This window comes from Cervus canadensis, chromosome 24 (assembly GCF_019320065.1).
Source record: "Cervus canadensis isolate Bull #8, Minnesota chromosome 24, ASM1932006v1, whole genome shotgun sequence".
In the NCBI taxonomy this organism is placed as follows: Eukaryota; Metazoa; Chordata; class Mammalia; order Artiodactyla; family Cervidae; genus Cervus; species Cervus canadensis.
The window spans coordinates 37,634,568-37,778,746 of record NC_057409.1 but is presented as its reverse complement, the minus strand read 5'-3'; the positions used below and the strand labels follow the sequence as shown (position 1 = coordinate 37,778,746).

At 40.1% G+C, this 144,179-nt stretch overlaps 3 protein-coding genes across 5 annotated transcripts; 1 reads left to right on the top strand and 2 right to left on the bottom strand.

The window, feature by feature from the left end:
- Window positions 1-9,592: 9,592 nt before the first annotated feature.
- Window positions 9,593-30,073, bottom strand: IDH1 (isocitrate dehydrogenase (NADP(+)) 1). Of its 2 annotated transcripts, none has more exons than XM_043445352.1 (10): window positions 29,896-30,073; window positions 28,868-28,924; window positions 26,118-26,257; window positions 21,602-21,893; window positions 18,867-18,972; window positions 17,451-17,628; window positions 15,995-16,146; window positions 13,089-13,229; window positions 11,968-12,130; window positions 9,593-10,532 (listed from the first exon to the last, which is right to left on the bottom strand). In XM_043445352.1, the coding sequence occupies exons 3-10, from the start codon at window positions 26,237-26,239 to the stop codon at window positions 10,442-10,444; spliced, it is 1,245 nt and encodes a 414-aa protein (XP_043301287.1). In that variant the 5' UTR covers window positions 26,240-26,257; window positions 28,868-28,924; window positions 29,896-30,073; the 3' UTR covers window positions 9,593-10,441. The 2 variants fall into 2 exon arrangements, with proteins under 2 accessions (XP_043301287.1, XP_043301288.1); XM_043445353.1 differs by lacking the exon at window positions 29,896-30,073 and adding an exon at window positions 29,123-29,265.
- A 15,544-nt stretch (window positions 30,074-45,617) lies between these two features.
- PIKFYVE (phosphoinositide kinase, FYVE-type zinc finger containing) lies at window positions 45,618-122,719 on the top strand. 2 transcript variants are annotated; one of them, XM_043444892.1, is made up of 43 exons: window positions 45,643-45,779; window positions 49,253-49,433; window positions 51,011-51,160; window positions 51,695-51,730; window positions 54,401-54,519; window positions 55,261-55,432; window positions 59,356-59,563; window positions 60,406-60,495; window positions 67,601-67,739; window positions 69,030-69,187; window positions 71,374-71,485; window positions 72,438-72,585; window positions 73,134-73,301; window positions 78,359-78,418; window positions 80,044-80,173; window positions 80,763-80,943; window positions 81,623-81,697; window positions 84,640-84,747; window positions 89,910-90,050; window positions 90,744-90,870; window positions 91,101-92,260; window positions 93,813-93,913; window positions 95,075-95,146; window positions 96,041-96,212; window positions 96,851-97,029; window positions 98,845-98,958; window positions 99,415-99,523; window positions 99,627-99,781; window positions 100,639-100,729; window positions 103,196-103,256; window positions 104,804-104,941; window positions 105,747-105,867; window positions 107,617-107,712; window positions 109,238-109,321; window positions 110,068-110,165; window positions 112,138-112,302; window positions 113,644-113,703; window positions 114,365-114,541; window positions 115,626-115,729; window positions 116,634-116,762; window positions 117,868-118,129; window positions 118,551-118,625; window positions 119,425-122,719. In XM_043444892.1, the coding sequence occupies exons 2-43, from the start codon at window positions 49,262-49,264 to the stop codon at window positions 119,538-119,540; spliced, it is 6,333 nt and encodes a 2,110-aa protein (XP_043300827.1). In that variant the 5' UTR covers window positions 45,643-45,779; window positions 49,253-49,261; the 3' UTR covers window positions 119,541-122,719. The 2 variants fall into 2 exon arrangements, with proteins under 2 accessions (XP_043300828.1, XP_043300827.1); XM_043444893.1 differs by lacking the exon at window positions 51,695-51,730 and having other exon boundaries at window positions 45,618-45,779.
- Window positions 122,720-132,837: 10,118 nt separating this feature from the next.
- On the bottom strand, window positions 132,838-134,558 carry LOC122426185 (male-specific lethal 3 homolog). Its single transcript, XM_043444894.1, has one exon. It carries the CDS (start codon window positions 133,900-133,902, stop codon window positions 132,838-132,840), a length of 1,065 nt encoding a protein of 354 aa, XP_043300829.1. The 5' UTR covers window positions 133,903-134,558.
- Window positions 134,559-144,179: the final 9,621 nt, after the last annotated feature.

Below are 144,179 nucleotides of genomic sequence, written 5' to 3'. Positions count from 1 at the left end.
AAAAAACCCTATTCCTACCTCCTGACCACATAGTTATTCTCTCCATGGGTCGGGGCAGCAGACCACTTTATTTATTTATTTATTTATTTTTTAAATTTTATTTATTTATTTATTTATTTTGTCATACATTGATATGAATCAGCCATAGATTTACACGTATTCCCCATCCCGATCCCCCCTCCCACCTCCCTCTCCACCCGATTCCTCTGGGTCTTCCCAGTGCACCAGGCCCGAGCATTCAGCAGACCACTTTAGAAGGAAAACTGGCATAAGGGGAAGCCGAATTGATTAGGAAGAGTGTGGGGCCCTGAGGCCACCCCCAGGGAGTCTGGATTTCCTTCAAGGATTAGTGTCAGGTTGGAAACCAAGGAGGGGTCGTTTCACCCCGAAGTGCTGACTGCAGCTGCCTGGCAGGGCAGGGTTGTGCTGAGGCAGTAGGGGCCCTCAGGCAGCATCTGGAAAAATACTTAGGACTTCAGACTTTGGAAAATGCCAAATCAGTAACCCTTAGGTTTTAGTCCTTGCCAGTGATCTGTGTGGGGTTTTTTTGCGTGTTGCCCTGGAATCAGGATCCACTATGACTATCTCAGTCCAGTCAACCTTGTCAATAATATTTAAACCCTAGAAATAAAGAAGAAAATGAGAGGAAAACAAAACAAAACTGATGTGTGGGACTGGAAGAGGGAGGGGGTTGCTGGGGAAAACAGAGGGCTACGCACACATACAGAGATGACGGAACAGTTTCTGCATCATCAATTTGTTTATCTGATTTATCACAAAACACATTAGAATGTAGCCTGAGCTACATTTCCCTACTGCAGCTGTTAACAGTGTCATGGTAGCCTATTTCCTGACATATCTGTGATTAATGGCCTAATTAATCTAATATTATAAACCAAAAATATACTTCAACTAAAAAAACAACTTCATTCAGTTGCTTATTTTATGCCCTTTATTTTGTTCCCTTACTGATGATGATTTTACTGCCTTCGTTCAAGGTGATTCTTAATCATTGATAGCAAGGTATTTCAGTTCAGAAGGTAGGAATGTGATGTCTCATACAAATGAGTAAAATATTTATTTAAATGTTTAAGACCTTAGGAGGCCTTTTAGAGTACAATTGTCAGGAGTTGTCAGTGATAGTTTTCATTCACCTAGATCCCCTTCTTTAACATGAAACTGAATGCCTTTCCTTTTCCACGTGAATTAGCTTTTCCTCTGACTTCCTTTGACACTGACCTTCCCTGTCCCTTCTTTTTCATTCTTCCTGCTTCCTAAACGTGGCGATCATTGACCACCTATTGTTCTTATTTTGCTTTTGCTATTTTTTCTTAGAGTGTGTCTATTTTTAAGACTTCAACTACTGTGCATATCTCTAGGACTGTCTTCAATCCTTCATCTTTAGATGCTGCTAGAAATTCTCCAGCCAGGTGTTCTGCCTATCTCAAATTCATTGTGTCTATAACTGAACTCATCTTTAGCTTGGAACCAGCAATCTTCTTGGGACTTCCCTATTTTTGACAGTGGTCTGTTAGTGATTCACTCACCTAGACTCCAAAAGAAGGATCTTTAAAATACATTTTCTTCTGTTTATTTTGAAAGTGAAATCTCTGCTGAGTGGATAATGAAGAAATGAAGATTCTATCATTCCAAAGATACGTGAAACAGCTTTTACCAATATAGATGTTTTACTGAATATTTTATCAGTTAACCCTAAAAACCAAGTTGATAAAGATATTAAATGAAATAGATGGTAGGTACAGAACTCTATACAATGCTTACTTGTATTTTTTCCTAACATGTTTACCATAGACATGAAACAAGTGTGATAGATGTAAATACATGTAGAGTTAATAGCTCAGGCTTCCCTTGTGGCTTAGCTGGTAAAGAATCCGCCTGCAATGCAGGAGACCTGGGTTCACTCCTTGGTTTGGGAAAATTCCCTGGAGAAGGGAAAGGCTACGCACTCCAGTATTCTGGCCTGGAGAATTCCATGAACTATATAGACCATGGGGTCACAAAAAGTCAGACACATCTGAGTGACTTTCACTTGAATCCAGTGAAAGAAAACACATGGGATTAGCTACATAAAAGATAACCTATGGGCTTGATTCCTATTATGCTATTTATAGGCAAAATAGTTAGTAACCTGCTATTTCTCAAGGGTGACTGGCATTTTATGGATTAAAACAACCATCTGCAAACTATTTCAAGTGGAAAAGCGTATGTCTTCTTGACTCCAAGAAGATATCACACGATGCCTTGTTTCTTATGGGAGGCATTGAAAGTGTTCTACACATGGTTGAGAATCTAAAAATGGATTAATGCCCATGTACAATGCAGGTGATAAGGTCTGAATACCCTTCTATATACAAAATCACTAATGAATCCATTGCTGGAGACTTTGAGAAAAGTATGAGCTTAAGACACTTCCTAAAAGAGAACTAGATGAGAAATAATTGTATGAGTAGGAAAATTCCATCCTCTGATGATTCAGATACATCAGCTGGGAGTCTGTGAAGTAGTCACATCAGGCCTGATGCTTTTCCAGGAATGGTCTGAGGAAATAGGACTTGTATCACTTAACCAGGTGAGTTAGTCACAACTGTGCAAAACGGCAAGGATTAAAGCACTTATTACACAGATAAAGATGTTGCTTATCTTACCATAGCGTTAGGACATTTGAAGAATGTACTCCGGGAAATAAACACAAGTTGCCGCTGCTGCTGCTAAGTCGCTTCAGTCGTGTCCGACTCTGTGCGACCCCACAGACGGCAGCCCACCAGGCTCCCCCGTCCCTGGGACTCTCCAGCCAAGAACACTGGAGTGGTTTGCCATTTCCTTCTCCAGTGCATGAAAGTGAAAAATGAAAATGAAGTCGATCAGTCGTGTCCGACTCTTAGCGACCCCATGGACTGCAGCCTACCAGGCTGCTCCGTCCATGGGATTTTCCAGGCAAGAGTACTGGAGTGAGCTGCCATTGCCTTCTCCGAAACACAAATTAACTCCAAATAAATTCTGAAAGTCACTCCCTTTATAGCTGTAAAGAAACTCACTAAAGCACTGTAACAAACCCAATGACTCAAAACCCAATCTGAGACTTCCCTGGTGGTCCAGTGGATAAGAATTCACCTGCCAACACAGGGGATATGGGTTCTATCCCCACTCTGGGAAGATCCCACATGCCGTCAGGCAGCTAAGCCCTATGCTATGCAATTACTGAAGCTTGCTCCCTCTAGAGCTCGCAGGTCACAAGCATGAGAAGCCTGCACACTGCAACTAGAGAAAGCTTGCTTGCAGCAATGAAGACCCAGTGCAACCAAAAAAAAAAAGCAAAACACCCCAAACCAAAAACCCAACCTGCCAGGTACATTCAAGTATCTGGTATAACCTGAACTGTAAGAGAAGTATCCTAATCTAGAGGTTGTGGGTCTTATGAGACACTGATATCAAAGAGAGTGTCAGTATTAGAGGACATACTTCATCTATTTGTTGGATGAATTGTGTTCAAAGATATAAGAAAAAAAAAAAAACCCCGCGTATAAATAAGTTGATACAGATTGGGAAAAAAAAGAATTAAAACTTTGGCTGAGGTCCAAGTTGTAGGTTTTCATGGACTAGTACAAGACTGTGGTAATTAATTTGCAGCAAGCAAGTCACCAACAGGTAGCCTCTCCAAACAATAAAAATAGAAACATGAAAAGTAAACTCATTGAGTAATCCTAGTAAATGGAGCATCTGTAACCAGAAAATCTGGAAACTTTTAAATAGGTGAGAGTAGCTCCAGAATATTAGAATCAAAGTTTTCAGGTTCTATCACGTAAATACTTTGGAATTTACATAGGAAATTCATAACATCTAAATCTTACAAGAGGTGTCTTGCTTCCTAATTCCTATTCCGAGGAAAAGAGAGGACAAGCAATTACCACCTTAACCAAATGAGCAAAGCTAACTTTACCAATTTGGAGATAAACCAATATCATACACCCCTTTCTCCTTTTTCCATTACTATACCCTGAGGAAACTGTATCCCTTCAATGGTATTTCTGCCTAAAATGCAAAACTTGAATCTAATTGCAAGGAGACATCATTGTTGCTGTTTAGTCGCTAAGTCCTGTCTGACTCTTCTGTGACCCCATGGACTGTAGGCCCCCAGGTGCCTGTGTCTATGGGATTTCCCAGGCAAGAACACTAGAGTGGGTTGCCGTTTTCTTCTCCAGGTGATCTTTCCGACCCAAGTATCAAACCTGTATTTCTTAGATTTCCTTCATTGGCAGGTGGGTTCTTTACCACTGAAAAACCTGGGAAGCCCAAGGAAATATTAGACAAACTCAAATGTAGGGACTATCTACAAAATACAATACTCTTAAAAAACTGCCAAGTTATAGGAAAAACAAGAAAGGTTTAGGAACTGTTTCAGACAAAAGGAGACTTAAGAGATGAGACAGCAAATTACAAGGTATGATCCTGGATTGAATCCTGGAGGAAAAACTGTAAAGACATCTGGAGCAGTTGTTGAAATTTAAATAAGGACTATGCTGTATTAATACTAAATTTCCTGATTTTGATCATCACATTGTAATTATGTAAGTGAATGTCCTTCTTTTTCTTAGGAAATACACACTGGGTTACTTAAGGATCAGTTCAGTTCAGTCAGTTCAGTCACTCAGTTGTGTCCGACTCTTTGCAACCCCATGAATCACAGCACGCCAGGCCTCCCTGTCCATCACCAACTCTCGGAGTTGACTCAAACTCATGTCCATCGAGTCGGTGATGCCATCGCACCATCTTATCCTCTGTCGTCCCCTTCTCCTCCTGCCCCCAAATCCCTCCAAGCATCAGGGTCTTTTCCAATGAGTCAACTCTTCACATGAGGTGGCCAAAGTACTGGAGTTTCAGCTCCAGCATCAGTCCTTCCAATGAATATTCAGGACTGATCTCCTTTAGGATGGACTGGTTGGATCTCCTTGCAGTCTAAGCGACTCTCAAGAGTCTTCTCCAATACCACAGTTCAAAAGCATCAATTTTTCGGCACTCAGCTTTCTTCCCAATCCAACTCTCACATCCATACATGACCACTGGAAAAACCATAGCTTTGACTAGACGGACCTTTGTTGGCGAAGTAATGTCTCTGCTTTTTAATATGCTATCTAGGTTGGTCATAATTTTCCTTCCAAGGAGTAAGTGTCTTTTAATTTCATGGCTGCAATCACCATCTGCAGTGATTTTGGAGCACCCCAAAATAAAGTCAGCCACTGTTTCCACTGTTTCCCCATCTATTTCCCATGAAGTGATGGGACCAGATGCCTTGATCTTAATTTTCTGAATGTTGAGCTTTAAGCCAACTTTTTCACTCTCCTCTTTCACTTTCATCAAGAGGCCCTTTAGTTCCTCTTCATTTTCTGCCATAAGGGTGGTGTCATCTGCATATCGGAGGTTATTGATATTTCTTCCAGGAATCTTGATTCCAGCCTGTGCTTCTTCCAGCCCAGAATTTCTCATGATGTACTCTGCATATAAGTTAAACAAGCAGGGTGACAATATACAGCTTTGACGTACTCCTTTTCCTACTTGGAACCAGTCTGTTGTTCCATGTCCAGTTCTAACTGTTGCTTCCTGACCTGCATACAGATTTCTCAAGAGGCAGGTCAGGTGGTCCGGTATTCCCATCTCTTGAAGAATTTTCCACAGTTTATTGTGATCCACACAGTCAAAGGCTTTGGCATAGTCAATAAAGCAGAAATAGATGCTTTTCTGGCACTCTCTTGCTTTTTCGATGATCCAGCAGATGTTGGCAATTTGATCTCTGGTTCCTCTGCCTTTTCTAAAATGAGCTTGAACATCTGGAAGTTCATGGTTCACATATTGCTGAAACCTGGCTTGGAGAATTTTGAGCATTACTTTACTAGCATGTGAGATGAGTGCAATTGTGTGGTAGTTTGAGCATTCTTTGGGATTGTCTTTCTTTGGGATTGGAATGAAAACTGACCTTTTCCAGTCCTGTAGCCACTGCTGAGTTTTCCAAATTTGCTGGCATATTGAGTGCAGTACTTTCACAGCATCATCTTTTAGGATTTGAAATAGTTCAACTGGAATTCCATCACCTCCACTAGCTTTGTTTGTAGTGATGCTTCCTAAGGCCCACTTGACTTCACATTGCAGGATGTCTGGCTCTAGGTGAGTGATCACATCATTGTGATTATCTGGGTTGTGAAGATCTTTTTTGTACAGTTCTTCTGTGTATTCTGCCACCTCTTCTTAATATCTTCTGCTTCTGTTAGGTCCATACCATTTCTGTCCTTTATGGAACCCATCTTTGCATGAAATGTTCCCTTGGTACCTCTAATTTTCTTGAGGAGATCTCTAGTCTTTCCCATCCTGTTGTTTTCCTCTATTTCTTTGCATTGATCGCTGAGGAAGGCTTTCTTATCTCTCCTTGCTATTCTTTGGAACTCTGCATTCAAATGGGAATATCTTTCCTTTTCTCCTTTGCTTTTTGCTTCAGAATGCTGACAGAATGTGATCCACTGGAGAAGGGAATGACAAATCACTTCACTCTTCTTGCCTTGAGAACCCTTGAACAGTATAAAAGGCAAAGTGATAGGATACTGAAAGATGAACTCCCCAGGTTGGTAGGTGCCCAATATGCTACTGGAGATCAGTGGAGAAATAACTCCAGAAAGAATGAAGGGGTGGAGCCAAAGCAAAAACAATACCCAGTTGTGGATGTGACTGGTGATAGAAGCAAGGTCCGATGCTGTAAAGAGCAATATTGCATAGGAATCTGGAATGTTAGGTCCATGAATCAAGGCACATTGGAAGTGGTCAAACAGGAGATGGCAAGAGTGAATGTCGACATTCTAGTTATCAGCGAACTAAAATGGACTGGAATGAGTGAATTTAGCTCAGATGACCATTATATCTACTACTGTGGGCAGGAATCCCTTAGAAGAAATGGAGTAGCTATCATGGTCAACAAAAGGGTCCGAAATGCAGTACTTGGATGCAATCTCAAAAATGACAGAATGATCTCTATTCATTTCCAAGGCAAACCATTCAATATCACAGTAATCCAAGCCTATGCCCCAACCAGTAACGCTGAAGAAGCTGAAGTTGAACAGTTCTATGAAGACCTACAAGACCTTTTAGAACTAACACCCAAAAAAGATGTCTTTTTCATTATAGGGGACTGGAATGCAAAAGTAGAAGTCAAGAAACACCTGGAGTAACAGGCAAGTTTGGCTTTGGAGTACAGAATGAAGCAGGGCTAGTAGAGCTAATAGAGTTTTGCCAAGAGAACGTACTGGTCATAGCAAATACCCTCTTCCAACAACACAAGAGAAGACTCTACACATGGACATCACCAGATGGTCAACACTGAAATCAGATTGATTATATTCTTTGCAGCCCAAGATGGAGAAGCTGTATACAGTCAGCAAAAACAAGACCAGGAGCTGACGGTGGCTCAGATCATGAACTCCTTATTGCTAAATTCAGACTTAAACTGAAGAAAGTAGGGAGAAAGAGAGAAGCGAAAAGCAAAGGAGAAAAGGAAAGATACTTAAGGATCAGTTCAGTTTAGTTCAGTCACTCAGTCACGTCCGACTCTTTGCGACCCCATGAATCGCAGCATGCCAGGCCTCCCTGTCCATCACCAACTCCCGGAGTCCACTCAGACTCATGTCCATCGAGTCGGTGATGCCATGAAGGATAGAGGGGCACAAATCTTCATATTACATTGAAATGGTTCAGAAAGAGGTGTGTGTGTTGTGTATGGAGAAAGAATGAAATAAAAAATAGTACAAAAATAAGAATTTGGTAAAGGATTATGGAATTTCTTCATACCAGTCTTAAAATTTTTCTGCATATTTGCAGTATCAAATTAAGTTATAAATTATGCGACAAAGTCTGCAAAATTTGATTTTTTCAGAACTTAAGAAACCATCCAAATTCAGAGCTGTTCAGATATATAGTTTCAGAGGAATTGGCAATTTGAATTTTATATTCTCCCTAGTATTAAAAACAGGGACTATGAAACCAAAGTATAAAAGTGATAAAAGTATACTTTTATCAGTGTTTATATATTCAAAGCCTCCCTTAATACTTTTTATACTAGTTTCTAATCTTGTCTCCTCACAGGTTGAGAGATAAGACCCCTATTTGGGGGACATTTTTATTGCATATTCAATGGAGGTGGGAAATCACTTGTCAGAAGTGTCTTAGAAAGGCTGTATCAGACAAGAATACAGGGAGCTGTGACTTTTTTTTTTGTCTTTTATTGAATTTGCTACAATATTCTTTCTGTTTTTTTCATGTTTTGGATTTTTAGCCAGTGGTGTGTAGGATCTTAGCTCCCTGACCAGGGATTGACCCCTCCACCCCTGGGCATTGGAAGGTGAAGTCTTAACCACTGGACAACCAGGGAAGTCCCTGGGAGCTGATTCTAACTTAGATCTTAAATATTTTCAGGTAAAAATCATAAGAAACAGTATTTGCGATACAGAGAATTTCGAACTTTCACCTCTCTCATGGATCTTGCTGTTGTTACACTAAGCACCAGTTATTTTCCGGGCCAATTCTAATCCTCTAAATTACAAAATAAACCATTAGCCTTTGGATGTATTGGTCAGCATCTGATCATTTGTTGATTTTAGAACAACGCTAACTGGTTCTTGGCCCAGTGCTGACCCTGACATTGTTGTTCAGAATGGGGTTTGGTACCACCAACACTCATCTGATTGGCTCCCAGGATGTGAGAGTGCTGGAGGGACTACTTATGATGAACCAATCCAATGCCACCCTTTTGTTTCATGGAATGCTTTCTCTTCGCATCCAAACCTGAACATGTGCTGGGACAGGAGAGAGCCCCAGCTCAGCTATAAGGATTCCTTGATTCCAGGTCAAAATGGCTGCTGACATACTGTGTCAGCTTGATCAAAACTCCCCTCAACTTCCTTCTCCAAAATACAGATAATGATGGGATGTGGAGCAGGCTTTGTCCATGTCTGTAGAGCTGAAAGCTTGGGAAATGTCTTTGACTTGTCTCTTTCCCCCAACCCCACATCTCTTGGGAGCCCCCAGTCCCCTCCCATTCTGCTTTCTTTTCTCAGGATCCACCCCACTCTCTCTGCTTTCAGTCTCATTATCCCAGTTGAGACCTTCTTCTGTTCACCTTATAACTGGTCTTCTTTCCTCAGTTGTGCTCACCACACCCTGCCTCATTCCACTACTATGCATTCTTCACAAGAAGTGCCCAAAGTGTTATTTTTTAAAATGAAAATATGATCATGTCCCTCCCTTAAGTTTTCACTGGCTCCCTATTAACTTATGTGCTAATAATACTAAACTCCTCAGCATACACATAGACTCAATTCCCTAATATTCCCTTTTGTTCCCTTTTTGTTCGATCTTTGGTGTTCTTTCCCTTTCTCTGTAGAATCCACATCTTACTCTCTGTTTACCTAACCATATTTCCCCACAGTAAACTCCTTGAGGGCAGAGACTTTTTTTAAAACCAAATTCCTATGGCTAGGATCTAGCAGGGTGCCTGGCACCTGCAACACAGTCGATAAATAAAAACTCAGGAGACTAGTTCATTAACACTAAATTTTAATTAAAATCGATAGTTTAGATGAAGAACAGGACTAGAATAGTGTTTACAATCAACTTCTGAAAAATCACATTTACATAAGGAAATAAAAGAGGCCAGCAGAGGTCCCCAAAAAAAGGTGCAGCTTGTATTATTGCACTTGGATGAAACATGCTGTTCAAGGTCACATAATACTTAGGCCACACAAGGCCAGGAGGAGGAGACAAACACCGAGGACAAACCCCCCCCCAGGTAGTATTTCTTCTGGATTCTCCAGGGAGCTCAAAAATATTTAGTATTTTTAAAAGATTCAACTAGAGCTCTTTACAAAGATGAGTCTTCAACATGTTTTAGTTACGGCCATGCTCTTCATTTCAAATCATGTGCAAGTCTAACATACAACTTCTACTGCAAATAATGAGATATCTGTTACATTAGAATGACCCAGGGCCCCAGGCCATGGAAAGTGAGAAAGGAAATGAATCTCTACTTTATACAATTTCAGGGAATAATACCATGGCTATAGTTTATCCTTTTGAGCACTGTTCATTTTGGTCATTGATCTCAGCACATGAGAAAAAGTGACAGTGAGTACAAGTGGACATTAAAAATAATTCCTAGGCTATTAGTAGAAAATAAAATTTAAAAAAAAGTCCCCGGCCACGTTCACAAAGGTGGCATAACTGTATGGATAAGAAAAAGGCTGTAAACTTATAGAAAAGATAAACTCTGGCTTCTAAACAAATTACAAAATTGATTTTGCCTTTACCCTTGAGTGTTATAGAGAAAAATGTAAACCAGTAGACCCTAGTCACCAGAAAAAAAAAAATCCTCCAAAGACAAGAAATGACCTTAAAGTTTGGCCTGGGCTAGTTTTAACTGCAGGTTCTCTCCAAGTTTATCCATGAACTCAAATGTATTCAAGTAGTCAGAACGTTGCACGCTAATAGAGGAAAGAAAAAAGAAGGAAATTTAGTTTGTCTCTGATCTGGTAGCAAGTAGAGGAAAAGTCTGAGACATGCTACGTAAAGTAGCACTCTATTTATTCCTAGAAGAAAAGTGATTAATGTTAACAAGCTACAAGTTGATGGCTGATGACTGCACTTACGGTCCAAGGGGCTGACCCAGGCTACAGGCAGTCTGAGTGGAGCCAGGCCACACACACACACACACACACACACACACAGGGGTTCCTGGTCTTGTAGCTTCAAGAGTAAAACTGCCCCAGAGCTTCATTCAGACTAATGCCTGGGAGACTGAAATCATCCTACTTCTTATTTCTCATTCTTCATTAAAATAACAGAACATATCCAGGTACAGTCATCTTTTTAATTATATCCCTACAAATTGTCACATGTCCTCAAACAAACAAACAAAAAAACACTCTGATGCTCTTATATCTACCTTTGTCTTTCTTAAAAAACAAAAGACAATGGACTGGCTCTCATAAACCTGATGACAGGTGCCTATCCAAGTAGGCTTAAAAGTAACACACTGATAGGAACATTTCAGACATTGTATTCCTGCTGAAAATTTAAAATAAGAAAGATGTAGTAATGGAGTATACCCCCATGACTGAGGTATACTGACCCTAACAGAGAACTCTGAGGACCCACGAATGAGACATGGGATTGGTGCTAGATTTTAGTATCATTTCTTTTTTTAAAAAATTAATTAATTTTTTACTTGAAGGACAAATTGCTTTACAGAATTTTGTTGTTTTTTAGTATTGTTTCTTGACATGAGCCCCAGTAGCCAGCTTTGATTGAGGGAGGAAATCCCTGATCAGCAGCTAGTTCAGCTGGGATACGGGCTTCCGTGTTCTCAAAAAAGTCCTGGGCAAAACGATTATCTGGCTGCTGGCTACAGATACTTAAGGAAGGGACTATAAGCAACTGGACATCTTGTACCTGTGCTGCTTACTTTTCTTACTAAATTGAAGATAAAGAGGTGGAATAAAATAGCCTTGGAGGTCCCTTTGTTTCAAAATGTCTGTAATTTTGTTATATTAAGCAGAACCTTGCCACCCAGTTGACTGCCAACTAGATCAGGGGTGAGCACACTACAGCTTGGCTCATGAACTCGGTTGAGGCTGCAGCCTGGTTCTGTACCCAGGGTTTGACTGGAACGCTGCCATTCCCATCAGCTCTTGTATCACCACTGACTGCTTTCCCGCCGTGGAGGCAAAGTTCAATACTTGCCACATGTTCTGTAAAGCCTGAAATGTTTATTATCTGACAGTTCACAGATAATGTCTCCTGACTCTTGAACCAGATGACAAATAATATTTCATGTAACTCCAGAAAGCAGTTGATGTTTTGAGCCCAGTGAGGATAAATGGTAATTTGACCACAGAGCTTACAGTATCTTATACTTACTTGGGTAAACCTTTAATACATGCAGCTAAGTCCTTGGTCATGAAGCCAGCCTCAATGGTCTCAATACAGACTTCTTCCAAAGCCTTTGCAAAAAAGCCGAGCTCTTTATTGTTATCAAGCTTAGCTCTGTGGGCTAAGCCTCTGGTCCAGGCAAAAATGGAAGCTGAAAAGACAGGGGGAATAAAAAAAAGCACAATTCAATCATGCTGATTAGGAATATTCCCAAGTCTTTGTTTGACAAAATAGAATATTTCTTTTGTTTAGGTGACTGACTTCATTGGTTGCTATCCACATGAGCTGTAAGTTTCAGGAAATATTTTATCAAATAGAAACTTTAAAAAAAACACAAAACCTGCATTTTTGTAGAGGAAATGTTTTGGATTTTGTTAGAGCTTTAAGAAAGCATATAGTCATGGTAGGAAACTTATTAATTTGGAAAAGGTCGCAACCTCTTTTATCTTGTCTGGACTGCTCTCTTTTCTTTCCAGGCTGTAATCTGTTTTTAAAGTACTGTCCTTGAGGACTTGCCTGGTGGCCCAGTGGTTAAGAATCCACCTGCCAATGCAGGGGATGTGGGTTCAATCCCTGGTCTGGGAGAATTTCACATGACATGGACACCTAAGCCTGTGAGCCACAACTACTGAGCCCACGCTCCAGAGCTTGCGCTCTGAAACAAGAGGAGCCGTGACAAACAGAAGCCCACACACTGCAACTAGAGAGTAGCCCCCACCCTCTGCCACTAAAGGCTGTGCACAGCAACGAAGACCCAGCACAGCCAAAAAAAAAAAAATTAATTAAAAAAAAAGTGTTGTCCTTGAAACTTAGTTAAAAGGGTCTGTCAATGTGGCCTTAGGTTCTCAGCCACATGTGACGTTTCACTGCAGGAAAAGGAAAATGCTTGTTGATAACATTCTTCTCTGGAATATATATTCTCCCACAAAATGGAAAAGCATATACTGTGTATATTTTAAGAAACATATTAAAACAGTTCGTATTGGTAGGACAAATCAGCTGTTAGGTGATTATTTTATACACAAGGCATTGGGCAGCCAAAGGCACACATGTTAGGGTCCCTTGGAAGATTTCTATTCTGGTTGGAAATCAATGTAGCAGCATCTTACCAATGGGATTGGTGGATGTCTCCTGTCCTTTCTGGTACATTCGGTAGTGACGGGTTACGGTCCCGTGGGCAGCCTCTGCTTCTACTGTCTTGCCATCTGGACAAACCAGCACACTGGTCATCATGCCGAGAGAGCCGTAACCTGTGAGCGGCAGAACACGAAGGATGGGATTCAAGTGTAGGAAGAGCACTGGGTCTCCCAGAGAGGAAGGAAAATGACTCCCTCTTGACAGGACTCAGTGAGCAAAATAAACATGAGTGCATGCAGTAATTCTTCCGCCTTTCAGAAAAGGCTATGTTTTTCCTCACTTATTTACTTCAGAGGCACCTGCTCATGGTCTGACTGCCTGTATTCCACCCTAGTTCCATGACTTCCTAGGTACTGTGGCTCAGTTTCCTCACCTGTAAAATGGGTACAGTAGGGCTTCCCTGGTGGTACGGTGGATAAGAATCCACCTGCCAGTGTAGGAGAAGCAGGTTCAATTCCTGGCCCGGGAAGATCCCATGTGCTGAGGGGTAACCAAGTCCAAGTGCAACAACTACTGAAGCCCGCACGCCCCAGGGCCTGTGCTCTGCAACCACGGAAGCCGCCACAATGGTAAGCCTCCACTCTCCACAACTAGAGAAAGCCTGCGTGCAGCAATGAAGACCCAGAGTGGCCGAAAATAAAAATCAATCAATAAATCTTTAAAAAAGAAGGGGGGAGGAGAATAGTAAAAACACCTACTTCATAGGGCTACTGTGAGAATTAGATGTATATGCATATATTCATGACTATATATGAAAAGAAAACACATTCCTATTCCCTAGAATACTACCCTCCAGAGAATAAGAGTGCAGTATATTATTGTTATGCTTATGTGCAGATGCTCTGCTATTCTGGGAAAATAAAGATTCAGGAGTTGTCTCCAGCCACCAAGCTGCTCACAGGCTCACGCGGGACTGGGAAGAGAAAGCTGGTTAAAAACAGAATGGGATGGATCCGAGCACCTCCCCCTCGCCCCTCCTCTCTTTTACAGCCTCACCAGAACGATTCTGATCTGTGGTTCCCTAGTCAGAGAACCAAATTACCACTTTTAAGTCCATGTGATTGACTTTCCTTCTTTTATTCATTTTTTTAAACACTCGAATTCAAAGAACACTTTTCGCCATTTTTGCTACCTCCCAATAGTACCTGTGGAGTTAACAATGCAAATTTATAATAGGCTGCTACCTTTTTTTTTTTGGTTTGAAAGTAAGGAAAAAAACTTTATAAACTCTTTGAGTACAATTAGCAATTTCTGTACCAAATTAGCAGCTCCTTTCCTATCACTGTGCTGGTATGAGGCCTCAGTAGAGGCTCAAATATTCACTGACTGGAGATGTTTAGGGCCATATCCATGGTGATAGTCTGTCTATTTATCCATGAGACACTAGCTGGTACCACTGTCAAAACTGAGGTCAGAAGTAAAACGTTTGGTGTGAGTTCAAAGTAGTTCATGCCTCTAGAAAAGAATGAATGTGAGGACAGCTCTGCTGCCTTTTAATCTGCTATGCTGAGGTCACCTTTATCTGCAGGCACTGCCCAGACACAGAGTCTTGGTTGCAGATATCTTATCAGTGCACGGCTGGACACTGCACTGCAGCATTCTTGCTCTGAAGTCCTTTGAACCTCCACAGCTTGACAATAACATTTGCGATATCCCTCCGGATACCCTCTTATTGCCATGAGGACATTTAGAAACCATGAGATGATCTGGGCCCATTCTAAGAATGCTGCTCTCCTTGCTTTGTGATGGAATTATCACAAAGCAACACTCCTTCCTCTGCAGCATTCAAAGGACTATGAGGACTTCCCAGGTGGCACCAGTGATAAAGAACGCGCCTGCCAACGCAGGAGACATACGAGATGGTTGGATCCCTGGGTCAGGACGATCCCCTGGAGGAGGGCATGGCAACCCACTCCAGGATTCTCGCCTGGAGAATCCTATGGACAGAGAAGCTTGGCAGGTTATGGTCCATAGGGTCTCAGAGTCCGATATAACTGAAGCCATAGCACATAGCACTCAAGAGAAACAGGAGGAGGGAAAAGAAAGACCTGGGTAACTCATTTATCTGACATCAAAGTTATCTTTAACCAGGCAGAGCTACTGATTTTCAAACTGATAGCGATGATTAACTTTTCACAAGAGAAAGAAAAAGTAGTACTTCGTGGGGAAAAGCAAACGTAACTGAAATGAACACAAACATTCAGCAGGGGAACTCAGTGCACACTGCTTCACAAGTAACTGAAACTGAAAGACAGCTTAGCACTGAGGAAGGCAGGGAGGGAGAGCTTTTGCTCCTCTGGTCCTTATCTCTGGCATGCAGCTCCTGGTTTCTGGAATTTCTGCTTCTTTGCTCAATTTAGAGCTAAGCAGTAAACACATGTGTTTTATGTGGCACGGAACAGCTGTCAAGGCTGGCAAAAGGGGCGTGATTTGTACCAGTCACGGGATGAATGTGCTCTTGGGAGGGAGGCCCCTTGGTTATAAGATAACCCTGGCCCCTTCTCTCCCGAGTCCCATAGTTTTTTACATTCTTATTGGAAGGCAGGGGAAAAGAGTGATTTTCAGATTAGGTGACTGGGCTGCCCATTGGAGGCAGTGAAACTTAAGGAGGGAAAAGGGTTGAGACATAAACTGTGTTAACATCTAAGGCTGGAGATTCAACCCCACTGAGTTACCTCCTGGGCACCCCTGAGAGAAGTCGCCCCCCCAGTCTGAGCTTCCCTTCCTCATCAGTCAGCTGAGAAGACGGACCTGATGTCCCACAGTGCAACCATTTCATGAGCTTCACCAAGGGCTACAGAATCCCTCTTCCCACACTGGGGCACCACCTGCTGGCGGCAGGCCAAGCCCCACCTCCACTTGTCCTCCAGCTCCTTACCTTGGGCCACGGAGTCTGACTGCACGTCCCCATCATAGTTCTTACAGGCCCAAATGAAGCCCCCCTCCGATTTCATAGCTTGGGCCACCATGTCATCAATGAGCCTGTGCTCATACCAGATATTCTGAGCTTCAAACTGAGATCTGTACTGCCTGAGAAACAAGAAAGAGAAGAGAACAATAGACAAAGAAAACTGGTTTTATTGGGATACCATCTGCCTCTCTGAAAGGCTGGAGGTGGGGCTGGAAGCAGCATGTTTTAGTAGAAGTAACACAAATCTGGGAATCTGACAGACATGGGCTGAAATCCCTGCCCACTCATTTTCTAGCTATGAAACTACTATTTTCCCATCTGTAAGGGCGATTTCATCCACTTGGCAGAGATGTGAGAATTAAGCAAGACAACAGTATTCCAAGTATTAATACTACTTTTACAGTTTTCAATATACCACTCACCAGTTTCTTGGGATTCAGCTTGCCTTAAGGATATGTATTTTAAAAAAAGAATATACGGGGGTAGAGAAAGACTATTTTATGGCCCAGTATCATTCAGGAAACTAGGACAGCTTCCAGGTTTGACACAGATAGGGAATGGAAGGAGGTATTAAAATGCCTTGGGAAGGATACCTAAAATCCCAGCCCTGGTCTGAACGCTTGTATCTAAAGGGAGGAATGTCATCTTAAAAGTTAACAAGTACTCAAGGACTGTTGAACCTAAAATGATTATAAATGTAGACTTAAGTTCAAACGACTCCATTAAAGCAAAGCTTTATTTATTTTCTTTATTTATATTTAAATTATTGGCTGTGCCCCACAGCTTGCAAGATCTTAGTTTCCTGACCAGGGATTGAACCCACCCCTTTGGCAGTGAAAGTGTGGAGTCCTAACCACTGGACTGCCAGGGAATTCCCAAAAGGAGAGTTTTAAATCATAAGAGTGAGCTTCAGAAGGAATGGAAATGGGGTCTTCCCTGGTGGTGCAGTGGCTAAGACTCCAAGCTCCCAGTGCAGGGGCCCAGGTTTGATCCTTGGTCGGGGAATTAGATCCCACATGCTGCAACTAAAGATCCTGCATGAGCAACTAAGACCTGGTGAATAAATAAATATTACAAAGAAAGAAAATGGAACAGGCCCAATTCAGAAACTTACACATGTGAAAAATCGGAATTTTCTATCACTAACAGGGTACATTTACTCACACATTAAATAATCCTGGCTCTGAAAAAAATGTGGGACCTTTATCTGAGAACATATTTCCCTTCTAAAAGCAACTCACGAGCTTTATTTCAACCCTTGTTAAATCTCAGTTCTGTCCTTATCTTAATGAGATAGTGCTGGTTTTCACTCAATTTGTCCCAGAATCAAATGGATAAGCATACAAATTCTATACTATAAATGCCACCATTTGTGACCCCCCCAAAAAATAAATAAATAAAGGAAAAAAAGAACTGTAGTTACTTGTCATATATCTCCTGAAAGATGTCTTTAAAACGTCCATCGTATTTCTTCAGAATAGTGTTTTTGGTGCTCAGGTACAAAGGCCAATTCTTAGACAAAGCCATCTGGAAAGAACTGTGTGCAAAATCTTCGATTGATTTATCTTGATTATACATCCCCATGGCAACACCACCGCTCTCTGTGAGGGGGAAACGAGAAAAAAAAAAAAAGAAAGGTAAATAGGGTACGGCTGTAGCAAGTCTAAATCCACCCCCACCACCAAAACAGCCCACTTCCAGCTCTCATATCTGAGTTCAGGCTTCCAATTTCATTATCCCATGAGTTTCTGAGACACATAATTGGAGGAAAGTCAACTATAGGTAAGTACATTCTAAGTCATTTTGAAAGGCCAATAGCCACGAGGAAAACATGGTCTTTTGGATCCTGAAATACCAAGAACTGATATGAACCAGAAACACACTGAAGAAGGGGTAAATAATTTTTAAACTCTTTTCACAGTTTAAAAAATTTCAAGCATGTCTTTTAAGCTTTAAGTGTGCACTCAACCTTCAGCCACTAATACATATCAAACATGAAATGAGAATTCTTATAATTTCCTGGAAGATACTGAAAGTTGGTTCTGCTTTGGCAGAAATAATCATGCTCCATATAATCACTGGTGTTTCACAATTCTTACTGTTTGAACTCTGTTATTACTGAAAGCTAGAACTTGAATCCATGCTACTGCCTAGGGCCAGCTTGGGGCTAAGGATGAGAGAGGTGCGGAAACTGGCAAAACTAGATTCCTTTAAAATGATATGACTTAGAGGAGGCAAGGAGAACAACAGCTAGGTAGATTTTAAGATTCTGTTTGTGTGAGTTCTTTTAACAAGCTTAACAATGGGGAAAGTCCTCTGTTCTTTCAACAACTTTTGGGTGGGATTTGCCATACTGAACCTTAGAAACAGCAAAATCAAGGGAAGAGAAGCAAAAAAAAAAACAAAACCCAAAACAAAACCCAAACAGTCTACTTTCACAAAATAAACACTCAGAACCAGGAAAACACTTCAGCAAAGAAATAAAAGAGCCGTTTTCAAATACAAACCCTACCAGAGCCAAAGCGTAGGATTATATAACAGGCAATTTGGGGCTATTAACGTTTAATTTATGTAATTTGAGCGTAACAGATTCCTGTCAATCTCCCCTCCCGGTTTTGAGATGCATAATTATCTACTTGTATTTCCAATTAAGTGAATTAAGTGGCTAATTCCTCTTATGTCACAGGAAGCCAATGACTTTTTTGTTCGGTTTTGAGTCCTGTGGAAATACTATAGATTCAGGTTGCATTTTTAGGCAGCCACACAACTAACTTTAAGAAACTGGTGATAATGTTGTCTAAATGGCCTGTTAAAAAAAAAATGGAAAATACAAACATACCTGTGAAGTTATGTACTAGGTATACCGTCTTGGGGGATCCATCGCTTGGTGTGTAGGATATCTCTACTTTTCCGGGCCCCGGCACAACAAAATCGGTTGCTCTATACTGTATAGGGGGAAAAAAGAAAAGAAATCACAAAACTGTCCTAACAAGAGTTACATAAAGAGGAAAAAAAGCCCATAATACAGAGCTGGAAGACACCTAGACAATAGTACAGTGTAGTCCAACTTTCTAATTGAGGGGTAGAGATAAAGAGGTCCAGAGAATTCCCAAAGCTAGTTAGTAGTACACATTAGAAATCAGTATTTATCAGGTGCCTACAATGTAAGGGGCAGTTTCCTAACTACAGATATGAGTATGAAAGAGAGTAACAGAGTATTCCCTCTTACAAAGCCTATGACCTAACAAAGTCATACAAAAGTGAAGCAACATTAAGAGCTTTCAAGTGTCAACAGCGGGCATAGATAAAAATGCTACTGGAAGACGGAGGAAGAGAAATGACCATAACGTGAAGGTCAAGGAAGTCTTCTCCTGGGGGATGACAATATACTAACTGTAGCACTGAAGATGGGCTTCCCTGGCGGCTCAGACGATAAAGAATCTGCCAGCAATGTGGGAGACCTGGGTTTGATCCCTGGGTTGGGAAGATCCCCTAGAGGATGGCATGGCAACCCACTCCAGTATTCCTGCCTGGAGAATTCCCATGGACAGAGGAGCCTGGTGGCCTACAGTCCATGGGGTCACAAAGAGTCGGACGTGATTAAATGCAGCATGGCACTGAAGATGATGTTGAGAGTGCTAATGCCTGGTGCTCACTATGAGACATATTTTAAGTGATTAACCTGTATCCCACATTACCTCCTTTGATTCTTCCATCAATCTTACAAGGGAGGAACTATGACGTAGTGCAAATGACCCATTTAGGGTCTGGTCCTTGGGCCTTCAGGGCTTGTTCTCTTCATGGACATCGTTCTACTAAGGCCCAGCCCAGGACTTGCCCATAGAAAGCAATCATTCTGGAAGCGGCTGCAGTAGGCTGATGACCCTTAAGAAAGGGCCTTCTAAGGACAGCTACCTCTGTCACAGGTAAGGAAAAATATGCCCAGCCCACACTAGGCACATGTTAATCTTTGCTGCCTTGTACCTTCTTTAATGGCTAGATTAGAATACTTTCAGAGCCAGGTACCAGCAGATGCCAGTCAAACTTATTTATCTTTGTTTACAGTAATACTAAAGACAGCTGAAAGAAGAGCTGTCAGATAACGACAGATTAATATCTATTCTATGCAGAACATTTTGGATATTTATGGGTAGTAATTGATTCTCATTTCTCAAAAGGTGTCAAAGCACTATCATAAATGCTCTCTAGATGCTTGGAATTTTCAATCTAGTAGACTTTAATAAACAAAATGACCATTCTTCCAGTGATTGATGCCACAATAATTTAAAAAAAGGGAAAAGGAAAAAAAGGATACAACTTAAGAGCCATGTTCCCAGGACTAGTGAGTTTGTAGCAATCTCATCTACATTCCACCTTCTGAGCCTCTGAGAATTATCTGTGAAGGGAATTGCCAGGAGGAAGATATAGCCTGAAACGCAAAGTGAACTACCGCTCAAGGACTGACCTGGTAACCCAGCCCCCAGAAACAGAGTGGTCTGCTCTGCCCATACTATTTTTAACGATGGCAACATCAAAGCCTCTGGGTGTCAGGGACAAAGGCTCTTGTTTTTAAGGCTCTTGTAAGACAAGAGCTGCTTTCTGTTAAAGTCTAAAACTTCAGTTTCAACACAGAATTTTTATTTTGTTTAGTTGGTAATGTTTCTGTTTAATTTGGCAACAAACCTACTTGTACAGAAGTATAGAAACTAGACTTTTTTTCTTCCCCCAAGGAATGTTCTGAAGAGACTGCTTTCAACTACTAAGTTAGTTTGTCCTTTTATGCATGAAATGATCATGTTTAATATAATAATCTTGGTAGTTCTCAATTCTGTCTGCACATTAGAATCACCTGGAGAGCTTTAAAACACCATGGAATTGAGATTTAGCTAGTGTAGGGTGGGACACAGGCATTGGAATTAAAACAACAAAAAAAGTTTTTTTAAATGGCAATGCAAAACAAAACAAACCCCAAAAATCCTGTGAAAAGATCCTATTGTACAGCCCAGGTTTGGCTGAACCACTGATTTAGTTAAACCACAAGAAATTATACGAAAATGTCTGTATCATATGGTTTAACCTAATAAAAAGATAAAAGGGAAAAAAAAGCCTATAAAAAAGTCATTTATAGTGAGACACGTACGTTTATCTGAGACTGTAAGTTTATCTGAATTTGCTTTTATCTAAATGTCTATGTGTGTTTGTATATATACACATATATATTCATTTCTCAATTCTATACCTCACTTGTGGGCTTCCCTGGTCGCTCAGTGGTAAAGACTGCCTGCAGTACAAGAAACGCGGGTTTGATCCCTGGGTCGGGAAGATCCACAAAAGAAGAGAAAGGCTACCCACTCCAGTATTCTGGCCTGGAGAATTCCATGGACAGAGAAGCTTGGAGGGCTATAGTCCATGGGATCACAAAGAGTCGGACATGACTGAAGTGGCTGAGCACATACCTCACTTAATGAAAGTAGACACCAAAAGAGAATAAAGCACATATAGATCCGAACTGCTGGGCAATCAAAGGTCATGAGAAAAGAACATGGAAAGTCAAGTCATGCCAACACGACTTACTTGATCCCCATAAGCATGACGACCTATGATGATGGGTTTTACCCATCCACTCACAAGCCGGGGTATATTTTTGCAGATGATAGCTTCCCTGAAGACAGTGCCACCCAGGATATTTCGGATGGTGCCATTTGGAGATTTCCACATTTGTTTCAACTTGAACTCCTCCACTCTCTTCTCATCGGGGGTGATGGTAGCACACTTGACACCAACGTTGTACTTCTTTATAGCTTCCGCAGCGTCCTTGGTGACCTGGTCATTGGTGGCATCGCGGTTCTCTATGCCTAAATCGTAGCTGGGAGCGAAAGGTTGAAAGCGTAACTTTTCCAGACACACCCTCAGGTGACTGAAGATACTCCCCTTCTCTCCCCATGCACCACTCTGCATGCCGATGGTACACAGGGCCTGCCCCGCAGTAAGTGAAGGCTCCACACATACCTAAATCTGCTGAGTTTTAGCATTAGTGCACCCGTGACACAAAGATGGCTGCCAACTAAAAAACCTCTAAGAAGGGCTAGACCGCTGGGCCATGCTGCATTGTAGGAAGCTGTTGAGAAGGAAATGAAATAAAAACCACTGTACTCTTTCCCCTCGGCCTACTCTTTACCACCACTTTCTGCAGACTTTCTTCATCTGATTAGCATAAAAATGCAAACCTAAGTATTATTTTCCCTTTAGAAAATACTGTGCTCTAAAAATAAAAGGGCTGAGGACTTAAAGGATTTCTTGCAGTTTGGCACTGAAGTGGTGGGAGTTACAGCTGAGACAGTCAGTGCCAAAAAAATGCTAACTATTAAGGCCAATTAGCTGTACGTTGAACCTTTCCCTAAATCTCAGGCAAGTCTTTCTCCTGGACACAAGCCTGAAGTTTATAGAATAAATAATGGAATCCAGGAATGACTTTATATAGCCCACTGATTTATAGCTTGAAATACACCAATACCCAGAATACATGGTATTCAGAGTGTGAAAGAAAGTTGGTTATCCAGAGCAGAGAAGACTGTAAAACTTTAAAGTAGGTAATAGTTTACCGAAAGCAGGAAAAACAAAACAGTAATGTAACAGTTTAATTTGTTCTCCAAGGCTTAAAAAGTTTTCCAGTTTTTGCAGCTTTCAAAACTTGCTGAACCATCAAGCCCCTCAATCTCTCGTTTCAGTTCTGGTATTTCCCTTCCTTTAGATATCCCACTCCTTGTGATGGAAATGCAAAAGGGCATCCAATCTGGTGATATATTTCCAAATAAAAATAATTCCAAACTGCTTTGACTGTTCGCACCTCCTCCCTGTCCTTGAGGGTGTGTATTGTCAATCTGCATTAATTGTCAACTTCCAGACCTCCTCAGGATATCCTTCCTTCTTAATCTTGTAAGGGGTCACTTTGTACACACAGCCGTGGACTGTGTGTAAATTTTCCAACATGACCTATAACCCTTTGTTTCAAAAACTTATATAACTGCTCTTTGACCCCCAAGTGGGCAGAATGGCCCTCAGAGCTTTCTGAATGACTGTCTCTTGGGCTATACTACTCAAACTGACATGAATACAATTCTCCATTTCTTTCTTAGATTATTAATTTTTTTTTTTTCATCGGCACTAACAAAGACACTCTTATCTTCTGACTTAGGAAGTGCTGAGTATCTATAAAAAGTCCACTCCTAACTTAAACAGCAGTATAGTCAGCAATATTCACGTTCACAGGAATCATTTTTCATCAGAAGAAGCTTACAGAAAATTAGTGGATTTTTTTGCTTCTAAGCAAAAAGAATGAGTAAATGGTCCCAATCACTGTCTAGACAACAGAAAATTAAAAAAATGAATCATTCCACTCGCCTCAGAAAGAACCAATCATGTAATAATAATAGCAATCTTGGAACTACTTACACTTAAACGTTTAAGTCTCCAAGAATTTTTTAGTTTTTAGCCAGTGACTCTGCCTTAAAGTTATAATGACTGTCCTTTAAAGCTAAAGAGAATCTTTGTAGCTATTATCAAGGCAATTGCTCTGCAAACTCACCTATTGCCATGTACATGAAATGAAAGTCACTCAGTTGTGTCCAACTCCTTGCGTCCAACTATACAGTCCATGGAATTCTCCAGGCCAGGATATTGGAGTGGATAGCCTTTCCCTTCTCCGGGGATCTTCCCAACCCAGGGATCGAACCCAGATCTCCCACATTACGGGCGGATTCTTTACTATCTGAGCCACAAGGGAAGCCCAAGAATACTGGAGTGGGTAGTGTATCCCTTCTCCAGTGGATCTTCCCGACCCAGGAATCGAACCGGGGTCTCCTGCATTGCGGGCAGATTCTTTACCAACTGAGCTATCAGGGGAGCCCTATTGCCATGTTAGGTGTCTGTAAAATGTTTCTTTAATCATTTGGATAATGTTTTAAAAGCTTCATTTCCTATATGTTTGTGGACCTCTGCAGGTATTTGCTCCTTCTCAAGGCTGCAATATAGACACTATCAACAGCTTGTGAGTGAAAGTCGCTCAGTCGTGTCCAGCTCTTTGTGACCCTATGGACTCTAGTCCGCCAGGCTCCTCTGTCCGTAGGATTCTCCAGGCAAGAATACCGGAGTGGTTTATCATGCCCTCCTCCAGGGGATCTTCCCAACCCAGGAATCCAACCCAGGTCTCCCGCATTGCAGGCAGATTCTTTACCATCTAGGTCACCAGGGAAGCCCTTATTCAACAGCTTAGCCACCAGAAGGTTTCCCTGGCCTTCACTATCTCCTGGAGCTTGCTCAAACTCGTGTCCATTGAGTCAATGATGCCATCCAACTATCTCATCCTCTGTTGTCCCCTTCTTCTCTTGTCCTCAATCTTTCCCAGCATCAGGGTCTTGGACACAAATGGTTTAGGGAACTTCTCCTGAAAGGTGGGGGTTGTATTAGATAACTTTGAGAATTCTGTATAATTATACAATTATAATTGTATAAAACGGAGAAAAGACAAGGAATGAACAGGTAAAAAGGCCCACTGACTAGTTAAGCAGAGTGACAGAAAACACTTTATCCTTTCGAAAGGACAAAACTGTGTTAACTACATTCTTTATCGATTTATTAGAGAATTCCCAGGCGGCGCTAGTGGTAAAAATCCCACCTGCCAATGAAGGAGATTTAAAAGATTTCAATCCCTGGGTCAGGAAGATCCTCTAGAGGAGGGCACGGGAACCCACTCCAGTATTATGCCTGGAGAATCCCATGGACAAAGGAGCCTGGTAGGCTATAGTTCATAAGGTTGCAAAGAGTCAGACACGACTGAGCAACTTGGCACGCAGCTCTATTCTTTTCCCCTCTGCAAATAGTACCTAGTGTTACTCTTGGCCACTAATTTATTACAAACAAAACCCTCACAGGAAATAGAGGCTTGGAAAGACCTGAGAAATCACTTTGCTGCCATCATAATTCTTCTCTTCTGAACAATGACAAGTTCAGTATTTCTAGTATTATGTTAAAATTAAAGATTCATTTCATATATATTTGAAACCCAGTCCCCCTAAAATTGAGTTCCCTTCAGAGTTTATAATTAATCTCTCTATCTAAAACTATTTCCTCTGGTCCCCTCTGACCTCCATTCTGTATTAATTTAACACTAGTCAACCAGACTCAGATGACTAAAATTGCTATTGTACATAACACTCTGAATGACTATAATTGTGGTTTAGATATCATCAGTAACAACAGAATCAGGTTGTTTCTCCAGGGAAAAGACGAGCTATCAGCCCCTGAGCCATAAGAATGTAAACTGGATGCAACCTGACTTCCCTGAAACTAACATTTAAGAAAAGCCACAGAAATTTCACGATTTTAAAATACCCTCAGGCCTTCCTGGAGAAGGAAATGGCAACCCACTCCTGGGTTCTTGCCTGGAGAATCCCAGGGATGGGGGAGCCTGGTGGACTGCTGTCTATGGGGTTGCATAGATTCGGACACTACTGAAGCGACTTAGCAGCAGCAGCAGGCCTTCCCTGGTGGTCCAGTAGTTAGGAACCCCCCTGCCAATGCAGGGAACACAGATTTGATCCCTGGTCCAGAAGATTCTATGTGCAGCGGGGCAACTAACCCATGTGCCCCAACTACTGAGCCCCTGTGCCTCACCCTGTGCTCTGCAACAAGAGGAGGCACTGCAATGAGAAGCTGGTTCACCCTAACTAGAGAGTGGCCCCTGCTCACCATGACTAGAGAAAGCCAGTGCGCTACAACAAAGGCCCAGCGTACCACCCCCCCCTCCAAAAAAAAACACAACAACTCAAAGATCCAGCTGGAGTGGCTCTGAGACTTGTCTCCACTCCCTTCTTGGTGCCCTGAAAATAAACCCTTACTTTGCTGCAAACAACTAGTGTTAGAGTTGCTCTTTGCACAGGGGCACACCAGTTATACATTTTGTTTGCATATAAGCTTGCCCAAAGCTTTATTCACAAGATATAGTGGTATCTAGGCAAAAAAGTGACCTATACCCTGAAATCACGTGGATTATGCTTTCTGAGTTGGCTGCTTGGCAGAGTGATTCATTTACCTGTGCAGGTCCAGTTCCACGTAGGGAAAAATGAGTTTCTCTTTAATCAACTCCCAAATGATTCGTGTCATTTCATCTCCTTGCATCTCTACCACAGACCCGCCTTGGATTTTTTGAGACATTTTGACTTCAATAAACCTCTAAGAGGAAAAAAGATAAGACACATATCTCATCATTTGTTTCATTACTGTGTAAAAGCAAAATACAATTTGGTGATAACTAAAAAGAACAATTCATAATAGCATGATTGCACAGAAAGCTAATAACAATTACATTAACCATTAGAATTGAATACATTCTCTGTATAAAGGCATTGTGTTACATGCCTCTTGTGTGATTTCTGAGTCAACACTCACAACAACCCTGTAAGATGGAAATTGTTTTTCCATTCTTCTTTGCTAAAAGAAAGCAAGCTTTCCAAGGCCATCCGGCTAGAACGTGGGGGAGCCTGAGCCTGTCACATGCCCTTAATAATGTAAATCACTATTCTTTATTCTTGACTGTTGGTTTGTCTTATCAAATGGGATTATTTCCACAATATCATGTTTATTTGAACACTTCTATCCAATGCCTCATTGTGCTAGGCCTTCAAGATGCACAGAATGATGGGCACTACTATTTCCCCTCTTTTAAGAGGCTCTTTTGGTTAAAACAACTATCCTTAACAAGATTCAACAAGTTCTAGTGACCCATTTTAGAGAAAATTTAATTAAGTCTTTTTATAAGTGAAAGATGAAGAATTCCTGGTGGAACTCTATTTTCCTAGACACAGTAAAGGATAGTGGTGATGATACACTGAATACAAAGTGATTTCTCAATTAGAGACATCTGTATGTATAGAGAAGAACTACTGCTCAGAACATGTCCCTGGCCTGTCCTTGGTATCCCAGCTCCTGGACTATTCTTCCAGCCATTAGTGGGCAAAGGCAAACTGCCAGTGGGTGGGAGAGGGGACTGGAGTTGTTCCAGGAAGAGGTGTCTTCCTGGGATGTGGGGGTAGCAGATACTAATCAATCTGGTTCCCAGAGACAGCAGGGCTACACCCTATGGACGCACTCAGTCACCTCCCACTCTTTGCGACCCTTTGGACTGTAGTCCCCTGGGCTGCTCTGTCCATGGGATTCTCCAGGCAAGAATACTGGAGTGGGGAGTCATGGCCTCCTCCAGGGGATCTTCCTGACCCAGGGATTGTACCCATGTTTCTTAGGTCTCCCGTATTGGCACCTGGGAAGCCCTTTATGAAAAGTGAAAGTGTTAGTTACTCAGTCATGTCTGATGCTTGGCGAACGCATGGACTATAGTCCGCCAGGCTCCTTTGTCCACCAAATTCTCTAGGCAAGAATTCTGAAGTGGGTTGCCATAGGGCTTAGGCTTAAAGAAAGGCATGTTTCCTGAGAGTAAGAGGAGGCACCGAGCCTGCTAAAGGTATCTGTTCCCTTTCACGGTGCTTTAATGGGAACTATTTTTCCCCCTAGAACATAACAACAGATTGCTTTTATTCTATTAATTTACAGTTGAGGACTGAAAGTCAGGAGAATTGACTTTAAAAAATTATTACGGAAGAGGTCTATAAACATTATCTCAAAAAGTTGAGTTAAAGTTGTCTGGCCTTTATATTTTTAAATGTAATGATTAGTAGACTGTGAGCTTCGGTTCCTCATGATGAGCCAAGATATATTCCTAACCTCTAGGCCCATTTTCACTTCCCAATTTGCAATTCTGGGATTTTGTTTATTATATTAGTATTTAGGAGGTTCTCTAGACCATTACTGGGGGACCATCTGAAACTCAACTAGAATGAAAAAGTGAACACACTGGTGTGAACGAGTCAGCTACTTCCCATTTGTAATTTCAAGTATAATTTAAAGTACAGCTTAAAGTATACATTTAATCATACTGATCCCACAGTCACATCTGTCTTTGTATTTAAAACAAAACAAAAAGAGGCAGCAAACTTATCTCAGTTTTGATACATTTCCAAGGCCATATTCCTACGAAGTATTATGCAAGAGTTATGACTTGGCTATTTTTCTTTAACGGCAAATACAGTTAATAAAAAGTCATACAGCAAACTTGAAATTTCAGTAATAAGTGATAATATTTTTTGGTTAAGCAAACACTTTCTGATTAATCTTTCTACATTTCATAACGTATAACAAAGGTTTTCTTCATGATACTTATCCAATACATTTTTACCATCTTTTAATTTAAAAAGTGAAGCTTTATTGTAGACCTGGTAGTAGGCTACACTGTAGGACACTATTTTATTTCTTCTAGATTTGAATCCTATGAGGATGGGCTTCAGACACCACTGAATTCACTTTTGACTCTAGTCCCTCAGATTTTTTGTCTCCACCCAAACCCTGATTTCAGAAGGAAGGCCTTTTCCAACAAGCCAGTTCATTTATCTAGCAGCTGAATTCCAACCTCCTGACACACATGTGCAATGATAGAAAATAAACCTGAAGGAACACAAAGTCGTTTAAGAAGAGCTGCTTCCGGGGGTGGGGGTGGGGGTGGAGGAGGGTGCTGAGTTCATGAACTACACTAATTTCTGTGCAAAAAAAAAAAAAAAAGTGTCTTGCAGAGAAGACTCTAGACTGAAAGAAACAAGCAAACAGTTGCAATTTATTGGTGGAAAAATTCCTGAGTCATTCTCTTACAGGGCCTCCGACCACCTCCAAGACCTCCACGAGCAGTTAAACGCAGTAATGCCGCATGAAAGAAGGGGAGGAATTACTAATTCTCACCTTAACAATTTCTAATCACCCCCAACTCCTCTCAATCTTGCAGACTCCGCTTATCTCCTAAAACAAAACAAAAAAACAGAAGACAAAAATAAGGTACAAGGCACTCCAGCAGTCTTCTCCGGAGAATTTAGCTGCTTTTTTTTTAAGCCAGGCAGCCCGGTTTATCTGTTTTAAAGTACAGTGCTGAGTGCAAGCTAAGGGGCAAAGGGCAGTTTTAGGTCCGCATGCACCTTCCAAATAAAGTATAATAAATACCCCTGCTTGCACTCCGAGGAGGGCGCGTCCGTGGGCGCGGCCCGGGTTCGTCGTCCGTTAGCTAGTCCTGAGGTTTGCACGCCCTTCGGGGACGCTGGGACCAGCCGGTTCTTGGCCTCCATGCGTCTTTGGGCCCTTGTGCAATCGAAGCCAGCTGGGTTCCTCCTTCCACGCCCGACCCTTCCCTCCCGAGCGCCGGGACCTTTAACCCCTCTCCACCTTAACTCGAGATGCCGACGGCGACATTTCCTCCACCCCTGACAGCCACCAGGTGGCCTAGCGACCGGCCCTCGCCGCTCCCTCCAAGCTCCCCAGGAGGACGCCTCCAGCCCGCCGCACCACCAGTCCCGGCGGCCCCAGTTCCATGCACACGCCCAAGTCCTCCTACAGCCGAGGCCGCACGTCTTCTTCGCCCTAAACCCAAGACTTCGTATTCCACGAGTCCTTGCATCCTCCTACAGCCCGATTTTTTCTTCTGCTGCAGACCCGGCATCCATCCACCGCCTGCAACCTCCCCCTGCCCAATTTCACCCTCCAATGCCTAAGAGCTGGCTGCCTACACAACCAGGCATTTAGCACCGTCTTCCTCCCATTTCCTTCTCCCACGCCCACTACCTGGATTTTTTTTTTCCCGCTGCCTTGCGACCAGGACGCGCCGCTAAACTTCCCCTAGCATACTCAAGATCTGAGCGTCCTTTTTCCCACACTAGCCACTATCAGAGCCTTCTCGCAGGAGCCAGAGACCCGGTCCGCCCCTCGAAGCCTGCGGCTACCTGCGGGGAAGGTACGTTGGCGATGACCCGGGAGCACACAGTCACTCAGTGTCCACTTTGGCAATCCCGGCTGGAGCCCAACTGTTCCGGCTTCTCAGGGGGCCTCGGCAGAAACCCAGAATCTGGCCAGCCAGGCAGGGCTTTTCCTCTTCCCGGCTTTTGTCCAGACCTGAGCCCGGCCCCCTCAGCCCACCTCCCGGAGCTCCGCCCCCGAGCCCCCGCCAATCGCCGCGGGCGACCACCCGAGATGGGCGGGGCCATGGGTCAGAGGCGGGTCCTTCTATTCCGGGCGAATCCGCGGCCCCGCCTTCCTTGCGCTCGGGTGGGGAAAGGCGTGGGCAGCTGCACTGCTGGATTCCGCCGCCGCCGGTCTTCTGCTGAAGTACCAGCTTGCCACCTGCAGGCTGGGGTGTTGGGCGCGCCGGCGCTAATATTCTGAATCCTTCGCCACGAAGGGGCGCCCCGGGCTTTGTAACAACCTAGGGTCAGGCGGAGTGAGTTTCTAGGATTCCAATAAAGACAAACCCGAGACGGCGCGGCTCGGACCTATACTGTTCCTTGCGCGCTCCGGGTGTGCCATAGACTGGAATGCGCTTGGGCAGAAAGAAGAGTGTTCTGGGCAAGCGTGAAGTCACTTTGGGGGCTTCTTCGCTCAGCTGGAATGCAAAGGATCGAACAGTTGCACAAGCAGGCACCCACGGCCGATGACTAGGTCTTCAGAGCTAATGTATCTATCTAGAATTTCAATTTCTATTGCGTGCTATAAATAATGGAGAAGGAAATGGCAGCACACTCTAGTATTCTTGTCTGGAAAACCCCACAGAGAGCGAAGCCTGACCGGCTAGAGTCCATGAGGTCGCAAGACTCGGTGGCAACTTGGCGTCTAAACAAGGAGAACTATAAATAAATGCAGTAGTTATTTGCGTTAGACAATAAGGTTAATGAAATCATCGGAGTTCCAGTGACATTCAAATAAAGATCTAAGGAGGCCTTAGAAAACAGTGGATTAAAATAAATTATGTCCTCTGCAGGAAATTATTTTTAGTGTAGTCCTTACTTTTGAAAACATGGAGGGCGGGGGAGAAGTATTTTAGATTATGATTTGTAGGATAAGCCCATGCTTAGCCCAGGATTCAGTGCCCCCATATTTATTTATTTTTTCTTTTTTAAAAGTTTTATTGAAATACGGACATCCTGGAATGAGAAGTCAAGTGGGCCTTAGAAAGCATCATTAAGAACAAAGCTAGTGGAGGTGATGGAATTCCAGCTGAGCTGTTGTAAATACTTAAAAATGATGCTGTTAGAGTGCTGCACTCAGTATACCAGCAAATTTGGAAAACTCAGAAGTGGCCACAGAACTGAAAAAGGTCAGTTTTCATTACAATCCCAAAGAAAGACAATGCCAAAGAGTGTTCAAACTACTGCATAATTGCACTTATCTCACACACTAGCAAAGTAATGCTCAAAGTCCTTCAAGCTAAGTTTCAACAACACAGGAATTGAGAACTTTAAGATGTGCAGACTGGATTCAGAAAAGGCAGAGGAACCAGAGATCAAATTGCCAACATCCCTTGGGTCATAGAAAAAGCAAGAAAATTAAAAAAAAAAAAAAACATCTGCCTTATTGACTATGCTAAAGCCTTTGAATATGTGGATCACAACCAGCTGGAAAATTCTTCAAGAGATGGGAATACCAGACCACCTGACCTGCCTCCTGAGATATCTGTATGCAGGTCAAGAAGCAATAGTTAGAACTGGACATGAAACAACAGACTGGTTCCAAATTGGGAAAGGAGTACATCAAGGCTGTATATTGTCTCCCTGCTTATTTAACTTATATGCAGAGAACATCATGCAAAATGCTCGGGCTGGATGAAGCACAAGCTGGAATCAAGATTGCCAGGAGAAATATCAATAACCTCAGATATGCAGATAACACCACCCTTATGGCAGAAAGTGAAGAGGAACTAAAGAGCCTCTTGATCAAAGTGAAAGAGGAGAGTGAAAAAGTTGGCTTGAAACTCAACATTCAAAAAACAAAAATCATGGCATCCAGTCCCATCACTTCATGGCAAATAGATGGGGAAACAATGGAAACAGTGAGAGACTTTATTTTCTTGGACTCCAAAGTCACTTCAGTTGGTGACTGCAGCCATGAAATTAAAATATGCTTGCTCCTTGGGAAAAAAAGCTTTGACCAACCTAGACAGCATGTTAAAAAGCAGAGACATTACTTTGCTGACAAATGTCCATCTAATCAAAGCTATGGTTTTTCCAGTAGTCATGCGTGGATGTGAGAGTTGGACTATAAAGAAAACTTAGTGCTGAAGAATTGATGCTTTTGAGCTGTGGTGTTGGAGAAGACTCTTGAGGGTCCCTTTGAACTTCTAGGCAATCAAATCAGTCCATCCTAAAGAAAATCAGCCCTGAATATTCATTGGAAGGACTGATGCTGAAGCTGAAGCTCCAATACTTTGGTCACTTGATGGGAAGAGCTGACTCATTGGAAAAGACCCTGATGCTGGGAAAGGTTGAAGGCAGGAGGAGAAAGGGACGACAAAGGATAAGGTGGATTGGATGGCATCACCAACTTGATGGACATGAATTTGAGCAGGCTTCGGGAGTTGGTGATGGACAGGGAAGCCTGGTGTGCTGCAGTCCATGGGGTCACAAAGAGTCAGACATAACTAAGTGACTGAATTGAACTGGAACAGTCATGGCACCTTCTGAGTATGTCATTTCACTTGCTGATTGAGGATTAAGGTCTAGTCTTGTCTGCCATCTCGGTCCCATTTGTTTCTACTAAGTTTATGTTGTGTCCTTGGGCTATATCACTGTTGCAAAACTTGTGCCCTGCCCCTTCCCCTCCTGTTATAATGGACATGAGTTTGAGGAAACAGGGAGACAGTGAAGGACAGGGAAGCCTGGCATGCTTAGTCCATTGGGTCACAAAGAGTTGGGCACGACTTAGCGACTGAACAACAACAGTTGATTTATAACGCTAAGCCAATTTCTACTGTACAGCAAAATGATTTAGATATACATTACATAAATATATTATTCTTTTTTAATATTCCTTTCCATTATGGTTTATCACAGAACACTGAACATAGTTCCCTGTGCTATACAGTTGTTGTTGTTTAGTTGCAAAGTCACATCCGACTCTTTGTGACCTCATGGACTGTAGCCCACTTGGCTCTTCTGTCCATGGGTTCCCCTGGCAAGAATACGGAGTGGGTTGCCATTTCCTTCTCCACCAAAATTTATTTTTAAAGTTATCTCTAATACTGGATTTTTATTACTCTTGAAGATTATGAAGGGCACTATGCATTTTGGACACTCAAGGGCACCAGTATTTTTCCCAAGAGAAAAAGATGTTTTGGGTTGAAAGAACCTCTTGATGAAAGTGAAAGAGGAGAGTGAAAAAGCCAGCTTAAAACTCAGCATTCAAAAACTAAGATCATGGTATCCTGTCCCATCACTTCATGTCAAATAGAAGGGGAAAAGTGGAAACAATGACAGATTTTCTTTTTTCTTGGGGTCCAAAATCACTGCGGATGGTGACGGCTTGCATGAAATTAAAAGACACTTGCTCCTTGGAAGGAAAGTTATGACTGACCTAGCCAGTGTATTAAAAGGCAGAGACATCACATTGCTGACAAAGGTCTGTAGAGTCAAAGCTATGGTTTTTCCAGTAGTCATGTATGAATGTGAGAGTTGGACCATAAGAAGGGCTGAGCACCAAAGAATTGATGCTTTGGAATTGTGGTGCTGGAGAAGACTCTTGAGAGTCCTTTGGACAGCAAGGAGATCAAACCAGTCAATCCTAAAGAAAATGTTTGTGCAGAATTGATTACATATGGTTTTGTATTTTCATCTTGAATCTGAGACCTGCAAATAACCTGAGATTATAAACTTACTTCATATTATATCAGGTTCTTGTGGTTTATTACCCCTTTCCCACTACTAAAATTATTTATAAATGTATACATTCTTGTTCCAAAGAGGATTTAGGGCAGTCTTCAAGATGTATACAATATAGCATGACAGAAGACATTGAGTATAGGTGAAGAAAATGAGGTAAAGACTGAATAAATACAGGAAAGTACACAGAACCAAGGTGAGCTTAATCACAAAATGTATTCCATCAAATCCTAAACAGTGCCAAATGGGGGCTACATGTTTGGCTCTAAGCCAATGTGGGAGGCAAGGTGACATTTAAGAGGGTCCCAGCATCGGAGAAGGCAATGGCACCCCACTCCAGTACTCTTGCCTGGAAAATCCCATGGACGGAGGAGCCTGGTGGGCTGCAGTCCATGGGGTCGCGAAGAGTCAGACATGACTGAGCGACTTCACTTTCACTTTTCACTTTTATGCATTGGAGAAGGAAATGGCAACCCACTCCAGTGTTCTTGCCTGGAGAATCCCAGGGATGGGGTTGCACAGAGTCGAACATGACTGAAGTGACTTAGCAGTAGCAGCAGCATCTAAAACAGTGTTTCCTAAGCTAGTAATGTAGGAAGTACTTCTCAGTTGATAAGCTTTTTTGTTTGGTAGAATCAGAGAAGTGGCTTATGTTAATATTTATAGATATATGCACCTTATGCTGATACCTCTCATACAACTATAAAGTAACAAATTTATAAGCAAATGATTAGGACCAAAACTATAAAAAACATTACCATTGTGTGTTAGTTCGCTCAGTCCTCTTTGCAACCCCATGGCAACACCAGGGCTCAGTGTCCATGGAATTCTCCAGGCAAGAATACCAGAATAGGTTTCTATCCCCTTCTCCATGGGATCTTCCTGACCCAGGGGTCGAACCTGGGTCTCCTGCATTGCAGGCATATTCTTTACTGTCTGAGTCACCACGGAAGCCCATATTACCATTTACAATGTTAATTAAATGTAATAGATGATAAATGGTGAAATTATATTACTCTTGCAATTTGAATATAAGACTTTCTGCTCACATTCTGATTCTTTTGAATTTAGCTTGGCTTTTCTATTGGATGCTATGTAAGGACTCATTTAGAAAATCTTCCAGACTCACAGACATAGAGAACAGACATGCAGTTGCCAAGGGAGAGAGGGGGTAGGGGGGGAATGCAGAGTCTGGGAGGAATAGATTGGGAATTTCTGGTTAGCACATGCAACTATCATGTATTGTTGTTGGTGTTGTTCAGCCACTAAGTTGTTTCCAACTCTTTTCAACCCTATGGACTGCAGCACGCCAGGCTCCTCTGTTCTCCACTGTCTCCCAGAGTTTGCTCAAATTCATGTCCAATGAGTCAGTGATGCCATCTAACCATCTCATCCTCTGCCACCCACTTCTCCTTTTGCTTTCTATCTTTCCCAACGTCAGAGTCTTTTCCAATGAGTCAGCTCTTTGCATCAGGTGGCCGAAGTAGTGAAGCTTCAGCTTCAGGATCAACCCTTTCAGTGAATATTCAGGACTGATTTTCTTTAGGATTGACTGGTTTGATCTCTTTGCAATCCAGCGGACTCTCAGGAGTCTTCTCTAGCACCACAATTCCAAAGCATCAATGCTTCAGCTGTCAGCTGTCTTTATGGTCCAACTCTCACATCCGTACATGACTGCTGGAAAAACCAGAGCTTTGACTATATGGACCTTTGTCGGCAAAGTGTTGTCTCTGCTTTTTAATATGCTGTCTAGATTGGTCATAGCTTTTCTTCCAAGGAGTAAGCGTCTTTTAATTTCATGGCTGCAGTCACCATCTGCAGTGATTTTGGAGCCCAGAAAATAAAGTCTCTCACTGTTTCCACTTCTTCCCTGTCTATTTGCCATGAAGTGATGGGACCCGATGCCAACATCTTAGTTTTTTGAATGCTGAGGGGTTTTTGTTTGTTTGTTTTATAATTCTATTTATTCACTTATTTTTGCCTGCACTGGGTCTCCATTGCTGTGTGAGGGCTTTCTCTAGTTTTGGAGCATGGGTGCTACTCTTTGCTGCAGTGCATGGGCTTCTCCTTGCAGTGGCTCCTCTTGTTTTGGAGCACAGGCTCTAGGGGCACTTGCTTCAGTAGTTGCAGCTTGCAGGCTCTGGGGCATGGGCTCTGTAATTGTGGTACATGGCCTAGTTGCTGTGGGTCATGTGGAATCTTCCCATACCGTGGATTGAACCCGTGTTCCCTGTATTGGTAGGAGGAGTCTTATCCACTGTGCCACCAGGAAGTCCAAATGCTGAGTTTTAAGCCAACTTTTTCACTCTCCTCCTTCACCTTCATCAAGAGGCTCCTTAGTTCCTCTTCACTTTCTGCCGTTAGGGTGGTGTCATCTGCATATCTGAGATTGTTGATATTTGTCCTGGCAATCTTGATTCTAGCTTGTGAGTCATACAGCTCGGCATTTCACATAATGTATTCAGCATAGAAGTTAAATAAACAGGCTGACAATATATAGCCTTGATGTACTTCTTTCCCAATTTTGAATGCCAACCCACTTCAGTATTCTTGCCTGGAGAATTTCATGGACAGAGGAGCCTGGCGGGCTACAGTCCATGGGATCGAAAAGAGTGGGACACAACGGAGGGACTAACACACTTATTGTTCCATGTCCAGTTCTAATTGTTGCTTCTTGTCCTGCATACATGTTTCTCAAGAAAGGTGGTCTGATATTCCCATCTCTTTAAAAATTTTCCACAGTTTGTTGTGATCCACACAGTCAAAGACTTTAGTGTAGTCAGTGAAGCAGATGTTTTTCTGTAATTCCCTTGTTTTTCCTATGATGCAACAGATGTTGGCAATTTGATCTTTGGTTACCCTGTCTTTTCTAAATCCAGTTTGTACATCTGGAATTTCTCTGTTCCTGTGCTGTTGAAACCTAGCTTAAAGGATTTTACCTTCTAGCATGGTAAAATGGTTACCTTGCTAGCATGTGAAATGAATGCAATTGTGCAGTAGTTCAAACATTCTTTGGCCTTGCCCTTCTTTGGGATTGAAATGAAAACTAACTTTTTCCAGTCCTGTGGCCACTGCTGAGTTTTCCGAATTTGCTGGAATATTGAGTGCAGCAATTTAACAGCATCATCTTTTAGGATTTTAAATAGACCTGGTCCCATTACTTCATGGTAAATAGAAGGGGAAAAATTGGAAGCAGTGACAGATTTTATTTTCCTGGGCTCCAAAATCACTGTGGTCGGTGACTGCAGTCATGAAATTAAAAAACTATCATGTTTTTTATAGAATGGATAGATGGATAAACAACATATAGAATGGATAAACAACAGGTCCTACTGTACAGCACAGGGACCTATATAATCACAGGGACCTATATTCAATATCATGTGATAAGCCATAATGGAAAAGAATATACAAAAGTATGTATATATATGTATAATTGAATCACTTTGCTGAAAGCAGAAACACAAGATTGTAAATCATATATGTGTTGATAAAAATAGACCACAATCAATTTTCTGTTTGATTTATGTTGTATGCCTTGACACCATTTGCCTTTCATTTGGCCAATAAGAAAATCTGAATATTTTAATGTTACCAGGTCCCAAATATTATAAACACAAATATAAACATGTGCCATGAAATTTCAGTTCAATTCAGTGACTCAGTCCTGTCTGACTCTTTGCGACCCCATGGACTGTAGCACACAAGGCTTCCCTGTCCATCACCAACTCCTGGAGGTTGCTCAAACTCATGTCCGTCGAGTTGGTGATGCCATCCCACCATCTATCTCATCCTCTGTTGTCTTCTTCTCCTGAAGGCAGTTCAGGAAGAAAGAAGGAAGAAATTTTGGTTAGTATTTGGTTATGAGAAAGTCATCCAGGGGATTCTTATAAATGTTCTAAAGCATTTATACATTCATTTTGATGATAAAAAAAATGAAGTAGAATGTACTGTTCCTTGTACCTCATGGAAATATAGTTCATTGAAATTCTTTGGCCATGACGATGATAGGAGAAAGAGTAACAAAATGGTTTCTGGGTTTGGGCTTTGGGGGACAGAGTGTCCTTCAACGAGGAAGGGATTTAGATGGAGGCACAGATTTGAAGGCCAAGATAATGAGTTATGTGTAAGGTTTGTTCAGTTTGAGATGCCTGTGGGACAACAAGATAGAGATGTCCAGGAGGCAGTTAACCACACCTACCTAAAGTTTAGGAGGGGTGTCTGGGCTGGAGAGAGAAATCTGGGAATCTTCAGTGTTGTTATGGCTATTGTGTGCCCCCAAAATTCATCAGTTAAAGTTCTAACTCTCAGTACCTCAGAATGTGACTGTATTTGGAGACAGAACATTTAAAGAGGCAGTGGTTTGGTGGTTTAGTCGCTAAGTCGTGTCCAACTATTGCGACCCCATGGACTGCAACCTGCCAGGTTCCTCCGTCCATGGGATTTTCTGGGCAAGAACACTGGAGTGGGTTGCCATTTCCTTCTCCAGGGGATCTTCCTGACCCAGGGATCGAACCCCGGTCTCCTGTGTTGCAGGCAGATTCTTTACCAACTGAGCTACGAGGGAAGCCCCTTTTAAAGAGGTAGTTGATGGTAAATGAGGTCATATAGGTGAGCCTTAATCACATGTGACAAGTATCCTTAAGAGGACATTTGTACTCACTGGTGTGTGTGCACAGAGGGATGAGCCTGTGAAGGAGCAGCAAGAGGGTAGCTGTCTGCAAACCAAGGGGAGCGATCCCAGGAGAAACTAACCCTACTTACTGGCACCTCAATCTTGAACTTTCAGCCTCCAAAACTGTGAGGAAATAAATTTCTGTTATCTAAGCCACCCAGTCTGTGGCCTTTTACAGCAAACTAATTCAAGCCTCCGGGCTTTCCTGGTGGCTCAGGCCGTAAAGGATATTCCTGCAATGCAGGAGACCCAGGTTGGAGCCCTCGGTTGGGAAGACCTCCTGGAGAAGGGAATGGCAGTGCACTCCAGTATTCTGGCCTGGAGAATTCCATGGACAGAGGAGCCTGCTTGGCTATAGTGCATGGGCTCGCAAAGCGTCGGACAGGACTGAGAGACAACAACAATGCAAGCATGTATTGATAGTAGTTGAAGCCATACGGTGTCTGAGATCATCTAGAAATAGAGTGAGAAGAACAGTCTGCCTCCACAAGAACTTGGAGAACACTTACTATCTCTAGGACCCAGGCGAAGAGGTCCCTCAAAGGGAATGAGCAGAGCTCTCGGTGGTGTAGTAGAAGAGTCAGCAGAGCCCAGTGGAGAGCCGAGGGAAGAGAAAGTTTCCATAATGGAGGAGGTACTGCAAAGAGGTCAATGAAGGCAAAGCCTGAAAATAATTTTGGTAAGTAGAAGGACCTCATGCATGCACTTTAAGAAGAGTAATTCCAGCAGAATGATTTTGATAGAAGCTGTACCACTGTTGGGGACAGTGGTCCCCAACATTTTTGGCACCAGGGACTGGTTTCACGGAATACAATTCTTCCATGGATGAGGTGGGAGGGTAGGCGAGGGGGAGTCAAGGGCGTGGTTTTGAGATGATTCAAGCACATTACATTTGTTGTGCACTTCGTTATTATTGCATCAGCTCCACCTCAAGATCATCAGGCATTCGATCTTGCAGGGGTCTGCAACCTCTGTTACAGGAGACTGAAATGTGAAGGGAGGTTGGGGAAGTTGGGGAAGGGAGACACGAAAAGTTTCTCAAGAAGAATGATTTCAGGTGAAGAAGCATGCTTTATGAAGTCTTGCATGCATGTTGTGTCCAACTCTTTGCGACCCCATGGACTGTAGCCCACCAAGCTCCTCTGTCTATGGTATTCTCCGGACAAGAATACTGGAGTGGGTTGCCATGCCCTTCTCCAGGGGATCTTCCCGACACAGGGATCGAACCCATGTCTCCCTGTGGCTCCTGCATTGTAGGCATATTCTTTACCATCGGGGAAGCCCTTATAAAGTCTTAGTAAGAAATAATTTCTGATGACTGCATAATTGCCCACCAGTTGATGGTGTTACTTTTATGTTTGTGTTGATTAGAAATGTTTCCTTATTTATCTGTTTACTTATTACTATTTTAAATAACTGTGACAAGGATATTTTAGTTATTTATCTGGCTCAGTCAGGTCTTAGTTGAAGCATGCAGGAGCTTCACTGTATCACGTGAGAACTTTCATTGCAGTGCCGGACACTTGTAGTAAACAGGCTCAGCAGTTGGGGTACGTGGGCTTAGTTGGCACAGGGTCAGTAGTTGGGGTACATGGTCTTAGTTGCTCCATGGCATGTGAGGTCTTAGTTCCCTCACCAGGGATTGAACTCACATCTCCTGCATTGCAAAGTGGATTCTTAACCACTGGACCACAAGGCAAATCCTGACAAAGATATTTAGATAGCCTTTATTTTACACTCAAATCAATTTCTTGAGTTAGATTGCTAGAATTAAAATAGTTGAATCAAGGAGTACAAACATTTTTAAGGTGTTTACTAGAGCCATCAAATTATTATTTAGGAGGGATATACCAATTTATGTCTTCATGTGCAGTGTGAGAGTGTTCCGATTTCATTACATCCTACCCAGAAATGACTTTTGTGATTTTTAAAAGCATCCTTATATTACCTATGAAAGGGAACTATGCCTCCCTAGACAGCTGACTGGTTCTAGGCCTGGGGAGAGAAAAGTTCAAGAGGAGCCTGGTACATTTGTGTCAGCATGTGAGGAAATGCTCAAAAAGTGATGGAGGCATGTTAAGTGGACTCAGAAGGCAGCTGGAAGGGGCTCTCACTGAGCAAACTGGGAACAACTTGAGCATCAAAAAGGATGGTGTCAGTAATAAGCTATAACATATTAAAAGAAATCCTCACAAATTCATACTGATAGTGTTAAAAGATAAACTGAGGCATGTTACAGTTTTTAAGAGCTTTTTTGAGTGAGACTTGGTGATCACCAAAAGAAAAGTGGTTAAGAGCACTCCATAAAAAGGGGCTAGAGGAAAAGACTTCTATGTAGAAGAGATGGAGGTAAAGCAAGGAACTTTATTTAATGGGCTAGAGCTTGAGCTAATGGCTTATTAGAGAAAGCCTAGGTGGCTGTTTGTGATTTTGTCCCTAGGTTTTGAATTCCTAACCTTGAGGCATTAGAGGCTTAGGTTTTGGTTTGCTTACACAGGCTACTAAGGCACTGGAACTGCCTCAGTCTAATGGCTTCCTTATTTAATTCATTTAATATTACTAATCAATATATAAAAAAAAGAAAGACTATGACTATTTATTTTCAGTACAACTAATACATATAGAGGAATATAAGCATAGTACTGTCATAAGAACAATAGACTCAACAAGAATTATAAATAAGTGCTCTGATTGTTAACTGAAAGGAGTGTGTGGGTCTGGCTGCTCGCTGCTCAAAAGCTGATAAGCAAGCCAGGTTAGTGGAAAGGAAAGTTTGTTTGTTCAGATGCTGGCAACTGGAGGTGGGGGGGAGGGTGGCAGACATCTGTCCAAAGGCTGACTCCCCCCACCAGCTGCCCTGTCCCCCCCCACGCCCACCCCGGACAAGCAGCGGGTGAGGAGAGCTTTTATAAACAGAGTGGTGGTGGGAGGGGGTGCTACATGCAGAAACAGCATAGTCATCTCGAACAGTCATCTTCAAATTTGTCATCAGTGGTCTGACCAGCATCATCTTGATTGTTTTAGGTACAAGTAATCTTCAGTTCTAGGGTCCATTTGTTCCCAGTTTGAACTGTGGCAGCTCATGTCCTGGGTCCAGTTTGGTCATCATGCCATTAACTTCTCCACCTGGGGTTTGGTATCTATAAGACAGTTCATAGGCTATGATAACCCAGAATATTATCTATAGCCCTTAAGAAAGAACTAAAGGTCCTTGACTATGTTTAATGACTACATTATTATTATTTAGTCTCCCGTGACTGTTTTCCTTTGTTTTCACATGTTCTCATTTCTCTGATTAAACTTATTCTTTGACTAAAGTTTTCCACAGGCAAGAGGCAGGTAGATGACATGGTGCAGGGAGGGTCCTGCTCCGTTTCTTGATGAGTTTTTTTTTTTCTTTTTACTATATATATATAAAAAATATATTTGAAGGATAATTGATTTACAACTGATGAGAGTTTTAGAGGAGAATGTTTACACAAATATCTCTCAACAGATATGATTCAGCTGGAGTTAATTCTGATGTCTGGAATGAGTTGAGAATCTAAACTGATTTTTTTCCTTTTCACAGAAATTAAACTGTAAGCCAGTACATATATTAGGCTGTAAGCTTCTTGAGGACATGGACTATGTCCTGTTCACAGTTTTATCCCTCGTGCAGAACTAACACATTTTCCATCAAATTAGTCACTCAAAAAATATTCATCAAATAACTGTTTGCCATTATTAAGTTAAACCAGGAGGACCTTAGATAGACTTGGCTCTAATGTCCTAGTAGCCTAAGTAAGCAAACCAAAACCTAAGCCTGTAATAACTCGAGGTTAGAAATTTGAAACCAAAGGGTAACCAATTACCAGTACCCACCTCAGTTCAGTTCAGTTCAGTTCGTCTCCGACTCTTTGCGACCCCATGAATTGCAGCACACCAGGCCTCCCTGTCCATCACCAACTCCTGGAGTTTACCCAAACTCATGCCCATCGAGTCAGTGATGCCATTCAGCCATCTCATCCTCTGTTGCCCCCTTCTCCTCCTGCCCCCAATCCCTCCCAGCATCAGGGTCTCTTCCAATGAGTCAACTCTTCGCATGAGGTGACCAAAGTACTGGAGTTTCAGCTTCAGCATCAGTCCTTCCAATGAACACCCAGGACTGATCTCCTTTAGGATGGGCTGGTTGGATCTCCATGCAGTTCAAGGGACTCTCAAGAGTCTTTTCCAACACCACAGTTCACTAGGCTTTCCTAAATAAGGCAACTGCCTAAGCTAGAGTCAATCCATTTTCCTGCGTTGCCTCTTTGTAAGTCTATCCCCAAATTCCTGTTGCCAGAGTGCTTCTAACCACTTTGCATTTGGTGACGCCACGTTCTTGCTCAAATAGACTCTTGAATGTTTTAATATGCCTCAGTTTATCTTTTACCATGTATGGAGTTTCTTTATTTACTAGGGTCTTAATTGGACTATCCTGTTCATATGATCTCTTGGTCTAATTTATACTGTGTTGTAGGTTTATGAAGTATTAACACCACCAGACTAGTTACAAGGGGGGAGTTCTTTTTGCTTCTTTTAAAATGTTTGTTTCTGGAAGGCATAGACATTTACGAGCTGAGGAGGAGTCACTGGAAAAAGAGAGGTTGAAGATATGGTGCCAACTCGTGTACGGAAGCAACTTTGTCCTCTACTACAGCTGCTGCTGCTGCTAACTCGCTTCAGTCGTGTCTGACTCGGTGCAACCCCATAGATGGCAGCCCACCAGGTTCCCCCGTCCCTGGGATTCTCCAGGCAAGAACACTGGAGTGGGTTGCCATTTCCTTCTCCAATGCATGAAAGTGAAAAGTGAAAGTGAAATCACTCAGTCATGCCTGACTCTTAGCAACCCCATGGGCTGCAGCCTACCAGGCTCCTCTGTTCATGGGATTTTTCAGGCAAGAGTACTGGAGTGGTTCAAGGACTTTGCCTTCTCTGACTCTACTACAAGTTAACCACTAAAGGGATATTACCTCTAAGCTTCTGTGCATGTGTATTCAGTTATGTCTGACTCTACTGTAATCTGCCAGGCTCCTCTGTCCATGGGGCTTCTCCAGGCAAGAATAGAGGAGTGGGTTGCCATGTCCTCCTCCAGGGGATCTTCCCTGATCCAAGGATTGAACCTGCGTCTTTTCTGTCACCTGCATTGGCAAGCAGGTTGTTTACCACTAGCACCACCTGGGAACCCCTGCCTATAAGCTTAAATTATACATAATAACCCATCTCCAGGAACTTTGCCTCCTAGGTAATGAGCATTAGACTAAATTGCCTTTGTTTAGCACACAGGAAACAACCCCGACCAGGCACAATGCGAGGAGGAAAAAATGAACACATCCCCTTAGGGGGCTGACTGGAATCTCGAAATGTTTGACTTTACTCCTTTTCCTTTTAGTGTAAAAGAATCCTAAATTTTAACTCAGGCAAGATGGTTCATTGGGGGCACGAGTCTACCATCTTCTTGGTCTGCTGGCTTTCTGAATAAAGTCACTATTTCTTGACCCAACAACTTGTCTCTCCATTTACTGGCCTGTCATGCCGCAGCAGTATGAGCTTGGACCTGGTGACTTCCAAGGGGAGAGGCGAGAAGGTGGATTGCCAGCGGGGAGGATTGAACCGGGAAAGAAGGGGCTCTTTTTACTCAGAGGGCAGGAGTCAGGCCAGAGTGGATGTATGCATGTGCATACTCAGTTGTGTCAGACTCTTTGTGACTCCATGGATTGTACCTGCCAGGCTCCTCTGTCCAAGGCATTTCCGGAGCAAGAATCCTGGAGTGGGTTGTCATTTCCTTCTCCAGGGGATCTTCCTGACCCAGGGATCAAACCCATGCCTCCTGCATCGGCAGGCGGATTCCTTACTGCTGCACCACCTGGAAAGTGGTAAGGGTGGATGTAGATGCAGGTAAATGTGGTAGGGGTGGTTAGGTAGTTAGGGATTGCACTGAATAGCTCAGGCTATTCCACTCAGGTAGAATAAGATCTCTTGCTGAGAATAATATAACGGGGGTAGGGGCATGGTGGTGGTGGTGGCTATTGCAGTAGTGAGGAATGGAAGAGGAACTTGACTACCAATTCCTAGGGTGATTGTTGAGGCGCTCAGCTGAGGATGGTAACAGATTTATACAGCTACCAGATTTCCATGCTACTCTCCAGTGGCTGCAAAGATCCAACTCAAGGAAAATTGGGTGAGAATCTGCCAAAACTCTTGGGGGAAATAGGCCTGCAGAATTTAATTAAAATAGCACCTCACTTTGGGGTTCACTTCCCTTCTGACTGCTCCTGCCAAGTTCCTGTCCTGTCAGCAGGACAAAACGATGGGTAATGCGAGCCAGGCTGAGCAAGTCGGGGTTTGGTAACTTTATATGCACCAGTCTTTGCACCACAAAACTTGAATGAAAGAATTAGCTATAGCGCTGACCTCACTGGATTAGACACATTGTGCGAACGCTTTACGTACAATGTTTTACCTAACCTTCACAAAATTATCTGTGAAGGCTACTATCATTAGCCCCACTTTACAGATAAGAGGTCTAGAGCCTGAAGAAATTGGTAATTTGTTTAAGATCACGTGACCATCTAGCAGCATCTCTCAAGTCTGATAACTGTTCACTCTAGGCACAAGTGTCAGTCCGTAAGAAAGCTGAGCGCGGTAACATTCAGTTCAGTTCAGTTCAGACGCTCAGTTGTGTCCCATTCTTTGCGAGCCGATAGACTGCAGCACGCCAGGCTTCCCAGTCCATCACCAACTCCCGGAGTTTACTCAAACTCATGTCCATTGAGTCGGTGATGCCAACCAACCATCTCATCCTCTGTCGTATGAGTGCCCATATTATCGAAAACATACGGTAACCACAGTCCTGCCTGCACCCGTCTGGTGACCCGGCACGCGTGATGCTCACGCGCGCAGTCGCCGTGGCTTCCTCTAGGAAGACAGGCGGCTTAATCTCGGTCAAGGTGTCGAGCACGACTTTATCTGGGCTGGATTCCTTCTGCCTGAGCGTCTGATCCGAACGTCCTGTGGGCGGGGCACGGAGGGCGGAGCCGCCGCCCGGAGAGTTGCGGATTGGAAGGGAGGAGGAACAGGGGGCGGAGCCTTGGGGGGAAGCGAGAAGCCGCCGCAACCATGTAAGCAGCTTTGCTTCCTGCCGCAACCGCCGGCGGCCTGAGAACCGCGGCGCTGGGCTCCTAAACCGCTTTCCTGCGCCTGGACCCGGTGAACCCGAGGCTGGGGTGGAGGGTGGCCCGCGGGGCTGGGGCAGGAGGCGCAGGTAAGGGAGGGACTTGGCGCGCGGCTGGTTGGGCCTAAGTGTGGGGAAGAAGGCAGGTTTAGGAAGCTCTGTGGCCGGAGCGGAGGGGAACTCTGAAGTGAAGGCGGCAGCTGGACTCCACAACTAGGGCTGAGGCCGGTCTGCGGCGGAGGCCGGGTAAGGAAGGGCAGAGAACCCGTGCTCCAGTTCAGGCGATTCCCCTGATTCCTCGGCCGCCCCTTGTTTAGCGAGTGGAAAGGGATCCGGCTGGGACTGTCTTGAAGAGGTTTCCTTGGAAGCATTTGAAGTTCCCTCGCTCCTATCTTGTCCCGTGTACTTGAACTTATTTCAGAGGTCCCTAGTCCAGTTCCTCCTCTCTCTGATGGGTAAGCTCTGAGCCTGTGTTTCAGAGGTGCATACGTAGACAAGACAAAGTTCCTAATCTACAGAAACGATACCAGTAGTGAGGTTTCAGATAAGTATTTACCTCCTATAGTGCTTGTCTCTGCTCTTTGAGACCTTTCCGTTTGTACCTGTGTCAGGCTCTTGAGAAGACCTGATTGCCCAGTTAGTATTTTCCCCTTGCTTAGAACGTTCCCAACAAGCGGATGAGAATGGAATATTTTTAGGAAATTTGGGGTCTTTTATTATTAAGACATTCAAGAACTATGAGAAATATTGGAATTCCGTATGTCCTGTCTGTTTTTCTGCTGAGTGTATTTATTAGATTATCCTGTACTGATTCAGTGCACATTCTTGTAAAATTACTTCGATAATGACAGGAGAGGTGGTCTTGTTATATTGTAGTGTTTTGTTTCTAATTTATTTGAATCTTGTTTTCTAGCACTCCCAAACTCCCACTGTCAGAATTCTTCCAAAAAATATTCTTGATTTCTTTCTGTTGGATTCGAGTTTGTGACAGAGGTGGGCAGATTAAGTTTCTGTTGAAGAGCAAGACTACTCTCCCATGTCCCCTTTTTCTTCTTTCTGGGAAGAAGAATATGGATAATGTGGTTTTCCTTTAGAAAGCCTCCGTCTGTTGGTACGTCAGTCAAAAACTGAACAAAAAAAAATCTTTGGAGGTGGAAACTAACATTTCTAGTGTTCTACTCTCCTGCATTGTTAGATATATTTTGAGTATCTTTTTGTTTTTTTTCTTTAAACACTGTACTTAGAAATGACTGAACTGATACTTGGGTTTTTCTGTCTGCTAAAATTTTGATTTGACTGGTGTAGTAGGCTTATTTTCTAAATGTCAATTCCTGACAAGCCTTTTGATAGTGCTTAGTGGATCTGCATATGCAAGTTTGCAAAGGAGAAGAGGCAATGTGTTGGTGATCCATGAGAGAGGTCTTTGAGTAAGTGAATACATCTAGTTACCTCTCAGATAGGAAAGAATCCTAGTTTATGTCACAGACAGTTATTAAGCTACCAGAGAAAGAGTTGTAAGGTAGTTTTCTTGGTCGTGATATCAGTATATAATTATTATGATTAACTCTGCGTGATTGTATTCTTTTAGAGACTGCATGGGTCAGTGTCTCCCTGGTAATTTTTATCCTCACGTCTCCTAAGTCTAATAAAAGTCTGTGTGTGGGTGACTCTTAGGCGTGATGCTGAGACTCCCCAGGAAGGTTGCTTTACTCTGCTCATGTTCCTTGTGTCGAAGCAGAGTGTAGGATGTTCTCTGAGGCCTTCAGGTTATTGCTGTCACGGTATTCTTTCTCTCCAGACCTCTCTTTTTACTTTTTTGAGTTTACACTTGGTCAGTCAATCATCAGCTAATTTCCCAACCCTTTCTGCGGGAGTGTGGGTTGTCAGGACACTTTAGAAGGACGTGTCCTTTCCCTCCTTCCTTCCTCCTCTTCTCCTCCTCTTTTTCCTCCCCCTACCCCATTCCAATAAATGTTTGCTGCCAAAATTCTTTTTGTCAGTGGTCTTTTTTTTGTTTGTTTGTTTAATGAACAATTAATTAAATTATTAATCAGGCAACATCCTGAACAGTTAGAATTCAAATAGACCAGAATTGAAAGTCTGTGAAGAGCTACAAAATAATTTTGCTCTAAAGACTAATTCTGTGCCTCTTAGGGGCAAGCACTCTGCTAAAAGTGCTTCATATACACTATCCCACTTAGTCACACTATGCCTCAGTTTCCGCTATGTGAAATGAGGATGGTAATATATATCTCACAGGGCTCTTACATGGGTTTACTCAGCTGAGAAATTTCATAATCAGAATTTGAAGCCAAGAGTGTAAGCCTCCAAAACCATTGTAAACTTGAAATACCTCTTTAATTAAAAGAGAAAATAATTAGATAAAAAATGCTGCCCTCGGGGGGAAAAAAGTAATTCTGGAGTGAAACTTGGCGTCTAGTTACAGTTGGACCACTGAATAGCTATGTGACCCTCAAGAAAGTTGTTTTGGGGTCAGTGTACGTTGGTTGCCTCAGAGATAAAATGTAGTAATAAGGCCAATTCTGTGTTCCAGGAATTTATAGAAATGAAATGAGATGGTAGGTAGGATTTTGAAAGTGAAGAGCATTTTATGAGTGTAGTGTCCTTGTAAATATAAGATTCCAAGCTATAGCATTTTAATGAATTATGCATAGTTCATGGTCTTCTCTTTTATTTGAAGTATTAATCAATATGGCAGAAAATAGACATCTGTGCTTTTGTGTTACCTGCATCTGAGGGTGTCGGTAACAGTCCTTTGGTTGAATTATGATTTTTGGTTATTTAGGAAAAAAAGCACTTTAAGATCTTCATTTTAATGCCTATATGAGTTTAGATTTAAGGAGAAAAACCAGGCTCCTGTACCTAGGAGGACATGTAATGGGGATCAGCTTGTTGGTTTAGATCATTCTCATAGCTGATGAGACATAGTTTGAGGTAACTTTTGAGGTTATATAGAAATGTCATTAAGGGATGACTTTTATTTTCCGTTCTTGGAAGTGTTTATTTTTTAATATTTTTTAAAAAAAGCAAACACTGGGATAAGTGAAATAAAGCTTTGAAGAATTTGTATGCTTTTGTAAAACCAGTTCCCCCCATCTCCCCAACTTTAAAGAGCTATTTCTTTTTCAAGGAAAAAAATCTTAGAATGAAAAATATATAAATAAAGTGAAAAATCTTTTTTTCCTTTTTGCCTGTTCACATTTTTTCCTTGCCTTCAAATTTTTAATACTTTTGGTTTTTTTTTTGTTTGAAACTACAAATACATATATACATAAAATACAAATACCTAAAAATATATTAATTTTGAAAGTGAGATTGACTGTAAACGTTCCTAGTTTTAGATAAAATTGAAACTCTTCCTTATGATCTAGACTGCAGTGTTTTCAAGTATTGATTTGGAATGTATGCTGAAGTAGACAAGTACTCTGGTTTTCTTAAGTGTGAGTTTTTGAAGTCAGATTTATAGACATTTGGGCGCTGTTTGGAATCAGCCTTTGGGCTTCCTGAGTAACTTACTTTTGCTTACTTCTTTTGTTTATTAGACTCATGAAATGGCCACAGATGATAAGACTTCTCCAACATTGGACTCCGCTAATGACTTACTTCGGTCTCCTACCAGTCCTTCTCATCTCACACACTTTAAGCCTCTGACTCCTGATCAGGACGAGCCTGCTTTTAAATCAGCGTATAGTTCTTTTGTCAATCTCTTTAGATTTAACAAAGGTAAGACCTGTTAAAGATCAGACACCCTGCCATCTTGATTCTCTGAAATTCTCTTGTTCAACTTTCATGCTGTGTCTTTACAAGAAAGTGAATATTAACTAGGAAGTAGCCTTCATCATAGATCCTCGGGTTTAACTGCATAAGAAAAGAAAGCTAGAGTTTTCTCTTTAATCTTAGTAATTATTGGAATGGGAAGTTGGAATTGAGAACTAAATGTTAAAAGGAGGTTAAAGTTAGCATCCATCGTTTTTTTTTCTTTGTTAATATATCTGTATTCTTAAGTCCATAGAATGGACTTTGTTCTTTTTAGAGGTTAATAGCCAAAAGATTTTAATGAAAGCAATGAAACTAAAGAATCAGCACATGGGAGGAAGGGTTCATATTTTTCAAAAATTAAAAGCTGTCAGCAGGCTTGTTGTTAATCTGTTTAATACATTTAATGATATCAAATGAAAATATATTTTAAAAATGAACTCTTTTTAAGAAATGTTTTTTACTCATTAGAAGAGTTAAAAAACATGGTCTACATCTTTTGCTTTTATATTTGACAGTATTGTTTGAAATGTGTTAGAAAGTAATCCGTCTCTTTGAAAGCGGTTTATGGGTTAATAGATTAACTCAGTGGAAATTTTAATAGTATTAACTGACTTATTAGCAGGCATGTTTAAAGCTCTTGTAAAACCTTCCATTAGTCCATCATTTTGAAAACAGTAATCTTTTTTTTTTAAAGAAAACTCAACAGTCTTATTTTGAATAATTCTGAATTTATGGAAAAATTAGAAAAATAATACAGAAATTTCTCATATATCCCTACACCCAGTTTTCCCTGTTATTGATATCTTACATTGGTAGAGTACGTTTATTATAATCAGTGAGCCATTATTAACACAGTATTACTAACTGAAGTATGTATTTTATTCATATTTCTCCAGTTTCTACCTAATGTCCCTTTTATGTTCCAGGATCCTGTCTAGGTTACATTACATTTACAGTAGTCTTTAAATTTAGACTTCCCTGGTGGCTCAGATGGTAAAGCGTCTGTCTACAATGTGGGAGATCCGGGTTCGATCCCTGGGTGGGGAAGATCTCCTGGAGAAGGAAATGGCAACCCACTCCAGTATTCTTGCCTGGAAAATCCCATGGATGGAGGAGCTTGATAGGCTACAGTCCATGGGGTTGCACAGAGTTGGACATAACTGAGCGACTTTTATTTAGCAAATGTTTATTGAGCACCTGCTATCCACTGGGCACTATGTTAATAGTCAAGGAATCTATCCCATAAATAAAATAGAATAACAAAAGATCCCAACCTTCATGTGAAGCTTGCATTCTATTTCCATTAATATGCTCAAGAAATTTCTAGTGAAAAGTAAAACAAACTGAAGGTCACATATACCAAGGATGTAATTATTGGCCTGTAATTTTGCCACCTGTTTTGAATTTTTTAACCCTAAGTTTTACTTAGATATGTGATACAAGTATACATTCTTTCCTGAAAAATCTCATCTATTTCCTTTTCTTTGCTGAGCTCTTGAGTCTTAGTTTTTCCAATAATTCCAAGCTTTCCTTTGCTACAGAGAGAGGAGAAGGGGTCCAGGGAGAGCAACAGTCTCTGAGTGGAAGTTGGACCAGCCCTCAGCTCCCTTCAAGGACACAATCTGTGAGATCACCTACACCTTATAAAAAGCAGCTTAATGAGGAGTTCCAGCGTCGATCTTCAGTGTTAGGTATGATACTGTTTGCATTTCATTCCTTTCTGAGTATTAGCTTTTCCCAGGCATTGTGTTTCCCAGGTTATTTATTGACTTAACTTTTTTGCTATTTGGAATAGTCAGGTACTCTTGAGAATTAACGAAACTTACCTGGATAGTGAAATAATTTGTTGATACCTAAACAGAAGTTCTTAAAACATTTCATTAAACTTTAATTTGGGCTTTCCAAGTGGTGCTTGTGGTAAAGAACCTGCCTACCAATGTAGGAGACATAAGAAACATGGGATAGATCCCTGGGTTGGGAAGATCCCCTGGAGAAGGACATGGCAACCCACTCCAGTATTCTTGCCTGGAGAATCCCAGCAACAGAGGGATCTCCAGGGAATCCTGGTGGGCTACCGTCCATAGGGTTGCAAAGAGTTGGACTTGACTGAAGTGACCTAGCAAACAAGAGTTCTTAAACATTTCAGTAAACTTTAATTTGGGCAAGGCAGAGATCTCTTGACTGTTTTTTTTTTTTTTTTGATTAATTACTTGCTTGGGTTTCAGCAGAGGACAGTTTGCAACACCCCCAGGAGAACTCAGGTTAGTTTGAACTTTGTGACTGCTGCATCTGTTCCTGGGGTGGCGTGTGCATGCAGCTGGCTGCAGAAGTCTCTCAATCCCATCAGTGGGCTGCCACTTGCTCTTGGCTTTCTGTCCTTGTCGGGGTGCAAGCTGTCAGTGTGGCTGGATGAACTGAGCTCCTGTCACCTGTTCGTTCTCCATCCTGGTCTGCTCTCCCATCATCTCCTTCATTGTTGAGTACAGACTGGGATCAGTGCCTGCATCAAGAGACTAGATAAAGTGAGTTGTTGTATGTTTTATTTCTGTTAGATTATTCAACTCAATGCAGTGGTTTGCCTGACTCAAGGTGGTAGGGGAAGGGCAATGAGAGGTGGCATAAGAGAGGGAAAGGGGTACAGCATTGAAAATCAGGTGTCTGTGAACGTCAGATCTTGTCTTATCTGGCCAGTCTTCTCCCCAAGGTCTTCGAGTGACAAGTAGGCAGGCACAAGTAATGGTGGTCGGCAGAAGCAGATTTTATTAATAGCTAGTTGGGACTTGTCTCAGAACCTGCTACCAGTAGGTCAGAAGAGGAGGCAAAGCCTAGCAGAAGGAGAGTTTTTCCCAGAGGATTGGAGCAGAGCTGGCTGCATCACCTCTGCAGGTTTCCCAGGGCAGATGGCCCTAGCCTGGGTTATGTCAGCTGTTGGGTAGGAAGAATCAGAAGGAAGGAAGGGGGAGAGGGAGAAGTGAGTTCCTTACTCCACATGGATGGAAGGAAGAGACCATCCCTAATCTGACTTTGAACCTTACAACTCCTTAACTCTTGAACCCTGTCCGGAGTGTCACTCCTATTTTTGTTAAGGGAACTCTTCTGACTATATCCTATACTGAATTAAGCATAGGATTTCTTCGTTTATAAAACTGAAGAGTTAGACTAGAATCTGTCTTTTAGGGGTTACAAACTGACAGCTTACCAAACCTTGTCTTGTTATTTTGATAAGCTTGAATTTAAATATTCCTAGGTAGAACCTGGGATGTCTGGTTTGCTGCATTCCTTACAGTCTTTTCTCAGTCCCCTTGATTCTTTGATTCTTCCTTAGCTGCTCGAGGCAGTTGAGTTTGACGAGCCTGGGACTGTTTGACCAGTCTAGTTCCTTTTCTTATTAAAAGACTGTGATTCCACAATTTACCAGCTCTCTGACCCTGGAAGTCATTTGGTTTTCTATTAAGAATATTCATTTTACAAGAGAAGCAGCTGAGATGATTGCTTGAGGGCAGAACCAGATTTTCTTTCCTTTTTCTCTCATCCTCATCCATGTTGAAGCCATCACCTGTTGTTTCTAGGAATAGCCTTGCTCCTGCTTTTTCAATGGATGATGCTATTGGTGTTCTCTTATACTCCTAAGTGGCTATACGCAAGGGGCTTTGCAGTTAATTATTTCCTGTGCATGGGACCACGGCTTTACTGTTCTAAGAGCTTCATCTGTCTCTCCTTTTGCAGTTCATAAATCATGGAGAGTTGGTTTATCACAAAGACTCGAGCTTTTTGTCATTCTAATACATATACATTTTTATTCTAGTAATAACATATCTGCTGAGATTAAGGTATTTATAGAAAGATAAAGTTTTCAGTTTTGTAACGTAAGTGCCATTTAAATAATTATTTCCATAATTAATATTGTTGAAAATTCTTCATCAGTTTAGATTTAAGTATTAACTTCCCATTTCTTTGTAGCCTTTTCTTTGCCACTCAGCCAAAACAAAGAACATCTAAAGCAAATGTAACAAATAGTGAGTTTGGGAAAGAATTAGAGAGGGCCTTGCCATAGGTTATGAGGTTAATGAGATTAAGCTAATAGCGATGTTCATCCATTTTGTCAGGCCACCTCTACTTCATCCTTAGGTTTAAAAACTGCTGGAGCCAGGGACAGGTAGAAACCTCAGTTGTAACCTTGCTCTAAAATAAGGAAGTAACATATGAAAGCTTTGGTGGGCATAGCCCATTCTGGCCACAAAACTGGGATGTAGGCCTGCTTTTTTATTGACAGGACTGGCTTCAAGAGCTGTTTCAAGACCAAGTGATTCCTTCTTGCTTGGAGCTGTAGGGGAGGGGAGGTGGCAGGGAAGGGTAGGGCCGGAGCTCTAGCAATTCTTTGGTAAAGAGAAGTCTTCTTGGACGTTGGTGAAGGGAAGTCTGCATAAATTACCATCCTGGGTGTTCTGAAGTCTGTCAGACTCTGAGGTTGGCTCTTAAATTCTTTCCTAATGATCTGTAACACAAGCCTTTGGTTTTGTGATCTGTAGGCCTGGCCGAACTGTTCAGCCCTGCTGCTGAGCTGGTTACTGTGGAGACTAGGCTAGGATAACTCATTGGCATTGCTTTTCCTTCTGCTGAATTTCTAGCAGAAATTTATTCTGGCTTGGGACTGAAGGGCCCAAGAAATGACTAATGAGTTTTGTGCCGTGTTAAGTGATGCTCCCATCCAGGCCTCAAAATCATCAGTGGCCTCAGACAGTGCTGTCTCAGTCCTCATTTGCTTGTGAAGCAGTGTTTTACACTTTCAACTGCCTGTTACCCTTACGAAGACTAGTTTTAACTCTCAGGCTATGTCACTGGCTGGGAGAACGTAAGTATATGCTAAAAGTAAGAAGCACTTTGCATTGATACTGTTAAAGTAGTCTTTTTGTTTTGTAATCCTGGCTCAGACACCAGAAGGAAGGCAGAACCTACTTTTGGAGGTCATGACCCTCGCACCGCTGTTCAGCTCCGAAGCCTCAGCACAGTATTAAAACGCCTCAAGGAAATCATGGAGGGGAAGAGCCAGGTATTGTCTAGATTCTTTAGATTACTTGTTAAGCACTGATATGGGGCTCATGCAGTGCTCACTGAAAATGGTACAATGCCACTTGAAAGAAAGTTCAGTTAATGCTTACTCCAACTGTAGACAGCAGATTTTTACTCATATATTCCTTATTTTAATTTATCAAAATTTTTTTCTTTTTATGGGTTGTGCTTTTTGTGCTCTATTTAAAAAATGTTTTTCTAACCCAGGGGCAGTAAAAAATGAACCATGGGAGACTATCTTCCGTGGTTTCTTCAAGAAGCTTTATTATTGATGTGAGATATGAAGGTATATGAATCAAGATTCATTTTTTTCCCCCATGGATGTCCAGTTGGACCCAGTACCATTGTCTTTTTTTTAAAGACCGTCCCTCACTGATTGCATTATAGACCTTGTCATAAGTCTGCATACTCATGTGAGGGTGTGCCAGGCTCTTCTCTTCCTTGCACAGCTCCACTTTTCCTTACACTAATACTTTGTCTAAAATCACTGTAGGTTTAGAATAAATCTTAATGACAGACATTGTAAGTCCTTCAGCTTATTCTTCTTTAAGACTGCCTTGGTTGGTCCTCTTGAACTTTTGCATTCCTGTGTGAATTTTAGAAATAGCTTGTTAATTTCTGCAAAAGAAATTTTCTAGGATTTTGACCAGCACTGTATTTGCCTTTGCATTTTGACAAATCAGTGTTTTCAGGAAGCCTTCACGCATTTTTACTGTTGCAGGATAGTGACCTGAAGCAGTACTGGATGCCCGATAGCCAGTGTAAGGAGTGCTATGACTGCAACGAGAAGTTTACCACTTTCAGACGCAGACACCACTGCCGGCTGTGCGGGCAGATCTTCTGTAGTCGTTGCTGCAATCAAGAAATCCCTGGAAAATTTATGGGTTATACAGGTAAATGAGCTTTATGACAATTTTACAATTTTTAAGGGTCATAGCAATAAAATAGTTGCAATAGGGGACCCATGTTAAGTCATTTTTTATTTTGGACTTTATGTGTGAGACGTGGGGAGAACAAACACGAGGGAGCACGACTTTGCTTTAAAGGACTTTGTGGTCAAATAAGAAAGTAGATGGAGATGTTTGTAAATAACAAGAGTAAAAGACTGTGTGTCATAGATGGTAGTGAAAAACCACGGCACCATTCATGTGTTTTAGGCAGGATGGTTAGAGTGATGGTTAGAGTGGTTTATGTTACCATGAGAGTTTTTATATTACAAAATACAAATTTTGTATTTTATATGTACAAAGTATATACAGATATATATTCCTTAACACTATGCTCTAGCAAATTGCATTTACTCATATTCTTTCCTGAACTTTAGTAATATAGAAATTTAAAATTATTTATTGAAGCAGAAGAAAATTAAGCAATGGTGTGTGTAGTGACTAGGGAGTGGAAGGTGTGCAGAAGTTACCAAAAAGAGAGCATTCTCAGTATTTCTCTCGTGTTATTTTTATTATCATGTAAATCTTCCTTGTGGCCTTATTCACTGAAAATTTCCTTTTAAACCTAAACTGCTTCAGAGTTCAGACCCCAATTATCTTTCATCCAAATTATGGCTACAGCCTTTTAAAGTTTTTTTTACCTTTAATTTTTCCCTACCTCAGATTCTTTTTTCATACTGTAGTCAGTGTCCTGTTAAATGCTAGTTTGATCATGTCAGAGTATTTCCCCTGCCTAATACCCTTTCAGAGCTCCCATTACTCTTTGGGTAAAATCTTGTCTTTTTAATGTGGTTGATGTCTCAGTTGCCTAGGGCTCTCTTAACAAAATACCACAAACTGAGTGGCTTAGAATAAACAGAAATTTGTTGTCTCACCATTCTGGCGGCCAGAACTACCATAATTGCCCTTACTCCACAGGTCAGGGAACAAATGTAGAGGTTTTGCTATTTGCTGAGAATGTCTATTCCAGTTACATATTTTAGAACTGAGATATAACCACTACTGGCTTCGGGGACCTGTTGAACCCACTGTAAGATGGACCTGAGCTGAAACTCTATGGATCATGACCTCTGTAAGCCCCTGCTGACTTGAAACCATAGTAATGTTTTCTTAGTTTTAACTAAGTTAAAACTTGGTTAAGAAAACTAAGTTTTCTTAGTTTAACAGTTTCTTAGTATTAGTGTCAGTTCAGAGCCAAAGTCCAGTAATTGCCTAAAAGTTTGACTATTACCTTTTTCTCAATGCATGGTCACTCTGGTAAAAGGCTATAGGTCCTCAGAGGAGACCTCGTAGGAAGATTAACAGTATATATTTTTTGGCAGTGTAGTGGATTCCTACCTCAAGGTGACCCAGCGTCCATTCAAAGGACTCTGGGCCTGAGAATTTGTTGAGGGGGTCATGATTCATTTTGATTCGAGTTAGACTTTTGTTGTCTTGATCTAGAATGGTTTTTCTTATACAGATCCAGTAAGGATTTGGAAGACTGCCCATTTGCTTTAGGAACACCGTGGTCAGAGGTGTCACAGATCTCTGTATGTGTTACGCTGTTCTGGTTACTGCTTTGACCCTGATGTCCGTTCCTGCTAACCTTGTCTTTTGAGATTAAGTGCCACCACCCTGCCCCTGCCAACCTGGGATCCACTGGGCCCAATGCATTTAGGTTTTCCAGTTCAGCACCAACTGTTCCATGATAATTCCTGCAGAGAGAGGTGACCACAAAACTCTACAGGGGATGCCGGTGCTTCCCTCATATAGTCATAGTGACTATGTGCCCTCATAGTCAGGGTGACAGGTATGTGCCCTGGGTCCTCCTGGGGCAAGTGAGCAGATCTTACCTGGTAAATCTGCTCTTAGCAGACTCTCTAAGCCTTTGGATCCCTTCCTTTAGAGCATTCCACAGGCCTTCAAATTATTCGATGAGATGCATCCATATTATGGAGGGTAATCTACTTAAAGTCACAGATTGTAAATGTGAATCACATCTTAAAAAAAAAAACCCTTCACGACAACAACTGGACTATTGTTGGACCAACTCATCAGTCTTGCCAAATTGACACATAAAATTGACCATTGCAGTTGGCATAATAGATTCTGAACACAAAGGTATATTGTGACCCTGAATACCTAGAATACTTAGGCACGTAGAAACAGATGAGTGGATGTTATTATTGTTAATGGTAGTAGCAGTGTTGTCTCTGGGTCTGCCCTGCAACTTTTGGATTGTATGTGTCTGTTGTCTCCAGTGAACTGAGGGGCTGTGTCTTGTCAGCCTTTTCACCACCTCATGTAATTTTTTTTTTTTTACTGCTCTATAGGCTCTTGCTGGTGAGGATTCTCCATGAAATGAAAACTTTTCTGGTCAAGCTTGGCTCCCTTAATTGACCTGATCATTTTCATTCTAAAAGCTGACTGATTAAGGGAGATTTTCTTTACAGTGTAAAAACCAAGCCTTTGTTGTGGCAACTTAAATACTTTTCTGCAGGAAGTAATTTTATCTCTTTTCCGAAATGCAGCCTTGGTCAGCTAGTGGTGGTATGTCCTCCACTTATTTATCCTGGGCTAGAGTTCAGTTTTTTTTGTTGGGGGGAAGAGGTTTGGGGTTGGTGGTGGTTCATGATTGGAGACATTTTTCTTTAGATTCGCCTGTTGAATTGTGTTAGAAATGAGTAACCCAACAAGTGATATTTAATTTTGCTTAAAATACATGCATAATTTAATCAAATGGAGTACTATAAAATAGTTGTCTTAAAATAAAAAATAAGACCGTATATTGTCCTTCATAGTAATTATGATAAAAACCCAGTACAGTTGACTTCTAGAAGTCTTTTGTTCCGTGTCACTTCAGTTTTCTGCTGTTAATGGTGAAAAGAAGGTAGAATTGTTATGTTATATGTCATTAGTAAAGTTTAATTATCATACCTCCTTTTTTAGTATGCTAAAATGTTATAGAATCACACAAAAAGTTGTTACAGAAGAGCAGGGTAGAAATGAAACTTATATTTGGGTAGGACTGCTTCCAGGGGAAAAAAAACACTTAAAATTATTAAATAACCTTATTGTCTTCCCAAGACTATTTCATTTCCATCCTAACTTTTACCATGAGAATTTCTTTTATAGTTCCCCTGACCCATATTTCTTATTGTTTGTATGCCAGTTTTGTTTTTAAACAGTTTTTGAAACTGTGCCCCCTTGTGGAGATCAATCTTTATGACTTCACATAAAGAACTAAATAACATTTTCCTCCTTCCTTGTTACCGAGGTAAAAAATGTTCCTTCTATTTGTGTTGGTTTAATGTATTTAACTAAAATTTTTCCTTGAACCTCCTGTCTTTGATAGAGTCCCTTACTTCACTTCTAGAACCTTGAGAAATACTCTTTTAGCGGAGTTTTCTAGTACATTGAGTCATATTTTCTTAAGTTGTTATAAATATTTGCAGTAATTTGGGTAGCTGGATGGATTTATCATAATTTTCATTTTTATTTAAAAATTTTTTTATTATTTTATACGGTAAATGCTTATTTACCCACATATTTGCTCTTCCTGTTGCTTTTCTTTCTTTTTTTAATTGAAGTACAGTTGCTTTAGAATGTTATATTGCTTTCTACTGTACAATGAAGTGAATCAGTTATATGTAGACATACATCCCCTCCCTCTTAAACCTCCCTCCCACCCCCTTTGGTTTTAAAATATATAACAGAGCTAACAAAGGTACTTCACTTTTAAAAAGAGGTCTTGTTTGGTAGTCTTTACTTGAAGATGGTTCCCTGTTATTAGATTAACTATTAAGCCAAGGGTTTAATGGTTCTGGTAAGTAGATATTTTAGTTATCGTCTAATAAGTTTTCTTCTTCTTTTTTTTTTCCTCCTAGGGGACCTCCGAGCCTGTACATACTGTAGAAAAATAGCCTTAAGTTATGCTCATTCCACAGACAGTAATTCCATTGGTGAAGACTTGAATGCTCTTTCAGACTCCGCTTCCTCTGTGTCTGTACTTGACCCGAGTGAACCCCGTACACCTGTGGGGAGTAGAAAAGCCAGCCGCAACATATTTTTAGAGGATGATTTTGCCTGGCAAAGGTATAGTCACTTACATATCTGCAGTGCTATTCCACTTAGTTATGGGGACTAAGAAGAAAATATTTGAACTCAGGATTTCTACCCCAGAGCACTTCTGTTTTGTATATGTGATTGAAGAGTTCTATAAGTTGCTCATTCAGCCAGTTTTATTGTTTTATTGCCACCTGTTATACTTAATAACTAGGGCTTCCCTGTGGCTCAGTGGCAAAGAATACATCTGCTTGCAATGTAGGAGATGCGGAGATGTGGGTTTGATCCTTGGGTTGGGAAAATCCCCTTTAAGAGGAAATGGCAACCCACTCCAGTATTCTTGCCTGGGAAATTCCATGGACAGAGGAGCCTGGTGGGCTACAGCCCAGGGGGTCACAAAGATTCTGGGCTTCCAAGCTGGTGTGGTGATAAAAGAATCTACCTGTAATGCAGGAGATGCAAGAGACGCGAGTTTGACCCCTGGATCAGGAAGATTCTCTGGAGTAGGAAGTGGCAACCCACTCCAGTATTCTTGCCTGGAAAATTTCATGGACAGAGGAGCCTGTTGGGCTGTAGTCCGTAGGGTCTCAAAGAGTCAGACATGACTGGAGCATGCACACACACACACACACACACATTCTCACACATACACACTCACTTAATAAACTTCCTTTATTGATCTTTTGATGTTGTTATCCTGAAGACAAAAATTATCCTATTTCTACCTCAACTGAAAGAAGAAAATAAGAATGATCCATAAACTCATTATTGCAGAAAAACAACCTGCTTTTTAATGTTATAGCACTCTATTGAAATTGGATTTGCCTGTAACTCTCTTAAATCGTCTCAGTATATTCCTATTTTCTTTCTAGTTTAATTCATCCAGACTCTTCAAACACCGCTCTTTCAACAAGACTTGTATCTGTTCAAGAGGATGCTGGGAAATCTCCTGCTCGAAATAGGTGAACTGCCAAGTGAAAACATTGTGTTCTGTGCCTGTTATGTCTGGTTTTTCTTTTTTACAGTGTTGAGAAGAACTAACATAAAATGGATAGGATTGATTTTTGTACATTTTCTTAGCTCTAAAAGCTGAGTTAAACTTCCGTTTCCTTTTAGCTAGTCAGCTGTCACTTTCATTCTCACAGCGGCCTTTTCTACTCTTCTCTGCTGTCTTCAACCCTACTTTCTTCTGACTTATTAGCAGATGACTTCACTTTTCAACTACAGAGCAAAAAGGGGAGATGACAGAAGGGGATGACCTCAACTCTTAGCATCAGTTACCAACTTGATTACATTTGGAGCTCATTCATTCCTTTTCACCTTGCTTCTCCGTTTGTATTCTGCTTGTCATCCCTTACTTATTCTTTCTTATTCAGTTCAGTTCAGTCGCTCAGTTGTGTCTGACTCTTTGCGACCCCATGAACCACAGCACGCCAGGCCTCCCTGTCCATCAGCATCTCCCGGAGTCTACCCAAACCCATGTCCATCGAGTGGTGATGCCATCCAACCATCTCATCCTCTGTTGTCCCCTTCTCCTCCTGCCCTCAACCTTTCCCAGCATCAGGGTCTTTTCCAATGAGTCAGCTCTTCACATCAGGTGGCCAAAGTACTGGAGTTTCAGCTTCAACATCAGCCTTCCAATGAACACCCAGGACTGATCTCCTTTAAGATGGACTGGTTGGATCTCCTTGCAGTCAAAGGGACTCTCAAGAGTCTTCTCTAACACCACAGTTCAAAAGCATCAGTTCTTCGGCGCTCAGCTTTCTTTATAGTTCAACTCTCACATCCATACCTGACCACTGGGAAAACCATTGCCTTGATTAGACAGACTTTTGTTGACAAAGTAATGTCTCTGCTTTTTAATATGGTGTCTAGATTGGTCATAATTTTACTTCCAAGGAGTAAGCGTCTTTTAATTTCAGGCTGCAATCACATCCGCAGTGATTTCAGAGCCCAGAAAAATAAAGTCAGCCACTGTTTCCACTATCTCCCCATCTATTTGCCATGAAGTAATGGGACTGGATGCCATGATCTTAGTTTCCTGAATGTTGAGCTTTAAGCCAACTTTTTCACTCTCCTCTTTCACTTTCATCAAGAGGCTCTTTAGTTCTTCTTTGCTTTCTGCCATAAGGGTGGTGTCATCTGCGTGTCTGAGGTTATTGATATTTCTCCTGGCAATCTTGATTCCAGCTTGTGCTTCCTCCAGCCCAGCGTTTCTCATGATGTACTCTGCATATAAGTTAAATGAGTAGGGTTATAATATACAGCCTTGATGTATTCCTTTTCCTATTTGGAACCAGTTTTGTTCCATGTCCATTTCTAACTGTTGCTTCTTGACCTGCATACAGATTTCTCAGGAGGCAGGTCAGGTGGTCTGGTATTCCCATCTCTTTCAGAATTTTCCACAATTTATTGTGATCCACACAGTCAAACGCTTTGGCATAGTCAAGAAAGCAGAAACAGATGTTTTTCTGGAACTCTCTTGCTTTTTTGATGATCCAGTGGATGTTGGCAATTTGATCTCTGGTTCCTCTGCCTTTTCTAAAACCAGCTTGAACGTTCATCTGGAAGTTCATGGTTCACGTAATGCTGAAGCCTGGCTTTGAGAATTTTGAGCATTACTTTACTAGCGTGTGAGATGAGTGCAATTGTGCGGTAGTTTGAGCATTCTTTGGCATTGCCTTTCTTTGGGATCGGAATGAAAACTGACCTTTTCCAGTCTTGTGGCCACTGCCGAGTTTTCCAAATGTGCTGGCATATTGAGTGCAGCACTTTCACAGCATCATCTTTCAGGATGTGAAATAGCTCAACTGGAATTCCATCACCTCCACTAGCTTTGTCCATAGTGATGCTTTCTAAGGCCCACTTGACTTCACATTCCAGGATGTCTGGCTCTAGGTGAGTGATCACACCATTGTGATTATCTGGGTCGTGAAGATCTTTTTTGTACTGTTCTTCTGTATATTCTTGCCACCTCTTCTTAATATCTTCTGCTTCTGTTAGGTCCGCACCATTTCTGTCATTTATTGAGCCCATCTTTGCATGAAATGTTCCCTTGTTATCTCTAATTTTCTTGAAGAGATCTCTAGTCTTTCCCATTCTGTTGTTTTCCTGTATTTCTTTGCATTGATTGCTGAGGAAGGCTTTCTTACCTCTCCTTGCTGTTCTTTGGAACTCTGGATTCAAATGGGTATATCTTTCCTTTTCTCCTTGGCTTTTCACTTCTCTTCTTTTCACAGCTATTGGTAAGGCCTCCTCAAACAGCCATTTTGCTTTTTTGCATTTCTTTTTCTTGGGGATGGTCTTGATCCCTGTCACCTGTACAATGTCATAAACCTCCGTCCATAGTTCATCAGGCACTCTATCAGATCTAGTCCCTTAAATCTTATTTCTCACTTCCACTGTATAATCATAAGGGATTTGATTTAGGTCATACCTGAATGGTCTAGTGGTTTTCTCCACTTGCTTCAATTTAAGTCTGAATTTGGCAATAAGAAGTTCATGATTTGAGCCACAGTCAGCCCCCGGTCTTATTTTTGCTGACTGTATAGAGCTTCTCCATCTTTGGCTGCAAAGAATATAGTCAATCTGATTTCGGTGTCGCTCATCTGGTGATGTGCATGTCTTCTCTTGTGTTGTTGGAAGAGGGTGTTTGCTATGACCAGTGCGTTCTCTTGGCAGAACTCTATTAGCCTTTGCCCTGCTTCATTCTGTACTCCAAGTCCAAATTCTCTGTTACTCCAGGTGTTTCTTGACTTCCTACTTTTGCATTCCAGTCCCCTGTAATGAAAAGGATATCTTTTTTGGGTGTTAGTTCTAGAAGGTGTTGTAGGTCTTCATGGGAATTGTTCAACTTCAGCTTCTTCAGCATTACCAGTCGGGGCATAGAGTTGGATTACTGTGATATTGAATCGTTTGCCTTGGAAACGAACAGACATCATTCTTATTAGTCACCGTATTAATGTTCCTTATATTCCACTTCTCTCTGCTGACTCCTTACCATCTGCATTTAAACAAATTGAGGTCTTACCTATTAAAAAGAAAGAAAACAAACCCCCTTCCTTTGTGTTTTGCATATAGTTTTCTATATTCTCAATATATTTTCTTAGCCAAATTCCTTGAAATAGTTGGCTTATAATTGTTCTGTAACTGCTCATTTCCTTTTCAACCTGCTAGAAGTTTACTAACATCCACATCTCCCCCTGAAAACACACTTTCAATTATTACGAAGCTAATTGGTGAGCAAGTTGTTATAAACCTGAAGGAATAAGGCATCTGACTCACCATGGTTTAACATACATTCAGTTTATTCTTTCAGCAAGTAATTAAGTGCCTGCAAACTAGGTATTTGTTCTACAGCAGTGAATCAGACAGAAGTTTAAAGCTCACAAAAGCCTAAGGAATAGGGGAGGAGGTTGGAATTTTGAATAGCGTGCTCAGTGAAGACCTCACAGAGAGGGTGATGTCTGAGCAAAGACTTGAGGATGTGGGGGAGTAAACCATCCTGACATTTTATAGGGCAGTTTACTAAGCAGACCGGGAACAGCTAGTTTCCGAGAGGAGAGATGCCTGGCAGGGAGTAACTGGGAGTCCTCTGTACCAGGTGTAGAACCTGTTACTATTCATTGTATGGATTTTGGCATTAATCAGTGAATGGGAAGCTGTTGTAGAGCTTCCTTTTTTATTTATTTTGAGAAAATTTTATACTTGCAAAACAGTTGCAAGAAATAGAGAGGAATAAGTTTTCATACATCCTTCATTAAGATTCACTAGTTTACATTTTGCCCATTTACTTTTTTTTTTTCTGGACTGTTTGAGAGTAAGTTGCAGACATCATCATCTTTTACTTTTAAAAAAGCTTATAAACTTCATTTTGTAGAGCAGTGTAGGTTCACAGCAGAATTGATTGGAGAGTGCAGAGAGTTCCCATATAGCTCCTCCCCACAACGTCCTGCATTATAAATAAACATCCCACACTACAGTGGTATGTTGTTACAGTTGATGAACCTACAGTGACACAGCATTTTTACTCAAGTCTATAGTTTGTTCTGGGTGTTGTATGTTCTGGGGGTTTGAACAAATATGTTATGACATATATTCACCACTGAAGTAGATCAGAATAGTTTCAGTGTTATAAAAAATCCTCTGTGCATTGATCCCTTACTCCCCCCAACCCATGGCAACCACACATCTTTTTGCTGTCTTCATAGCTTTGCCTTTTCCCGAATGTTACATAGTTGGAATCATACAGTATATAGCCTTTTCAGATTGATTTCTTTCACTTGGCAGTATGCATTTTAGTTTCTTCCATGGGTTTTTTTGGCTTGATAGCTCATTTCTTTTTAGCATTGGAGAATAGTCCATTGTCTGGAACTACAACAGTTTATTTATCCACTCACCTACTGAAGGACATCTTGGTTGCTTCCATGTTTTGGCAACGATGAATAAGGTTTCTATAAACATGTATATGCAAGTTTTCATGTGGATATATTTTTCATTCATTTGGATAAATACTAAGGAGTGTGATTACTGGATCCTACAGTTAAGAGTATGTTTAGTTTTGTAAGAAACTGCTTTCCACAGTAGCTGTACCAACCATGAATGGGAGTTGTGTTGTTCCCTATCCTTGCCAGTATCTGGTGTCATCTGTATTCTGGATTTCGACCATTCTGATAGGTGTATAATGCTGACTCATTGTTTTAATGTGTGATTCCCTTATGGCATGTGATGCTGAACATGTTTTCATATGCTCCCATCCTTGCTGTCTGTATACCTTCTTTGGGGGGGTGTCTGTCTAGGTCTTTGCCCTGCTTTTTAACTGAGTTGTTTTCTTATTGTTGAGTCTTTAGATTTCTTTGTATGTTCTGGATAACTGCCCTTTGTCAAAGAAATTCTTTGCAGATGTTTTTTCCAAGTCTGTGGCTTGTCTTCTAATTCTTGATGTTGTCTTTTGCCTAGCATGGAAGACATATTTATGCTTATCATTTTTAATTTTAATGAAATCAGCCTATCAGTTTTTTCATGGATGATGCTTTGGTGTTGTATTTAAAAAGTCATCTCAGTACCCAAGGCCATCTAGATTTTCTCCTATGTTATTTTCCAGGAGTTAACTTTGCATTTTGCATTTAGATCTGTGATTCATTTTGAGTTAATTTTTTGGAACAGTCTAGGTCTAAAAAGGTCGGTGTCTAGGTTAATATTTTTTTGCATGTGGATGTCCAGTTGTTCTACCACCATTTCTTGAAAAGACTATCTTTGCTCCATTAAACTGCCTCTGCTCCTTCATCAGAGATTAGTGACTGTTCCGTGGACCTGTTTCTGGGCTCTGTATTTTGTTCCACTGATGGTATTTGTCTGTTCTTTTGCTAATACCACATTTTCTTAGTTACTGTGGCTTTATGGTGAGTCTTTAAGTTGTATGTATCACTCTTCTGTTCGTTCCTTCCATATTACACTGGCTAAGGGCCTTTTGCCTCAACACATAAACCTTAGAATCAGTTTTTTATTATCTACGGAACAGCTTGCTAGCATTTTGACTGAGACTGTATTGAATCCATAGATCAGGTTGAGAAGTACTAATATCATGACAATATTGAGTTTTCTTATCCATGAACAATGACATATACTTAGTTCCTTGATATATTTCATCAAAGTTTTGTAGTTTTCTTCATTCAGATCTTGTACGTATTTAGATTTATACTTGAGTATTTCGTTTTGGGGAATGCTGATGTAAATGGTAATGTGTTTTAATTTTTAATTTCATTTGTTCATTGCTGGAATAGGAAAGTGACTGACTTTCATATATTAATCTTGCATCTTGCAACCTTGTTATAATTTTGGGAGTTTTTTGGTTGATCTTTTCAGATTTTTACATAGATGGTCATGTCATCTGTGAAGAAAGACAGTTTTAATTCTTTCTCCCCATTCTGTATTCCTTTATTACCTTTTCTTATTTCATTAGCTTATGTTCCCAGTATGATTTTGAAAATAGATGTCAAGAGAGGACATTCTTGCTTTATTCCTGCCTAAACAGTTGAAATGACAGAGTTGCCATTTATTGATATGGGGAAGACAAGGAGGAACAGTTTAGTTTTAGACATGTTGAATTTGAGATACCTCTAGGCATCCAACTGAGATATCAGATAGCTGGATGTATAAATCTAGAGTTCAGGACAGGGATTCAAGTCTGAGATATAAACTTGGGTGGTGTTATCATGTGAATCATATTTAAAACTATGAACCTGTGTGAGAACATCAAGAGAGTAAGTGTGGAAAGTGAGGAAGTAAGGACCAAGGACCAAGATTGGGGAAATGAAGAGGAACCAGAAAAGGAGCCTGGGAAGGAGAGGTGAGTGATAAGGTCAGAGGAAGCCAGGAGAGTAGGTTGTCCTAGTAGCCAAGAGAAGAAAGTATTTCAAAGAAGAGGGAGTTACCCTGCTGCTCTGTCAAATGAGGAGTGAAAACTTTGACTGTGAACAATAAATATTGGTATAGGCAGTTGCAGTGGGTTGTTCAGGATTCTAGAGAGAGTGAAAGAAGAATTGGAGATGAGTTTTGTTGTACTGAAGCGGGAATGCAGCAGAGGAATGCAAAGTCACAAGAGTGTTTTAAAAGATGGGACAAATTACAGTATTCCTTTTGGTATGTGTAGGAATGCAGAGATAGCTGCATTTGGACTGATACTTTATATTCATCAATTTAAAAAGAAAACACCCTAATTTTCATCATTTTTAGAAGAGTTTGTACCTATTTTGTTTGGGATATTACTGCTATATGCACTACAAATATAATTTTTTCCTACAATCCTTTCATAATGACTTCCTTTTAAACATAACTTGAAATAATTACAGACTAACTTAGAAGTTGGAAATAATAGCACAGAGAATTCCTGGATACTCTTCTTCCAGCTTCCCAGTAATAGTGTCATACACAACCATCACAACTACTTTTAAAAGTGCCCCTACCATTGGCAAATAAGCATTTATTTAAAAATGAACTTTCACAGTAATTCTCTCTGTTGATGAAGAATTTACAACTGTGTTTTCACTTTCTGTTTTCAATTTCCAGATCAGCCAGCATTACTAATCTGTCACTGGATCGATCTGGGTCTCCAATGGTTCCATCATACGAGACGTCAGTCAGTCCCCAGGCCAACCGAACGTATGTTCGGGCAGAGACCACTGAGGATGAACGCAAAATTCTTCTGGTACCGGCCCAGTATCTTTGACCCATTGCAAGTTTTGAGCATGAAGAATGTTTCATTTCATTGATTTTTTTTTTTTTTAAAGGCAAATGAAGTTGAAATAGCCAGTTAGCATATTAATTAAATAGAGGAACTAATTTGCTTAAGTTTTTATTAGGCTCACCTGAAATTGGTCAAGCAGCCCATGCTCATACCCTGCATTAATATTTTCTTGACCACCATAAAGATCAGAATTCAGGTGCTTCCATAATTCTGGAGCTTGACTTTGGGTTACATCCCAGATTGCTGCTTAAACTTTGGGGTATGTTTCTCATACACGTGGAATACTTTTTAGACATCTAATATTATATGTTTAAGTAGGTAGTAATCAATTATTTATTGAATTTATCTCTGTAAACTACTGTGTTCAATCATAAGAGTGACTCAAAGAAATGGAAGATATGGTTTCAGTCCTCAGGTTTATCATTCAGAAAGTAAAAATGAGGTCATGAGCAGGTCCTTACTAGCAAAAGAAGTAATACTTTAGTAGTTAAAAAATAGGAAGCGCACTAGTAGTGGAGAAGTCAGGAAAGGCTTTAAACTGAAAGGCTTGCACTGGACCTTGAAGGATCGAATAGATTTGGGTGGGCAGTGAAGGAAGAAAATCTTATTTAAAGTGTGGGGAAAGGTATAGAGGTGAGAATAAGCCTGGCATTTTCCATGGACCGAATTAGAGTTTATTATTTGGGAGAGGTTTAGAGGGATGTTAAGTTTGATTCTGTGGGCAATGAGAATGGAAATTTACTTGGGGCTACTTGGTGGAAGGTGGTGAATTCAGTCTTTGTAAGTTTTAGATTAGAACCTGTAGATGCTGAGCTGTGTTGAAGTGTTCTTGAGCAGGGAGTAATTCTCTGGTGAAAGTTGGGTATAGGTGAGAATCTGGTGAAGTGAAAGCTTCAGAAACAGTTACTTTAGAGTAATGTGATTGTTCCTTTCTTATTTGTTCTGTCTCCAAAGAGGGATGTGAAATTTTGTGCTCAGGTAATCAGGAGACTGATAATATGTGCCATTCACTGAAAAAAAAAAAATTACTTGGGATAGTTTTTCCCTAAGAGAAAAAGTTGTTTGGAATTAGATGAGCTGAATACAAGCTGTTCTCCATGCATGTGTCATTTCTATTAATCATGTAAGTTAGCTCTGACAAAGAAATCTGAATTGAGTTTCCTTTCATGAGTCTAAAAATCACAGGAAGAAATCTGAAAAGTGTATAGTATCTTTCTCAGGAGTAACTGCTTGCTTACAATGTGATTTCAGGACAGCGTTCAGCTAAAAGATCTATGGAAGAAAATCTGCCATCACAGTAGCGGAATGGAGTTTCAGGATCACCGCTACTGGCTGAGAACACATCCCAACTGCATTGTCGGAAAGGAGTTAGTCAACTGGTTAATCCGAAATGGACACATTGCTACAAGGTAGTGAGTCTTAAGAACAATTTATGAATTTATTTTTAATGACGTGCCATCATAAAGGGAACAGCTTTCTTTGTGAGTGGGATGCTGTTTGATTTCTGCATGTGGTGTTTGGGGTGTTAGTTACTCAACCCTCCTCCCTTCTGAGTTGTAATCAGTAGATGCAAGGAGCCCAATGGGGGTCACAGTTTACCTTATTTATTAAAAGCAGAAATGTGCAGTAGTCCCCCAAACTCAGAGCTCTGCAGTTTAGCAGGATTGGGGAATACAGCTAGAACCTAAGGCCACAGTGGAGTGTTTCTGCTCCCTAATGTAGACTTTCAGCCTGTCTTCAGAACTGGGTCCATTAGCCACACCTAGAGTGTGCTAGCCGGCCTCACAAATCGTTTGTGTGAAAGCACCAGACAGGTCCTGTTGCCTTTGAGGGTGGTGTGTCGCTTGGCTTTTCTGCTTGTTTAGAGTAGCTACTCCTCCTCCCATAGGAAGAAACAAGTATGTGGAAGAGAAGAAACAGCTGTAAACAGTGAAGCCCTGGCTTCCAGTTTGTGTTGTATCTTTTTGCCCTCTGTGAAGTTATTCAGTCTCTTTGAGACTTGACCTCTCAGCTCCAGTGAGAAAAATATGAAAATATGATCCTGTGAAGAAGCTGTGAAAATGAAGTGAAATAATATGGACTAAATTGTTTGATAAGTTGTGAAATGCCATATAAATCCAATGTGTTAATGTCTACTTCATGTATATATATGTTTGTATATATATATATATATATATATATATATATATTATACCTACATCTGTAATATTTGGTATTGTCTTCTCCTCAAAGACTATGAGCTCCTCGAGGACAGGAGCCATGCTGTTCTCAACAGTCTTTTTTATCCTCCTCTACTAAGTACAGGGGTATGCTTGCACAATTGCACTCATCTCACATGCTAGCAAAGTAATGCTCAAAATTCTCCAAGCCAGGCTTCAACAGTACATGAACCGTGAGCTTTCAGATGTTCAAACTGGATTTAGAAAAGGCAGAGGAACCAGAGATCAAATTGCCACCACCTGTTGGATCATCGAAAAAGCAAGAGAGTTCCAGAAAAACATCTACTTCTGCTTTATTGAACTACACCAAAGCTTTTGACTGTTTAGGTCACAACAAACTGTGGAAAATTCTTAGAAATGGGAATACCAGACCACCTGACCTGCCGTCTGAGAAATCTGTATGCAGGTCAAGAAACCACAGTTAGAACTGGACATGGAACAACAGACTGGTTCCAAATCAGGAAAGGCTGTATGTTGTCACCGTATTTAACTTATGTGCAGAGTACATTGTGAGAAATGTCAGGCTGGATGAAGCACAAGCTAGAATCAAGATTGCTGGGAGAAATATCAATAACCTCAGCTATGCGGATGGCACCCTTATGGCAGAAAGCAGAGAGGAACTAAAGAGCCTCTTGAAGAAGGTGTAAGAGGAGAGTGAAAAAGCTGGCTTAAAACTCAACATTCAAGAAGCTAAGATCAGTGGATGTGACAGTTGAATTATAAAGAAAGCTGAGCACTGAAGAATTGATGGTTTTGAACTGTGGTGTTGGAGAAGACTCTTGAGAGTCCCTTGGACAGCAAGGAGATCCCACCAGTCCATCCTCAAGGAAATCAGTCCTGAATTTTCACTGGAAGGACTGATGCTGAAGCTGAAACTCCAGTACTTTGGCCACCTGATGTGAAGAACTGACTCATTGGAAAAGACCTTGATGCTGGGAAAGATTGAAGGCGGGAGGAGAAGGGGACAGAGGATGAGATGGTTGTATGGCATCACCGACTATGGACACGAGTTTGAGTAATCTCTGGGAGTTGGTGATGGACAGGGAAGCCTGGCGTGCTGCAGTCCATGGGGTCGCAAAGAGTCGGACACAACTGAGTGACTGAACTGAACTAGTGATGCTTGCCTTGAGCACTTGTTGATGTTTGTGTAATTGAAATTAGGTCTTGTTGGGACTGCCTTCTCTGTAGGTTCTTCTTTACTGTGGTACTGTGAAAATCTTTTAATTAAGCTTCAAATCTCTCTTGTTTTATCCCTCACCTATCCAAGGACTGTTTGAAGTTCCAACTCTGATTAGACTAGAAAGTAAATTCAGTTTGTGTCTCATCTTGTAAAATTATTCTCTTAAGAGTTTTCGTTTTCTGTGGTCTTGGTTCAGGGCACAGGCTATAGCAATTGGACAGGCAATGGTGGATGGACGTTGGCTGGATTGTGTCAGTCATCACGACCAGCTCTTCCGGGATGAGTACGCTCTGTACAGACCGCTGCAGGTATGTTCGGTGGTGCGGCCAATGAGAGTCCAGAGAGCTTCGTTGCCAAGTCTTCCTCATCACTGGGAATAAAAAGTAGTTGAGTTACCCAGTGATACACTTTTCTAGTATGTTTTCCCTGTCATTTGAGGGAAGCTGTAACATTTTTACTTGGTTGGTAGCTGTGATGAAAAACCCTTTGAAGTCCCAAACTTTTCAGTTTTTGCAGCTTTTCTTAAGCTTGACTTTGTAGTGTCATTTACCCTCAGTGGTTTTTAATTTTATTATGGCTGTGTTTTTTAGGATTAAGAGGAAGTATATGTAATAAAGTCATTAAGAAATTTAATGTTACTATTGCAATAGATTTTGACTCCATAGCAGTATTAAATTGTGTAACTGGTAAAATGGTGAATATTCTTTTTCTTTTCTGATTTTTTAGTTTGATTAGGAACATGGAAATCACGTACTTAAAGATAGAAGTTTTAAAAAACTTTAACATAACGTTCTTGTTTATGTTAATTTGATAAAATAATAATCCGGTAACAGCTTTGTGAACTAAAGTTGGAAAATCATTGGGTAGAAAAGATGGATGATCCCAAAGACTGGTGGTGTTATGTCTGAAAATCTAACAGTTTTCGAAGTTGTGTCCTAGCATTGGCACAGGGTTATGATAAGTTCTAAGCCATCTTCACTCTCAGGAATAAAAGAAATGAAACACTATAAAATCTGTATAATATGTTTGGTCATAATATGCTGCCTTTTAGCCTGCTGATTCATGAATATTATAGTTGTAAGAGTGGAATTGCCAGTTATGATGCTGACTTGCAACTTAAGTTTCTACTGATTTGCTTATTTAATGTATTCAGTGGTTAGCCTTATACAAATATTAGGCTAGGATTTATTTGTAGTGTGACAGCCTCAATATTGTTGCCACTGTGGGTCAATTGCTTGGATCCTGTCTTGACCCTTTCAGAGTACAGAATTTTCCGAGACCCCTTCTCCAGACAGTGACTCGGTGAACTCCGTGGAAGGACACTCTGAGCCGTCCTGGTTTAAAGACATCAAGTTTGATGACAGTGACACTGAGCAGGTAGCTGAAGAAGGTGACGATAATTTGACTAGTGAGTTTCACTTTCTGACGTTTTAGTTTTTATGAATCATTAACGTGTATGTATGATAGAGTGTTTTGTTTATTTAGTTGAAACAATCCTACTATTAAGTTTTCTGGCTTCAGCTAAACGTAAAGAACATCTGATAGCAATCATTGTCCTAGATACAGTATTTTCTTAAGAAACCAATTTGTTAAACCACTGGTGTTTTCAGATTTCGCTGTAGTCTTTAGTTTGCAGCAGCTTAAAAATAACTCCGTGCTAATAATATTGCAGTAGACAACTTTCTCACCTCTTTGCTATGATATCAGGCCTTCTCTCTGCAGAACTTCCAATATATTTCTTTATTTAAAAAATTCATTTTATATTTAACTGGTTCAAATTTTATTAGGTCTACACAGAAGTATCACTACATGAAAATACTGTATCCATTTTGGTATTGCACATTGGGCTTGTATATTAAAAAAAAACATTTTTCTCCTTTCCTCCAATACCCTGATGAAACCCATTTTTACTCCCCTCCTCTCCCTATATTTCTTTCCCCTCCCCAACACTAAAAGATTCTGCCAGTCCTAGCAAGCGCACATCAGTCAGCAGTTTCCAGTCCACAGTGGACAGTGACTCAGCTGCTTCCATCAGCCTGAACGTGGAGCTGGACAACGTGAACTTCCATATCAAGAAGCCCTCCAAGTACCCACATGTGCCCCCTCACCCTGCTGACCAAAAAGGTAGGAGGGAGTCACCACCTGGAATCCGAACACAGGCTGGAGAGTTGGGCCGTGGATCTCATCCGGCCTGTCCTTCTTGCTTCCTCTGTCCCCGTGGCTGAGGGGATTTGCTGTGGGTTTTGGTCCACCCTTTCTCGTTTTTCCCACACCTCTTCTCCACGTGTTTTTTTCTTTTTGGTTGGTTCCAGTTCCTTTCATTTCTTGTTTCCTCCCTTAGTACCACCACACCCAGCTTAAGGCTTGTAGTCATTAAAGGGAACAGCATCTGACTACTTTTCCCTTAGCATAATGTGCAACTTCCAAGGTGGCATTTCTTTGCATTATAACATGGATGTTCTGCTCTATTCATTTCTCTTTTTTCATTTAATATTTTAAAGCCTCTTTGCTTATGCTGTTACCCAGTAGCATAGTGTTTCACTAAACCTTTCCAGGTGCTTGAACTAGATTGGTGAAAAACATTCACACATTCCAAAGCATCTTTATTATTTAAAATGCTTGTTGTGTAAAATGCTGTATTTGTAAAAAAGATTTCTTCTCTAATACAAAAAAAAAAAAAATCATTCTTTTAGCTGTTCTATTTGAGGTTTTAGTCTACTGACTCAAAAATCATAATTCAAAGGACATTTGGTATAAAAGGAAAAATGAGGTTAAGCCATTACTAAAATTGAACATAGCAGTATGCAGAAAAGAAATGCTTTTTTTAAAAAAATTGGGTGATGAGGCTTACTTTGTTGGATATAATTAAAAGCCAGTTTAGGTTTAAGAAAAGGAGAGCCCTGACTAGCACTGAACATGAGTATGATACACATCTTTATCAGAATCCTCAAGGCAGAAATTGGAAAAATGGTGGTGAACATTGGGTGAGTATGAAAGGACAGTGAAGCAGACTGGGTGGGCACTTGGGTGAGAATTAACTGTGGGTGGTGGTCATGTGGAGCGTTTGGATTTCTGTCATATGAATGACAGATGTGATTCAGAGGTGGCATGATCTGTAGAGGTGTCTGTTCTCTGGACGTAGTTGTTGGCAATTTCATTGTGCTGAAAGTAGAGTTATGAAATACATTTTTGACTTGTTGATGATTTCATCTCTTGGAAAGTTAAGGAGCTTTTGAAATCATGAAGAAAGTGACCTGACATCATGAAATTCATAATAGCAAAAAGTGAGCTGCTGAGCCCAGTCAAGCATTTGCTTTAGGAAACCCAACTTTATAATGTTAGGAGAAGAATGACATAGAAGAAGAATGACGTTTTGACAGTGCACCCTCAAATTGTATTTCTAAGGAAAATGAAAGGGGAAGCACTGACAGTGGGAAAAACTGTCACAACTCCGCTGGCAATTTTCTGACCTCAACCTTTAAAAACATTTTTTTTTTTTCCTACAAAAATTGTGAGAGTTAGCCTTCATATGAGGATCAGTCTGAAAGAGGGGTCAGTGCTTTAAAAAAAGTGGCAGGTTAGCAGAAGTCCAGACTGTACTGAAGACTGCAGGAAATGTCAAGGATATCTTGGAAAAGATATTTAAAATTGTGATGCAAAGAAAGAAAAGTTAGGCCAGTTATTTGGGGAAGTTGATATAGTATTAACTGAAGCTTTTTTTTTTTTTCCCCTCACTTTTGTCAAGATAAGAAAGAACACTCACTGCTAAGAAGAAGTGAAATCCAAGATAATGAGGAGATAGAGAGTGCCTGGTTGTTGCTGTTGTTATCCCCCCCCCCCTTCTAGTTTTATTGAGATATAATTGACAAAAAGAAGTATGTAATTTTAAGGTGTACAGTATGGCTCAAATGGTAAAACGTCTGCCTGCAATGCGGGCAACTTGGGTTCGATCCCTGGCTCGGGAAGATCCCCTGGAGAAGGAAGTGGCAACCCACTCCAGTACCCTTGCCTGGAAAATCCCATGGACAGAGGACCCTTGTAGGTTATAGTCCATGGGGTTGCAAAGAGTCGGATACGACTGAGCGTCTGACTTCACTTCTTCATCACAGTATAAGTGTAGTGAACATCCATCATCTCACATAGATACAAAATTAAAGACATAGAAAAAATTTTTTTCTTTATGATGAGAACTCTTAGAATTTACTCTTAAAAATTTTCACATATGGTATACAGCTGTGTTGATTATATTTATTGTGTTATACATTACGTCCCTGGTATTGAAAGTTTGAACCTCTTCATTGCCTTCATCCAGTTCTCCTTCCCCCACACCCTTCCTCTAGTAACCACCAATCTTATCTCTTTTTCTGAGTTTGTTTTTGAAGTATAATTGATCAACAGTGATTCCATCTTTCTATACATTTTGAAATGATTGCCAGTTCAGTACACTATGTCACCATGTAAAGATATTATACAGTTATTGAATATATTCCCCATATGATACATTTCATACCCATGACTTAGTTATTTTGCAACTGAAAGTTTGTACCCTTTCATCTCCCTCACCTCTTTCTTTCCTTCTTCCACTCTCCTCCTCTCTGGCAACCACTTGTTTGGTCTCTGTATCTATAACTCTATTTCTGTTCTGTTTATTCATTTGTTTTGTTTTTAGACTCCACATATAAGGGAAATCATACAGTATTTGTATTTCTCTGACTTATTACACCTAGCATAATACTGTCTAGGTCAACCTGTGTTTTCACAAATAGCAAGATTTCATTCTTTTTTCATGGCTGAGTAATATTCCAGATGGAACCCGGGTCTCCTGCATTGCAGGAGGATTCTTTACTGTCTGAGCCACCGGGGAAGCCCATGTATGTGTATACACACACACAACAGAATAACTACCTTCTTTCTTAGTAGACTGACTTCAGAGAGCCTGTAATTTGAGGACTTTTACCCCTTAGTAAATGTCTCTGGCTTTTACACTTCTCTCTCGTTAGCTTTTAGCATAACAACAAGAATTATTTTTTTTTCTATTTTGTGAAGTTGAGACATAATAAATTATTTTTTTCTGCATTGTAATTAAGAGGAACACTGGTTACCAGAAAATAAAGTCATCAGAATGATCTAGTTCAGAAAATGAAAGAATAGTAGATTTCCCCTGCATCTGGTTTTCATTTCTCTTAAATACAAATGAGAATGAGTGATTCTTTTCTTTCCATTAAAATTAATGGTTACTAAAATTGTTAAATCTTAGGGATCATTCTCTAGCTTTTAACACTGAGGAAATATGAATTTTTAAAATTTGTTGAAGTATCTATGCTTAAGAAGATGCTCATGTTTTTTGTATTACATAAGCTAACTCATTTTCAGAAACTTGTAAAACTGAGTCAGTGTGATCTTCTGGTTTGATTAATTTCTCATTGTTTGTTATGGAGGGTTATGCAGTTAGAATATATTTTATTATGTGTTGAAAGCAGGATTCTGAACTATTCTTGGAAAGTTAGCAAGTAGTACCTAGAAAAGAAAATGAAAAGCATGACTTCCTCAAACTCCTAGACCTAACTCCACATTTATAGGGAAACATGGGGGTATAAGAGCAAGTTAAACAGCACCGTGAGGAAACAATCCATCAAATCCAGGATGTGACATTTGGCCTGAATTCTTTCAAAATTCAATATCAGGAGAAAGAAAAAGGTAGAAGGTCTACTTTAGGTTAAGAGAAAATGAAGAGAATGTAATGTATGAACTTTAATGGATCCAGGTTGGAGGGGAAAAAAAATTTATTAAAGCATTTTGGAAACAGATAAACTTGAATATGGACTAATATGATGATATTAAGAAAGTGTCAGTTTTCTTAAGTGTGTAAATATTATGGATCTAGAGAAGAATGCTCTTAATTTTTAGAGATGCATGCTGAAGTACTAGTGGTAAAATGTCATGATACGTGTAACTTCAAATTGTCTGGAAAAAAGCACACAGAGAAATCAGATATGGCAAGTCATTAACAATTGTTCAGTCTTGGTGGAGGATATATAGGGTTTTCTGTATGTTTTAAGTTTTTTCATAATAAAATGGGGAAAATCCATTGCTTCTGAAATTTTATATAGATATAGATATATGTACATATATATCCTTTAGACTGAAGAGTAAAGCTTCTAAAGCCTCTGTATAAACAGGCATTGGCATTATTAATTTCTGTGAGGGAGGTGTAGAAATAAAGTATCATATCTGTTTTCACTGATCCACATACTTGATTATATTATATTTGGCATGGCACACTTGAACTTGCTAAATTTTTTTTTCTCTGCTTTTTTGTTTTGAAGGATCAGTGTATTGGATTATAAACACATTGACTTTTGAAGCCCTTTTCTTTATAAATGAGATCTACTTGGAAAGAATTTTGTGGATCACCTTTACCTTAAAAGACTTAAAATGCATTGTGGTTAAATTTGCACGGTAGAAAGAACCTCATTTGAGCTGTGCTTGGTCACAGATCTAGAGGAAAGGTCATGTGAAAGTAAAGAATAAGCTTCACTTGTAATATTTAATATTCTAAAAGTTTTGAAAGAACCCATTCAGAGTGTGTTCAGAAGTTATCTTTTGGCAACTATTTGAAAGTGTTTGGTTAGAATTTTTGAAACAGTAAAACTCAAATTAAAAACTAATATAATCCTGATGAGTTATATCTTAATTCCCTTCCATTATCATTTTTGTATTAATTTGTTTTATAGCTTATATTTTGAAATTCAAAAAACCCCACCTTATATTTTTTTATGCAGTATGCTCTCTATCTGAACTCATTGTTTGTTACATAATATGGCTATGGATGAGAAAAAGAGTGTAACTTTTTAGGCTTGTCATGCAAATCCATGACAGACCTCAGTTTTCATAAAGCAGTTCAGATTTGATAAGGGAAAAATGATCTGTTAAAAAGATTATCTGTCATTGCTGTCTCATGGCTCTGTTGAGTTATTAAGTCTATCAAGTCTAGTATGAAGTGTGCAGAACAAGTTATAAACCGACATGTTAGCCTAAAGTTTCCGTGACTTGGCTGCTATGGGTTTAGTGTGAGTAATACTCTGTGTGTGGGTGTGTTTTCTGTATAATTATGCTAGCCTGTTATAGTCATAGGCCTCTTCTTTCCTTCCTCCTCTCTCTGTTCTCTCCCTGGCATGCAGAGTATTTGATTTCTGACAATGGAGGACAACAGCTATCAATAAGCGACGCCTTCATCAAAGGTAATTTTATCAAAATCTATACATGGGATGATGTCTCTTGTTCATGGAGATATACTGTGGGCCCAGGATACTGACTGGCGCTGAGTGAGTACCGACAATGCATTATATTATTTTAGCACCATAGGAACACAGTTTTTCAATATGTGTAGTAGCCTTGAGACTGCTGAGAACCAAAAATATAAACTTGGACTTAGTTTGAGAGGTCTCTGATCTGAAAAATAATTGTTTAAAAGTCTTTACCTAGATTCTGAATTTTATTCACTTAAAGGCTTTTCTATATCACGAATATGCTTTTCTGTATCACGAATATAGTATTAAGTATTGATAGACATATCATCAAGTGATTGTCAAGCTTATCAAAAAGCCACAGGCAGATCTCATCTAATTGAGGATGCTGCTTGCTCTCTGGATTTGGACAACAAGTGGACTGAAGGAAATAAGAACTAATTCTGCTTATCATTTCCTTGGGGACGAAAGAAGTGCAGAAGAATACAAACCTTTCCTATCCCCATCCCTACTTAGCTTGCTGTGGAGTGAAGGCACACTTATTTGGTCCATAACACGCTACAGCCTAGGCCTCAGATAATGGGAGGGTTTCACATAAAAGAGAGAAGGTAGGGCGAGCTGGTACAAGGGCAGCTGCTGACAGATAGTGTCACAACTTAGTGTTTCTAAATTCACCTTCAAGCATCTGGTTCAACCAGATGTTTATAGACCAAGAGTTTACATAATTGAAATGTGCTGTTCTTGTACCTCACTTGTCGTGGACACTGGCTTTACTCTGGAGCCTGCTGGACTGTTTAGTTGAAGGTTTTTTGTCGTTTGTTCAGTTTGCTTTAAGAGGGGAAAGACTAGAGAATTTTTACAAGCATTTCCTACCTCTTTTCTTTCCATTTATTCAATCACAGTTTCAAAAGTTATTCAGTGAGCATCTTTTTTGCAAAGTATTTAGTATTACCGATTTTTTTTTTTTTTTTGGGTTCTGATCATTTACAAAATTTTATATAAATTACTATTTACCATGTTTTGATTTCTTCACAGTTAATTTTTTGGTCTGACTTGTAAAAGTTTTGCCAGTTAAGAAGAAAGCCTTTTTTGTTCTAGTACTGAAAAAGAAACACTGACAGGATTGTATGAGTAGACTTTCTAGACTGTCATATCCTGGTTCGGACGAATCAATGCTGAGCTTTTCTCAGCACCCACACTGTCACACGTTCTCCTTGCATTCTGATTTCTGTTGAATGCAGTGTTCAGTTTGTGATTTTATAGGGAAAATTAACTACCTCTCTCTTTTAATATCCCCAAATAAATAAAAAGACTGTAAACAAATCTCAGTTCATTTGCTTTTCAAAAGCCGTATTTATAGTTACTTTCTTGAGAGCCCTGGTTGCTTATGTAAATTTACTCTTTACACTTGTGTCTCTGATTTTGGCTGTTGAGAATGTTGATCTAACTCAGACTTAATTTTTTTTATCTATGAATTTAAACATGTCCTTGCTTTTTTTAGATCAATAATTTGAATTGGCTAACTTAAAAAATTTAAAAAGATAAGTTGGTGATTTCTAAATCTCTGAGTAGATGGTATAAAACTTGACAATGAATATAATTTCTTATTTTACACTTAGAATCCTTATTTAACCGTCGAGTTGAGGAAAAATCCAAAGAACTGCCTTTCACACCTTTGGGCTGGCATCATAACAACCTGGAGCTGCTGCGGGAGGAGAATGGAGAGAAACAAGCTATGGAGAGGTTGCTGTAAGGCAGTGAGCTTATTCATTTTAATTTTCCATTTTTCTAATCTTAAGTGACTTGATAGGTATTTGTATAGTTCTTCCTTATAAAGTCAAAAATGCTAACATTACTTAGGAAATAAAGCCTGTTCTGGTGAAACTTCTAATAAAGCAGAGAGTCCTAGTTGTGCTTTTCTATCCCCATTGTTATTTATGTGTTAAAATTTAATTGAATTAAATGGGGCATTTTTTTTTATCAAACCCATAGATTTTTTGTTTGTTTTGTTTATTTTTCAATTTTTTAATTGGAGGATAATTGCTTTACAGTGTTGTGTTTCTGTTGTACAACATCATGAATCAGCTACAAGTATGCATATATCTCTTCCCTCTTGAGCCTCCCTTAAATGGGTTATCTTAATTGGAGATATTCAGATTTTCTTTATATGCAAAGCATTAAGGCGCAGATATGCTGAAAGAATAAAATGACCAGGAAGGTCTTACCTGTAAGCCGTTAAGTCACGTGCTGATTGCTTTGCAGACCGTGTTGCATCTTCAGAGCTATTGTCTCTGGCGGTGTTAACTGTGCAAATGTCTTTCCCGTAACGTTTTTGTAGTTCAGCTAATCATAACCACATGATGGCGCTGCTGCAACAGCTGCTCCACAGTGAGTCACTGTCCACGTCTTGGAGGGACATCATCGTATCCCTGGTCTGCCAGGTTGTTCAGACAGTCCGACCTGACGTCAAGAACCGGGATGATGACATGGATATCCGCCAGTTTGTCCACATCAAAAAAGTGAGCTCTGCCAATGTTTTCCTTGTGTTCGGCGTTCATGAGATGGGCCCGATAGTAATTTGTCTCTTAATGGTCATCTGAAAGGGTCGCTACCAGGAAGGATGCTCCGTGAGGAGTGGAAAGTTTTTCTGTCCTATTTGGTAGCAGTGCACGTAAAGGTCATAAGAGCCACTCTTAGGAAGTGGGAGGTGAGTGGGGGTGGGGGTAAGCTGGGCTTGCAGTGAGCTGGAAACCCAAACTTTCCTACTTCCCCTGGGAACCCAAACTTTCCTACTTCCTCTTCTTGATGTGTCATATACAAGGCCTCTTTTCACACATGGCTGTTACTGTTCTGAGGAAAAGCAGTGGGTAATTGTTTTGTTTAGAGAATAGTGGAGTTTTGCCTATATTTTTTGCCTCTGGTGTTTAACTTATTAGTGGTTTTAATTGACATCTGGCATTTATTTGTTTGGTCAAATGGATATTTTGGAGTACCAGATAGTATGTTAGAGAGTTGACGATTGTAGGAAGTTGCCATTAATTATTGGTTGAAAGGAAGAAATGCATCCTAGAACTTTTTGTTCTTATTTGGTTACATAATAGTGAAAATAAAAAGTGGAAATAAATACTTATAGAATTCATTTGACTGCATTCTAAACATGTATATCGGATTATATTGTTTTCTTAATTGTTTCATTAGATCCCAGGTGGAAAGAAGTTTGATTCTGTGGTTGTCAATGGATTTGTTTGCACCAAGAATATTGCACATAAAAAGGTAATGTGATTCAGTTCAACACTGAAGTTCAGCAAACTGTGACTGTGTGCCAAGCCAGCAAGCTGAGGGTGCCCCTCACCATGGAGGAAAAGGAGATTGGACAGGGAGGAGTGACTAGCAGTGAAATTTGGGGGTTCAAGGAGAGTCTCCCAGAGCTGATGATGACAGGGGCTTGGACAGTGAGAACTCATCAGACAGAAGAAGGCTTCCCTGTCAGCAGGCTGAAGGGACGCTGGTGTCCCTTGACCCTGCCACATCTCAGGGATAAAAGATTTCCTAACAGATCAGAATTCTTCCAGAGGCCTAACATTTTAAAACTCTGTTCTTCCTCATAGGGCTGAACACAGAATTATGACTGGAATTCTGTATCATTCTCTGTACCTTCAGCCGTGAGGCCTCTTTCTAGCACCAGCATAGAGAGAAGGGTAAATAACCCCTTGTACTAAGGAAAGTCTGAGACCCTAAGGTACTGGATAGGAACTGGCAGGAAATGAGGCTGGAGGAAGCAGATGAGGGCTTTGTCTTATCACTTTGTTCTGAAGGCTGCTGGTTAGCAAAGTGTACTGTGTATGAGGACCTTGTTAAAAATGTAGACTCCTAAGCCCACACCTTAGAAATTCTCATTTAGTAGTTTTAGGGGAGTGAGAATGGGGGGTGGGTAGAGGAAGGGTGGGACTACTTTTTAATTAAAAGAAGTGAAGTGAGGTGAAGTCGCTCAGTCATGTCCGACTCTTTGCGACCCCATGAACTGTAGTGCACCAGGCTCCTCAGTCCATGGGATTTTTCAGGCATGAATACCGGAGTAGGTGATTTCCTTCTCCAGGGGATCTTCCCAACCCAGGGATTGAGTCCAGGTCTCCCGCATTGTAAGCAGACACTTTACCATCTGAGCTACCAGGGAAGCCCAATTAAAAGAAATTTTATTTTAATGAAGTATAGTTAATTAATAGTATTGTGTCTCTCGTGTATAGCAAAGTGATTCAGTTATAGGTATATGTGTATATATGTATTCTTTTTCATATTTTCCATTAAGTTTATTATAGGATATTGAATATAGTTTCCTGTGCAGTACTGTAGGATCTTGTTGTTCATATGTTTTATGCACCGTGGCTGCCATTTCCAAACTCCTAATTTATCCCTACCCCCACACTGCACTTTCCCCTGTGGTAACCATAAGTTTGTTTTCTCTGTCTGTGAATCTGTTTCTGTTTTAATAAGTTCATTTTTATCATATTTTAGATCCCACATATAAGTGATATCATATGATACTTGTCTTTGGCTTACTTAGTATGATAATCTCTAGGTCCATCCTTACTGCTGTAAATGTCATGATTTCATTCTTTTTTATGGCTGAGTAGTATTCGTGTGTGTGTGTGTGTGTGTGTGTGTGTGTGTGTGTGTATTTCATACATCTTTATCCATTCATCTGTGGATGGACATTTAGATGGCTTCTGTGTCTTGGCTATTGTAAATAGTGCTTCTGTGAGCACTGGGGTGCATGTATTTTTTCAAACTGGAGTTTCTCTCTGGATGTCTGCCCAGGAGTACATTGCAGGATGATGTGGTAGCTCTGTTTTTATTTTTTTTAAGGAGACTCCGTACTGTTTTCCATAGTGGCTGCACCAGTTTGCATTTGGGTGGGACTACTTATTAGTGGAGTCACTCTGGGTGTTTCCAGTGTTATTTATTTGTTTATTGGTTCTCACTTTTAGAGAAACCAATGATCTGTAACAGTGTTCTCAAACCTTGCTGTGCTTCAGAGTCACTAAGAGAACGTGTTAAAAATAGAGACACCCTGCCCTCATCTCTGGTACTATTGGTTTGGTTACAGTGAGAGCTCAGGCAAATTTCAAGCTTGAGTAACTGGATGGATAAACTGCAGTCTGTTTTCACTCTTTTCTAAGCTGAGAAGAATAATATATTTTTTATAAGGTATTAAACTTCCTGAAAAGTATTAGTGACCATAGATAAATAAAATTACGTTTGAATTTGATATTATTTCATAGCAATGATCCAAAGTCCATATTTCTACATAGAGTCTTATTAAAACAGCACTTTACCCATCAAAGTAGTACTTTAAATCAGATTAAATGATGTCTGTTGAATTCAGAGGTAGGTGTGTTGTGCTCATCTCCAGAATTAAAAACTGTTACGTGGGTGTGGTAGTCACATGCATGAATGACTGTCTTGCCCCAGTGACCATGTTTAGAGATAGTATGTAATTTGTAGTTACTGAAAAAGCCCTGCATGTAGTTTCCCAGCTGATGAATCCCTGTTTTCAGGAGCATTTGCTAGTTTGAACCTAATAAGTTTGGTCAGATGGAGACTTCTGTTGTAGGATGCAGGCCCCTGTGCCCGCGGCTTCAGTTGTGTGGTGAGGGTATATTGTTTGCGTCTCTACTTCTGGATGTGCTTTAAGATTTTCTGTTGTAACTTCTTGTTTCCCAGTTTTGCTTGCGAATTTACGACTGCTTAGATGTTTATTCCATCAAAAATATGTTCAGCAGGTGTTTTAATTCCTCTCTCCCTCCTCTACTTTTCTTGAATCTTAGAAAAGTTAAATTCTGCTTTCAGAATTGCTGATCTCTAGGAGTTTATCAAGTAGCCTATCTTTTAAGTCCCTCTCCCTCCTACCCAGGGTGTGATATCTTTTTTTAAAACATTAGAGATTTAAAAAAAAGATAGTTAAGAGTATAGAAAATTAGGTAAAATAGCATTAGTGAAAAAGAAGCCAGTTTTTAAAGAATTTTGCATGGCTTTAATTATTTGCTTTGAAAAAAAATAAGAATAGCACAAAATAAATGAGAGTATTTTAATCTGAATAGAATGAGATAATCTATTTAAGAGGAATTATGACCAGTATGAACTTAGAGTTGTGATTAAAGGAGGTCTATAAATTGCAAACTTTCAAAGTTTTAACAAACTGTTCATTTATATTTTAGATGAATTCTTCTATTAAAAACCCCAAAATTCTTCTGTTGAAGTGTTCCATTGAATATCTCTACAGAGAGGAAACCAAATTTACTTGCATTGATCCTATTGTGCTTCAGGTAAGAACTCCTTACTGAAACCGTAATCTGGAGGAATGTTTGTGTACTAAGATACTTGCTAACTCTTATACTTTCTTCCAGCTGGCTAAATTTGATAGGCAAACTTTATTGCTCTTGTTTCATTAAAAAATGTATTATAGAAGACATTGTTATGTATCATACTTTAGAAGCTTAGTAAAGCCTTTGTCACTGTTTTTAGTGGCAAAGTGTTAATGGCAACATGTGACTTTTTGGGAATAATTGAAGAAAAGGTGAAAATCCAAATCCTGTTTTCTCTTCCCACATACAGTTAGTAAAAGGGAGTGATGTCAGATGGAAATTGTGTCCATTTCTGTGTGGTTTTTGTTAAGTGAGGAGGCCCAGAATAGCTTTAGTAGGATTATAGCCCTCAGCTGGAAGGAAGAACAGCCTTGGCTCAGTTCCTACACAGCCCTTTAGCTCCATTTTAAGAGATTACAAGTGCCTTCCCGCTGGAAGAGCTCTTTCCCCAGGGAGATGGAGCCCCTGGTCCTAGGTGGCTTTTGGGCGCTCATTGCGCGGAACTCCGTTTCCAGTTGTACTGTTGCGCTTGATTTTGTACATTTAAAATTTCCCTTGGAAAAAAAAAAAATAAATAAATAAATAAAATTTCCCTTGAGGCTGCCTCCAGCTAGGCTGAGCTGCTTGGCTGGGCTGTCCAAGTTCTCTGTCAAGGTACCACTTATTATTCTTATTAGTGCTCTTGATATGAAGTTGCATAGGTTATCTGCCCCAACTTCTTTTCTCCCATAAATGCTATTAATTAATTTGCAGTTGTTCAAAATGGGAGGTTTTCAGAAATGTGTTTTTCCTATTATAGCAGAAACACTTTATATTCGGTTCCAGAAACGTTTAGGAAAAGCATTACTTGGAAATTCATGAGCACATTTTTGCAAGTGATAGGAGCAGTCACTTTAAAAAAAAAATTATTTATCTGGCTATGCTGGGTCTTGGTTGCTGCATGGACTTTTCTGTGGTTGTGGTGAGTGGGGGCTACTCTCTAGGTATGGTGCACAGGCTTCTTATTGTGGCAGCTTCTCTTGTTGTGGAGCATGGACTCTAGGTTGTGTAGCTTTAGTAATTGCAGCTCTTGGGCTCTATAGCACAGCCTCAGTAGTTGTGGCGCGCAGGCTTAGTTGCTCCAAGGCATGTGGGATCTTCCCGGACCTGGGATCAAACTCATGTCTCTTGCGTTGGCAGGCAGATTCTTTACCACTGAGCCACCAGGGAAACTTTTGTTCTCAGTTCATAGACACAGAAAAAACTTAATTGTGGTAAAAGGCACCATGCTCTGTTGCTTAATGAACTCTGTTAACTGGGACTGTTTCCTTTTTGGAATTGAGCTAGGTATCAGTAAAAATGAGGGGTTTCAACCAGATTTATGCCATTCCTTCTAGCTCTGATTTACTATGACTTTTCAGTGAGAACTGAAATAAGGAATCAGAAGAAACAGTTATGGTTTGTGGAAAACTGAGCTACCTTGATGCTGGGAATTTTCGTGATGTCACTGGTGTCAGTGGAAGACTTACATACTTAGATCACAACCACATGGTTTGCAAGATGCATCCTGATTGCAGAGGTGTTAAAATGTATAAAATTGTATTTAGTTACCAAAAAGTTGTCCTTATATTTATCCATTGTAACTCCTCTTTTATGACCAGGTTAACAGACTGAAGTCTTCATGTTGGACACATATGCTCCGGGCAAATGTATATTAATAAACATGATTTAATTAATATAACTTGTTAATTGTAACTTGTATAATTATATTAAGATGATACTGTTAAAATGCTGCACTCAATATGCCAACAAATTTGGATAACTCAGCAGTGGCCACAGGACTGGAGAAGGTCAATTTTCATTCCAGTCCCAAAGAAGGGCAGTGCCAAAGAATGTTCAAACTACCGCACAGTCGGATGTCTGAGTAAATCCATAATCTGAAAAGATGCTTTAAGATAGGAGATGATGTTTAATGCCAGGCTGGATGAAGCACAAGCTGCAATCAAGGTTGCGGGGAGAAATCAATAACCTCAGATATGCAGATGGCACCACTCTTAGGGCAGAAAGCAAAGAGAAACTAAAGAGCCTCTTGATGAAAGTGAAAGAGGAGAGTGAAAAAGCTGGCTTAAAACTCAACATTCAAAAAGCTAGGATCATGGCATCCAGTCTTGTCACCTTATGGCAAATAGATGGGGAAACAATGGAAACAGTGACAAACAGTGACTTTATTTTCACTCCAAAATCACTGCAGACGGTGACAACAGCCATGAAATTAAGACGCTTGCTCCTTGAAAGTGAAGCCATGACAGACCTAGACAGCATATTAAAAAGTAGAGACATCACTCTGCTGACAAATGTCCATATACTCAAAGCTGTGGTTTTTCCAGTAGTCATGTACTGATGTGAAAGTTGGATCATAAAGAAGGCTGAGCACTGAAGAACTGGTGGTTTTCAACTGTGGTGTTGGAGAAGACTCTTGAGAGTCTCTTGGACAGCAAGGAAATCAAACCAGTCAGTCCTCAAGGAAATCAATCCTGAATATTCGTTGGAAGGAGTGATGCTGAAGCTGAAACTCCAATACTTCGGCCACCTGATGCGAGGAACTGACTGATTTGAAGAGACCCTGATGCTGGGAAAGATTGAAGGTGGGAGGAGAAGGGGATGACAGAAGATGAGATGGTTGGATGACATCACCGACTCAGTGGACATGAGTTTGAGCAAACTCTGGGAGATGGGGAAGGACAGGGAAGCCTGGCGTGCTGCAGTTCATGGGGTCTCAACAAGTCAGACACGATTGAGCAACTGAATAACAGCAACAAAGTGTCTTGTTCATCAGTGCTTCAGAACATAGTTTATTATATCTTTAAGTCCTGACCTATTTAGGTTTTTAGTTTGAATTGACAGAAAATGTCAGTTGATTTGACCCCCCTGTCCCCACCCCCGGCTCTTTGCTTGGAGTGGGGGAGCTCATCGTGGCATGACCAAAGAGGAAGCTGAAAGGTAGCTAGTTAAAAAAGGAGAATGAGAAAAAAAGGGCAAGGATAAAATTAGGCTGGGCATCATACTGTCTTCACAAGGTCTGCCCCAGAGGTCTGTTGGTCTACCCCTGCTCCATTCTGTCTTCCTGGCCTGCCTCCTGACACTCGTTCATTGCTGAGCCTGATCCAAGCCCCAATTTTAGCAGGGTGCTTCATGTACAATCATAGTAGTTGACTGGAGCTGGAAATGTGAGGAAATGTGTTTGCTTTCCTTGTATTTGAGGCCAGAAACTTAAAAAAGTGAATTTATTTTAGTTCTTCTTTATTGAAGCTGCACAAATAAAATAAAATGTCATTAAATTGCAATTTAATAAGCAGAGTAGGAAATTAACATATTTCAGGGAAAAAAATTTCATTTTGTTGGGACTTCCCTGGTCCAGTGGTTGAGAACCCGCCTGCCAGTGCGGGTCTGGAAGGTTACACGTGCTGCAGAGCAGCTCCGCTCATTGGCCGCAACTGCTGAGCCCGCGCGCTGGAGCCCGTGTGCCGCAACTGCTGAGCCCGCGCGCTGGGGCCCGTGTGCCGCAACTGCTGAGCCGGCGCGCTGGGGCCCGTGTGCCGCAACTGCTGAGCCGGCGCGCTGGGGCCCGTGTGCCGCAAGTGCTGAGCGCGCGCGCTGGGGCCCGTGTGCCGCAAGTGCTGAGCGCGCGCGCTGGGGCCCGTGTGCCGCAAGTGCTGAGCCCGCGCTCCGGGGCCCGTGTGCCGCAAGTGCTGAGCACGCGCGCTGGGGCCCGTGTGCCGCAAGTGCTGAGCCCGCGCTCCAGAGCCCGTGTGCCGCAAGTGCTGAGCGCGCGCTCCGGAGCCCGTGTGCCGCAAGTGCTGAGCGCGCGCGCTGGAGCCCGCGCGCTGGAGCCCGTGTGCCGCAAGTGCTGAGCGCGTGTGCTGGAGCCCGTGTGCCACAACTGCTGAGCCGGCTCTCTAGAGTCCGTGTGCCGCAAGTGCTGAGCCCGCGCTCCAGAGCCCGTGTGCCGCAAGTGCTGAGCCCGCATGCCCTAGAGCCTGTTGCTGTGCAACAGGACAAACCACCGCAATGCGAAGCCCCAAGCTCTGCAACTAGAGAGTGGCCCCTGCAACTGCAGAAAGCCCTTGTGCAGCAACCAAAAATAAATAAATAAAAATTAAGAAAAAATTCTTTAAGTGTAAAAAAAAAAATATTTCTTTTTGTTAATAATGGGAGAATTTGAGAATGTCCAGTTTCTACCAGTAAGACAGAGAAAGGTGAAAAGAAATGTACCAGGGCAAGTTCATTGCAGGGAACAGGCTCATCCATTGCTGATGGCTCTGACCGTGAATACAAAATTGACTCAGAAAACACTGGGCATTTGGAGCAGAAGTGACAGGTGTGTCCCCACCTTCCATTGTCTCCTGAGTCCAGAGATTTTATAAAGCAATTAACTAATTATATTTTTAAACTCTAGTTGTTATTTACAACATTCATTTGCTTTGAGAGTAAGCCTTTGTCATGAAATTGTATTAAACATTGTTTTAATTTGTAACTACCACTGTTCTAAGTAGAATATTATCTGTTGAGAGATAGAAATTAGGAAGTAGCTGAAATAGTGTCTGTTAGTTATTTATTCAAATACCTGAAAGAAGAGAGATTCTGGTTAGTTTCAGAATGTAAAAGGGGAAATCCATAATTATGTTAAAAATACTTAGTTGCTTTCATTTGGGAAGCTGGAGAATTTTTTGATTTTTTAAGCTTCGAGAGCTAACTAATTGGATTCTTGGCTTTTATTTCAGGTTATTAAGAACTCAGTCCTTCAAAGAAAAATTAGTGAGTTGGAGAATAAAGTTTCTCCGGAAACTCTTTCCAGCATAGTCAGCAGTTTAGAATGATAAAGAGTATTCTTGGTTATGTTTGAATTAATTTGCTTACACAGTGGTAAGTGGTATTTAGCATATTTTTACCTGAGATTGAGGACCTGAAAAATGAGTTAACATATTAGTACAATGTTTACTTAGTAGGAAATGTCTATTAGTAGTGGTTTGTGGATGAAGAAAACTTAGACTGAGTTTGATGTTGTAGTCACACTGCCCTAGTATTTTTACATATCTAGATCTTGATTTGTACCACATACAGTGTTTTTTGTTTGTCTTACTTAGGAAAGGGAATTCCTAAAGAATTATGTTCAGCGAATAGTAGATGTTCGACCCACACTGGTTCTGGTTGAGAAAACGGTATCTCGAATTGCACAGGATATGTTGCTGGAACACGGCATTACTTTGGTCATTAATGTAAAATCAGTGAGTGTTCTTATTTTTCTATTATTTCTAAAATTGACAGCTTGTAAATTTATATGCATGTGTGGTAGATATAAAGGGTTCTTTGATTATTTATTTCTTAGCTGTACTATATATATTGGAAGCACAGGCACGGCAGCGCTTTCCTTATTTAAGACTGGAGAATCTCAGGCTCGAAGAAAGTATAGTTAATGTAGCACTCATACATAATGAGTTATGTAACACTCATTATAAGTGTCTACCAAACCATAGATGTAGTTGACATTAGTTATTAAGTAGTCTTTGTAGAGACGTCATTTTGTTTGGGGAATCATACAAAGCAGAAAATTTTCTCTCCCTTGAAAAATTACCTTCTTCAGTGTAGAGGTCAGTTGTGGAAATTCCCCACCCATCACCCCTGAATCAGTATCTTGTGCCAATGAATAATGCTTAAATGTCTTTTGATGTTATTAATGTAAGTATGGTTTATTTTAGTAAGCACATGTTGATTGCTAAATGTAAACTTCTCTAGAATCAGTATAAGTCATATAATTACTAAAGTCAAGGAAATTCATCTTGGAAGAAAATAGGGCATTTTCTGTTTTCTTTTTTTTTTGGTGAGGGCATTTTCAAATGTTTCTAGTATTTTTCCATATAAAATGTACTAAAATCTTATTCTTCTTTAGTTTTGTAATATGATGTTGTTCTGTGTTCTAGCAAGTTTTAGAACGAGTTAGCCGGATGACCCAAGGTGATTTGGTGATGTCGATGGACCAGCTGCTTACCAAACCCCACCTGGGCACCTGTCATAAATTTTACATGCAGATGTTTCAGTTGCCTAATGGTGAGTGATCTTTAGTGTACATTTACCTGAAATGGGGGGGCCTGAGGAAATGAATAAACTCATCAGAATGATAATGTTGATATATTAATAGTAGGAAATGACTATTAGCATACAACTATGGTCTTACTTAAGAGTTTTTGTCTGGTAGATGTTAAGATAATGAACTAATTCTGTTTGGACTTCTGGATTGCCACCTGAACCTTCTTAACCTTGTGTTTGTTTATTTGTAGAACAAACCAAAACACTGATGTTTTTTGAAGGCTGTCCACAGCACCTGGGCTGTACAATCAAGCTTAGAGGAGGCTCTGATTATGAGCTGGCTCGCGTTAAGGAGATCTTAATATTTATGATCTGTGTAGCTTATCATTCTCAACTAGAAATCTCCTTCCTCATGGATGAATTTGCTATGCCTCCTACATTAACGCAAAACCCTTCCTTCCATTCTCTGATTGAGGGACAGGAGGATGAAGGGGCTGCCCAGGAGCCGTTCAGCGGAAGTCCCCTCCCCCGGGAGCCTGACATCCCCCCGGACTTTCTGCCTTCTGATGATGGCAGTTTGCTAGAATCAAGGGTTCTGTTTGAGAAGGGTGACCAAGAAAATAAGAGCATGCCACAGGATGTTGCCTCTTTGAAGCCTCAAGAGCATGCCCCAGCAGCCTGCCCGGTGGGTGCCCCCTGTGCTCTCTTCCCATCAGTACCAGAGTCATTGCTGCCGCTCCATGTGGATGACCAACAGGACGCCATAGGCAGCGAGCAGCCAGAGGCTTTGCAGCAAACAGAGGAGCTTCCGGATCCTACAAGCCAGATGAGAGCCTTTAGAGACCCTCTGCAGGATGACACCGGCCTGTATGTTACCGAGGAAGTTACCTCTTCTGAAGATAAACGGAAGACTGATTCTTTGACCTTTAAACAAGAGTTGAAAGATGTGATCCTTTGCATCTCACCGGTCATCACATTCCGGGAGCCATTCCTTTTAACTGACAAGGGCATGAGATGCTCTACCCGAGATTATTTTGCGGAGCAGGTTTACTGGTCTCCTCTCCTCAATAAGGAGTTCAAGGAAATGGAGAGCAGGCGGAAGAAACAGATGCTTAGGGATCTCTCTGGCCTTCAGGGCATGAATGGAAGTGTTCAAGCCAAGTCCATTCAAGTCCTACCTTCACATGAGCTCGTGAGCACCAGAATTGCTGAGCATCTGGGTGACAGCCAGAGCTTGGGGAGAATGCTAGCCGATTATCGGGCCAGAGGAGGAAGAATCCAGCAAAAACATTCAGACCCTTTTGCTTACTCAAAGGAGGCGTCGAGTACCTCAAGTGGCAAATCAGGAAGCAGAACTGAAGGTGATGAAGAAAAAGGGTTGATTACAAGTGATGCAGTGTGGTCGACAAAGGTGAGCAAGACCGCTTTTGTGCTTGTGTACATTTAAGATGGGTGGAAAATCTCTGCTATGGCAGGGTAAAAAAGTCAGATATGACAGCTTGCATGCAGATTTATTAAATATTTCATCTGTGCTTTTTTCTTTTTTTTTGGTCTCTTTTGTCTTATGTGTTGCTTTAAAATGTATGAAATAGGAGTGTAATGTGATGAAACTGGATTTGAGGGTTTCAGGTTAAGCTCACAGAAAACTCGGAAGAACTCTGAGGTTGGGGGCAGTGTGGAGCTGCTTAACATTTCTGACATGATGACTTGGGTGTAATGTGATGTGTCTTTGATTCTACTAATGGTAGCCAGCGGGAGAGTAGAGTTGGAAGCTTGTTATAGGAAATGGGTGTGTTTTTTTCCTTATTATAGGAAATTATAGGTGATAAAACTCATGAACAAATCCATCTTTTGAGGAGAAAATACAGTTGTTTAATGAAACAAGTAGATGTTCACTTTCACAAGTCTAGAAAGGATTAAATAATGATAGTATATTGTTTTTAATACATGAAACTGGAAAGAAGGGATGTGATAAGAGCCATGTTTAATGAAGTATGGAAAAAGGCTTACAATAAACTTTATATAAATATGTATTTTATACATTTATGTAAACTTATTAAAAGTGATTTGGGGGTCTTTTAAATTTACATGAGCACATATATATTTTTGATTCATGATTTCTATCTTTTATAACTCATTCCTTGTACATTATCTACAAAACACAGATAAGTAAGCATTTTGTGTAAGGATGCTTACATTTTATTGTAATGTATGTACAAGGATATTTACTGAAGTGGTTATTTCTGACTGACTGCTGCTAAAAGGATGAGTTGGATCTCACTGAATGACCCAGAGAGAGCCCATGACATATTTTCTTGTGTTAAAAAGCAGATTGTGTTTTAATATATGTAGCATCATCCCATTTTTATAAAAAAGCGGAATCACCTGTGTATACTTCTGTGGGTGTTTTCATGTGTATATGTGTATGAGCTAGAGCAAACACATGATTTTTAACCACGCAGTCAAATTTATCAGTTTGGGAGGTGGGGCAGCTTCAGAGGAGGAGAGGCTTTATGTGCTTCGGGGCCTTTTGCATCTTCCTCTGAAATGTTTAAATTTTGACAGAGACAGATGTTACCTTTGTAATGATCAAAAGCAGGTATAAAATACAAATAAATAACCTTAGAATTTAGATTTCTGGGTATCTCAGGTTGAGATTATATCCAGCTCTCAATTCAGACTGTCATATTTAAATAACAACTCCTAAAATAATTTAATGCCTAGTTTTGTAAAAATAAAGAGTAAGAAAACAAGTTATTTAGACATGTTTGCATTTTTAAACCTTTTGGATTGTTTTAACTTAAAAATTAACTGCTCTTCTTCCTCATATTTAGCTCCCTGTAGTTTTCGGTCTTCGCTGGAACCCCGGTAGTGTTGATAGAGGCTTACAAACCGAGTGGCGTGTTGGATGTTGGAGGCGGGCGTCGGAGCTGGAGTCTCACCGGATGTCTCTTCTCTTCCAGGTGGACTGTCTGAGCCCTGTCAACCACCAGCGGCTGTGCGTGCTCTTCAGCAGCTCTTCTGCCCAGTCCAGCAATGCCCCCAGTGCCTGCGTCAGCCCTTGGTAGGACCCCTTCCCTCCCTGGCATGTTGCGCTTAGGAACAGAATTCCAGCAGCTGTGAAAAAAATTCAGCCACTGGGCTGTGTAGGTGCACGGCAAGCTGCTGGTCATAAGTGAATTGATGGAACTTTTGAATTTGTAAATTAAATTATGAAATTTGGATTTGTTCATGGGTAATAAAAGTATGTTAAGAGTGAAGAGGGATGCAAGAACAGTTTGTAATTATAAAAATGTGAAAGTTGATACATAAAAGCTAGTTTTAAGCACTTTGATAACATGCACAAATCAGGCAGGTTTTCTTTGGGCATTGTTTTCATAAAATCAGTCAGTTTTTTGCCTTAAGTTTTATTCTAAAACTTAATTCCAAGTAGATTGATACAAACACATTTTATAATGTTATAATTTGTTTCCAATGATAGTCACAAAGCCTAGTTATTATACAGTTTACCTCTGGTCTTAAGTACTGTAGAACATAACTGCTTGTTTTTGGAGTACTTGCCACAATAAAATGTCTTGCATATTTTAATTTTGGACACCAGAAACACTTATTTCTACCAGTGAGATCAGGGCGTCTTCTACACTGGTGTTGCTCTACCAGGCTGACTTGGGCCTGGTTGAGCCCATGGGAATTTTCTCTGGGAATTTAGGTCGAGGCTTGAATAAGATGTCAGTTTCAAAAGGGTATGTGTAGCTGAACTCTCTTATTTAGGTGTAAAGTTGGATGTAAATTTAGGACCTGGCTCTCCTGGAAGAATATGAGCTGCTGCTCTTCCTGTTCAGTAATGGTGTAGACTGGAGAGCAGAGACAGGAGTCCCATTTTATAGTGATGGAGTTTAAAGCTTTGTAAAGGAAACTTGTACTTCTTCCTAACGCAAATCAGACTTACCCATTTAATGTTATTGTTTATGTATCCTGATTAAATAGTTCCATAAGATACTAATGGACTGGGAATGGATACAATGCTGTAATATGGTAGTCCAAACCTATTATATCAGATAAGGTAAAACCTGTTCTGTAACAACAAAAGAATATTACCTGTTTTGTTGGTAATAATACTGTATTATAAGTACATCTAACAGATATCAATTTGGGGTCTGATGAAAATGTTTTTGCTGGGTTGTAATTTAATGATATGTTTCTAAGAAATGATCTTTTCTTTTAGGATTGTAACAATGGAATTTTATGGAAAAAATGATCTTACATTAGGAATATTTTTAGAGAGATACTGTTTCCGGTAAGAACCAGTTTTCTCCTTATGTTCTATTTATGTTTTTTTTGATGCACAGAATTTCAACATAAACATGAGTTGGAGAACTGTTGTTTGACCTTCCTGTTCATGCCTCACGTCAGGGCTTACTGTACAGAGAAGTGATCTGTTTTATATTCAACCCCGGAAGTCTTCTTCAGTTCATTTTTCAGATCCATGCCCATCTAATTGCCCTGCAGTCCTGCAGATTTTTTTTTTTTTTCAGAATGTGTGTTTTTACAGTGATTCAAATGAAAGACAAGAGAAACTAAGGACCTCAGTTGAAATCTTAGTGCCTTCGCTTGCCACTTTCATGACGAAGAGGAAGTAACTTAATCTTTGTGTGTGCGTGCTCAGTCGTGTCCAGCTCTTTGCGACTCCATGGACTGTAGCCCCCCAGACTCCTCTGTCCATGGAATTTTTCAGGCAAGAGTACTGGAGGGGGTTGCTGTTTCCTTCTCTAGGGGATCTTCCCAACCAAGGAATCTAATCCGCATGTCTTGCGTCTCCTGCAGTGGTAAGCAGGTTCTTTAGCACTAGCATCAGCTGGGTTAGTCTTTACAAGCCCCCTTTATAGGTATTAACAAACTCCACAAATGTCAAGAGTTTTAATAAGTAAAATGAGATGACGTTTTAGAAATGCTTGGCAAATGGAAGGTGCTTAACAAGTGGAACGTATCACTGTGATGTGGTTGAAGGTGCAGGGTGTTCAGCTCTGCAGGCTCATAGCAGGACGAGTGGTACCCTGAGCACACCATCCACCATCATCCTTACTCTGGAGAGGATGCTGCACTTTCTCGTCTGCAGTCCTGGTTAGCCAGCATTCACTATACATGGCTCCTTGGTTTCATGGTTAATGTGAGGACTTTCTTTTTGTCAAAGGCCTTCCTATCAGTGCCCTAGCATGTTCTGTGATACCCCCATGGTGCACCACATTCGACGCTTTGTCCATGGCCAAGGCTGTGTGCAGATAATCCTAAAGGAGCTGGATTCTCCAGTACCTGGATATCAGCATACAATTCTCACCTACTCCTGGTGCAGAATCTGCAAACAGGTAAGTGTACCTTGTTGCTGTTCTATTGCGTGTAGTATCATTTCTTTCTATAGTTCTTTTTGTGGGGAAGTGTCAAAGACCAGATAAATGTTCATGCCTTTCTTTGACCTACCAGTTTCCACTTTTATTAATTTATTGCAAGGAAATCGTTATGGATACTTATAAGCGTGTTTATATATACCTACATTGAAAAGTTCATCAAAATAATGAAAAGCTTGAAATGTTTTAAATGCCCACCAATAGGGATTGGTTAAACATGTCCATATAATAGGATATTCTGCAGCCATTAAAAATCAAGCTGCATAAGAATATTCAATGTAGGGAAAATATGATATATTACTAATAATCAAGGTTATGAAGCTATAAGAAAGAGTTTTTATTTATAAATATCCTGGCTAAGGATATATGTTTTCATGTATGGAAAGAAAGCAAACATACTAGCATATTGATGGTAGTGGTAGGATTACTGATGAGACAGTTTCTGTAGCCATCCCTCACCCCACCCACCTCTAAATTTTTTTTTTTCTTGTTTTCTGCAGTCAGAATATACTAGACTTGTACTAAAGAAGAAAATACATTTTTTTAAAAAAGATTCTTAGTATGTGATTAGATAACAAACAATTTATGCTGAATTTCAGGTAACACCAGTTGTCGCTCTTTCCAATGAGTCTTGGTCCATGTCATTTGCAAAATACCTTGAACTTAGGTTTTATGGACACCAGTATACCCGCAGAGCCAATGCTGAGCCGTGTGGTCACTCCATCCACCATGATTATCACCAGTATTTCTCCTATAACCAGATGGTGGCATCTTTCAGGTAAGAAGCCTGAGCAACCTTGTCACAGACACACACTCCCTGGAAGGCTTTGTCGCATTTCCACTGTTACTTGATTAAACTCACTTTTGGTGTGTGCTGTTCCCTCCCCATCAGCCTTGCAAATACGGGGCCATACCCTGCAAAGAGCTTTCAGTGTTATTACAGTATTTAATCCTTTAAGAAATGTGTTACTATTACCCTGACTTAGAGACCCTATAGCTACCTAATAGAGCTAGCAAGTGATGGAGTCATGATATAAACTGGTAGATTTGCTATTGCAGGTGTGACTCTTAACATTGGTTTTGCATCTGAGAGCCTGTCAGAATTTTTGCTAAGACATTACTTAGCATAAGGATAATTGGATAGAGCTGGATAGAGCTGAAATCACTAGTTCAAAGAATGGTTTTAAATGATTGAGAAAACTCTCAGAATATATCCAGAATCTAGGGACTTCCCTGGTGGTCCAGGGGTTAAGAATCTGCCTGCCAGCACAGGGGACATGAGTCTGATCTCTGGTCCAGGAAGATCTCATGCTGTGGAGCAACTAAGCCCAAGGGCCACAACTCCTGGGCCTGCCCCCTAGAGCCTGCGCTCTGCAACAAGAAAGCTAACTGCAGTGAGAAGCCCACGCACAGCAGCAAAGACCCAGCATAGCCATATATATCCAGAATCTGAACATAACTCACCACCTCCAGCACTCCCATTCTGAACTGAATCTCTGTCGTCCTTCCCTAGATTATTGCAATAACCTCAACCAGCTTCCCTTTAGCCTCGCCCTGCAGCACAGCAGTCAGAGTGGTCCTATTATATGAAAACCAGCTTAGGCCACTCCTGTTCTCTGGAGGCTCCAGTGGTGTCTGTTTCATCCCGAGTGAAAGCCAGAGTCCATTTATGGGCCTCGAAGCCCCTCATACTCAGGCTTCTCACCCCCACTCCTCTCCCCTCACGCCCCGTGTTTCAGCCTTGCTGGCCTCCAGGCTGGGCCTCAGTTATGCCAGCTAACCTCCTTCCTGGGAGCCTCTCATTGTTCTTCCATCTCTGTGCTGCCTGCTTCTAGACATTTGCTTATTTTTCCTTACTTTTTTCAGATCTTTGTTCAGATTTCACCTGCCCTGACTTCTTCTCACCCCTAGCACTCCTTGCTTCTTTTTCGCCCTTTATTTTGCCCTGTAGCACCTACTCTCTGGCATAAGGTATGTTTTAAGTATTTGTTTCTATTTATTGCCCAAATCTTGTTGTTCCTGAATCATGAGAGCAGGAATTTTGGCCCTTGCTCAGCACCTAAAACAGCATCTGACACATAATAGGTCCTCAGAAAATATTTGTAATTGAACCTATTTCCTTTTTTAAGCAAGAGCTATTAACCATGAACCTAGGGCCTAGGTTGGAAAGAGCATTTACTAGACAACATGAACTTCAGGTAGAAAGGAAACTCATGAAGAATCCTTGGGAGCTGAGAAGGTAGTGAATACCTGTGTCTAAGCTGATTGTAGGAAGGAGTTCCTCGCTCTTTATGGAGGTTTATATCCCAGTCATTTGTTTTTAAAGCACACGAGGGTGGCCCCGGGATAAATGATGATAGCACAATGCAGGGGGAAAACAACACAGAACAAAATCTTTTTAAAACTGGGAAGGATATTGGTAATGATTGAAAGTGGTCTTCAGTATTTTTGGTTGTTTGAAAATGCCATTTTATAGAAACTTTATGATCTCTTATGCCCATAAGACTTAGTTGGCTGTCATGATACACTTCTGCTCAAAATATTAAAATATTTTTCACTTTTCTACTATTACTTGTATTTTCTCCTCTCACAGTTATTCTCCCATTCGGCTTCTTGAAGTGTGTGTTCCACTTCCCAAAATATTCATTAAACGTCAAGTCCCATTAAAAGTGTCCCTTCTTCAGGATCTGAAGGACTTCTTTCAAAAGTAAGTTTCATTTTCTTTGATCATCTGTTTTTATTTAGTACTGCCTGAAATCTAAACTATTTTAAATATCTTGTTTGTTCATTCAGCTTTCTTTGAAAACAGAAATAACCTATTTTTCTAATTGTATGTTTTATATGTCTGATGTAGAAATGGGAAAATGTAGACAATACACAAAAGTATTAATAAAGAAATCAGACTCTCCCAAGCATAGCAACTGTTATATTTTGATGTACATCCTTTCAGGTCTTTTTTGTTTTGCAAAATTATATGTGATTCTTAGTTAGATAAGCTCTTACTAAAGTTCTGTGTACATCTTTTTTCTACTTTTTAAAAAATTTATTTATCTTAATTGGAGGCTAATTACAATATTGTAGTGGTTTTGCCCATCTTTTTTATACTTGTGTGAGATTAGACAGTTTGATTCTAACTTTTCTAAAATGTTTAATGTTTGTTAAGAGTTTCACAGGTATATCTTGCTGTGGATGAAAGACTTGCATCTTTGAAAACTGATACATTTAGCAAATCAAGAGAGGAAAAAATGGAAGATATCTTTGCACAAAAAGAGGTAATTCATTTTTCTGACAGAAACCCAGCAGTCAGTTGTGAACTTGTTAGAAGTTCCCTTTGGGGTGCGTCTCAGATTGCTGGAGCGGTTTTTGTCCCCCTAGATGGAAGACAGCGAGTTCAAGGGCTGGACTGAGAAGATGCAGGCGCGGCTCCTGTCTTCCTCCGCGGAGACCCCCCAGCAGCTGCAGTCAGTCTTCGAGTCGCTCATCGCCAAGAAACAGAGCCTCTGCGAGGCGCTGCAAGCTTGGAATAACAGGTGTGACTCTGCAGTCAGGTGTTTCTTTCATATTGTTGCAAAATGTGCTCTGCCAGGATGTTTTTGATTTCAATGTCCTTGTTAGTTGTGGATGTTGCCTTTTACTCTCAAGTTGTAGGAGGTTTTATTTTTATCGCTCCTACCACCCTCCACTTCTTTCATCCTTTAAAGTGCAGTTTGCAAAGATACAAAAAAAAAAGAGATGAGAATAGCCTTTGTTGCTATTTCAAATACAGTATGTGTGCTAACTGAATCTAATTTATCTGTAATAGTAAACCATGGAGTAATTATTGGGTATTAGGCCATGAGTTTCAACTGATTGTTTTGTGTATTTTATACCTGTATTTAAATATTTATTTGGGGAAATTGTTCCCTTTTAATGCATATTGAAAAGTTCAGTTGGATTAGTATAGCATTTATTTATTGAGCACTTGGATGATGCTGGGCACTAAGTCAGGCACCAGATGGACATGCACTCTTTTATCTGATTTTGAATCCCACATGTGTATATACTGCTTTCATTTTACAGAGGAAACTGTGGCTCTATGAGACTAACGGATTTGCCCAAGTTATATAGCTGTTGATTTTCAGAGCTGGGCTTTGAGCCTTGGTCTGTTGGTCTCATTATAACTTGCTATTCTTTACTAACCATAACCATATCAATAATAACTGATTAGCTGATTAGAAATAAAACAAAACTTAGTTATGTACAGCTGTAAAATCTATTGCTTTTGAAATAGGAAAATTAATTATTGTGGTTTCAAAGCTATAAGGAGAATATGTGTATGCATTATTCAGGATATTAGAAAGAAAACCATGTCCTTCTTTTCACTTTTCCTTTTTTTCTTTAATTGTAGGCTGCAAGACCTTTTCCAACAAGAAAAGGGTAGGAAGCGGCCTTCAGTTCCTCCAAGTCCTGGAAGACTGAGACAGGGTGAAGAAAGCAAGGTAATGTTGTTTTGTCTTGGGGTCTTCATTGTGATAAATATAATAATTTCTCTTGTAACACTTAGAAGTGGTAATTGAATATATACTTTATTGATAATATTAGTGTTTTTAATCTTGAAGCTGTCAGGTTTCTTGGTGTGACCTGGCTTAATTTTTTTTTTATCTTTGCCTGAAATAAAATACATTATAATTCATTTATTTGAAATACTTATTAAAAACTGCTGTCTACTGGCATCACTGAGGATAGCATCACAGAGGCAATAGGTGCTGTGAAGGAGAAGGTGTGGATGCCCTGGGTGTGTAACACAGTCCTATTTTACTATGAATTTTGGGTGTGCTTCATCTCTGTGCTTAAGTGAGAAGATTTTCTTAAGAGGCTGTACCAGGTTAGTTCTATGTGGTGGTTTAATTAACCTTGCCTAACTGTGTTAGTTTTCTCCTTCTGTTTAACACCTTACCCCAGACTTAGTGACTTAAGACATAAATCTGTTATCTCACAGTGTGTCGGGACTCTGGCAGAGTATATGGCTGGGTTCTTTGCTCATTCTCATGGCTGAGATGAAGGTTTGGGCGGGGTGGTTATCTGAGGCTCAGCATCTTTTCCCAGGCTCATCTAGGTTGTTGGCAGAGTTCAACTCTAATGGTTATAGGACTGAGGTCCCCCTTTCATTGCTGGCATTTGACTAGAGGCAAGTCTTAACTCCTCGAGACTGCCTGATTCCTTGCACGTGGCCCATTTCATCTTCAAAGCCTACAGCAGTGGATTGAATCCTTCTCATGCTTCAGATCTCTTGAGTTCTGTGTCTCACGTCTGGACACAGATTTAAAGGACACGTGATTAGCAGGTCAGGCCACCTGCTTAATTTCCCTAGTTTAAGGCTGACTGATTTGAGATCTTACATACATGATAGAATCCCTTCGCAATAGTATCTGGATTCATGTTTGATTGAAGGTGTGTGTGGTATGTGTGTGTGTATGTGTCCCAGAGTGCGCAGTTCTTTGGGATCATCACCAAATTCTGCTACTGTGCTAACCATGAACAGATGAATTAACGTCAGTATATTTTAAGGACTTACTATTCTGATACCATGAGGGCTTTTGAGAAAATGTTTCTTTTGTACAAGTGTATAGTACTTGTAGCAGAGTATTTTCATGGAATGATGGGTCCAAGTGCCTTAGATCTTTGTATTATTTAGGAACACTGTCACTGAATTCTCCTTTTTGTCTCATAAATAACTGTGTAGGAATCACTTTTCTTTAAAGTTTGGGTGAGAATAAGAATTATGAAGATGATTTATTAGTATTTCCAAGTAGTCTGGGACTGTTAATGATTCTCACACACTGCTAAAGGCCTTTCTGTTTGCCTACTGATGAAACTGTGAAGCTAGTGCTGTAAGACCTTTGCTTATAATATGGAGACATGGAACTGAAAATATAAAATCAGTCAATAGATGATTTTCTTTTTGAAAGATTGAAAGTTGATTTGAAAATCTGTAGCATTGCCTTTGTGTTTATATTCATTCATTTGATAAATACTTATTGAGTGCTTTTAGACACTGTTCTGAGTGCAGGGCTCTCAGGGTTCACAAACGTGAACACGAAAGTTCACAATTGTGGATGAAGGCCATAGTTATTATTCCCATGGAACGTTTGTTTGTGAGACTGACAATAAACAGATGAACCAATAAACATTTAAAAAACAGGTGGAAGCAAAGCTATGAGGAAAAAATTAACGAGAAATGGAGAGTAATGACAAGGGAGTAGGTGATGATGAGTTATTTTATGTAGGATGACCAGGGAGGTCTCTGTTTGGGTAAGCAAATCAAAGGACATTGTAAGTAGCAATGTAAGAAATGACTTTTAATGACATTGTACACAGGGCTGACAATCATTTAAACATATATTTTATCAATGGATTATGGGACTTGAGAAAGTCCAGTGGATAACAAAAGGTTGCTGGGCTTAATGGATAATCATAAGTAGTTCCTGGATATTTTATTGAGTCTGTGAGCTACTGTTTAGAAGGTATTCTCAAAATGTAGTTCAAGGACCCCAGAGTTCCTAGACCCTTTCAAGGGCTCTGAGAGATTTCCCTTTTTCAACTACATAACTGTGTGAGGCTAGAGTATCTTTATAAGTTTAGTCATAATAATACAGCTCAACAGATTAAATGCAGAAGTCAGAGAGGAATTTAACTGTCTTTTATTAAAAGAAGACTTTAATGTCTTCTAGACATTAAAGTATTTGTAAAAGCATAAAACAAGGCCACTCTTTTACCAATTAAAAAAATCTGTTTTTAATTAAAATGTGTTGTTTATAGTAATATGTAATGGGTTTATTGTTATTTTTAAATGAATCAGTATTAATAATTCTTAAGAGGTTGAAAGAGTAAGATTCACTTTGTTAAAAATTTTTTTAGTGTGATTTTAACATTTCCTCAAGAACAGAATATTTCCTTCTCTACAGATAAGTGCAGTGGATGCATCTCCACGGAATGCTTCTCCAGGACTTCCAAACGGAGAAAAAGGTTGGTCCTTGAGTCTAGTGATCACCTGTCATTGAATTTAAAGACGTTTCTTAGTCTAAAAGTTGTTTTAAACACTAAATTGTGAGAATTTTTTCTGATGCAGTTGGTCAGAGACATTTTTTTCCTTGCTGTAAAGCATTTGTAAGCAGTGTCAGTTTAAGATTATTATAAAATACATTGCCTAAGTTAGGATAGAGAAATAGACGATCAATAGTGAAGCGAGTGAAAGTCACTCAGTAGTGTCTGACTCTTTGCAACCCCATGGACTCTACAGTCCATGGAATTCTCCAGGCCAGAATATTGGCGTGGGTAGCCTTTCCCTTCTCCAGGGCTTTCCCAACCCAGGAATCTAACCCAGATCTCCCTCATTGCAGGTGGATTCTTTACCAGCTTAAGCCACCAGGGAAGCCCAAGAATACTGGAGTGGGTTAGCCTATCCCTTCTTCAGTGGACCTTCCCAACCCAGGAATCGAACCAGGGTGTCCTGCATTGCAGGCAGATTCTTTACCAGCTGAGCTACCAGGGAAGCCAGATGATCAGTAGAGAAGGCTGCTTTTTAGGGGAAGAACAGAAAGATGAAAGGAAACTGAATTTGTGTCTTGATTGTGCTACAGTTAAGTCCCTGGTTTTGTAGGAAAAAAAAATCAGACAAAGCTTAGTTGATATTTTTATATCGCTAAAATCTTTTCTAGACTTAAGCTGTTTTTCCTCAATATTTTATTGAATAACTTGGCATCATTGTAGGAAATTGGAAGGGAAATTTACTTAGACTATCTTGGTAGAATAGAAACTCAACTTGGAATTCTTGGCATTTTTCTATTATAATTAAGTGAATTTCCCCCTTGAGAATAAACCTGATTTTTTTTCCCCCTTAATAGTGTCATAATTTCATTCCTTATTAAATTGAATGAACAAAATATTTAGGTGGGCATTATGAAAATGAAAAGTCACTCAGTCATGTCTGACTCTGTGACCCTATGGGCTAAAATAAAAAGTTCATGGAATTCTCCAGGCCAGAGTACTGGAGTGGGTAGCTGTTCCCTTCTCCAGGAGATCTTCCCAACACAGGGATTGAACACAGGTCTCCTGCATTGCAGGCAGATTCCTTTCCAGCTGAGCCATCAAGGAAACCCAAGAATACTGGAGTGTGTAGCCTATCCCTTCTCCAGCGAATCTTCCCGACCTGGGAATCAAACTGGGGTCTCCTGCATTGTAGGCAGATTCTTTACCAGCTGAGCTCCTAGGGAAGCCCAGGCATTATGGTCCAGTGCAGGGAGTATTGGAGCGGTGCTAGACTTGGTTGCCAGTCATCCTGCTGTCACTAAGATCTGATTATGGTCGAGTCATATAACCTGCCTGGATTTTTATATCCATTTCTGAAATTTCTGAAATTAATTTGTGAAATGACCTATATAACTTTATTTAAGAAGCTAAAATTATTTCGTTTATGAAGTAGAAAAAGGTTTTGGCATTTTAAAAACGTTGTTATTAGGTAGACATGGACGTGATGTTTTAAAGTGGCTCATTTGAATGGTGCTTTTCTTTAGAGGACCGCTTCTTGACCACCCTGTCCAGTCAGAGCTCCACCAGTTCCCCCCATCTCCAGCTGCCTACTTCTCCTGAAGGCGTGCCTGAGCAGGCCATGGGAGGGCCCCCCGAGCTCGATACTGCCAGCAGTTCTGAAGGTACAGGTCAAGTCACTATTTCTGTACTTTGTCCGGTAGAGACAAACACCCTGAGTGCTGGGGCACAATGCTTTCTCAGCCCTTGCAATTTAAAATTTTTACCATTGAAAGTGCTCCTTTAGATGTAGCTTGTTACCATATCCCTTCTTCAGTTGCACTGCTTGACTGTCTCAGTAACAAATGCTATTCAACTTTATCTACTTTCTGGGGATATTATTAATATTTTCTTAAGTCTCATAAAGCGCACGATTGTTCCCTTATAAGAAAGAAAGAAAAATTGCAACCACTTCTGCAATGACAGACATTTGTTTCGCCAATAATAGATGTATGCCTTTTCCCTTTCTTTCCTTGCTTTCTGTTTAAGCACCAACTACTTAATTGTAGTGCAAACTTTAAACATAACTTTTAAATTGCAATTAAACTCAGGTGTAATAGCCACAGTACTCATAGCTGAGTTGAAGTGCCAACAGGAACAGCTGGGACTGAGTTCATGCATGCTTGGCCAGTAATTTCACCATGGCTGCTGCCTGGCCCCTTGAGGGTAAGAGGCCATTGATTGCAGGATGATCTCAACTTCAAACATGTTGAAATGTAAAAAAAATAAGCCCCTCGGGGTCAGAGCTGTGTATGCTTCATCGTTGCTTCCTGTTAGATAGTCATTATTCCTAGATCAAAAATTTTACACCATAATCGGTAATTATGGTGTACCCATGTCTGTTCCAAAAAGGAAAAGAAATATAGTTGACACTTTATACTTTTACTCTTCCTGAATATTAATATATAAGTAGAATATTTTTCATTCTAGATGTATTTGATGGACATTTGCTGGGATCTACAGACAGCCAGGTGAAGGAAAAATCAACCATGAAAGCCATCTTTGCAAATTTGCTTCCAGGAAATAGCTATAATCCTATTCCGTTTCCTTTGTAAGTATTATATAAGCCAGTGGCTGTTGGGTGGTTTTATTTTCACTTCATTTTAAAGATTTCTCTGTGGATATACTGGAGAAGGCAATGGCAACCCACTCCAGTACTCTTGCCTGGAAAATCCCGTGGGCGGAGGAGCCTGGTAGGCTGCAGTCCATGGGGTCGCGAAGAGTCGGACACGACTGAGCGACTTCACTTTCACTTTTCACTTTCCTTCATTGGAGAAGGAAATGGCAACCCACTCCAGTGTTCTTGCCTGGAGAATCCCAGGGACGATGGAGCCTGGTGGGCTGCTGTCTATGGGGGGCTGCTGTCTATGGGGTCGCACAGAGTCAGACATGACTGAAGTAGCTTAGCAGCAGCAGCTATGGATATACTCTCCATATTTAAATATGTTTATTTAACTTTATATATGTATTTCTCAATCCAAAATTACCCTCCATTACCATAAAAGAGTTGTCTTTTTGTATAATGTACTTTGTGGAACATGTAGTCTTTATATATTAACAGTGGATAAGTAGATTGATAACAAATTGCTTATATACACACACACACATTTTAAAAGATATACTGCTACATTGAGGGCAGGAGGGGAAGAGGGTGACAAAGGATGAGATGGTTGGATAGCATCACTGACTCAATGGACTTGAGTTTGAGCAAACTCCCGGAGATAGTCCATTCCACTTGAGGCCACAAACTCAGGGTCCCTCTCACATGCCTATAGCTGAGAGAAGCCTCCTCTTGAGGTGCTTGTGGAAAGTTGGTATTCCTCTTGAGTCGAAGCCAAAAATGACAGGGGAGCCTGGCATGCTGCAGTTCATGGGATTGCAAAGAGTTGAACATGACTTAGCGATTAAATAACATCAACAATTGATCTCATGATCATAAAAACATATTGCTAATTGTATATGAGGGTATTAGTGACCCAGTACTTTACTGGGACATGGTGCATAACAGTGGTGATGATTTGCAATGGCCCATGCAAGTTTTTGTGTAATCTTGTTTGTACCAGGTTCTCTCACAGTGGGGGAAAAACATAGGCTGGCTGTGAGAGTGTTTCTTCTACTGGTTGACATGTCTGGTTATCAGCTGATGATGCTTGCTCCAGTGAAACAGATGTATCCAAAAGATGGACCTTTGTTAATTTTGTTCTCAGCTGGCTTCTGTATTTATTTATTCAGTTAATGTTTAAACTTATGGAGTGTCAGCTTGAGTGTCACCTGAGTCTACATCTCAGGATGTAGAGAAAGATCAATAAGGGAAATTCCTGCTCTCAGGAGCTCATGTCTTGAGCTGTATGTTCTGTGGTATAAATGTATAAAAGGCTTGAATACTTTATGTCATTTACTGCTGGATTAGTGGTACATTTCCACAATTTCCAGAAGACTTTTCTTTCAAACTTATAGTAGAACAAAATCTCTTAAACTTCTGCTATTCATTGTAAATACTTTTTGAGATAAATATGGCACATCGTCTTGCCAATGTAGAAAACTTTGTTTGATGATTCCAGGACCCTCTGATTTGAAAAACAGTTCTAATAATTTTCAGTTGCCTTTAAAAACTTTCTGTTGATCTTTTTTCCTTGGCTGTTCGTTCAGGTTCTGCATACATTTTGGCTTAATTATGTTCATGTAATTGTGCATTATTTAGTTAACTTAAAATTGTCCTGAGATTTACTTGTAATTGTGCTAATGGGTCATATATGTGGTTTTTTGCTAATTTTGTTCTGATTTATTTGTTTTTGAACAGCGATCCAGATAAACACTACTTAATGTATGAACATGAACGAGTGCCCATTGCAGTCTGTGAGAAGGAGCCCAGCTCCATCATTGCTTTTGCTCTCAGGTATTACTCATGGGACTTTTTCACCTGTGTTTGTATTTTTATATTTTATGTGTATTTATTTATTAATTGCTGTATTGTTGAGCTCTGTTACATAGAGTAGAGCAAAATATAAGTAAATGTAAAGTAGTAAATAAAAGTGCAGAATATATATCCTTTGGGTGAGACAGTTTATTCTTTTTGTATCTGGTAATGTACTGTTTACCCAAATATTAACAGGATGATTCTTAAGCAAGCTCCTAATAATTAACTTAACTAGGCAAGTTATTTGCTAATTCTTATATTCTCTGTCCATTCTCTATATTATAATATGTGTCCATTGTAGCCTTTCCTTTGGTTTATTTATTGATATAATACTTGGAACATATCTGCCTTATATCCTCTGAATATCTTTTTTGTATTCTTCATTCACTTCCTTCCTGCTTCCCACACATAGAAGGTAAAGTTTCTTTAGAGTAATGCTGTTCCTATGCCTTAACTCATTTACATGCCCACAGTTATGTGTCCTAAAGAAGGACCCCTGTTTAAAAATCTTTATATATCGTGTCTAAAATAACAAAGCTTTTTAATCTTAATGATGTCTTGGCAGTGATAGTACCTAGTTTGAGTAGAATCTAAGATGTTTAATAAAAAAAGTTTTTCTCCTTATTGAAAGACATTGAAATTAAAATTTTATTTTTAATATTGGTTACAAGTTGTCCACTTGTTCACCCAATATTTGAATGTTGCAATGTGTGGTATACTAGGTACTGGGTATAAGGAATAAATAAGATGGATTTATAGACTTCAGCATTTATGGAGTTTAGAGTTACTATTTGGGTAATAAGGAATTTTTTCCTTTAGAAGATTCCATATGATACATTCTTTTATCATTGCCTTTTGATGTTCATGAAGTATTTGCTTCTCATTTTATTGGTTAGTTATACTACATGAAAAGCGGGAAAGTCAACCAAAAAAAACATGTGTTTTGTACTATTAGGAAGCAGGTTTTCTAGCTGATGTCACCTTTTTCTAATATCTTGGAAAAATAATACATGCTCACATCTGATTTATCTAAATCAGGGCTCCCAGGCTGCTAGTTGGATTTTGTTGGACAGTGCAACCTTAAAAAGAAACAGTGTTTTTTCCTTAAAGTTGAGTACTTTTAAGTTGAAAAGCACTCTCAAGTCCCTTTCCTATTACACTAAATGGTGAAGTTTCATGCTTGTCAATTAGCTCTTCAACCCCAGAAGGCATTTGATCTAAATGTTAGTATGAAGGCCTTCACAATCATTGTTTAGTATATTGAGTCTGGTTGGTGTGTTGGATTATATTTTGTATTATTTTTTGATGAATATATTGACTTTCTTCATGAAGCTTCTACTTGATAACTTTTGTTAGTTAATTCTAATGTATTTGTCTAAGTACATTAGATGTGGATGCTTATAATGTTTGTGTTTCTATAATGCAAAGCTTATTCTAAAGCATATGATTTACTTTAAAAAAATACCTCAATGTTTAACATATTTCAACCTGTTTCTATCCTAAGCTGTAAAGAATACCGGAATGCCTTAGAGGAATTGTCCAAAGCCACTCAGCGGAACAGTGCTGAAGAAGGGCTTCCAACAAACAGGTGATCTGTGATTGAGGAAAATTTATTTTAATTGAACTGTATCATTTTCTAGGTGTTCCTATTTCAGTTTTATTACAGCTTATTGTTGATGTAAAAGTTTCTAGAATATAATCAGTGGCACTCATTTTTTAGCCAGTAATTGACAGAACAAAATTCGGGTATAGCAAAAGACCTTAAAAAAAGTCCACTAGGTTGCAGTTTTCTTATAATTGTCATAGAAGTTCAAAGTGTTTTGCATATTTACATTTTTAAGTTTTTAAGTTCTCTTTGCTGTTAATATTTAAAAAATACTAACTTCTAAAATTGGTAAACTACTGCCTAGCTTTGTACTTTAAATAATTTAAGAGTTTTCCGTAATAATTAAAGATCTTAACAGCTAAAAAGCAAAGCAAACCTCTGCCAAATCAGCTCTTTAAGTATTTTCAGTATTTTAGGTATTTGAGGCAGAAATTGTCATAATTGTCACCATTGACTTGGTGGGTGCTATAATATAGCTCTGATAGACTTGAGAAAAATATTTTAAGACCCTATACTCTTATAGCTTTAACATTTTTCGTTTTCTTAAAAGTCTGGTATACATTTCAAGACTTTCTTCCATGCTAACCTGTGTTTATATAAATTATGAACCAGATTTCTGATATTGTGGGTGGGGTTAGGTGGAAAGTAGATTCACACATGAATTAGAATACTTGTTATTTTGTGTCTGAATCATGTAAAACCAACTTTTCTTCTGTTTCTCATTTTAGTTCTTTAGACAGCAGACCAAAGAGTAGCAGCCCAATTAGATTACCTGAGATCAGTGGAGGACAGACAAACCGTGCTGTAGACACAGAACCACAACCAAGTAAGATTATAAGTGGAGAAGTACTTGTGTGTGTAATTGTGGTTTGGAGAAGAAAACACATTAAGTAAGAAATGCCATCTGGCAAGGACTTATTATTTCTGATCTTTGAAATATAATATGGATGTAAAATTTTTATATATCTTCTTTTGTGTATATTTCACTTTTCTTTGATTTTTAAGTTTTTGAGTTTGAAATGCCTAGAAGCATTTCATGCAAAAAGAAGGTCCATGCAAAAAGAAACAGGATTGGCCTTCTTGGCTAGAGCTTTCAGTTTAAAGCATGCAGCATAAAAAATATAACATCAGTTTTTTGTTTGTTTGTTTTTGCAGCATTGTTGGCATTGTGAAAAGAACTTTTCATGTCTTATCTCCTTTAATTCCCACAATAACCCCATATTTGACATATCTCCATTTTTCAGAAAGTAAGTTAAGACCTAGATTAAGCATTTCGCTCAAGGTTACACAGGTAGTGGGGAGCAGGGATTTGAAGTTGTGTCTCTTTGACTTTGTCAGTTAGGAATATTCCCTACAAGTAACAGAAAACCCAGTTGGTGATGGGCAGGGGAGCCTGGCATGCTCCAGTCCATGAGGTCACAAAGAGTTGGACACAACTGAGTGACTGAACTGAACAGAAAACTCAAATGACTACTGGGGCTTACACAAAGGATAGTTTATTTTTCTAAAATAGCAACATCTGCAGGTGGGCAGTTTCAGGCATTGGTTCAGCCACTTAGCTTTGTCATGACAACATAGGGGTTAGTTTCTCTTTGATTCTCTTAAATTTTACTCATGGTCAGAGATGTCCCACCTATTGTCTGCATTTGAGGCAGAAGGAAGGGAGGTACAAGCTTCTGCTCTTCCCTTTTATTAGGAAATTCCCTTTTCTTTTCAGTCTCATTGGTTAGAACTGAGTCTCATGGCCACCCTTTCCTGTAAAGGAGACTGAGAAAGTGGTGAGCAGCATTGTCCTGGCTAGCTTATACAAATCATGATTCATTTCCTTAACACTGCATGCTGCTGCCCCAAAGAAAACTGGAGCTCTGTTAGCAAGGAAGAAAGTGGGATTGGATATTGAGGAGACTCTGATAGTGTCTGCTACCCTAAGTAAGCACTTAATGATTGAGATTTGGTGTGGATTTTGTTAATAGTAAATGTACAAAGGGCTTCCCTGATAGCTCAGTTGGTAAAGAATCTGCCTGCAATGCAGGAGACCCAGTTTCGATTCCTGGGTCAGGAAGATCCGCTGGAGAAGGGATAGGCTACCCACTCCAGTATTCTTGGGCTTTCCTCGTGGCTCAGCTCGTGAAGAATCCACCTGCAGTGTAGGAGACCTCGGTTAGATCCCTGGCTTGGGAAGATTCCTTGGAGGAGGGAAAGGCTACCCCAAAATTAGGATCATATGTATTAATGATATGATGAGGCTCAAAAGGAAGAATAAAAGTATAGAGCAAGCTTTAGTGATATCTTTTGTCATCCTGTATTACTTATTTTTGAAAAATGCTAAAACTCAAATTATATATTTTGCTGTGTTAAAATATAGGAACACAGCTGATATAAATATGTTACTTTTAACTGAATCCTCGTAGCTTGAAATACTGTTCTGTATTAGTTTAATGAGGTGTACTGTAATACTATAAGAACCTAGCCCCATCTTAAACTTGTTGCTTAAGATACTGTGACAGCCTTGGAAAGAAATTTTTTAAAGTCTTTCTCTGTATTTAATAATTTCTCACATTTTGATATGTAGCTATCTGAACATTACTTTTCTCCTGTTTTTGATAATAAGAGTGCTTGATTGCCCCCTAAAGCCCCCATAAACCATGTGGAATAATAATCTGTGCAAATGAATCTATCAGTGTTACTCTTATTTATTACTTTCATATAATGGTTACTGCTTACATAGGAATGAATTGAAAATTTTTATTTTTCTACCTGCAGTGACCGGTACTTAATATGTTACCTCTTATTTTTAGCCAAAAAGGCTTCTGGAATGTTGTCCTTCTTCCGAGGGACAGCAGGGAAAAGCCCTGACCTCTCTTCCCAGAAGAGAGAGACCTTACGTGGAGCAGATAGTGCTTACTACCAAGTGGGGCAGACGGGCAAGGAGGGGACGGAGAATCAAGGCATTGAGCCTCAAGGTGTGTTGAAGGAGACCAAATGTGCTTGTTCTAGGCTTGGATTTACTTACTTCAGTTGGTTATGTTCCTTATAGCTTTAAGTAGATGCTTCTTGCAGAAACCAGGGCCTTCCCGCTCTTCTCACACCGTGGTGGGGTCAAGTGGGAAAAGCCTGGTGCTGGGAGAATCCAGCTGGTTTCAGGTATCACTGTTCTTACTTACCAGGTGGAGGAATCAGAAATCCTTACTTGCTGTACCGATAAAGTGGAAAAGCAGTGTCTTCCAAGGTTTACTGAGGACTAAGTGACATTACGCATCTGTCTCACCCTGTAGCTCACAGTGTATGTTCAATACACTGAGAGGTCATCCCATTGCCCTCTCAGACATCCCCTTTCTTCTCCAGTCTCTGTAAGGTGGAAGCTACTGATACCCACCTTCGTTTAGGTATTTAAAAAAATACGTCTCCCTGATGGTGTTTGAATACAGGGTTAGACCAGGAGTCAGATAACTAAGCTGACCTGTCTTTGTAAATAAAGTTGTGGTGGAACACAGACACGCCCTTTCATTTACTTACTGTCTGGCTGCTTTCCCACTATATTGGCAGGTTGAGTAGCGGCAACTGAGTGAAATACCTACCATCTGGCCCTTTAGAGGAGTAGTTTGGCAACCCCTGGGTTACAGCATGAATTAGTAGTTTAGAAAATAGAAACTGCATGATATGTTTTCATTAATATTTAAGATCTGTGTTTGGTATTCTATAGGCTGTGATCCTTAGAAGGTATTGGTGCTTTGAAAAAATTAATTTTGAAATGGGAAACTTAGAGGATGACTTGTTCTTCTAGATGTTAAAATATATTACAACTCCGCAGTAATTGGCAATAAGTTTGCCTGGACACATTAGTCAAATAAAAAATAAAAAAAAAAAAACAGCTCTGAAGTAGATATTAGTATATTTTATATATCTTAGTATACGATAAAGAAAGCATCTCAGAATATTGGGAAAACATTACTCTATACACAGGAAAAACTGATCATAAACTCTGGTAAAATAGCCACAGAAAGTCTTGATGTTAGAATTGAGTAAGTTTATTGCTATCATAGGGATTATTTAACTATAAGAAAAATTATTCTTCAATCTGAATTCTCTGATTTTTAATCTAAAACTTGATCTTTCAAAAGGTACATACATTTTTATCGTAATAATTTACAGTTAATTGTATACATGATGCTTGCTTGAGTGTGGCTTGACTAGGATAATACTAACTGACTTAGTTTTTAGTTTATATCAGGGAAAAAGAATACACAAAATGAGCTGATAACTGCCTAAAACTTTGGCTTTACTAATGATGTTAAATCTTTTAGATGAAGTAGATGGAGGAGATACACAGAAGAAACAACTTACAAATCCTCACGTGGAGCTTCGTAAGTATGAGATAAATCTCTGGTTTGGGGACCCAGGACTATAATTGAACAAACTCCACTATTTGAAGCTCCTAGCTTCACACTAAATAAATATCCTATCTCTTGAAATGAATACTAAGTCTTTGTGCTGATGAGCATTTGTTTCATCTAGATTTAGTTTATAACGTATACATTATTTAATTATTTAAAAGGAAATCTATTTGTAAATTTAATTGAAATATAATTTAATTTATAAATTTTAATTTAACTAGATGTATAAGGTTTAAATAATTCGTTCTTGTATAATTTAGAGCCACAGAGCCTTACCAAGGCATCTAGAATTGTGTGTACAAGTTTTGTTACCCAGAATAGTAACACATACAGTGAAATTGAGGATGTAACCATACAACAATGAAAATGCTGTAACCAGCATAAAATTAGAACCGAGTCTTATTTTATGTTTTTTTCCTAGAAATATGTAAGGGTGGTCCTAAGGTACTCTCTTAATCCTTCCTGAAGATAACAGAATAGTGATAAACAGGATTGTAGTAGACTTAACATGAAAAATACTGTCATGGAGAAAATTAAATGCTTGCATTTGGTGTGGGGGTGGGAGTGGGCAAGAAGGAAAAGATATTTCTGATTCAGAAGAGCTTTTTTCTAAAAACATTTCTGTTTATAGAATTTTCAGATGCCAACGCCAAGTTTTACTGTCGGCTCTACTATGCGGGAGAGTTTCATAAGATGCGAGAAGTGATTCTGGGCAGCAGCGAAGAAGATTTCATTCGTTCCCTTTCTCACTCTTCTCCGTGGCAGGCCCGAGGAGGCAAATCAGGAGCTGCCTTTTACGCTACTGAAGGTAGGCCTTTTTGCTGTTGTTTAGTTGCTCAGCTGTGTCCGACTGTTTGCAGCCCCATAGACTGTAGCCTGCCAGGCTCCTCTGTCCATGCAAGAATACTGGAGGCAAGAATTTCTCCAGGCAAGAATACTGGAGTGGGTTGCCATTTCCTTCTCCAAGGCCTTTTTGACCATTTGCCAATTAAGCGGCATCCATCTTTTTTCCCTCGGGTAATTTATGAATCCCTTGAACTGAGGTAATGTGATGTGTCATTTAGCAAACATGTTTTTCTTTTAATGCTTGAGAGGATGAAAGAAGAACATTGAAAAAATACATGGTGTATAGTGTATAATGAAAGACAAGCATTGATTAAATCCCTAAATTCTTTCTAGTCCAGAGTTTTCCACATGTAAATAGTAACAGAGAACATCTAGAAAACTCACAAGGTACCTCAGAGCTGATGGGAGAAAGATAAAAATAGAAACATTTGACTTGAAAACTGGAAGGCCAAGTCCTTAACCTGCAGAAGTTTACAGCAGATTGTGACCATTTGTACTACACGTTGAGTTCTCCATACTCAATGAAAGTGCAGTTACTTGAGAAAATGCATCAGGAAAGATGTGCTTGATAGGCGCTTTCATGACTGTTAGTTCCTGGGTTGCTAACAAAGGAGTTTGTAACATTTTACTTGGTAGTTTTAAAAAGTAAATCATCTAGCTATGACTTCAGGAGTGCAGTTACTTGAGAAAATGCATCAGGAAAGATGTGCTTGATAGGCGCTTTCATGACTGTTAGTTCCTGGGTTGCTAACAAAGGAGTTTGTAACATTTTACTTGGTAGTTTTAAAAAGTAAATCATCTAGCTATGACTTCAGGTGTGTAACTGTCAAATGTAGAGTTTTCTTGACTATATAGATGCTCAGAAGCCCTTCCAAACCTTCAACTTGAGAACTATGTTCTGATCAAAATCTTCTCAGTGTTATCATCTAGAAAATATCCCTTCAAAACATGAAGTGAGCAAGTCATTTAGGATTCTTAGAATGATTTATTTTAGATTACCTCAGTAAATATTGCAACTGAATAAATGTGAAATTTTTGCCTTTTAGATGACAGATTCATTTTGAAGCAAATGCCTCGTCTGGAAGTTCAGTCTTTTCTTGACTTCGCACCACACTACTTCAATTACATTACAAACGCCGTTCAGCAAAAGGTAGAGACCCAAACCCTGATCTGTAACTAGAGTTTACTGGTCCATTTCACATCCTGAAAGTCCTAAGGGCAGTTTTCTCAGTAAGTGAACAGAATTGTGCTTTTGAGGTGTGGCAGAAAGCAGGGATTTCAAACTTTTCCTACTTATGTGTGTGTGTGTGTGTGTGCAGTTTGCCCACGTGTCATTAAACAGAGACCCTTCCAGTGAGAATATGAAGGAGTCATGTAGATTTTTTTTTTTTTTTCCATTTATGGGTTTGTTGCCTTTTATTGGAAAAATTATGTCATAATAAAATTTGTGAATTTTAGAAATTGTGAAGGATTATCCCTTGGGAGAATATTAAAGATCTAATAATTTTATTGGCATTGCTGCTTTACTTGCGTTATAGATTCAGAATTTCTTTTAAGGTCTTCTGACCATATTAATAGAAAATCTTGTCTGGTTAATACACGAATAATCCAGATATTGATATTAAATTATAAATAATCCTTTTAAAAAATATAGTTGACTTACATTATTGTATTAGTTTCAGGTATACAGAATAATGATTTGTATTTGCAGATTTTACTTCATTATGATTTATTATATGATAATGGCTATAATTCCCTATATATTAATATATGACATATTCTTGTTGCTTTTCTGTTTGGTACACAGTAGTTTGTTATTCTCCTGGGAAAAATTTGTCCCTCCCCCATTCCTTCTCTGCGTTGGCAACCACAAGCTTGTTTTATATTTCTTAAGTCTGTTTCTCTTTTGCATGTGCATTCATGTCTATATTTTTTAGATTTCACATGTATGTGATATCATACAATATTTATCTTTCACTGACTTACTTCACTAAGCATAATATTCATAAGTAATCCTTTTTGATAAGAGATTACTTTTATCTTTGCTGAATTAGAGGCCTACTGCATTGGCCAAGATTCTTGGAGTTTACAGAATTGGTTATAAGAATTCTCAGAACAACACTGAGAAGAAGCTAGATCTCCTTGTCATGGAAAATCTTTTCTACGGGAGAAAGATGGCACAGGTATGGATAATGAACCACGCAAAGTATTAAGGTGCTGGATCCCTTTGTACTTCTGGTTCCTGAACGTAATGAATTAGAGAATAACATGGTATTTGACAGTAAATATTAAACTTTGGTCACTAGGTCAGCTTTAACTTTTGAGTTACTGAACCTTTTAGGAAAGAATAAAGAGGAATATTGTGGACTGGTCCTAAAATTTAACATAAACAATATCCTAGAAACACAGAATTATAGAGTAAGAAGGCAGATCCAATGGGTCTGGCCATTTTAAAGATGGAGAAACTGAGGCTCAGAGGAATTGAATACTTTATCAAGGTCTCACTGCTCTTCCTAGAATTCAAGTTAGTCTAGATTCTAGAACAAAATATGCTGGTCTTTGAACTGTTTCCAGTCTGTGGAGCTAGGAGCATGTACTAGAAGGTAATTTTTTTTTTAAAGAATGTAATTTAATGTACTGCTTTCTTCATTGAGAAAGTCTTGCTATGACAAAAGCAACTGCTAAACTAAACTGTAGGTTTAATGATGTAATCAGTTTACATTCTAGCACCAGCTTTTCTCTCATCTTGAGTCAGGAACAACTGACTAGCAGTGGTCTGTAGAATACACCTCAGGTTCCACCAGTCTAGTTCCCAAGTCCCCTGACTAGCATTGCTTTTCCTACTGTCTAGAAGTTCCTAGAAATACGCTGTTGCTTCTGCATCGTCCTTTATAATTGCACAGTTTTGATATCAAACTTGAAAATTCCTAAGACTGTTTACATCTGTTTTTCAAACTGCTTTATGATTCAGCAGTATATTTTTGGAGTTACTTGTTAATGTTTCTTATAGTTGATTAAATGGGTCAGTATATTTCTGACATGTTTGAATATTTGGGTACCTAGTTATTAGTTTCATATGATACAGTTATATCACCATGTGCTTTTTGTATTATACAATTGCAATGTATGCATTCAATGACTTACATAAGTTATAAATTTTAAAGTTAAATATTTAAGTGTTTATAAGGATAGTGGCTACAAGGAAGATTTCTGCCTTTTAAATTTAATTATATTAATTAACCATTTGTAGCAACTCACATAAATGACAGAGAATTTTCTTTCTGCTAGGTTTTTGATTTGAAGGGTTCACTTAGGAATCGAAATGTAAAAACTGATACCGGGAAAGAGAGCTGTGATGTTGTTCTTCTGGATGAAAATCTCTTAAAGATGGTTCGAGACAACCCTCTGTATATCCGTTCTCATTCCAAAGCTGTGCTGAGAGCCTCGATCCGGAGCGACTCCCACTTCCTTTCTAGCCACCTGATTATAGACTATTCTTTGCTAGTTGGGCGAGACGATACCAGCAATGAGCTAGTAGTTGGAATTATAGGTAGGTCGATGAGTGTGCCTTATGTGCAGTTCATGATTGAAACCAGAGTAATCTTTGAAGACTATACTGAACCTGGTGTTGTAATAGCTTACTGAATGTTTCCACAGACTCATTTGAAATTTAAAAAATAATAGTTCTGTTCTAGTACTTTTATTCAGATTTTTCATTTTCATTATCTTTATCAAAAATAACTCTATTCAGGAATTTACTTAAGATGAAGCCCTGTGAGGTTGTTATGAGGTTTGGAAGAATTAATATGGTGAAAAACCCTTAGGACAACCCTTGGCATATTGTCTGCACCTACAATATTGCCAGCACTCAGTGTTAACTAATGTAGAAGTAATAGCAGTGGTAATTGTGATTGTTATCTGCTTATATTTATTAAGAGAGCTTTTACTGATAATCTCACCCCCTGCGACAGATTATATCCGAACATTTACCTGGGACAAAAAGCTTGAGATGGTTGTGAAATCAACAGGAATTTTAGGAGGACAAGGTGAGCAGAATTTTTGTTCTGTTTACTCTTTAAACTGTTCTCATTATCTTCCTCAGTTAACATATAACAAATGGATACTTCAGAAAAAATGATAAAACATAACTGGTTATCTTTGACTTTATCATCATTTCCAAAATGATCAAATAATAAAAGGAATTGTTTAAATGGGGAAATATGGGATCTTAAATATGTGTTAAGATGCAGTGCCTGCTACATGCTGAGTCGTGTCCGACTCTTGGTGACCCCCTGGACTGTAGCCCGCCAGGCTTTTCTGTCCATGGAATTCTCCAGGCAAGAATACTGGAGTGGGTTGAAATTTCCTACTCCAGGGGATCTTCCTAACGCAGGGATCGAATCCACCTCTCTTGTGCCTCCTGCTTTGGCAGGTGGACTCTTTACCAGTGCATCATCTGGGAAACTCTTAAGAAACCAGAGGTTCTCAAAATGAAAAGTTAAAGGAAAGAAGGGCCAGAGTTCCTGAACAGGAGGTAGTCCTGTTGTAACGCTTGACGTCCTTTATGTTCTCTGAGCACTGAGAGCACCAGGTGTGCGCTCAGACCTCTCTCGTTTCTAGGCAAGAGCGTCTTTTAAAATAAAAAAGCTCTACCAGGAAGGACCTGTCCCTTGTCATGTCGCACAATGAGCTCCCTCCCTTTTTTCTGAGCCCGTCATAGTGTGTGTGTTTACAGGACATGGCATTTTATGTTCGTTTACATGAAAGAACATAGCTGTCGAAGTCAGTGGTCGGGTCAGTTACGTAACAGCTTCCTTTTTTCCCTTTGCCCTTTTGTAATCCCAGGTAAAATGCCGACCGTGGTCTCCCCAGAGTTGTACAGGACTAGATTCTGTGAAGCCATGGACAAGTATTTCCTGATGGTGCCAGACCACTGGACAGGCTTGGGTCTGAACTGCTGATATGAAGCACGTGCTCTGAAACGGGCCAGGAGGAGAGGGGGCCTGGAACCAGAGGACCACAAGTCAGCCACATGTTTTATTTCTTCGTCACATTCACCACAGTGTGCAAAGGCCTTTCAGTTCTGAGGTTGGGTAGGCCATCTGTAGCTGAAGGGTTGAAACTCCATGGATTTGCACTTTGGTTTTTGATACCCACAAGTTAGCTATCCGTGGGCTGGGAAATTGCCCAAATATTTTGTTTGCATAAGCTGAAATCTGGATTCATTTCAAAGGGCTGAGGACAAATGTATGGTTGGAGATGAGATTGGTTGAACAATGGTTTGTCATGTTTGTTGACAATCCCATAAAGCAAACAGTGTCTCATAGATTGTGACTCTCACATTGGATACATTCTTTATCTGGAAAAGATTGGTAGAGCTGGTGAATTTTTCTTGTGTTTATTATGTAACAATTTAATGTTTGCCTATTATCAGAATTTCTGAAACTTTAAAACAATTCTGAATTATTCTATCAGTGGCCAGTTAAACAGATGGATGCAAGCTGTTCTTGTTCTGCTGAGGAATTTGACTTAAATTGGGAATCCTCTCGTGTTCTCTGTCTTGCCCTGTTTTCAAGTATGTTTGATATTTTTGAAGTTCCGTCACTTCTTGTCTGTGGGTGACAGGAGGCCACAGCCATTAACTTCAGGCCTTTTTCTAGAGCTGTTTTTTAAGCCTGTTTACAATTTTTGTGCAAGTAATATGCAGAACTGCACTTGTCTGTACATGCTCATAGTTTAGGTTTTTCTCCCACTTTCAGGGAGATATTACTAAATGAGTCTAAAATGACTAAATCCCAAAAGGGATAATTATTAATGGAAGATTATTTTTAATCTAAAAAGAAAAATTAGGCCTGATCCAAGAAATTGGGCGAGGGAAGCACTCGCCTGTTCTTTGTAGAGGTAAAGGACCTGTAGTGTATTACAGTATACTATAGGTATAACTGGTGATTTATGTAGCATCTGTAAAATTAAGATGTTTCCCGTATGGACATCCTTGTTCTCTAACTTTCTGTACGAATTTCTAGGCCAGTTCTGACTGTTGAGAAATGTTAAGAAATAAGGTATTCTTAGTAAGAAACTCCTTGTTTAATAGTTTTTGTTTGTCTAAAAAGTGATCAGAAGTACTAAACTATGGCTAACAACACAACCCCAGACAGTTTCTCTTGGCTTCTTTCCATAATAAGGCTAATTTGGGGATTTATAACATTTTAAGGTTTCCACTCTGTCAGGCTTCCCATAGTAGCATGTTTGTTTTGCAACGTTCACATAATAAGAAAAAGTCTGGATACATTCCAGTTACAGAGACTTAAGTTTATGAAATAGGAACATTTTGGAAAGTTTACTTGAGAAAATGAAAGCATTAATTTGGTGTTTGGTGCTTATTAGAGACATGGTTTGCGCTAGAAACAAGCTGACCAAGGACTTCCGACTGATCTGATGATAAGCATTTTTTTTTTTTAAACATACGGTGTGCCTTTGGAACAATACAAAGCCCTGATGTTGGTTTTGATGTTAAAGACCAGTCCAGGACTGGAAGATGTGAAGATATTCACCCGTCTCGTGTCCAGGAACAATGGATACTGCATCTCATTTCGAATGTAAACATGTCTTGCGTCTCTGTTTATTTTTATGTGTGTCAGGATACTTAGGATTGTTTACCCTGTCCATTGCTCACACCTCTAGTCAGGAACACTTCCAGGAGCAGGTGTCTTCTCCCAGATGCAATCAGATTGTTTCTCTGTTTTGGTCTCAGTACCGTATGTACAGCTTGAGTGCTCCATTGGAATAGGTTTTGACAATAATGCGTCTTCTTGATTTTGGTTTCCTTGCCCTTGACTTGAAGAACCAATTATTATTATTATTTTTTTAAGTACTGCTGTTGCTTAGGTATTTTTGTGGCTAAAAAATTCCAGTGTAATCTGAAGCAATACTTGTTTCCTTGCAAGGGTGGTCTGTCCATTTAAAACTGTATTAATGAAGGGAAAATATAAAACTTAATTTGTCATGAGTGGTAGAACTGTATATACCTGGCCTCTTGCTGCTCTTATTTAGGCCACTACCAGATACATAAGGCTTTTCAAATACTGTATCCTCAGTGTTAGGCACTGAGTGACTGTTTACCTCTGTTGAATTCCCCATCGAGGCCTGGAGAACCTTGATGCTGAAAAGTTAAGAATGAGGAAGGAATCTTAATACTTTCTTCTGTAGCATAAAAAACAAATTCTGAGAATAGTTGATAGTAGCACAAGAAAGCTATGTAAACATGTTGCATTGTATAAAAATCTTACCTACAGATATAAACTGTTTTAATGCCATCAGAACTAAAAATATAAAGGATTTCCTGTTCCTTTTTTTCTTTTTTACCCAAGCCTGAGAAAAATAAGGGGAATAAACTGTTGCAAGCCCTTTTGTAGTCTATTGAATGTTTTAAATTTATAGATACTCAAATTTTCATACAGAATGTCCTACTTATAATTGTTTTCTTGATTCAGCAAGTGAGTGGTTTTCTAGCTTTGGCTTTTATTTGGTATTGTAAATAGTAGGGTTGTATTGGTTTTTGTGGCATTAACTTCTCCTTGGCTTTTTACCCATTAATGGTGGACTTATATAAAACTGCTGAGGAAAGTTATCTACCTACAGAAAGTTTGCTTTAGCTAGCAGAGTACAAACCCTTCTGAATGAGGCTGGTGGTAAAACCGACTAGGCCATTCATTATTCCTCAAGTGTTAACATACTGACTTAAGCAGTATTCAAACCATCTAGTGCAATGCCTTCTTTGTTTGTTTTTGTAACACGGGTGCAGTTGTATTATAGAAAAATAAAAATTACAATCATGAGCAGTTTCATTAATGCTGCTCTGCTGGTTTTGTAAAAGAAAAATGTACATTATGTCTTTGACAGGTTTCATTTTAATGAGAGAAATGACATTGTAAATCAGAATAGCCTCTTTTAATTTAATATGAAAAATCCTATTAACAATATTGAAAATACTTAGTGTATTATATTGTATATATTTCTCTACTTTGGTTCCGGCTGTTTTATATGATTGACATGTTATTTAAGAGATAAAACTGCCTTGACCTTTTGGAGACTTAACACTGTAAAAAGAGAACTTACAATAAACTGAGAATCAACTTCACTTTGTTTTGAATCTGCTTGAGGAAATTAACAAAAGGAGATAGGAGTTGGTGCCTAAGCCTAGCCCGGGCCCAGCTGTGTTGCCCTCTGTTCATTCTGTCCTACTTCTATTGGGAGAATCGAAGCCTTTCTCTAATAAATAACCCTTCTCTATAGATCTAAGAAGGGCTTTCCTGGGGTGACTCAGAGGTTAAAGCGTCTGCCTGCAATGTGGGAGATCTGGGTTCGATCCCTGGGTCAGGAAGATCCCCTGGAGAAGGAAATGGCAACCCACTCCAGTATTCTTGCCTGGAGAATCCCGTGGATGGAGGAGCCTGGTGGGCTGCAGTCCACGGGGTCGCAAAGAGTCGGACACGGCTGAGCGACTTAACTAACTAACTATAGATCTAAGAAAGGGGGTTGCTAAATCCTTGGGCTCACTTCACCCAGTAGGGGCCTGGCCTTTTCTGTTCATCTCCTTTTCCTCAGTTCTTCTCTGTTTCCTTAGGGCGCTCAAGAAAGCTCAGCCCTTGCCCAGCGGGGAACAGCTGAGTCCATCTCCAGGCGGGCTCTGTTATTAGTTGCTCCCACTCTTCACAGGGTCCCTGAGGAGGATCCAGCAAACTGCATCCTGCGGCTGTAAGCACGGCAACTCCCACCCACCACGGCTGGGCTCAGCTGAAACAGGGAGAGCCCCTGGACAGAGCAGGTGGCTCCTGCCCCCAGGAGTGCCCGGGCGGCCTGCCCTGCTTCCCCAAACCCCCAGCTGTGGCAGAAAGCCGTTCGTTTCATTGGATTTTTTTTCCCTACTGTTTTTCTATTCTCTATTTTGTTTATCTCGGCTCTAATGTTTATTATTTCATTACATCTGCTCACTTTGCGTTTTGTTTATTCTCCTTTCTCGGTTTCCTTGAGGTATAAAGTTAGGTTATTGATTTGAGATCTTTTTTAATGTGCACATTTATATCTATGAACTTCCCTCTTACATGTTCTTTCACTGCCTCCATAAATTTGATACATTGTGTTTACATTTTCACTTATCTCGAGGTGTTTTTTTTTTAATCACTTGTGATTTCTTCTTTGATCTTTTAGTTGTTCAGTATTTTGTTGTTCAGTTTTTACATTTTTGTGACATTCCCAGTTTTCCTACTGTTACTGATTTGTCATTTCATTCCATTGTGGTTGGTAAAGATACTTAGTATGATTTCATTCTTGTTAACAATTTATGCCTCCTCCCCCCAAATTTTTGTTCTAGAGCATGCATTCTGATGTCTTAGGCCAAAGCAAAAGAGAAGAAAGGTGAGGCAGAGATCTAAGTAAAGTGTTTTTGAAACTGATAGACATGAATAAGATACATGAGGAAATTACAAGTTGCTGATCTAGGAATTTTTTCTGTCTTCACCTATTGAAAGTTTAATTTTTTTTAATTGAAAAAATTTTCTTCAGTTTATATCTTTTCCTGACTTGTTAAATTGAAAATAAAATTTATGAAAAGATCATTTTACTGTAGTCAATGTCCTTTAATGCATCTTTGGAGTTAGTTGTCTTGAATTTGGCCCCGATTGGTGGTTGTTTACTGATTATTACTTTAACATTTTTCAAATTTGCCACATTATGTGTGGCAGAGTTGAAAACATTTTTTTTTTAACTGTATAAATTCTCACCTTTAGGACATTGTTTGCACTTATGTGGCGTTTAGCACGGTGCCGTGAAAGCTGCCGTCTCTCATATCCTTGGTTGAGGAAGATATTTTCAGGGAGATTGCTGTTGTCAAGAATGAACCAAAATGAGGTTGCAGTGGTGAGCAGTGGCCAGTAGAGGGCTCTGAAGCACTTGATCCTAAGATTTTCAAATCTGCTAGGAGAGCAGTTTGAAGTCCTTAGAGGGACCAGTGGGACTAGGGGAACCCAAGTTCCCCAAATCTTTGCCAGAGTCCTAAGTGTCTTCTAAGTTATTCTTTTCCAAGAGTGTGTTACATCTCCGAATATGTAGTTTTCATTTGGAAGTTTAAGTTGGAAATAGCAATATTTTTTGATGAGTGTAACTCTTTCTTACAAATGAGGGTAACACTAAAAGCTTTTCATTTGAAAGAGCACATGCTTTATACATTTTCTGTTCATAACATCACTGGAATAGTATTGTCAAGGCTGTACAAATAAGTGACTGTCAGAAAAAGGACATTAGGAAAAACTGGAGAAATCTCAGTAAAGTGTGGACTTGAATTAATAATAATGTTTCTACACTGTTTTATTGTGACAGTTGTACTTTAATAAATGTAAGATATAAGTAGTGGGAGAAACAAGGTGCTGGATATCTGGAGACTGTCTATACTGTCTTCGTCATTCTGACAGAAACAAAACAACAAAAACAAAAAATAAATGAGTTGTTATACAGTGGATAGGAATAGGCCTACTTTAGAGATGTTGGTTTTAGTGAGATTAAGTTAGAGGGTCTTTTTTGTCCTTACTACCCTGTTGAAATATTTTTTCTTTCCCTGTTTCAAAAACCAGCTGCTCTATATGAAGTGGCTAAGCCAATGAAATGAAGATACCGGTTGGGTTCTACATCCATGGATACGGATGGTCAGCTGCAAAGGGTTGGAGCAACTGTGGCTTTTGGTATCTGTGGGTGGCCTGGAACCATTTCTTCAAAGATAACGAGGGACACCTGGACGGCTGTGTCCCTGTCCTTGGTAGTCTTCATGCATGTCAGATCAGTGTCCTTCGGGCTACCCATCTCCCGCGGATCTCTGGGTCTCTCTCTGCACCTCTCTCCTCTTCAGTACTCTGCCCTCAGGACTGAGGGTCTTGGTCTCCCGGGATTCTCAGCTATCTCCTTACCCCAAGGAACAGATCAGAGTCCTTCCAGACATAACTGAGTTCACTCAGGACTTGTTTCCTCTCCAGGATTCCTGTCCTTGATTGGCTGATATCTACCCCTGTCTTGAAAATTGCTGTTTTGTATATTTTTCCTGGTTTTCTTGATTGCTTCAGACAGGAGGGTAATTCTGGTCCCTATTAGCTCACCTTGGCCAGAAGCAGAAGGCCATGTCAGATGATATTTGGTAGAGTGTATCTGAACGCTATGTCGGATTATTGATACAGTGTTTTCTCTAAGGGGCTGCTGCTGTGCATGCTCAGTTGTGTCCCACTTTTTGGACTGTAGCCTGCCAGTTCCTCTGTCCATGGGGATTTTGGGGCCAGAATACTGGAGTGGGTTGCCATTTCCTCCTCCAGGGGATCTTCCTATTTGTAGTTGTTTTAAAAATGACTTTTAAAAAGATCTAGTCTCCTAATTGAAATCCTGTTATCTGAAACAATGAGAATAGATGATAGTATACCAGGAAGAGAATTTTTTAATTAGTTCAGTATGCAGAAATATGCCTTGAACCACCTCCAGCTGGGTGTGACCCTATCCACAGATACACGTTATATCCTGGACAGGGCGTGCTCCAGGGAGATAGAAACCCTAAACCAGACTCCTGATGGTGCCACCATCTTTGCCTTTTAGCTTCTCATCCTGAAAGTACTGTTGAACACCAAGATTGTTCAAGAATGTTAGGATATAACTAATCGCTCTTTCGTGTATTGGCCCAGAACTTGGTAGGTGCTTCTAGATTTTTCCACATAGAATTTGATGGCCATTTCTGCTGCTAATTTGCTGCTTTATCAGAAAAAACCCATCTATCTGGCAGCTCCATTCCCCCACACTCTGATGGTCACCATTCTCTCCAGTAACAACACTTGAAGGGTCAAATGGCGGCACTGTATCACTAAAGTTCTTACTGTTTAGAGTGGCGCAGGTCAAGTTACTGCCGGAAGTGCACATCTCTAGAATCTTTCTAGAAGTGATTCCTTTAGTCGCATCTGTTTTGACTAGTCTCATCTCTATTGCACAGGGTTCCTGGTGTTTCTTCTCTGTGTTCATCTCCAAATGCCCAGAGGTGGAAATTACAAGGATTAACCTTACTTCCAGAGGATTGCTTTTTCCTTCTGTCCACTGGGGTGTGTGTGCGTGCTCAGTCGTGTCCAACTTTGTGACCCCATGAACTGAAGCCCGCCAGGTTCCTCTGTCCAAGGAATTTTCCAGGCAAAAATACTGGAGTGGGTTGTCATTTCCTTCTTCAGGGGACCTTGCCAACCCAGGGATCGAACCTGCATCACCTGCATTGGCAGGTGAATTCTTTACCACTAGCACCTGGGAAGCCCTCTGTCCATTGGACGTGAATATAATTATTGGTGACCCTGAAGAAACTGGATGAGATGACTGAGAAATCCAAGCTCTTTGGTTATGATGGAAGGTGGACACTCACTGCCTTCCTCCAAGCTGGGAAGCTGCTGTTGGGAATGCTCAGGCTGGCTGCTACAGGAATGGGACTTCGGTCTGCTACTTCTCATCAGTGTGGCGTGTGCTCTTCTCCGTACTGTATCAGCAACACTTTATCATGTATCCTGGTGGTAACAAGCCACCAAATGAATAGAGGATTTCCCTAGAATGAGTCAACTGATGGCTATTTGCTTCATGTTATTTTGGTTTCCAAGTCTTGTTTGATTTTGCAACATTTTCCCAAATTGCTGTGTGTGCATGTGTGTGTGTGTATTCAGGTTCACTGGGAAAAGTATCAACAGCTGGGTGATTCTAAAACACTTTCTCTTTTGTTGTTGCTTTGCTTTCAACCAAGTTTAATTAACCAGAGAAAACCTATGTTGTATATATTGTTGTTTAGTCTCTTAAGTCATGTCTGACTCTTTGCAACCCCATGGACTGTAGCCTGCCAGGCTCCTCTGTCCCATGAGAGTTTTCAGACGAGAATACTGGAATACAAGGAATACATTTCCTTTTCCAGGGGATCTTCCCGACCCAGGGATCAAACCCACGTCTCCTGCATTGGCAGGCAGATTCTTTACCACTGAGCCTCCAGGGAAGCCATAATAGAAACTATTTTTTTAGTATATTAACTCATGAAGCAATATGTGAATAAACGGATGATTTAAAAATTTTTATGCTTAAATAAGCATAAATGAGTTTTGCAAGTTTTAATTTTGGCACTGATATTTGCTCTAACACTTGCTAATTTGAAAAACTGCAAACTAAAAGTTGTTGTTCCAGAACAACATGTACATGTGTATGAATGAAGAATTTTATTGTTTTCAGGGCAGCAACAAAATACCATTTTTAGAATAAGGTGAACCCAGAATCCATGAAAATGTTAGATTTACAGTTCATGTGACATTTCATGGCTCCTCAGAGTACTCAGTATTACTGTATCATCTATTTTACATTTATATAATATTTTAGGTCCATGTGTGAACTAGTTGAATTCTGTTCTCAATTAATCTGTATTCCTGTCAGCCTCATCCTGAAAGGAAGAGTGTCTTCTCCTCTCTAAGATAATCTCCTCCCTCCTCTTCTATTGTTTTCAAATTAATCTTTGCTGAAGCACAGTTGTGTCAGTTCCTGCTGGGCAGCAGAATGAATGAGTCCTACCTGTATGCACGGCCCCTCCCTTTTGGGCTTCCTTCCTGTTCAGGCCCCCACAGAGCATGAAGCAGAGTTCCCTGTGCTATACAGGATGTTCTTGTTGGTCATCTGCTTCTATGGGTCAGTGGTGTATATGTGTCAATGCCAGTCTTCCAATTCCTCTCACTCTCTCCTCTCTTATTCTTGATCCTTTACTCTCCTGTCTCCTGCTGAATCTTTCTCCAAAAGTAGCCTTTATTTTCCCTGTACCTTTAACTTCTTCTGTTGTATTTACTCTTTGCTTTCAATATGCTGGTTTGTTGAAGTTCCAGTCACACAGTCTTCTCTCTCAACCTTCCCTAGTGCCATGATCCTCTCCTTTTTCTTCCTTCTGTTACGGAATTTGAGAGGGCACATGCTGCATTCATTGTTCCCTCATCCTAACCTCACCTCATCCTCTACAGTCTACTTTCTGTACCCGCTGATCGCTCCTTTGAAGGTTACTTTTGATTTAGCATGCTTTTGAAATCAAATGGCTTAACTACATGTTGATTACTGTTTAGAACTGAAAAGACATGTATTTTTTAATGAAATCCAGGCAATACCTTCACTCATTCAATCAACAAACATATCTGAAAGTAGGTCTTGACTAGGTCCTGCTGCTGCAGAAATGAAAGACATTACTCCCAGCCTCAAGGAGCTTACAGCTCAGTGGTGGCAATGGATTAGAAAACAACCATAAGATGTGAATGTGTTGTCACTTGTGTTAGTCACTCAGTTGTGTCCGACTCTTTGCGACGCTATGGACTGTAGCCAACAGGCTTCTCTGTCCATAGGATTCTCCAGGCAAGAATACTGGAGTGGGTTGCCATGCCCTCCTCCAGGGGCTCTTCCCAGCCCAGGGATCAAACCCACTTCTCTTAGGTCTCCTGCACTGGCAGGCAGGTTCTTTACCACCAGTGCCACCTGGGAAGCCCAAGATACGAAAAAGGACTGTTAAACATCTGTTTTGTTGATAGAGGTAAACATTCTCTGATTGAAAATGTTTATTCAATTACCATCATGACCACTTTGCTGATTGGAAGAATGTGGTTTAAGTGAATTTAGAAAGATTTGTTTTTCACTTTTTTAATTTTAGAGAATTAGTTACAAAAATCTTTTATTCATTTTTAAGATGTAACCTTGATGCAGTCTTCTTTGTAAAGTGATATATCCCTGCTGTGATAATCAAGAAAGTTTAAATAAAGCACCTAATTTCAAAGCATTTCACATTTAACATGCTGAATAGCTGAGGGAGGGAGTTTCTCTAAGTTAAGGCAGAAGGAGAACTCAAAACTCCTGTGAGACAATTACATGAAATCCCACCTAAAAACAGATTATCAATAGTTTGAAACTTCCCTAGGGAGTTTCTTGCTAGGAAGGTGGGCTTCTTTTGTGGCTCAGCTGGTAAAGAATCCGCCTGCAATGCAGAGATCTGGGTTCGATCCCTGGGTTGGGAAGATTCCCCTGGAGAAGGGAAAGTTTACCCACTCCAGTATTCTGGCCTGGAGAATTCCATGGACTGTACAGTCGATGGGGTCGCACAGAGTCGGACATGACCAGAGCGACTTTCACTTTCTTTCCCTAGGAAGGTAGAGACAAGGCCATGGCACTCTAGGGACAAACTGCTACTACTTTTAGCCATAGTTGAAGAAATTGAAGAAGTTTCTTGTCATCTGACTTGATTTTATTGACTCTTACTGATTGATCCAGTTTTTCTCTGTGCCCAAAGCAACTTTCCACATAGGTGAGAAGCAGAGCCCATTAGCCAATGAGGTAATCTGGCTCGAGGACTCAGTCTAATAGGACTCGGCTCCATGTTGGATGGTGCCGAGTGTGTGTGTGTGTGTGCGCTGAGACAACAGAGGGAGAAACCGAGAGGGAAGCTGAATCCTGAGCATGGTTTAGAAGCTAGGACTCTGTGTGTGTGTGTTTTCCAGCTCTCTGTGAAGCCCAATAGTGTTTAGGGCTTCTTTCCTCCACATAGATAACAAATGCTCATCTAGTGACCTGGAGGTAGCCCACTCCATACAGAGCCTGGGAGAGTCTAACAGGATATTTATTTAGGTGTTAATAATTCCAAGAAAGGAATTATGAATGTCTCCATTGCCATATCACACATTGTAACAGCATGCTAAATGCACCATGTTGTTTTATGTTTTTTAGTCAGTAATGCTTGCATTTTGGCCAAAATAATACACCATTACGTGGTATTTCTTGAAATGCTATGCTATTTAATGTAAATAAGCACTCTATAAAAAAGTATTACAAAGAAAACCAACCAGGCAAGCTTGGGAAGAAATGTTATTATCCTTATTATTTTAGACAAGTTCGTTCTTAAATCCAAACACCTGCTGTTGCACTTTAACATAGTTTGTACATACAAATAAAATTAGAACTGGCAAATATGTGATTTTTATCAGATAGGCTTTGTTCGATTGGAGACTAAATATTTTTGTAAAACTTGTCCTTGTTTGAAGTTGAAATTTCATGTCACCACAAGAATTGACCAGCAGAAGCTCATTTACAATGACCCACATGGTTTTAGCTATTATTTTTGGACTTGCTCCCCAGCCCACACAGGCGATTAAGTGAGAATAAGAAAAAAGAAAACACTCACCTGAATCATCTATTAAAATCTAGGTTCCACTCAGTAACATAGGTTTTATTTCTTGATTCATATTTAGCAGATGCCGTGGTCATATTCATATATGAGCTCTCTCTTTTCTCTGTGGTAACCAGTCCCACTTCCATCCTTCCCTATTATATGCTCCCATTTCCACCCCTTTAATGGAAAATGCCTCTTTTAAGTATCTAAGGGACATTTGATAGATGATTGCCTTCAGCACCTCATACCTCCCCCTTTCCTCAGGAACTTGAGAACTCATGTCTCTCTCTCTCTCTTTTTTTAATAGGCTCTGTGTACACATGAAACCAGGAATTGAGATTAAAATGAGGGAGAAGCTCAGTTATTCAGGCATGTTTTATCTCATAGGCAGAGCTGGTATCCTTCCTCAGTGCCTGAGGCTGACTTGGGCTCTTAACAGAATTCAGATCTATTTTGGTTTATTAAATTATCAAGCCAACTCAGTGGCCATGCCATTCAAGAGTTCCCAGGAGGCACTGAATTCACAGGGCATCTGACAATGTGGGTGTTTTCCTAGTTCGCGCTGCTCCGTGGATTTAAAAGCATTTAGCAAATATTTTTATTTGATTAACCCAGAACTTTCATACAAATAAATATTATAATGAGTAAAAAATTGTAAATATACATGCTGAAAATATTATGACCTCTTCATAAAAGCACAAGAATTTCATGAAGACATGGAAAAATACAGGAAGAAAGTAGTCTACTTATTTAAGGACTGCTGTCAATTCACCGGCAAGCATTTATTGCTAAATTAAGATTGTGGAAGTTCTATACAGAGCCTGATCTATGATTCTATAAATTTTGGTAGTTTTTCTTCATTTGTCTTCTTTTTTTGACTCTTTTTGTTGGCAGATCTTCACTTACTAAAAATAATGATTCACATATAAATAAGACACTTTATTCCAGTGAAGTTATTTCTGTTTCAATAAAATTCAGTAATAGCTACTTCCTCTCAAACCAGAGTAATGCCAGCAGTACATTACAGAGATACCTGTTCTCAGCTATGCTCTTTGGATTCTAATCAGTTGGTATCACAGAGGAGGTAAAAAGTTTCTTTGGTGCAATCATGATTTTTATTCTGATTTACTGTCAGCCCTCTCAAACACTGTGTGGTTCTGTTTTAAATTAGAGGTAAAATTCTGGGCTATTTATATTAATCAAAGTGTATAATTGCTTTGTTTTTTCCCCTGGAAAGCAACTTTATATTCATTTCTAATTTATTTGCAAGCATAATATTATAGATTTGTAGAACCTAGCTTTAGTAATTTTTTTATTCTCTAATCAGAGAGACCTTTTTTTTCCCTTTCCAATAAGATGGGCAATGATTTATTTGAAGTGGCCAAAAATAACATTTTACAGAAAAGGAACTGTAATATTACACAATCAAGTGTAGCTACAAAATCTTAAGACATTCAGGCAATGCTTTATTTAGATCACTAAAAACAAGGTTTTATAGAAAAAGAACTGTAACAAGCAAATGTATAGCTGCAAATTTTCTTTTGCCAGCAATATCAATTCCCTCTAAAATATTCGGGGACTACTTTGCAGTTTCCAAGCAAAACTAAAAATCTGTGGGACAGAGTTGCTCAGCCTCATCACAAGAATGAAAACAGTTTGCCAAATGATTTTGTTTAATGCTAACAAATAACTAAAAGACATGGTCACTGCTAACAAGTACCTTTGTCTATTGAAACAGCCCAACCTAAGCACATGTTTATGAATGATTCATTTTGAACATAGCTGCTGTTTTCCTGCCATCATAGATCACATGTATGGTGGCAAGGGTTAGATGTTGGAGGCCATCGAGGCACTGAGGAGGTAATCCTTAACAGAAATAACTCCAGTAGATAAGCAACTCAAACAAATGGACCCGCCTCTGCCAGAGCCCCCCAGGGTGTCACATTTGCTTTCTGTGTAAAGAAGGTCCACTGACTCCCTAGTTCTTTACTGGGAACCAAGAGATAGATAAAGAAGCTGTTCTTCTAGGACCATCAAATCGCCCTGGGGTTCTTCGTGCTGTAGTGCGCTTCACAGGCAGCAACATAGGCAGACTCTGGGAAGAAGTCATCATGGTACTCGGCTAAAAACCTCAGAAAGAGATCAAAGTGCTTCAGTAAAGCCTTCAGGTTCTTCTCAGAAAAGGACATCTTTCCAAGGATTTCAGGAAGTTTCACAAACAAACGCAGCAAATGTTGCGCCCCATAAATGTAAGAGGGTGGAGGTGGTTGGTCACCTGGAGGATAACTCTCAGGTACAAGTTTCCAGGAGAGGACCTCATCTATTTCTTTGGTTCTTCTGCCTTCGAAGCCAGCAAACACCGCACTCCCTTCCTTGCTAGGGGTCAGAAGAACAGGCGAGGATGATCTGCTATGAACAGATGTCTTCTTTTCCAGGTACAAGAACAGCTTGGGCATGCTGGCGGACATGTCCTGCTGCCGGCGCTGGGGCTGAGGCGAGGCGCTGCTCTCAGACAGCCTGTCGCAATTGGCAGAGTGGCGCGTGGACCGCCTCAGAGACTGTAAGGCTTCCGGCTCGGCTTTGCGCCTTTTGGGGGTGGTCGGTTCGTCTGAGGTTGACTGACTCTCTGTGGACTGTGGTGTGGATGGATTCAATAAAGGTGGGCTTGGAGAGAGCTCCTCCTGGTTCCTATTAGTGTTTGTGGGACTTTCCGTAATCGGAAGAAAAAATTGGGACGAAGTCACCTTTTTATACTGAACTTGTTCATATGGATAGAGCAAAACCAATGGGAGAGTGTAATCAAAGGTTAGTCTTAATCCATCCACCATCTCCTTACAGAGGTCAACGTTCTTTTCTGCTGGGATATCGTGCACATTCATGTTGGCGTGTGGCATAGCATGATGGTGATGAGGCCTCTCATTGGCTGAAAAGGCTGCATTGATAACAAAATGCTTCACGTACGATTCCAAAATAGTTATGATGTTGGTCTCACATGGAACGTTGACTAGCCGTTTCCTCCTGTTGATATAGTAACAATCATCCTCAAGCTTCTTCTTCAGAACTTCAGGGATTTCTATAGTTACTGTTCTTTCTTCCATTTCCTTTTTTTGAGTCCTTCACTTCAGACTTTTCTTCAATACCTTTTCCTTCACTTATTTCTCCGTCCTTTTCTTCACTGTCAGAGGAACTGCTTATTGAGTTTTCATCTTTCTCGTCAGCAGGGAGGCTTTTTGAGACAGAGTCCACCCCAGGCAACCTGGCGAGCTTCCTCTTGCTTTCTGTGCTTCTCAGGCGAGCTACAGCCTTTTGGGCCAATTTCCGCTGTGATCTCCGATTTTCATCGGCGTCACGAAGGACATGATCCTCAGCTGCTCATCTATCCCAACTTCTGTTCCAGCCATTAAAGGGGATCAGATATTCTGGGATCTTTCTGCCCTTTTCGTCTTTCCCAACAAAAACATCGACAGTCTTGGCCTCGCAGAGCACTCGCGCCTCGGTGGGGTCAGGCTCGAAGCACAGCGCTTTCTCCCCTGAGTGGAAGAGAGAAAGCCGTCGCTGGCGCTCACTTGCTCTTCGCGGCGGGCGGGGCGGGCGCGGTGGGGGAGGGGGTCCGGGGAGACGTTTTCTAATGTTTATCTACAGAATAGAGAAGTTACCAAATGTCAGTTTGACAGACTTATAATTCTGTGCTGGTAAACAAATTGGAAATGAATGTAAAATTGTTTTCCAGGAAAGAAAAAAAAAAGTCTTGTTAACAACAACAAAAAAATTCTTGTATAACTCGTGACATCTAACCACATGGGCATGTTTCATTCGTTCAGAAACCGGTCTTGAGATAAGAATTTGGTTTTCATAAAGGCTCTAGTAAAATGTTTTAGTAATTATCATAATTACTAAATTTATTTATTTATATGAATATTTATGTGAAGTCTCCATTTATATGAAGTCAACACCATAGGCAATTGATTTGGTGTATTAAATATGAAAATATCTTAATAAAACAAACACATGAATGATATTGGTAAAGTCACTGTTAAATATTTACAAAAATACAGTTTTCACAGTAATGAATAATTATTTTTAAAAAGAAGTTTCAATTTTTACCTTCCTAAGCTAAACTTGGGGTAAAATATTTTTTTTTTTCCTTTTTTTTCCAAGAGATGCCATGATATAATGAAATGCCAGGTTTGGTGGGGAAGAGGGGATATAACACTGACTATCAATTTCAGCTCCCACAACTCATTAGCTCTGTGACTCTGGGCAAGTCACTTACCCTACATGCAGCCTTGTGAGGTTACTTGTTTATAAAACTGGGGTGATAACAGCTACCTTATTAACTAAATACATAGATGTGGAATTGCTAGGTCTATGATAAGCATATGTTTAAGATGATAAGAAATTGCCAAATTGTTTTCCAAAATGGTTTTTACTGTACCTAATTTTTAAAGGAAGAAAAGACTGCCTCTTTGAATTCTATATATCCACGAGCTTAGAGACTCAAATAACTTTCCCATCAGTGCAGGAACTGTCCGGGTACTGCACGGAGAGATGAATGGAGCAGGGACACAGGAAACCTGGCTTGGAAAATTGCCCATTCCATCTCACTGCTGAGTCTGATCTCCTGTGCCCCTCACAAACACAGGCTTCTTCAGGCTTTAGGCTCTGTTCTGCTCTAGTTATAGAACCATAGATAGAAGCAAGAAAAGCTTAAGCTATTTCAAGGACATTTTGATATTACTCTGTACTTACGGATCTCTGGTTGGCCATACAGGTCACCCAGCTGCCAACTCAACGTGGAGTTTTTCAGTTCAGCATTGATCAGTGCATACTGTTACTCTCTGAGGTTCATTTTGTACTGTTAGTAGCCTCCTGGGTCATAAAGTTGAGCCTTCAGCATTGATTCCATTCCAAGTTCCTTGCTCTGCCTTCCCATTTATATCCCCTTGGGAGATCTGAGGCTCCTCTTATCATTATTATTAGTCTAGTCTGCCTAAAAACTGTACCTGAGCACTAACGTTCACTCTTCCTGTTTCACCCTAATGGGCAGACTTTGGACTGACCCAAATCCTCAATTTCTCTGCCAAGACTTCCTACAGTCAAACTGTTATGTTCTCTAGAAATTCATCAGTGAGAAACTACCCCAAGGGAAGTAGTTAGAGGTTGTAAGGTGTTAAATATTTTTCTTTCTTTTTAAGTGTAATTCAGATATAAAGCAAGGGTGATTTTCCTTTTATTATTTGTACTGCATATACCAATTGACTCTTAAACTTTGGGCAGAAATTTTTTAAAGATCATGGATATGAAATAAGGGTGTATCAGTGTTGGTTCGAAACCTTAGGAGCTCCCTAGGTGAAATCTGAAACTGGCCCCTGGACATGGAGTGTGAGAGACCAAAGAGAGGCAGACCACTCCAGTTTGGTAGGTGGCCAGTTTAATTAGCAAAGGGCCTTCCAAATGAAACTTGACTTGGGTGGCGATAGGAAGTAATCTCTGCACTTGCCTGCTAGTATCTTAAAAGTTGATATAGAGGGACTTCCCTGGTTGTCCAGTGGTTAAGACTCCATGCTTCCAGTGCAGGGAGCATGGGTTCCATCCCTGGTCAAAGAGCTAAGATCCCACGTGCAGTAGGGTGTGACCAAAAATTTTTAAAAATTAAAAAAATATATAGAGGCCTTAGTTGGGTTCAATGTCCAGATGGTCTCAACAGTCCATTGATCTCTCAAAGTTGTGTCCTTGAAAATGGCTCTAGCTGTGGAAACGGTGGGCAGAATGTACATTCCAAGGCCTGGGAGGGGGTGGGGGGCTTCTGATTGTCCAGATACAGTTTATGTGTCAAGTGGTAGTCATGTCCTCTTGATGACTTCTTCCAACAGTCCGGTACCTCTGCTCAACTGCTTGCATGTAGCTACAAAGCAGATATTTACAACGGGAGTGGTGTATATGCCAAGGAGAAATAATAACGTTGTCGTGGACCCCAAAGCACTTTAGAAGATGAAAGGAATTCCTGAAATTTCCTGGTAGAATTGTATAAATGTTGAAATAAGATTCTTGTGAAACTCATACAACATTCAAAGACAACTCTAAGGATGCTCTAAAGCTGGATTTTTTCTAGCCATATTGTGCAGCATAGAAAAATGTGGTTGTTTTTAGCCTCTTTATCTAAATTTCTTCTGGCCTATAAACGATCCCAGGAAAACAATCTAGAAATGTAGCATTTGACTGAAGTAATAAATGAGGAACATCAGTTGCTAAGAGCTAGACATAAAGTTTGGAGGTGAGGGATGGTGGTAATAACCCACAAGGAAAAGGGTTTACTATGAATTTCCTGCTGTGACTTGGGGAATTATCCCTGACAGTACACCCAGAACATAAGTAAAAACCTTTGCTTTAAAATATTAGATAAATTGTATTTGTACTTGTCATTCTCCAAGTTACAACTGTTACCTGATAGTGACAATAATACTTTTGTTTAGTGCCTTTCTTTAAAAAACACAGAGAAATGATCTGTTCCAAGAAACTGCGTCCTTTAATTGTACACATTATTTTTTGAATGGCCTGTTAAGTAAAGGACATCAGCAGGTCATTTAAAAAACAAGCAGTAAAAGTGGTTAATAAACATGTTAAAAATATTCCCTCATTAACATTCAAAGAAATGCAAGTTAAAATAATGGAATACAATTTTGCCTCTCAAATGAGTACTTTTAAAATTGTTGCTTAAATCTTATGGATAGGGTTGCAAATCACATTTCTGGAGGGCAATCGATGCATATAACAGAAACTATAAAACTATTTAAAAATATTCTTATGTTCTGCCGCAGCATTTCCACTTGGAGGCTTTGCAACATTAATGCTCTGCGATCACTGGAAGAAACCCTGATGAAGTCTACAGGCATCAGAGAGTATAAAGACTGGGAAACACTGCAATTCTCTCCTGGGCAGTAGTCTTTTTGGCAGTGGTTCATTTTCTGTCAACCACATATCAATCAATCTCCTAGATTGGATTTATTTGTAGGATTCTGGATTTGAAAGGGAATCTGGCTTTCTGCCTTGATGTGACTTCTCCCAACTTCATAGTAAAAGACTGATGAAGACCTAGACCCAGAAGATTAAGAAACAAATGTGACAGATAACTTGAAAGTGAAAGTCACTCAGTTTTGTCCAACTCTGTGTGACCCCATGGATGTACAGTCCATGGAAATCTCCAGGCCAGAATACTGAAGTGGATAGCCTTTCCCTTCTCCAGGGGATCTTCCCAACCCAGGGATCAAACCCAGGTCTCCTGGCAGGCTATAGTCCATGGGATCACAGAGTCATATATGACTGAGTGACTCACAATTTCACTTTTCACTTTCATATCCAGATGGTACAGATGGTTGTAGATGCAGTATTTACATAGATATAGACAGATGTATAATTACACCTACATTTCATATACATCTGGACTGTATCTAAATAAATACATTATTGAGTTGTGAAGCTTAAATAAATTGATGCTTGTGAAACGCTTAGCACTTGGCACACTGCCATCAGTCAGTTCTAATAGTGCGAGAGAGTCAAAGAGGACAGGTAGAGAGTCACACAAAAAGAGAAACCGCTAATAAGTATAATAATGTATTTGTACAGTGTTTTAGTTCAGGCTGCTTTAACAAAATACCATAGGCTGGGACATTTATTTCTTGCAGTTCTGGTGGCTGGGAAGTTGGGAAGATGGTTGTTATTCAGTTGCTCAGTCGTGTCTGACTCTTCACAACCCCATGGACTGCAGCATGCCAGGCCTCCCTGTCCTCCATTATCTCCCAGAGTTCACTCAAGGTCATGTCCATTGAGTCTGTGATGCCATCCAACCATCTTGTCCTCTGTCACCCTCTTCTCCTTTTGCTTTCAATCTTTCCCAGCATCAGGGGCTTTCCAGTGAGTCGGCTCTTTGCATCAGGTGGCCAAAATTTTGAAGCTTCAACTTCAGCATCAGTCCTTCCAGTGAGTATTCAGGGTTGATTTCCTTTAGGATTGACTGGTTTGATCTCCTTGCTGTCCAAGGGACTCTCTAACACCACAGTTCAAATGCATCAATTCTTTGGCACTTAGCCTTTTTTATGGTCAAGCTCTTGCATCCAGACATGACTACTGGAAAAACCATAATTCTGACTATTCAGATCTTTGTTGGCAAAGTGATATCTTTGCTTTTTAATATGCTGTTTAGGTTTGTCATAGCTTCCTTCCAAGAAACAAGCATCTTCTAATTTCATGGCTGCAGTCACCATCCACAGTGGTTTTGGAGCCCCCCAAAAGAAAATCTGTCACTGCTTCTACTTTTTCCCCTTCTATTTGCCATGAAGTGATGGGACTGGATGCCATGATCTTAGTTTTTTTAATGTTGAATTTTAAGCCAGTTTTTCACTCTCCTTTTTCACCCTTATCAAGAGGCTCTTTAGTACCTCTTTGCTTTCTGCCATAAGCGTGGTGTCATCTGCACATCTAGGGTGCTGGCAAATTTTGTTGCTAGTGAAGGCCCTCTTTCTGGCTGGCAGACAGCCACCTTCTCGCAGTATCCTAACATGGCACAAAGAGAGCTCAGCTCCATGTGACTCTTCTGAGCACTAACCTCATCAAGAGGGCTCTACTCTCCTCACGTAATGACCTCCCCAAAAACGCCACCTCCAAATACCATCACACTGGGGATTAGGGTTTCAGCATTTGAATTTTGAAGGATACACAAAATTCAGCCCAGAACAGGTAAGGGAAAATTTTCAAGAATTGATATTCTATTTAAGAGGTAATTAACAATTGATAAAAATTTTAAGTTAAAATGTTAATCCAACAGGCAGTTCCTGAATTACAACACTACACACCCTCCTGAAATCTCCCCCTGGTGCATTCTCTGTCCCTGCCTTTTCAATCAGTGGCGGTCCTGATTCTGCTGCTCTGACTCCTCTAGGACAAATTCCTGGGGCTTCAGAAATGAAAGGCCACTTATTCATATTAGAATTTCATCTCCCATTAAAAGTGTGGCTCTGTCCTTTGCAGTGAGATCATTTTCCATAATGAACATGACTGAGTCAGAATGACATTCGGGAGATTTTGCTTCCCTGGTGGTTCGCCTGGTAAAGAATCCACCTGCAATGCAGGAGATCCAAGTTCGATTTCTGAGTCAGGAAGATCTGCTGGAGAAAGGATGCGGTACACACTCCAGGGTTCTTGGGCTTTCCTGGTGGCTCAGAATCCACCTTCAGTGTGGGAGATCTGGATTTGATCCACTGGAGAAGGGATAGGCTACCCACTCCAGGATTCTTGGGCTTCCCTTGTGGCTCAGTTGGTAAAGAATCTGCCTGCAATGTGGAAGACCTGGGTTTGATCCCTGGGTTGGGAAGATCCCCTGGAGAAAGGAACTGCTACCCACTCCAGTATTCTGGCCTGGAGAATTGCATGGACAGAGGAGCCTGGCAGGCTACAGTCCATGGGTATTGTAATCTTTTTATTTGACTATTCTCTGAAAGGGAGTGACCACATCTGTCTCAGTCACTCATTCCATCATTGCAACAAATCTCTGATATAGGTATCTTTCGCCTCTGCTTTTCTTTACAAAAAGCAAGAAACTGGTGCTTAAGGGTTAAGTAACTTATTCTAGGATCACAGATGATCCTGGGAGTAACAGAACCTGGATTTGGGTGCAAGTCTCTCTCAAATCCCATTCGTTAACTCCTTGAGGAAATAGACTACATAGTAGTAGATGACATCATTAACTCACAAAAGCTTAAGACCAATAGCATTGGTTCTGACACTACCAGAGCTAGAATTTCACACATATTTTCAGGAAGACCTCACCTAAGGTGGCATTTCATGCCATTGCTCAACACTGTCATGAAATCTCTTTCTTCTGCTGTGTCCACTCATAAATTCCATTCCATGGAGACTTGGGATAAACTGTTAGGTCATATTTATCTCCCTATGTACATACTCTGTGTTGGCATCTAGATTTTGTAACTCCTGAAATCCTCTGTCTTTGCATGAAATATATGTTTATGGATTGTGTGGTTTGAAATACCATATAAGAGTAACTGCTCTGGAATAAACAGTAGAATTAGTGAAATAAAGATGATAGATGAAGTAAACTTTAGAAAGAAAACCATCAACAATGATGACCAAACATATTAGGATATGAAAATGAAAGTTGCTCTGTCGTGTCCAGCTCTTTGCAACCCCACGGACTATACAGTCCATGGGATTCTCCAGGCCAGAATATTAGAGTGGGTAGCCTTTCCCTTCTCCAGCGTATCTTACCAACCCAGGGAGTGAACCCAGGTCTCCCACGCTGCAGGCAGAATTTTTACTAGCGGGAAGCCCAAGAATACTGGATTGAGCAGCTTATCACTTCTCCAGCGGATGTTCCTGATCCAGGAATCAAACCTGGGTCTCCTGTGTTGCAGGCTGATTCTTTACCAACTGAGCTATCAGGGAATCCCTATTAGGATATGAGACATACCAATTCAATGCCCAAATCCCTGAGGTTCTTCTTCTTCCAGTCTTTGGTTATTGTTCTCCTTACCTGGAGTCTGATACCTGGTAAGTACTCATGGATGTAAGCAAGGAATATCCTGTAGCTCAGATTCCTTGGAGCATAGCACACATAATAAAGCAACAGAAGAATATTTGAACTTTTAATGAATATGTTGGATTGAATAAAGCAACCCTAGCATCAACATCTTTGCCACCTCCACCTTCACATTCATAATGTGAAGATACTTTAATTATAATTTAAGCATCAGAAAGTATCACAGGGGCTTCCCTAGAGGTCCAGTGGTTAAGACTCCACGCTCCCATTGCTGGAGGCCGGGGTTCGATCCCTGACTAGGGAACTAAGATCCCGCATGCCACAGCCACCCATGTGTGCTGCAACTCGCCGAGCCTGCGCGCTGTAAAGAAGACCCAGCACAGCCAACATAAGTAAATAAGTACATAAATAAGTATTTTTACAAAGGATTACATAGTCAAGCTGTTGGGAAAGACTGAATTTCTAAGAACTTATTGTCTATTACTCTGAGTGTTAGGAATGTGCTATACTTTGTAGAATAACACATTAAGAACAAGCATTTACTGGGGAAACACACCGTTTACTAGGGAAAAACAGCAAATTGTCTACACTCTTTGGTGCTGCTCCATCCATCCACATTCATTAAAATTCTTCCTCCACTTTATTTCTAGCTCTTGGCAATTGTTCTGCTTAATTAACTCAATCAATGGTGGATTACTGCCAGTTATATTTGCAGAAACCATGGCAGGTTATTAACTCTCATAAATACCAAAGGATAACAGGAACACCAGGGGACCGATAATTAAACACGTCTTTTAATTTCTAGCTTATAAAGAGGATTTAGCTCTTGTGAGCTTGCAGGTTGCTGTCTGTACGTAGCTCTGGAGTAGCACCTTCCCGCCAGGTCTAGACTGTATGTGAACGCCAAGAGGAAGCTGTGGCTCATGGTTAAATTGACCCTGCTATCCCCTCTGCCACAGTGGGGTCAAACATTGATGCTTTATTGAAAACTATCAATGAGTAAAATTTTAAGATCCTTGGATAAAATTTTTTTCCTGTTTTTTTAAAAGTTGCAGTATTCCCACAACCTAAAAGAGCATCTAGCACATAGTAGGTGTTCAATAAATATTATTTAGATAATAAACAAAGATAAACAAGTTACTTTCAGTCCTGTTTTTGAGAGGGTACTCATATTTTTCTTGGTCTCCAAATGCCACACATCAGAATATATTCATTGGAAGTACTTATCATCCAGTGAATAATAACAGTAACAATACGTGTGACTTATTACTAGAAAGAAATTTATCATTCAACCTAAAAATAAAATTAAACAATAGAAAATTAATTTGGGTTTAAAAAAAAAATTCTTTAAGCTATAGCTATCATGGGAAAAAAAGAATTTACTACCCTAGGCATTTTGTTTAGATATATTAGTTTCTTTTTCTCTCAGAATGAACTACTTTAAGTACCATAACAGATATGTCTTCATTATCAGTAATGAAATGGTGATGTTTCTTTTTTTTTTTTTTCCAATTCGGCTTTTCATTTATTGAGAATAAGGGGCCTATTCACACCCACAGTGTGCTATTTGCAGAGTGCTTGCAAATAGCAGCCTGAAACCTGTCCCCTCTTGTCATGTATAAACAAAACATAGAAATTATAAAAATAACCCAGTAGTGTTTTTAGTTTAAAATCCCATAGTTTCAAACACAAGTTCTTGGAAAACAGCTTTTGCTTGTACTGGTGCTATGTCAGGGAGTTAAATCCCAAAGTATTTTTAGTATACATACCATCTCCAAACCAGATTTGACATATTTTTTAGATTTATTTAGAATTTTATATTTATTTAGTATAATTTACAAAATTAGGCTTTGTCTTATATAATTTTTTCCGTATTTATTTTTAATAGAAGGATAATTGCTTTACACTGTTGTATTGGTTTCTGCCATACATCGACATGAATCAGCCATGGGTATACATTTGTCCCGTCTCTCTTGAACCTCCCTCTCACCTCCCACCCCTTCCCACCTAATATATATAATTTATTTTATTTTTTCTCATTAGTTATATATTTTATAAACACTGCTATTACTACTTTGTATGAAACAATGATGTTTCTTACTTTTCAATATACAGGGTGCATGTCAGACAGTACTCCTTGGAATTCTCTTTAAGAATCTGTTGCCAGAATAGTCATGAAAGTCAAACACATGTTTTATGCAAGAAACGAAACTACAAACTCACTGTGGGTTTACAGCAGTGATTGATTGAAAGTGTTTATTTTTTGTAGCATCCTCCGTCAGTGCTTCGCCCATTTCTAGTTACCATGGTGATTTAGTGGATGAGTTAAATGTGTGTCCTTAGACACAGAGTCTTAGATACAGAAAGAAGAAGACAGTCACACTCTTGGGTTCAAAAGGAAAAGCTTCTTTGTGTGTGTGTGTGTGTTCAGTCACGTCTGACTCTTTGCAACCCTATAGACCGTAGTTCGCCAGGCTCCTCTGTCCATGGACTTTTCCAGGCAAGAATACTGGAATGGGTTGCCATTTCCTACTCTAGGGGACCTTCCTGACCCAGGGATCAAAACTGCTTTTCTCCCACATCTCCTGCATTGGCAGGCTAATTCTTTCCCACTGAGCCACCTGGGAAGTCCTTCTTTAGGGACATTACATCTTTATTTAAGGAGTCTATATATTGGGTACATGGATGTGGTTTCGGAATGTGATTAGAACACTCCACTAACAATGTTTAAAGAACTTCTCTCTTTCCCAAGGTTGTTATATTATCCATTTATTTGGATAAATAAATAAATAAATAAATATTTATTTATTTGCTATCTTGATCTTG

What these genes read in the sequence shown, in the direction of transcription:
- LOC122426185 (XM_043444894.1), bottom strand. Translation starts at nt 133,902, where the DNA reads ATGGAAGAAAGAACAGTAACTATAGAAATCCCTGAAGTTCTGAAGAAG.
- PIKFYVE (XM_043444892.1), top strand. Translation starts at nt 49,262, where the DNA reads ATGGCCACAGATGATAAGACTTCTCCAACATTGGACTCCGCTAATGAC. An exon ending in ACACCCCCAGGAGAACTCAG is followed by an intron (nt 51,731 to 54,400) that starts GTTAGTTTGAAC and finishes ATCCTGGCTCAG; the next exon opens with ACACCAGAAGGAAGGCAGAA. An exon ending in ATCATTGCTTTTGCTCTCAG is followed by an intron (nt 107,713 to 109,237) that starts GTATTACTCATG and finishes TTCTATCCTAAG; the next exon opens with CTGTAAAGAATACCGGAATG.
- IDH1 (XM_043445352.1), bottom strand. Translation starts at nt 26,239, where the DNA reads ATGTCTCAAAAAATCCAAGGCGGGTCTGTGGTAGAGATGCAAGGAGAT. An exon ending in GTCATGCTTATGGGGATCAA is followed by an intron (nt 18,973 to 21,601) that starts GTAAGTCGTGTT and finishes CCCCCTATACAG; the next exon opens with TATAGAGCAACCGATTTTGT. An exon ending in CCTAGTACATAACTTCACAG is followed by an intron (nt 17,629 to 18,866) that starts GTATGTTTGTAT and finishes TCCCCCTCACAG; the next exon opens with AGAGCGGTGGTGTTGCCATG.